Source organism: Amblyomma maculatum, chromosome 1 (assembly GCF_055883805.1).
Source record: "Amblyomma maculatum isolate TAMU_Amacu chromosome 1, ASM5588380v1, whole genome shotgun sequence".
Taxonomy (NCBI): Eukaryota; Metazoa; Arthropoda; class Arachnida; order Ixodida; family Ixodidae; genus Amblyomma; species Amblyomma maculatum.
The window spans coordinates 457,484,037-457,628,215 of record NC_139344.1 but is presented as its reverse complement, the minus strand read 5'-3'; the positions used below and the strand labels follow the sequence as shown (position 1 = coordinate 457,628,215).

Below are 144,179 nucleotides of genomic sequence, written 5' to 3'. Positions count from 1 at the left end.
TCTTTATGAGTGAGTGAGTGAGAAGACCTTATTTACACCTACATGGACCCTGGGGGAACGGGCTCAGCCATGGGGAGGCTCTCCTTGCCGGCTCTCCTGCGCCGTGGCCGCAGAGAAGGTCTTGGAGTAAGCCTCCTCCGCCAGGCGTAGGGCGATCTTTTGTTCATCCACATTTGGGCTGCGGATGCAGGACTCCAAGGTAATTTGATCAAGGGGATCAGTTTCTTTAGCTCCCGGAGAATCGGGGCATTGCCAGATTAGGTGATTTTGACTCAGAGGTACGTTGCAGAGATTGCAAGCCTCTGAGACCCCTGTCAACTCATTATGCAGAGTAACATGAGGAAAGAAACGATGGGCCTGAATATTTCGCCAGGCCCTGCATTCTGAGGGTATTAGGGACCTATCTGGTGGTAAATAGATCCTTCTGTTTAGTCTGGGAGTCTCAGAGAGCTCCTTGTAGGTGATGAGGGGGTCTTTGTCGCCGGGTAGCAGGGTCGCTATGGCCGCTCGGATGTATACATCTCGAGCGAAGCGATGGGCAGCCTCATTGTCTGGTAGACCCTCATGAGCTGGAACCCAGATTCGTCGCCTGTTCATCTGTGGCCTCCTTTACATGCCGATTAAATTATTGTTGCCACTGAGTCAGTGAAGACCAGGACTTATTACCTGCAGCCCCTCTGATGGAGCAAAATGTATCCCAATCTATTATTTTGGTTTGTAACACGGTATCACGAAGAATAAATCTGAGCCGAAGTTTTATGACGATATGATCGCTGCCGTAGTTTTTTCACCGCGTTGCACCATTCAACTGGGACGCACCTGTGAGTTAGTGTAAGATCGGGCGTGGTGTCTTAGATATATAGATGGATTTATTGAAAGGAAAAGGCAGAGATGTTGGCCCGAATAATTCAAATCTGGCCTGCTACTCTGCACTGGGGAAGGGGAAGAAGAGAAGAAAGAAGGTCATGATGGGTGACGATGTGGGAGAAGGCATATGAAATATATATACAGACACAGCAGCTTGCTTTACAAGCGCGAATCAAGTCCGCTGGCGCTCAGTTAACGGCAAAGAGCACGCACTGCCTGGACGCCCTTCCCCTTGTCCTGCCAACCGCCCAGCAGCAGTTCCTCCGACAGAGGCCTCTTGTCTAAACGCTTCAAGGAAGCAGCTAGCACATTTCTTTCGTTCGCATACTCTGGGCACACCAATAATACATGGTCCACAGTCTCTGGGATGCCACAAGTTGAACATTCCGGTGAGTCCATCAGTCCAATTAAATGTAAGTATTTGCGCGTGAAAGTCACGTTTAAACGAAGTCTATGTATCAAGCATGCCTGATGACGCGGAATATCATGCGGAACCTTAACTTTAAATGTTCGATCGAGCCTTCTTAGACGGATGTGTCGGGCGTCTGGTTGAGCCCAGTAAGCTGCTGTAGCAATATTCATATAACTCTTTAGAAGACACGTCGTATCCGCTCTTGAAAAAGGCACAGCTGTTTGGAAGCCATTGATGAGTGCGCTTTTCGCTTCAACATCGGCCTGCTCATTCCCATGGAGGCCGCAGTGGGCAGGGATCCATTGAAACATTATCATGTGGCCTTGCAGCTGGGCAGATGTGATGAGCTCCATAATGTTCAGTGCCAGGGACTGATAGGCCATGTGGCGTAAGAAGTTTTCCAAAATTTGTAATGCAGTCTTCGAGTCCGTGAATATACAACATTTTTGAGGTGGTTCCCCACATATATAGCGAATAGATTCCCGAATGGCTACAAGTTCGGCAGCGGTTGATGTAGAGGTATGTCCCAAAAGGAAATGCAGAGTCGTTTTTTGAGCTGGTATGACCACAGCTGCAGCGGATGCCTGTGTTGACACAGATCCATCGGTGTATACGTGAATATAATTGGGATATTCTGACCAGATGTCTGCCAGAGTAAGTTGTTTGAGTCCACTAATTGGTACCATTGATTTCTTTAGTATTCCGGGAACACGAAGGTGAACCAAAGGTTTATCCATCGTCCATGGTGGTTGGGTGGGACGATATGGGAGTGCATATCCTGTCGGTACTTGCGACTGATGGCAGCGGAGTGCACTTGTAAAACTGCAGTCCGGCCTCTCATCCAGAATCTTGCTGAGTGGGTGAAAACGGTGTCTTGTAAGTGCTCGTAAATATACACGAAGTGGTTCGTGTGACAAGTATATGGACATTGGGCGAGCGTGTGCCTCCTCAATTGTGCCTTTGTTAGAGATGCATCTGGGCAGTCCAAGGCATATTTTCAGTGCCTGCGCTTGCCCGCTCTCTGAAGTCCGCAAGCAGGAAATGCTCATACTAGAGAGTACTGGGAGACTGTACCAGATGTAGCCAACAAATAGAGCCTCGTAAAGCCGTATTAAGGAGCGTTCAGTTGGACCCCATTTGATGCCAGCTATGTAACGAAGTACATGGCAAAAATTAATTAGCCTTTTCTTCACCATAGCAATATGTTTCGACCAAGATAGTCGGTGGTCAATAATTACTCCCAAGAATCTGTGCCTGGAGACGTATGGTATTACGACTCCATGAAGGGTAATCGGGTAGCGGCTGACACATTTTCCCGTAAACGCGATCACTGCACACTTTTCTGCCGTTAAAATAAGCCTTGACGCCGTAAGTACATCGATGTTGATGACACAGCTCGTTGCAGTCTCGCACGTAGTTATGGGCGCGTCGAACCAGAGGCCCAGATGCAGATGTCGTCAGCATATGCACTTTTGTGGATGTTAGTTGGCAGTTCACTCACCAGGCCAATTAGCGCACCGTTAAATAAAGTTGGGCTGAGAACTCCTCCCTGTGGAACTCCACGAGCGACCTGAAAGCGGGTAGTATATCCTTCAGGCGTAGTCATGTAAACAGAGCGGCCGCTGAGATAGCTTACAATCCACAAGTAAAGCCGGCCACCAACTCCCACGTCGCCAAGTCCATCAAGAATAGCTTCATGGAGGATGTTGTCGTAAGCTCCCTTTATATCTAAAATGCAGCCGCTACTAGTCGACGGTGACGTTTTTCGTGTTCTACTGTCGCCACAAGGTCGATGACGCTGTCAATGGAAGAGCGTCCGCGGCGAAAACCAGACACTGTTACCCATGCGCGTGGATGTCGCCGCATCCGTTATTAGAGACAGCCCATTGGATAATATGGATTCAAGCAGGATCTTCCCCTTCCAGCATTGTGTATCATATACCCATTCCTGGAGTTTAGCATTGAAGTCTCCGCAGATTAGAAGTGGTTCGCAGCCGGTAACCTTTAGTGCTTTTTTGAATAAGAGCGAGAATTTCGCATTGATTCGTCTCGGTGGGCTGTATATTGAGCACAAAGAGATTCTCTTTCTTATTATTTCCTTAATGTGCTTCAATCAAGACTCCTTCAATGTCCCCATCAACCTCGTGTTGAGTAACCATCGTATTGTGCTCAACCAGAGTAGCCGCCCGAGCCGAGTATCCCAGCGAGCTGCGAAACATTTGTATCCCTTGAGGCCCACATGCCTGGCGTTGGTCTCTTGTAATGCAATTACCAAGGGTGGTTCCTCGCTCGACTGTATTCTCTGTTGAAAGACCTCCCTTTCAAAAGCCTACCTGCAAAAGCCGATCAAAGCCACGCGAAGTAGGAGACAATACCGACCTTTCCGCGAACTCCTCTTGTGCCGCAGTCTCATTTATGTCGTCGGATCTGGGAGCAACTTCGACCAACGGTTCAGCCAAAACACCTGCGTCACGGATTTCCTCCTCAGCTACTTCTGAAAGTGAGCGCTCACTTCCCGCTTCGCCCTGCGGCAGGTCCTGTGTTAACTGAGCGGCGAGCTGGCGGGTTTTCGCGCGCGTTAGTGCATGAACTCCTTCTCCAAACTTCTGTCCTCGCTCACGCAAGTCTATCAGACCGATTTGATATTCCAGTGTAACCATTACTGAGACTGCTGCTTCCGTCAGCAGTTCACAGAACGGGCCCGAAATCTTGACCCTCGCTATGGGCAAACAAACACTGTGCTCCTCAAGCGTCTGTTTATTCCAGATTACTTCTCCCGTTAAGTCCTCCGCAGCAACATAGGATGGGTGCACTACATCCATCGTAGCAGCACTATCCCTGAACACTTTACAACGTTTGCCGTAAAACTTTAGCTCAGGAAGGTAGGGGCAAAGAAGTTCCAGGTTTTCATTGCTGATATTTACGTACGAGTAAACAACCCGCGGTTTTGTACACCTTGCAGCGATGTGCCCTGGTTCTTGGCAGTTGTAACAACTCAAAGGCTGCCTCGTTTGCAACTCCCTTTTTCGCGCCTTTTCCGCCCCCTCGTTCTTCGAATGACCGCTGCCTCTCTCCGGGGCCTTTTCAGGGACTTTTTTTCAGCGTGACGCCCTGCACCGCGTTTGCGGCCTTTTTGAGAAGAAAATGCTTTCGGGAAGCATTTCCTTTTTTTTTTTTTTACTGTCCTTCCTCCATCTGCACCTTTCTTCGCATCGCGAACTCTCCTGCCAGCTGAGCCGCTCGCTCGATAGACTCTACCTTTTCCTTATCCAGCACACACAGTTTTACCGTCGTAAGGATGCTGCGGAGAAATTGTTCCAAGCACTCGACCACCTTGTCTCTTCTTTCGTACACTTGTGCCCCTTTAAGCCACTCAATTAGGTTGTTTTTCAATATGTACGCAAACTCCGCATAATCCTCAGTGCCCTGCTTCGTTGCCTCTCTAGTGTCTGTCCGGTGAGACTCCACCTTGTTTAAACCGTCCGCGGTGCCTGTTCCCCCGTATTGGGCTGCCAGACGTTGGCTTTCAACTTGGAGCTCCCATCATTCTCAACTCTCGTTTTTTCTGCATCTTTTTTCTTGTCCTCTACTATTTTACGTTCTTGCGCTTGCTCTCTTTGAACAACTTCCCACGCAATTTCGATTCCCTCTCCATCCGCACCGCTACTTCCGATTGCTGTGATGATTTCCTGTTTACTCATTTTTTTTTTATCCGCTTCCACACCTAACTCCTCGCACAACAGCAGCAACTGCTCCTTGACTATCTTCTTTAGGTCCATGATCGCTGTCCACAAGATGCCTTTGTCCACTCACTAAAGGTTCTGTGCAAACTATCACTGTGCTGCAGACCCCAGATTCCCAGCAGTTCAAACTATTAACCCAGAGTTTAAAGCCTAGTGAATCACCGAGCAAAGGCAAAGCGCTTACCCGCACATGTAGACGATGTCACCAAGTCCATCTCAAGCGCTGCCAACCATTTCTTAGATGTCAGGAGCCGGTGCCACTTAGACCACCTTGTCGCGAGACGACGTGAACAAAATAAAAAAAATGTATTTATACTTCTAAATTACATATATGGTTAAAAAAATACCATCGGCACGGGGGCCTAAACAACTGATTAACGCGACTGTACGAACACAGCGCCGGCAAGGGGGAAGCCGCCACATCCTGTCCGGCCGAGGAGCACAACACACGGAACACGATCTACAATTCAGACTCGACCACCGACAGAGCGTCTTCTTTTATAGGCCCGAAAGCCGGTACCATTCAAACTATCCAATCCGGACGCAGACGTTGGCCACGGGCCAAGAGGCCCAATGGGCGAGCGCCATGGTCGGCCATCACGGGCTGACGCGACGCAAAGCAGGAGAGGGGGGCGCACCTCCACGGCGCCTTCGGTCGCTGGAGCGCCAGGTTGTCTGGCTGGCTTGTCCGGACACGCCCGGCGCCGAAGTGCCCAAGGTAGCCCAGGCTTCTTCTCAAAGCGCAGGTGCCATGCAGAGCAGCACCGGAAATTGTAAAAAGGCATCCGCCGCTTTACTGCACCCGCAAGGGGGGTGCCTGCGGCGCGCAAAGGGCCGAAGTAAGACGCCGAGTGCGTGGCGCTCATCACATTCAGTCGAACGCATTCCAGCCAGCGCCCCGTCGACGATCATCTTTCATTACATTTGACTATCCCTATGACGTTTCTTGTCGCATATTTTTTGTTGCTGCCTGTCATAAATTGTGCGCTTTATCTGCCTAATTTGTTGAAATTGCTTTTGTGTTCGCACTCCTTGTCGCGTTAATGGTTTGCATAAGCTCAATATCACTGTTCTTTTAATTATTACCTTTTTGTTGTCCCTACTAGTGATCAAATATTTTTGTATTCTTCGCATTCCACCTACAGAGACTGGCCAGTCTCGATAAACTATGTTTTCCAAAGCCGACTCTGAGGTCAGATGCTAGCTTAAAGCGGCCACAGAGCCTCTATGGTTCCCACCTGGTAGCCTTGGTTGAACAGTTCAAGAAACAGGCATAGCCCGGCAGGCAGACGTATTCATTTCTATTTATATACAGTAATAATTATACAGTTTGCTACGAAAAGGTTCTCACATAACCATAAGTGCGCGCACAATGAGACCTAGGCTAAGATGGCATCATGCGACATGTTTTCAAAGGCCCCCTTATGATTTAAACTATTCTAACAGACTAGCACATGTATCTGGGGCACAGACAGAAGACAAGACGAGTGCCAAACATCAAACAACTTCAGAGTTGATGTTTAGCGCTCGTCCTGTTTTCTTCGCGGTTCTGCCCTGATTCTAAAGACTTGATGAGGTAAGTCTGATGTGGACGCCAGATTAGGCATGCGTACTCAAGCTGAATATAATTATACGAATTGATTCTCAGGAAAGGAAATGCGCAGTATCTCCAGATGAAGGAACACGCCTTATTTCGATAGGTGGTGTTGTTGCGACTGAAGGAAGAAGGAAACGAAAATGCACGGGCCTGCTGAGCCACCTCCGCTGCCTCGTGAGGACAGAAGGGGAAATAGAGAAGAAATAAAAAGAAGAAGGAGAGAAAGATGCGCACCGCAACAGCCGTCGTCCACCACCAAAACGGTAGCGGGTGCAATGACGGCCTACAAAAGATAAAAATTCGATGGCAGGCTAGCCCCCGCCGCAAGCGGCAGTGGCTTACCAGTCCCAGCCCCGTAGGGCCAGGATCAGCCACCCTTCATCCCCTCCCTTTCGATAAGTGCGACCAGAATGCGAATATCGTGCCAGGGAAGGTGTGGGTTTCCAAATGTGTGAGAGCCAGTCGAGCATGACCTGTTCCGGATGGGAGGCGTTGGCTGTTCCTAGCGCTACGGGGTTGGGACATAGAGAAAGGGATTGGGTAAAGAGTGGGCACTTCCATGGGGCCCAGCCTAAGCCGATTAGCTGATGCGAGCGACTGCTATCTTTACAGCCGTTCTTTTATATTTTTTACGCTTTTATTGCGAAAGCAATACTGCTAGCACTTTCCTGCCGTCGGTGGAGGTCGTTCCTTCGCTCCGGCTACCACGTGACAGCGTGACATCACGACCAGAGGATAGCAGGGGCCCCAACTCGTCTCTTGGCCGTAGTCGTTCCTTCGCTCGGCCAGCGCCATCTAGGTGGCTCTGGCTCGGCGCGGCGGCTATCACGTGACGGCTCCCTCGGCCCGCTGCGTGAGGGCGCTCGCTAGGAGAGGATAAACGGGGCGCCGCAGGCGCGCTCCGCTTAGTCATGTCTGAGGAGTTGTACAAGGCGTCGCTGGAGTGACGTGCTTCGCGCAAACGCCGGCGCCGTGCCGAGGAGACAGATGAAGAAAGGTAAGAGCGGTTGGCTAAGCAACGCGCCTATGCCGGAGAATGCCGAGCCCGGCGGCGTTCTACAAGTTCAGTGCGCGAGCCAGTGTTCAGACCAAGAGTCACTACTTTACGGACCACCAAAGCGTGTTCGTTGGAATAAACAAACAGTAGAAACCATGTTGTGTCCAGAGTAAATCATTTAGTTGCACAAAAGGCGAAGCCATGCTAAACCACCAGCAGAGCCAAGCGCAGCCAGGGAGATATTGTTTTCGTAATCACTCAGGCTTAACCAGAGCTAAGCCACAGCTAATTTTTTACATACCCCAACCCTGTTTTCTTTCTTTTCACCCCTTTCTTTCCTTCTTTCTCTGATGGTTTGATTTCCGCCGGCGGCAGTTTAGATGCTAAGAGATTTCGCGGCTAGAAAAATCTTTTTCTCTACTCTGTTGTTCAAATTAATAAAAATAACAATCAAAGCGAGATCATTAACGGAAGATAAAAGATTAACAGCGGTGGTATGCGCGTGTATCGCTCTGCACCGTTCCAGTTGCACCTCTTTCAATTGGGCGAAGACAAGCAGCCACTTTTTCAAGCCCCAACAGAAAGTGTTCTGCCTTAGCAGCCTTTCGTGAGAGTTCCGAACATTGTGTTTGTAGAGAATGGACATGAAAAACTGAATACCAAAACAACAACGGCAGCCTTTCGGCAACAAGCGGATGATAATCCCTGCGGCAAATATTTACGAGATGCCGGCTGGGAGAGAAAAACTATTTCGATGCAGTCACCTGAGGTATATGAAAGTATGAAAGAAGATGCCCCACTTGAAGACAACGATTCCTAATAAATTGGTTGTGAACTTATTATTTATTTAAACAGCGCTACACATTTTTTAAATACGCATCTCGTAAGCATTTTCCGCCGATAAACAATAGGAATATGGTCATGGAAAAAGCAGCGATTTCTTGAAGTAAGAAAATCTTGCGACGACAAATGGTCTATATAATTGTTGATTAAAGCAACTTTCGCTGATCAGTTGTCCATTTTCTCTTTCATCTGGATGTCAGCATGATGGCAAGATCAGACAAACGCAGCTAGCGTCCAGTCAAAGAAATTGCAGGATAGCAGCGCCCACCGTCGACAACAATCATCGCTAATCCCCGCACATACTAGCAAACCTGTGCGTGAGTCATGCATGCAGTGCTGAAATCCGATTGCCTGGTAGCGGACGCTTAAACGCCCCGATTTTGTCACCCAACAAAAGTACAAAGGAAGAGTAAATGGATCCGAAATGGGTAATAGATCCTCATGAATAGAACTCCAGTGAAGGTGTGAGGACTCCCGCAGTAGCCGCTCATGCAGTAAACAGTATATGAATGATTGGCTCACCCAACAAATGTAGCGCGATTAGCTTTGCTCCTAAACATCATATGAAACGGCTACATATTCTTGTTTTCATTGCTCAAATTGTTAACGGTAGCCCATATACAGAAATCATTGAAGTATAAAAAAGTAAATCGAAAGCTGCCCTGCCTTGCCTGATTCACCGCCCTCGCATCCAGTGATGCGCCACCGCTTCTCTGTGTCACATAAAAGTTACACACTAATTGCAATCATGCTTGTAGCCTCCGGCTGACCCGATGGTGAGCAGAAAGTTTGGTCATTTTTCATGAATGGCATGGCTGTTGCTGAAAAGCTTTTTTCTTTCAGCCAGGTACTTTCAGAAAGCAAACATTTGCATATGAACGCTCCGAAATGCCGTTGTGCGCTACTTGTCGCCTTTCTGCGGATGGGATCGCACATACCAGCATGACGGTTGTTCTAAACTTGGCCGCTAGATGACACCACATACACAAAATGGCAACGCGCATGATAAAATGGCCTATAAGCGGATACGATGAAATCAACCAGAACAAGACACAAGACAGCAAATTAATTCTGGGGCTCGATTTACAAAGTGCATTCGACAAAGTCAAACACTCAGCAAAGTATCAAGATTCAGCATGGAGGTAACGAGCTACAATTACATCCCAGACTTTTGACCAACCGCACGATGAAACTGCACGCCGTAGACATTAAATTCCCCTGTACGCAAGCTCGGCAGCATGGGTATGCCGCAGGGTTCGGTCATCTATCCGTCGCTCCTCAACCTCGCCATGATCGGGGTAGTGAGGGCCGTAGAGGGTACCGGCATCAGGCACACGATCTACGCCGAAGACATTACCCTGTGGGCAGCCAGCGGCACCGATGCCAGCATTGAGCAACAGCTCCAAGTGGCGGTTACCGCCATCGAGCAGCAGCTCGATTGCACCGGCCTAGTGTGCTCGCCCACAAAATCCGAGCATTTCGTCCTCCCACCGTACGACCAGGACGGAAACGCGCTCCCCCTCGGGAGTGCGATCACATCAAAATCGTGACTTCATCGGGTCAATACATCCCCGAAATTCCCATGATCAGGATCCTGGGCCTGATGCGAAACAAGAGCAGCCGCAATGATGAGACCATAAACAAGCTTACTACCAAGGCAGTGGACGCCATCTGGCTTATACACCGAGTCTCTACACGACGGGCAGGTGTGCGTGAAGACAGTCTTGTGCGCCTTGTCCAGTCATTCGTGATCAGTCACATCGCCTACGTTGCGGCTTACCTCAACTGGCAGGTACTGACAGGACAAAGATAAACGCATTGGTCAGACGAGTTTACAAGATGGCGCTGGGTGAATAGAGACCACGAGTACAGTTCGGCTCCTGCAGCTTGGCGTCCATAACACATTAGAAGAAATAGCCGAGGCTCAGCTCACTGCCCAGATGTAGCGCCTCTGTGCCACCAAGGGCTTCAAGAGCGCAGCACGTAGAGATTGGATGCATGGCGTACCTGCTCCGTCGATTTCGGCTGAAACCGTGGAAATATTAGTCTTATTACTATCAAACCTGTGCGGCTGCATCCGTAAAGTCAGCAGGATCCTGGAGACACCTATTGCATATAGGTACGCTAAATTTTGGACCATATCCAGCAACTCTTCGCATCAGCCCGTAGCGGAGGAGCTAAGCCTAACGGCTGCGGCTTCCCGCCGCTGGCCGCTGAGACGCTCGCCGGTCAACCTTTGAAAATGGTATTGCCAGAACAACGCGGCTGCGACTTTTCCTATAAGTCAGCCAGAGGCGGTTTGTCTGCCATTTTGGCGGAACAAGCCGCATTTTTCAAGTTGTCGAGAACCGCTGGCGTCGCCGGCAGAACGCACGAGGAAAGGCCAAGCCCAAGACTCCTTTGAACAATTCGCTCTGTCTCCTAGAGCTCCACAGACATGGATGCCAAAGCCAACGGTCAGGATGAGTCCGGATGACTACGTGGTCGTGCTCAAGACAGCGTTTCAGCAAGGTGAGCTCGGCGCTGCAATTTCGCAACACACCGGTAGGCAGCACATGAGCGCCGTAACTATTTCTCCCAATTGAGAAAAAAACATCGTCTGTGGGGACGCAGAACGCCGAGGTAGTTCAAAAGCTGCTACGGACTTCAAGATTAACACTAGCAAGGACCTCTCCCTCTTCATGGACACCTCAAGCTCATCGGTGATGTGTGTCGCGGAGTGATTCCTGTGCACAACCTGGAAACCAGTAAGTCCCTGAAACATAGTGTGCAGAGGCGTTGTGGAGAAGTTGTCCATGTGCACAAGCTGGGGAACTCTGTGCTAACTTTCGAGGGACGTAACGTTCCGCGGTGCGTCCATCACAACTCTGAACTGACTCCCGTAAAGGCTTACAAAAAGACAATACCAGCGTGCTACCGTTGCGGCACACTGGGGCACCCACCCTTAAAATCACTATCGACGCACATCCCGTCCGTTCTTTCTCTTGCATCCGTATTCTCAATCTCTGGTCTCAGTCCCGTTTTGAGAGCTCCATCGCATATTCGTCGGCTTGTTTTGTGACCTCGGTGATCTTATGCGTGAGCTTTCTATTGTGCTTCTGCCTTTTACATCGCCTCATCGACCCCCGTCTAACATCCCAGAGGTGTAAGAAATGTTTATTGGAATAGGAAGCATCAGGACAGACACCTTCCACACCCCCAAAAAGGGAACACCACAAGGCTCAGTGATATACCCTATGCTCTTTAACATTGTTCTGATCAGCTATCAAAGGAACTCGAAGAAATTGAAGGAGCCAGGCATGCTATCTACGCTGATGACATCACGATTTGGGAGACCATGGGATCCTTAGGAGAAACACACGACTGTCTGCAGACCGCAGCTGACACTGTCAACGCATCCGCCCGACATTGCGAACTTGAATGTTCCCCGGAGTCCAAGCATCCCCGGAGTCCTAGCACCAGAGCCGACTTTACTCACGTCTTCCTGAACTGCCCGAACAAACCCAAGCCCCCGTGGCAAGGGCCAAAACATCAGAAGCGATGGGAGGCTGCTCTGCGCAGCTCGCTGCCGGAGGTACAGCTTCTGACAGTGAGCTGGGCCCGAGGGGTCGCCGAAGCTCAAAAGTGCCCGGCCATCATCCAGAGCGGCCTGAGGGCACATCGTCGTCCTGCTTCCTCACTTCCCTTTACCCCCCCCCCCCCCTCACTTGGTTCTTTTTTGAATCATTAAAGTTGCTACCTACCTACCTGATGGTACGTCCATCACTCCAGAAGAATTTGACGACGACCCCCGCTGGACCCGAATTGTTAAGGCCCAGCACTCGGCCTTTCCTAGAGGAGCCGCTACTCCTCATAGCGACCCCCTCAAGTCCGCCATAGCGCCCCCACCATCACTAAAGACTCCCAGATTACGTCACCACGTCCCCCTACCTCGACTTCCACAAGAAGACTGCAAGATTGTGTTCCGCCTCAGCGGCAGCCTCGACCTCCGCACCACTACCAAAGGGGCCCTCCTGACCTCACTTTGTGCCACCGCCAAAGTTGACTATGCCACCGCCCGTGCCAATGATCGCGTACGTATAAAGCCATGCAACTCATTCACTGTCAGTTCACCCTCAGACCCACGCACCCGGCTATATTTCCGAACCCCTGAGTTGCGTCTCGCAACCAATTCGTACCCCCTGTGCGCTTATGTTGCCGCTCCTGACAACGCCTCCGCGACGTAACCTACAACGCTGTGGACAAGCACAACCAAGAGGAGATCATAGCAGACATTCAAGATTTGAACCCCAGCAACACCTACGCCATTGCCGATGCAAGACAGATGGGACGTACGCGGTCCATCCTGATCACCTTCGTCGGCACAAAAGAACTACCCCGCATGGTGGTATTTAACTGCGGCCTCTTTATCAGACACCCTTTCCGCCACAAGGCCGACGCCTGCATCAATTTTTGCAGCTACGGTCATCGCTCCGATGTATGCACCCAGCCCAGATCCGGACGCTGCACTCGCTGCGGAGCCGTGCACGAGATTCGGGAGCCTCTTGTGCTAAGGCACACATGTCACGGAATCCCGCCAGCGTGGACTTCGCTACGCGGGGACCGGTCCCTCTCCAACCAACTCCAGCCATAAGTCAACATCATCCACACCAATGCAGTCAAAACCCTCCCCGAAGACTTCCGTCCATCTAGACGCTGTCAGCGGTCAAACTCCCAAGAACGGGCTGCGGTCCAAGAACGCAGCCCCCGCAGGCGCTCCGTCTCTTTTCCGCCACTGCCGAGCCAAGACATCCCATCGACTTCTTCCCAGGTGAGCCGGCCTTTGCAGCCTCCCACCCCCTACCCCGAAAAAGAAGAGTCTAAAGCTCAAGTCGCTGCTCAAAACAGGGATATTGCCCTGCTAAAACAACAGCTGCAGGCATTGTTAGGGCACCCCCAACTCCCCACCCCTCCCCCACAATACCCCCACCACCTGTCCCTCAAAAGCCGCCGCCGCCCCTTCCCGCCCCCATGTCCATCTCCTCCAATGCTTCCTCCCGCCTCCCGCGTCATCTCCCCTTCCCGCAGCCCTCCACAAAAGAGGCGATCCACCAACGAGCCCCCATCCACCCCGGAGGTGGAGGTCGTCATCCGCCACACAACATCGTTTCTTGATGCCCATGAGCAACGCCTCACGGCCGCAATTTCTGCCCTGCGTACCGACACGCAGAAATGGATGGAACAAATTAACGAACGCATAGCCAGAAATGAGGCCCGCTAAAGTGCCCACGAAGCCGAACTTGCCCAGACGACCCTAATGGTGTCATCCCTCCTCCCCTCCTCATCATCTCGCAATCCCCCTGCACCAGCAGGGGCACCCAGGCCTCGTGATGGCCAGACACCCCTCACGCCCTAATTTCTGGCAGTGGAACTGGCGTGGTTTCCGCGGAAAGCGGAACGCGCTGCCACTCCACCTACAGAGCATCCCTCCTTCCGACCACCCCGCTTTAATCGCCCTCCAAAAAACTTTCTCCCCAGTTAAGCTGCGCCACTTCTCTGCTTTCCACCCTCCTTCCGCATCCCCCCGAACATTGCCACTCTGGTTCACCGCAACTACACGGCGATAGAGCATCCTCTCGACGTTCCAGAGTGCACGCATCTTTTCCTAGAAATCCTCCCCCGGCGGCGACAGGATTCCAGTCTCTGTTCTTAATGTCTACAACCCTTCTCGCACACCTTCAGCTCCTCTCCTCCTCCTTCTACGCAAAGCCCTTTCTCGCGCACATCGCAACGCGTTCCTCATTATTGGGGATTTCAATGCACATCACGTCAGCTGGCGTTATCCCAGGAACTGTAGGAAAGGTCTCGCGCTGTGGACATTCGTCCAGAACGAACAGTTATCCGTCTTTAATGATTTTTCTGACCCAACCTGCATCGGCTCCAGCATCCAACGCAACCCTAATCCGGACCTTTCTATCTGCAAGAACGTCTCGAACGCAGCGCGGACGAACATCTGGGTCTTTCTCGGCAGCGACCACGATATTCTGTCCATCTATCTCTTCCTACCCTATCCTCTCGCCAGCGTCTGAGCCAGGTAGTCGACTGGGATCGGTTCCGCCACTCACGGCAACATGCCCCTACCGCCATCTCAGACCTTTCTCAATGGGCTGCCACCTTGCTCAAAGATGTTTCATCCGCCACCTCTACCGTCCCCCCCTCCTCACTCCTCCACTGCTGACAGCTGCCTCCTTGACCCATGTTAGGCGCATCATTCCCTGCACCGCCGCTGGCTTTCACAAAAACAGGACCGCTCACTACGCCTCCCCTTTGCCCAACGGGGTATGGAAATTGAGGAGCACTGCGCATATCTCACCAGGCAGCAGTGGGGCCAGACCTGCGACCGCATGGCTGGTAACCTCGATCTGGGGGATACGGGGACGCTCCTACGTGTCCTCCTTGATCCGTCGCATACCAAGGCCACGCAACGCAGGGATGTGACGCGCATCCTACAATCCTCACCGCTATCCTATTCCGATTTCCTTCTTGCACTCCGAGATCGCTATCTCTGCACTTCCCCTCCATCCCCCCTCCCTTCCTACATTGGCACCCTAAGTTCTGCGCTTGACGCAGATATCACTTCGGGGAGGTTTGTATGGCGCTACATAAGCTCCGCACCACTTCCGCACCAGGAGTAGACCACATTTCTAACGACGCCCTCCGTAACCTGGACACATCATCCCTAGAGGCCATTACGGACCTCTTTAACAAACATTGGCACGAAGGCACTCTGCCTTCTGAGTGGACCCACGCTAAGGTAACCTTCATCCCCAAGCCCGGCAAACCCATAGACATTCAAAATCTCAGTTTTATTTCGCTCACCTCTTGTCTCGGTAAGCTCTTTGAGCATGTCGTTCTAGACCACTTGCAGAGCTTCCTCGAGGACAACCATCTTTTCCCCGATTCGATGTTCGGCTTTTGACCATCCCTCTCTACCCAGGATGTCATGCTCCAGCTCTCCGAAGAGGTCCTTCACCCTCTTCACACCAAGCGCACTCGCGCGATCATGGCACTGGACCCGACGAAAGCATTTGAAAATGTCTTCCATACCGCCATCCTAGATGCCCTCTCTACCCTTAACGTTGTTTCCCGGATCCGTGGTTACATCAAGGCTTTTCTTTCCCATCGCACGGTTGAGATCTCATTCGGCACCCTCTCCTCTCCCGCTTTCCCTCTTGGAAATCGAGGTACACCCCAGGGTTTTGTTCTCTCTCCCCTTCTCTTCAACATCGCTCTTTTCTCTATGGTACGTGCTCTAGCTACCATTCCTAACCTCTCCCACGTTTTCTACGCTGATGAGATCACCAACTGGGTGACTACCAGCAATCTTGGAGAGATGGAAACCGCTCTCCAGGCGGGCGCAAAAACGGTCGCCGATTATGCTCGCACGGTCGGGCTAGCTTGTTCCCCGTCCAAGTCGGAGCTCCTGCTCCTCCTGGCTCGAGGCATAGTTCCAATCTCATCTCCTAACCTTAACGTCACCATTGATGGACATCCAATGTCTTCTGTCTCTTGCATCCGTATTCTCGGTCTCTTTCTCCAATCCAATGGCAAACACACTACTGTCCTTTCCCGTCTTACTACCATCGTCCAGCAGACGGTACGGCTGATCCGGCGGGTCGCTGACCGACACTACGGCATGCGCGAGCACGACCTCCGTCGTCTTGTTCAGGCCGTTTTGCTAAGCCGCCTTGTCAACTCCCTCTCCTACCTCTTTTTCTCTCGTGCCGAGAAAGACAAGGTAAACTGTCTCATCCGCCAAACCTATAAGTCACCTCTCGCGGGCTTCAGACTTCCACCCCCACTTCTCGTTTACTGGCGATGGGCGTCCACAATACTCTTTCAGAACATGTGGAGGCCCATCGCGTGGCACAAATTGATCGTATATATCGCACCACCACTGGCAGAGCCCTTCTTACTTCCCTTCGCTTGGCCCCTGTCTCCCCTGTCTGTGTCACCCATCCCTTGCCCAGCTCCCTTTTCTCCATGCTCACTGTCAAGCCCCTTCCCAAGAACATGCACCCTGAGCGTTATGCCGCTCGCCGATCTGCCCGCGCCTCCACCCTCTGGTGCCAGTACGGTACACGGTCTGACGCCGTGTATGTTGATGCGGCACCCTACCTCTCGCATCCCGCCTATGCCCTGGCCACTGTTCCTAATAAAAAAACTCCTCTCCGTTGCCACTCTCCCTGCTCTCAATTCCACTGCCGCAGAGAAAGCAGCCATCGCCCCCGCCATTGGCAGCACACCGGCCCTTTTAATATTTAGCGACTCTAAGACCGCAGTCCGCAACTTTGCAAAGGGCAGAATCTCTTCCTCTGTGCTCAATATCCTTGAGCACTCCTCCCCCCCCCTTCCCGACCTATCCAATATCTTCTGGATTCCGGCTCACGTGGGGCACCCTGGAAATGAGGCGGCAAATTCTGTCACTCACGAGATGACCGACCGAGCTGGCCCCCTCCACCCTGGGATGGACACGCGTGACTCCCTCCTCACCTTCCATGACATCACCCTCTACTACCGCAACTCCCGATTATCCCTCCCTCCCCCTCACAAGTCCCTATCTAAAATCGAACAGAATACGTGGCGCCATTTACAGGCCCACACTTTACTCTCCCCTGCACGCCTTGCCCTTATTCACCCCGGTGCCATCTCGCCCTAATGCACGCTTTGCAGCTCTCCCCGAGCAGACTATGCTCACATTCTTTACTCTTGTCCGGCGCACTCCCCCCCCCCCCCCCCGTCTCCTGGCAAATAAACAGCCCGCAGCTGGGGGAGGCTGCTTTGGACAGCTCGGAGCCGCATATTCAACAGTGGCTTACGACCTGGGCAGCGGAAGTCGCCGCCAGGCGTGACCTGGAGGTCACGACCAGCAGCCGGAAGGCCACCCACGGAGCGGTGGCAACATAATTTTACTTTTTTTTTAAGTTTTTTTGGCCTTCACGTGCCACCAGTCGGCGGTGGCACGTTGTGCAGACAACTGCTTCCCATGCTATTTATTTGTGCTTCATAGGGCTTCTACAACCGTACCAGAAAATTGCGCCAGAAGACACGTGCGGAAGAGCAACGTATCTACAACGCCTACGAGAGCCGCCAGCCACGAGGGCCGTAGTGACGTCACGTGCTGCCCAGGCTACATAAGCATCCCCTCTTCGGATCTGCCGTCCAGTCGGCGGTGGCATGTTGTGCAGACAACTAACTGCTTCCCATGCTATTTATTTGTGCTTCATAGGGCTTCTACAACCGTACCAGGAAATTGCGCCAGAAGACACGTGCGGAAGAGCAACGTATCTACAACGCCTACGAGAGCCGCCAGCCACGAGGGCCGTAGTGACGTCACGTGCTGCCCAGGCTACATAAGCATCCCCTCTTCGGATCTGCCGTCCAGTCGGCGATGGCACGTTGTGCAGACAACTAACTGCTTCCCATGCTATTTATTTGTGCTTCATAGGTGAGTGCACCAGCATTGTATTTACCTATACTCGACCAAATTTTCCACTGCCTGCCACTGCCGACTGGTTGCCGTGTGATTTTTGTTGACGATGTCGACTGCCACTGCTGAAGTCATGAAAGCCATTGATTTCAAACGCGAAATGCGTGTCGAAATACGCTCAATGAATCAGAGCATAACATTTTGTTCTGACGCTGCGTGTCTAAAGGTACGTCCGACGTATCCATTCGATTCTTGTAAAGATACGGCGGACGTCGATATACAGGCTCATGGCTATATGCACGTCGAACGCGGCCACATTCCGCTTGCTACGCGTGAATGATCTTATCCTCTATGATATCAGCTAGCCGGACTCTCGATGAGGTGCTACGAAGAGTGCATCCGTTCTAACATAGAATACGGTCTTCACTTAGGGTTGTGTACGGCAAGCATCGCTGTCACGCACATAGCTGCAGGCGATGCTACGTACTGCACCAGCTCCACCAGCTGGCATCGAGATACGCACATTCACGAGCAGCTTTCGCTTCGCACTAAACTATCACCTCGATCTGCCCGTAATGCGAGCGAGCTATTCCTAGCATTTACGCTGTCTTAGGTCGTGCATCGACCTCCGAAGATCTAGCGCTGGCACAACACACACGCACCTCGCCGTGCAGAACATTCAGCAGTCCAAAGTATGTATGTGAAATGGCATTATGCTTGTTCCTCACATGCAGACCGAGGAAACAGGATGTTTCTAGCTAAATTCTTCGTTTAAATTCTACCTCAGAGTCGTGGCAGAAGACATGCCGAATCTACTAGAGGCCTGCGCTGCTACTGCGGCGAGCTGCACATCGACTCGTCGAGGCGAAGACCTACTGCACCGCACCGCAAGAGTGCACAACCGGAAAGACGGAAGCGCGAATGACCCGATTTCCATGTGAACAGCAATGTTCTTTGTGCTTAGCCTGCATCTTTTTCTTGTCGTTGAATTTTGCGTACATGTAGTTTAAACCCCCGCATGCTCGAGGTTAGCATGACCCGACTGAACGGCCGCGCAGCTTTGAAACGATCGGGATCGATATGCATGCATCGGCGGACTTGGGTACGCGTTAGAAAATGTGCGCTGCACATTTCGTTGCAGAAGCTGACTCTTGGAATTTTGCAGAGTGCGCCACGCAAGTGATCGTTGCTACAACCACGCATCCATATTCCAACGGCTGGCCTACCCCGAGGCGCATAAATGTTCAACCGTGGACGTATCAATGATCGAAGAGAGGACAGATTTTCACAATATTGGGCGTGAAATCGATAGCTACCAGTGCTAGAGAAATTCTGCCTTGATCATGCGCAATTCAGTGTTTCAGGTGTGGTCAGTAGCTGTAAGTTTGAACAGTTCGCCTGTCAAGTCAGCTGCGCCAGCGATGGACCGGCGGAGCGATTTTCCACGCTACACCGCTGTCTTGCTAGAAAGCCTACCTAGGCGGCGTTTGACATTCAGCTGCTTTTTGTGGGCCCCGTAATTGAAAGCAACGCCTTCAGAAACGCGTTAAATGTTAAAAAATGTATTCTCTTCAACAGTTTCACTCCAGGCTGTCAAAGCAGGCGGACGTTGATAAAACAGTTGAGCACTCCAGTCTTTAGAAATCTGTAGAATCGTCTTCAGTTTGTAGAATTATTGGAATAGGTCACTTTCCGATCGCTGGGACATAGACCCTCATGACAGCGCTGTCACGTGAATAAGGACCACACCAGACCGAAAGCTTGTCTCATATAACATAGCTAATCAAGGTATACCTTACAGCATTGTATTGATTTTTATGGTGCATAAGCAACTAATGCTGCCATGCACCAAGAACAAGGTGTAATGTATTTATTTTGTGTGTAATGACTAAAATGTTCTTTAGGATGTAGCTTGTTTAGGAACATTTTAGGAAACCAAAAATGCAGGAAATTTTCACGTCTCTCCTAGAATCATGCTGGTATGGAAAAGGATCTGTTGCAAAATTGTACAAAATGTTTCCTCTTATTTTCTCGACTCTGGCGCACGTGTAAGATATGGTTTATTGTTAGTTCATCTTCACACTCCTTGCATATTGGTTTGTCCTCTTTCATAAGTATGAAGCTGTGTGTGTGAGTGTGGATATGCGTTTTGTGAAGATGACCTAAAATGGCCTCTATGTTGTGTTTTTGATTACTGCATGATTTCCATTCCTTAATGACAGGTTTGACAAGTATAGTTTGTAGTTTATTTCATTGTTTCAAAAATCCTACCATTTCACTCTCACTTTTCTTTGTACAAGCTTCTTGGTATCTTCATGCAGCATAGTCACCCTCTGTAATTTAGCATTGCGTCAAGGTAACCTAGTTATTTCTTTTCATCACCTTTCAAGACAACTGTCCCGATTTCATAAAGTGTAGAGTTTCTGACGACAGGAACTCCTTGGAAGTCGTAGAAATAAATGAGATCCACAATCATGAGCTATCTAGGGTGTGCATATACATGTCCATCGCTCAGTGGAATGGTGTCAGTACGCTGCTAGAATAGGTCTTGTGGTAACAACAACCATTGTCTGAGGTGGTCCTTTAATGGGCATTGAAATGCTATGTAACTACAGGTACTGATAGAACTCTTGATCATGTTATGTGATGGTGCGATCCTTGCATGCATATTAGGTATACATTTCAGAATCTGCAGTGCACCACTTGACCATTTGCCACCAGTTTGTGTGAAAATGTATTTGTCATGCATGTTAACCAGTATTTAACAGATGACCCCTGTGCACAAGCCAAAAGTGCCACGAGCCAAATGTCACGAGGCCACACGACATGGCAGGAGCTGTAAAGTCAAGCTTACAAAGTTATATTTGAAATATGTTCTGCGACGTTTCAGCTCCAATTAAGAAAGGTTGAGGCTTACAGAGGTCTATGCCAGGTTGTCTATCACCTAACAGGGCAGCCTACGACCGTATGCTAATGAGTATATCTGAGATAACAGAGACATGAATTAAGGAATTAGTAATTATGTTTGTAGCAAAGGGCATGTAAATTAACGGGAATCCACAGTGGGATCTGCAGACAAGAACCATTAATGCTGGCACACCATACCTTTAAAGGTGGAGATTAGGAGTCTCCCTAATTTTTTTTCTGCTCAACGCTTGTCATTTCCTTCGTTCTTCCAGATGAGGAAGATGTGAAAATGATAGCATCGAAAATTCCAGAGACCATCGTTAACAAGGATGCTGATCCCAACAGCGTAAAAAAGGAATTTCAGAAAAGATGGGTAACTAGTAATGCTGGCAACAGTTGAAGCTAAGTGGAAAGGCATGAAATTGAAATGTAACATATGCAGAGATATGTTGCGAGACGACCAGTCTGTGGTGTGCGACATCTGTCTCCGTTAGTTTCATCAAGTGATTGGCCAAAGCAGATGGGGCTTGTGGTTTTGTGATAAGTGCAGTGTAGTAGCATAGATGCAACCTTGCCCATTAATAATTGGAGTGGAGTAAGTGCATTGTTTTGTTTTTGTAAGATGTTCATGGTTTCCATGCAAACATTATGAGAAATTTTTTCCTAGAGAATGTTTGCTGAAATGTGAATATAATGTGCAATAAAACTAATGTTTTATTGCTATTTACTTTTTCTTGTATACATTAGTTCTGTGAAGAAAACCACAGGCTAGAAGGAAATGTAATGGCATGCATTTTGATACTTGGCCCCCGTTGTGCTGGCTCAGTAGTTAGAGTGCTTGGCTGCTGAACCCAAAGATGCAGATTTGGTTCCAGCCACAGCAGAGGCATTTCAATAGAGGCGAAACAATAGGCTGTCATGCACCGTGCGGTGTCAGTGCATGTAAAAGAACCCCAGGTGGTCGAAATTATACCGGAGCCCTCAACTATTGTGTTCCTCATAGCCGTAGTTATTTTGGGATGCTAAACCAGATATATATCACATCATACTCTGAGTAAGATGCTATTCATGGTCAGTTAATCATACACTAAATGATCAATTTTTTTCTGCATGGTACAGCAGCTGTTGTACAATTTTACTTTAGCCTTCATGAAGAATATCACACTGGCTCCACATGGCTTTCTGTTGACCCTTGATATGCGTCACAATCACACACCCGAGTATGTATTTGTCTAAAGGCACCTATGCATGCAAGGAGGGGACCATTACTTTCCACTTGTCAGAACTGAAATGCATGATCCACATCATTTCTGTAATTCAACTGCTTGCTATTTGAACTGTCCAGCATTGATGCAAGTTTCAAAGAACTGCAATTAGAAAATTAATCTAAGCAGCAAACCATGCCAAGAACTGCTTCAGTTTCATCTTTAGCAACTGTTTGGGAACTAAAATTAGCCAAATGTTGCAAAACATAGATGAGAGGTTACAAAATCTAAAAAACAATGCAGCCTACCTGTGGCATGTAGGGTTTCACATCCTGAAGTGACATATGTAGCTATGAAGAATACCGTAGTGGAGAGCTCCAGACTAATTTGACTGCCCAGGCTTTGTACTTTGCATTGACATCTTGCAGAAAACAGAAGCATTTGCATTTCACCTGCACCAAAGTGCGACTGCCATCACTGGTATTAAACATCACGACCTTGGGGCAAGTAGCCGAACGTGCCACTAAGATGTCGCAGCGTGTACGTACATGCTATACATGTCAACCTTTCTAGTATTAAAGCTGTCACATGCATGGCAGATATTCATGTTCAGCTTTGGACCGACAAGTTTAAAAGTGTACTATTTGTGTTTTTCTAGCATGAAAAACAAAGGAAATTAAGGAAAAGCGAAAAAAAATGAACATAATATGTTGAAAAAACACTAGTCATTAACACATAAAGCATATTCGTTCCTTTATTAATGATAAAGTGGCCTTCAACAATAGTACAAAGCCTGAAAATTTCGAAAGGTGCTGTGCCAGGCAGCTATTTTACAGAAACCTGAACCATTTCACCTGTAGGAATGCGCATTCCGGCGGTGTGGGCTGGGCACTTATTTTTCGGTCCACTCCAACATGCGAAAACTGCATCATGTGCATTCCCATTTTCCGAGTTTTGAGCTCTGTAGTACAGGCTAACAAATTGTCGATGACTTATTTTCGTCTGACTGTTGCAGAGCGCGTGTAAATAAATTACTACTGCACCTAATAAACACTGACATGCATGTGCAACATCGCCGATCATAAACGGACACACTGATGTCCGTCCGGGCATCGGCGCACTCATCACAGCACTCTTCGTAGTCTCACACAGCACTCTAGTAGGACGTAATCCGTAATCACAGCATCTCACGGTAAGCACAAACCACACCTCCAGTTGTACAACAAACACGAATGACGCGATGCTTGGGCTAGAGACACGCCGGCGGTGCCCAGCTTTTTCAGCGCCGCTTGTACTACGTAGAACTTGCAGCACCAAACCTCAATGCGAGCAGAAAGCGATGCGTTACGTGACGCATCTCATCACATATGGAAGTGAGGAAACTTTGAAGAATCAAAACTACATAATTACATAACGACCGTCGTAGACGTTAATACACATGATAACGAGGACCAAATGAGCGGGCGTGCGGGCCGCGGGCTGGCCGTCAACACCGCGATTACATGCGCTTGCGCTCTGGTCGTGCTTGCCACCCTGCCGCGGTCCAACTCACTTAAACCTATCATCATGCCATCACGTAGTATATCACCCATTCTAGGCACTATTCTTGCCACTGTACTATTCTTTGTAATTTCACATTTCACGCATGCAGTATGTATACATACTTATTGCACCTCGTACGTATGTACACCATGCGTACACCTCATACCAACTTCGATTTGGCTACATATGGCTACCATGTTGTTGCTACAACCACATCTGGGGATCTCGGATCCGTCCGGCTTTCCCGACGGATCCCAAGGCCCATATCGGAGAAAAATGCGTTGGGTCCGTCGGAAGAACCCTACCGATCGGGTCCGTCCGCCGTACCTCTGAAAAATATTTCCCGGATCCGTCCGACGGATCCCGAAGAAAAACGCACCGGGTCCGTCGGACGTACCTTTAAGACCACTGATCGGGTCCGTCGGACGTACCTTTAGCCACAGCCTTTCAAAAATGCTCCATCTGAACTGAAAACTCTGACTGCAGAGGTCAAGAGGACAAAGGAGGAATGTGCTGCCTTAAGGCAGGAAAATAAGGACCTAACTGAGAGGCTAACTAAAGCTGAAGGGAGAATTGTTGAGCTGGAGCAATACAGCCGTTTGAATAATGTGGAGATAAAGGGCTTGCCACTCACCGCTAAAGACAGAGCGGCTGAAATAGCCTTGCAAATCGCACAAACCACCAGCATTCCTCTCGACCTTGCAGACATTGACATCGCGCACAGCGTTAAAACCAGAAACAACAAAGACATTAATCTCGTTGTAAGATTCACGACCCGTACGAAAAGGAACCAGTTTCTTGAGGCAGCAAAGAAAGCAACCCTGTCAACCACTGATATTGGTTTCACTGGCCCTGCTCAACGAATTTACGTCAATGAACATTTGACACCAGACAACAAACGCCTTCTTGGTGCCACTATTGCAAGGAAAGGGGAAGTGTCTTGGAAGTTCGTGTGGACAAAAAACGGTAGCATACTCGCGCGAAAAAACAGACTTCTGGTATCGTTCGGATTAACAGTCATGACGATTTGCTAAAAATGACGTAAGGCGACGCGTCATTACTCATCACACTGATGTTGTTCTTGCTTTCTTGCCTCTGGAAAATGTATCGAGCACTGCACCTCTTTTCACACCTTCACAATTTAATAAACATGTTAGCCTAGATGAAAATAACCAACTCATGTTAATACATTTCAATATGCAATCTGCCATGAACAAAGCTGACCAAATGACACAATTTTTGGCAGGCTTAAGGATATCGTTTGATATCATCTGTTTAACCCAAACATGGTATCGTCATGACACCGATGTTCTGCGAATACCGGGGTATAACTCTTTTTATGTTGACCGTGCTACAAAACGTGGGGGAGGCGTTGCGCTGCTAGCGAAAAACACGTACGCCTGTGAACTGTTATCTGATCACTGCTTCTGTAATGGTGATATCGAAATGCTCACTGTGAAGTCCGCCCGCCAAACGTTTTCTGTTCTTTACCGGCCCCCCCAGGGAAACTTAGCCACGTTTTTTGACCGCTTTGAGTGCGAATTATTCTTTTTTAACACAGAAACCTTTATTTCCTGTATAGCGGGAGACTTCAACATAGATATTAACAGAGTAAGTCCTGCACAGCAAAAGCTTTCTGCGCTTCTCGGAGCGACTGGATTCCACAAACAGTCCCAGTACACTCTTTTCGGGCCGGATCGCAATAGATATATCAGTGATCATTTACCTGTTTTCTTGCGCCTAGACAAACAAATCCGTACGAAGGCAAACGCACAGGCTCGACGGCAACTTATTTCTCAAGAAAGGCTTGAGCAATTTAGGAGACGCATTGCTTTAGTGAACTGGGATCCCGTATACCGAGAAAATAAAGCCGAGGGCGCTTACCGCAAATTTCTGCAAATTTTTCTCTTATTGTACAATGACTGCTTCCCTGTGGTTGACATAACGCCATGCAAAAATGCTCGTAAGCCGTGGATGAACCGTCGCCTCACGCGACTCGTGAAAAAGAAACACAAGATGTTTGCACAGTTCATTAAAACGAGAGATGCGGACGTACTAGCGAGATTTAAATCATTGCGCAATCAGCTGAATAAAGAAATTAGGATAGTTAGAGCCGCTTACTATAACAACTTGTTTGATATCCAGCTTTCTAGAAATCCCAAAGAAAAATGGAGGCGCTTAAACTTAGTTTTAAATAGAAACACACACAGCAGGAACATAACGAGCTTAATAATCGATGGTAAAGAGACCTCAGGTTCATGCCTTGCAAATGCATTTAATAAATTCTTTTCCGAAGTAGGTTATAGCCAATTCAATGCCGGAATCGCGAATTTCTTGAGTGACAAGATAGAGGCATCTCTCTTCTTAAGACCAACGGACGAAAGTGAAGTTTTTGCAATATGCCGAAAATTAAAAGACACCTGCAGTCTTGATGCACATAATATACAGAGCCGACCAGTTAAGTACATTCTTGACATAATTACGCCATGCCTAACCTATATATACAACACCGCACTTTTTACAGCTCATTTCCCTACTGACATGCAGCTAGCCAGGGTAGCCGTGATATATAAAAAAGGCGATGCGAACAAGTTGGGAAACTATAGGCCAGTGTCTGTACTTCCGTACTTTTCTAAGGGTTTAGAACAACTGATTCGCATCCGTTTGCAACATTTTCTGCAGAAACATTCCGTAATAACCGACTGTAAGTATGGCTTTACACAAAATAGGTCCACGGAGCATGCGCTACTCGTCCAAAAGGAATACATTTTAAATAATTTTGAGTCACAGCTTCTAACTCTCGGTGTTTTCGTTGATTTCAGTAAAGCCTTCGATTGCCTAAATCACGATATTCTTTTTGCAAAACTAGAGAACTATGGCATACGCGGACATGCTCTCAGCCTAATCAAATCTTATCTGAATTCACGGTCTCAGTATGTGGTGATTAATCATTCCTCTTCACAGATTCTAGGAATTTCGAATGGCGTCCCTCAAGGCAGCATTTTAGGGCCACTCCTGTTTAATATATATATAAATGACATCCCTAATATCAGTAACCACGCAAAATACATTATATATGCAGACGACACCAGCCTATTTTTTTCTTCCAAAGACGTACAAAGCTTAGCAGACACCGCGAATCGCACGCTCTTATCGCTTGCCACATGGTCATCAGCCAACTCATTAAAGATAAACAAAGAAAAAACTAAAGCAGTACTCTTCCTTCCTAAAGGAAAACAAGTACTTTACCGCCCCTCGTTATACCTCAATGGCAGTGAAATCGAGTACGTGGACACATTCAAATCATTAGGTGTAACGTTTAGCAGTACGATGACATGGGATGCCCATGTTAATAATATTGTGTTAAAGCTTTCTATAATTGTCGGAATTACTTCACGTAACAGGCATATTCTACCTATCAAAACTAAAATTACTTTATATTATGCATTTTTTTATTCGCACCTTAGCTATTGCCTTCTTGTCTGGGGCCATACAACGGTATCCAATGTCATTAAACTGCAAACATTACAAAAGAAAATGCTTCGCGCAATTGTCAACGGGACGTATGATCCGCCTACTAAACACATCTACCTACATTATAATATTGTACCTTTCAACAAATTATTTGACTACAGATTTACATGTCTCTATAAATCAACGATAAAAAAGGGTGATTCATTTTTTTCTGAAATTGTTCCTATTACATGTCACCACTCATCATACGACATCAGACTGCAGAGTAGGTTTGCATTACCAAAGTGCAGAACTAACTATGGGTTTTGTATGTTGAGATTTATTGCGCCAAAGTTCCTAAATACCCCTTTGAGTGACCAAGTGAATATTATGTCTTTTTCTTCCATTCGTAAAAGCTTTATTCAGCAATCTATGCTACAGTGATGTCAATTGTGTTTGAACGTACTGTGCCACTCTGTGTTATAGCCTCACGGTCTTCTGCGTCTATTATTGCTGCCAGTTATGAGATATGTTCTGTCAACCTTGTCCTGTAAATGCACTTGTATTCATTTTTTTTTTTGACCAGTGGTTGTCCTTGCCTTGTGCCTACTGCTGACTTGTAGGGGTGGTGAGGCCCGTCAAGCGGTGCATAATTCACTGCTTTTTTCTCACCATCCCCAGTTTGTATGTACAAACTGAAATAAAGATTGATTGATTGACTGAAGTTTGTACCACCACCATCGTATCCTGCTATTTCGCCGCAGTGTTTATAATTTGGATTGTATTGTGCTGGGTACATGTGCTCGAATTTAGAAGGGCTGAAGAAGGCACGCGTCTGGAGCCGACGCCAGATTACTTCCTGCCTTTTGTCTAGTTTCCTGTCTGGTGGAGGATATATCCCCCTTTCTAATTTAAAGTGATTAGGGTAGTCATGAAATGAGATTAGTGCATCTCTCGAGAAATTGGGGGAATCAGTCTGGTTCCCTGCTCGACTGACATAACCTCGAGCTATACTGTGAGCCAACTCGTTTCCTTTGTTCCCCAAGTGTGCCGGCACCCATAGTAATTCCACGTCTTTTTGGTTCCAGTCTTTATATCTTAAAATTCGCTCTGTCTCCTTTGAGATCATGCCCCTCGCCAAATTGTTTACAGATTTGGAGTCGCTAATTATGGTAACCGCTTTGGTGCTGACCATCGCCTTGGCGATAGCCGCCTCCTCCACTGTCCCTGAGTAGTTTGTTTTTATTGAACCTGCCATTAATGTTTTACCCGAGTTGTTTACGCCCACAATAGCAAAAGAGTTGCCTCCTTTGTATTCCGCCGTGTCTACATAAACAGTGTATTTAGAGCCTTCTAACTTGGCTTCAAGGGCCTTTGGTCTTGCTTTTCTCCTGCCTTCATGAAAAGCAGGATGCATGTTTTTTGGTAACGGTTTAATAGTAAGTGCGTTGCTTACTTCAGTCGGCAATTTTGTGCATTTCTTTCAGAGATTCAATCTTGTAGTCCTAATTTACCCAGGATTTTCCATCCCGTGGATGTGGCGGCGAGCCTCTTTAGCTGTGTTATTATATGTGCCTTGCATAGTTCCGTGGTGTTATTGTAGACCCCCAGTTTAAGAAGTCTTTCCGTAGGGGTGCAGTGGGGTAGCCCCAGTGCTGCTTTATATGCCTGCCTTATGATCGTTTCAATTTTGTTCTTTGCTGCCACCCCTAGCTTGAGGTAGGGGATGATGTACACTAATCTGCTTATCACAAAAACCTGATCAATTCGGCACAAATCTTTCTCTTTGTCCCAGCGTCTTTTGTTGGCTATTCGCCTTATCAACTTGGTTGTCATGTTAATTGTTGACTTAAGTCGATTTATTATTTCTGTGTTCTTTCCATTGTCTTGGACTATCAGTCCCAAGACCCTGATTTTGTCCACTCTGGTTATCGGTGTGCCATTTAATTCCACCAAAATGTCTTCAGCGCTGATATTGCGTTATTTTGTTCCTCGGATTACCAGAAGTTTCGATTTGCTTGGTGAGCATTTCAGCCATGACATTCCGCATATTCTTCAACAATGTCGATTGCCTGTTGAAGATTTCTTTCTATTTCCCCATCGTTGCCTGTGCATGTCCATAACGTGACATCGTCAGCATATAGCGTATGTTTCACCCCTTTCACAGTTTTCAGTAATGGTGGGAGGTTCTTTAACGCTAGGTTGAAGAAGAAAGGGGAAAGAACTGAGCCTTGTGGGGTGCCCTTGTCTCCTAGCTTAATTGTTTCAGACCTGATGTCTCTAAGGCTTATTTCTGCTGTTCTTTCAGTTAGAAAATCCCTAACGTAAATGTAAATCCTCTTGCCAGGGGCAATTTCCTCCAGATTATTTAATATGGCTTCGTGTTTGACATTATCAAAGGCTTTCTGTAGATCAAGGCCAAGTACAGTTTTTGTGCCCCCTTTATTGGGCGCGTCAATTATGTCTGCTTTGAGTTGAATCATTACATCCTACGTGGGCAGCTTGCTCCTGAAACCTAGCATTGTTTCGGAAAATACCTTCCTTTCCTCTGCATACTCCCGAAGTCGGTTTAGTATTACATGCTCCATCAGCTTCCCTAGGCACGATGTTAGCGATATCGGCCTGAGGTTGCCTACTTCAAGTTTCTTCCCAGGGTTCGGAATGAAGACCACTTTAGCATGTTTCCACTCTGAAGGCATTCTACCTCGTTTCCATACCGCATTAGGAAAGTCTGTGAGTACCGTGACTGATACTAAATCTAGGTCTCTCAGCATTTTATTGCGGACCCCATCTGCTCCCGCTGCTGATGTGGTTCCTAGCTGACACATTGCTCTCCATACCTCCGCTATTGATATGTCTCTATCTAGCTCTGTGTTCTCTGGTCCTCGATATGGTGCAGATGAACCCCCTTTGCACGTATTAAGGTATCTGCTCTTCAGTTCCTCTATGAGATCTTCAGCCATGGCCTGGTATTTATGAACCAATCTTTTCAGCTGTCCTTGAGCGGCGGTCTTAGTTTGTCCTGGATCTAGCAAGTGGCGAAGAAGTTGCCACGTGTTTTTACACCAAAGTTTTCCATTCAATTCATTGCAAATCTGCCCCCAGTGTTGACTCTGAAGTTCGTTCGCGTATTCTTCTATCTGTCGTTCAAGTGTAGATATCCTCTTCTTTAGCCTTCTATTGCGCCTCTGCTTCTTCCATCTTTTCGTATGGCTCTTGTGTGCTTCCCACATGTGGGCCAACCTCGAATCTGTAATATCATTTCCGGCGGTTAGGACCTTTTTAGTGTGTGTTTACATCACTTTTCAGTTAGTATTACATGGAGACGATTGACTAGTGCTTTGTGAATTCTGAATAGGTGACTTGTCGAGTACCCTCTGCATTTTCGTGTGATTAATAATAAGTTTCCTCATTTCTGCCAATTCCTTCTTTATGGTTTCAAGCTCTATGTCCCTATTAGCGAGTTGTTCTACCAGTTCCTTCTCCCGAGCCGTTTCCCAAGGGGAGCTAGGTCTTACTGGTCAGCTCACCTTTTTGCTTGTGTCTCCATACTTGCTTGGACTCCTTCCTTTGACTTGGTCAGGACCTGAGCCGACGACTCCGTCTCCTGTCGCCGGCAGGGGTGGAAAGGAGTTCGACCTACTTCTCCCCCAGTAGCCTTTGTGGTTGTCGTTGACCCGCGATCGTGGCTGGTGTGCAGAGTCATGTTGCCCTAGGTCGTTCTTCGGTTTGTGGGGCCGTGTCTTGAGCAGCCTATACTCGCAATTCCTACTGCCGGTGATGTGCATACAATGCATTCGGGCTTGCACGTCGGTAGTTCTCCATCCGTTGACTCCGGGTGGTTTTCGCCGCATCTGCGGCAACGCTCTAGGCGTGGCTTGTAGCACACATCCGTCCTGTGCCCCGTCTTCCTACAGTTGTAACATGTCTCCACCCGCTCTTGGTACGGGTAGACGGTGAACACTGATCCCCAGTAGAAAACTTGTCTTGGGAGCCTTTTCTCTCGAAAGGTGATTAGGATAGATCTTGACTTGCAAATTCTCTTTGAGTTTAGTACGGCGATGTTCGGGTTCCGCTTGATAAAGCCTTGGCAGACTTCCTCCGGAGTTCCGATGTCGTAGGCGTTATATACGACGCCCTTAAAGGCCCACTGTCCACCCTCCGGTCGAAAATATTTTCTTCCCCGATGACTGTGAGACTTCGCCCCTGGAACGCAAGGCCGCAAAATGTTTTTGAAAAGAGTAACTAATAACGCAGTTACAGCCACCGCAATCACCCGATTCTATCCTGCCTCTCTCCTTCCGTTCCCTCGCAAAGGTTTTTCACTCTCCTGCCCGAGGTCGTCTAGCCTCCGCCATACAAATCCCCCTTCCTCCTCCGCGTTTGGCGGGAGGTGGGGCGTGGCTCTCCGCGAGCGCGAAAAAAAAAAAACGGTCGAGGGAGCGCGCGCTGCTGGATTCAGTCTGGCCGTGGCGAGGGAAAAGCGCGCTGCGAGTGGTAGACACCCATCCTTCTCCCGTCAGTCAGCTAGACGGACCAATGGACGTCGTTCCCGATACGTACGTCGTTATCGGGGCCCGTCGGGCCAGCGCAGGGAGCGGTGAAGCTGGCTTCTCAAAGGAGAGCATGAGGGAGCTTTGAATTGTATTTTCGATGCTTTACGGCGCGCGTGTCGCTGTAGAATTTTGCACAGACTATCTCCGGTACCTGATCGAAACACTGGGCTCCTTTTCTTAAAGGCTGTGGCTAAAGGTACGTCGGACGGACCCGATCAATGGTCTTAAAGGTACGTCCGACAGACCCGGTGCGTTTTTCTTCGGGATCCGTCCGACGGATCCGGGAAATATTTTTCAGAGGTACGGCGGACGGACCCGATCGGTAGGGTTCTTCCGACGGACCCAACGCATTTTTCTCCGATATGGGCCTTGGGATCCGTCGGGAAAGCCGGACTCAGATGTGGTTGTAGCAACAACATGGTAGCCATATGTAGCCAAATCGAAATTGGTATGAGGTGTACCGTCTTTGCCAAAAGTAACCAGGCTGCGGGTTTCGCTTTTAGGTCAGGTAGTGGAGAATTCGTACCATTTCTGAAGCTGTAAATCTGTGCAAAGTAAAGGCGAGCTCCTGCCCTCACTTATTAACAAGTTGTGGTCCTCTGGGAATCCATGTCGTCTTTAGAATACGAGCGAGAAGCAAAACATGCAGCCTGCTTACTTTTGGCAAAGACGGTACGTGCGAGGTGTAAGAAGTATGTACTACATACTGCATGCGTGAAATGTGAAATTACAAAGAATAGTACAGTGGCAAGAATAGTGCCTAGAATGGGTGATATACTACGTGATGGCATGATGATAGGTTTACGTGAGTTGGACCGCGGCAGGGTGGCAAGCACGACCAGAGCGCATGTAATCGCGGTGTTGACGGCCAGCCCGCGGCCCGCACGCCCGCTCATTTGGTCCTCGTTATTATGTGGATTAACGTCTACGACGGTCGTTATGTAATTATGTAGTTTTGATTCTTCAAAGTTTCCTCACTTCCATCTGTGATGAGATGCGTCACGTAACGCATCGCTTTCTGCTCGCATTGAGGTTTGGTGCTGCAAGTTCTACGTAGTACAAGCGGCGCTGAAAAAGCTGGGCACCGCCGGCGTGTCTCTAGCCCAAGCATCGCGTCATTCGTGTTTGTTGTACAACTGGAGGTGTAGTTTGTGCTTACCGTGAGATGCTGTGATTACGGATTACGTCCTACTAGAGTGCTGTGTGAGACTACGAAGAGTGCTGTGATGAGTGCGCCGATGTCCGGACGGACATCAGTGTGTCCGTTTATGATCGGCGATGTTGCACGTGCATGTCAGTGTTTATTAGGTGCAGTGGTAATTTATTTACACGCGCTGTACAACAATCAGACGAAAATAAGTCATCGACAATTTGTTAGCCTGTACTACAGAGCTCAAAACTCGGAAAATGGGAATGCACGATGCAGTTTTCGCATGTTGGAGTGCACCGAAAAATAAGTGCCCAGCCCACACCGCCGGGATGCGTATTACTACAGGTGAAATGGTTCAGGTTTCTGTAAAATAGCTGCCTGGCACAGCACCTTTCTAAATGTTCAGGCTTTGTACTATTGTTGAAGGCCACTTTATCATTAATAAAGGAACGAATATGCTTTATGTGTTAATGACTAATGCTTTTTCAACATATTATGTTCATTTTTTTTTTTCGTTTTTCCTTAGTTTCCTTTGTTTTTCACGCTAGACAAACACAAATAGTACACTTTTAAACTTGTCAGTCCAAAGCTGAACATGAATATCTGCCATGCATGTGACAGCTTTAATGCTAGAAAGGTTGACATGTATAGCATGTACGTACACGCTGCGACATCTTAGTGGCACGTTAGGCTACTTGCCCCAAGGTCGTGATGTTTAATACCAGTGATGGCAGTCGCACTTTGGTGCAGGTGAAATGCAGATGCTTCTGTTTTCTGCAAGATGTCAATTCAAAGTACAAAGCCCAGGCAGTCAAATTAGGCTGGAGCTCTCCACTACGGTATTCTTCATAGCTACATATGTCACTTTAGGATGTGAAACCCTACATGCCACAGGTAGGCTGCATTGTTTTTTAGATTTTGTAACCTCTCATCTATGTTTTGCAACATTTGGCTAATTTTAGTTCCCAAACAGTTGCTAAAGATGAAACCGAAGCAGTTCTTGGCATGGTTTGCTGCTTAGATTAATTTGCTAATTGCAGTTCTTTGAAACTTGCATCAATGCTGGACAGTTCAAATAGCAAGCAGTTGAATTACAGAAATGATGTGGATCATGCATTTCAGTTCTGACAAGTGGAAAGTAACGGTCCCCTCCTTGCATGCATAGGTGCCTTTAGACAAATACATACTCGGGTGTGTGATTGTGACGCATATCAAGGGTCAACAGAAGGCCATGTGGAGCCAGTGTGATATTCTTCATGAAGGCTAAAGTAAAATTGTACAACAGCTGCTGTACCATGCAGAAAAAAAATTGATCATTTAGTGTATGATTAACTGACCATGAATAGCATCTTACTCAGAGTATGATGTGATATATATCTGGTTTAGCATCCCAAAATAACTACGGCTATGAGGAACACAATAGTTGAGGGCTCTGGTATGATTTCGACCATCTGGGGTTCTTTTACATGCATTGACACCGCACGGTGCATGACGGCCTATTGTTTCGCCTCTATTAAAATGTCCCTGCTGTGGCTGGAACCAAATCTGCATCTTTGGGTTCAGCAGCCAAGCACTCTAACTACTGAGCCAGCACAACGGGGCCAAGTATCAAAATGCATGCCATTACATTTCTTTCTAGCCTGTGGTTTTCTTCACAGAACTAATGTATACAAGGAAAAGTAAACAGCAAGAAAACACTAGTTTTATTGCACATTATATTCACATTTCAGCAAACATTCTCTAGGAAAAAATTTCTCATAATGTTTTCATGGAAACCATGAACAAAACAAAACAATGCACTTACTCCACTCGAATTATTAATGGGCAAGGTTGCATCTATGCTACTACACTGCGCTTATCACAAAACCACCAGCCCCATCTGCTTTGGCCAATCACTTGATGGAACTAACGGAGACAGATGTCGCACACCACAGACTGGTCGTCTCGCAACATATCTCTGCATATGTTGCATTTCAATTTCATGCCTTTCCACTTAGTTTCAACTGTTGCCAGCATTACTAGTCACCCATCTTTTCTGAAATTCCTTTTTACGCTGTTGGGATCAGCATCCTTGTTAACTACGGTCTCTGGCATTTTAGATGCTATCATTTTCACATCTTCCTCATCTGGAAGAACGAAGGAAATGACAAGCTTTGAGCAGACAAAAAATTAGGGAGACTCCTAATCTCCACCTGTAAGGGTATGGTGTGCCAGCGTTAATGGTTCTTGTCTGCAGATCCCACTGCGGATTCTCGTTAATTTACATGCCCTTTGCTACAAACATTACTACTAATTCCTTAATTCATGTCTCTGTTATCTCAGATATACTCATTAGCATACGGTCGTAGGCTGCCCTGTTAGGTGATAGACAACCTAGCATAGACCTCTGTAAGCCTCAACCTTTCTTAATTGGAGCTGAAACGTTGAAGCTGAAATATTTCAAATATAACTTTGTAAGCTTGGCTTAACAGCTCCTGCCATGTCGTGTGGCCTCGTGACATTTGGCTCGTGGCACTTTTGGCTTGTGCACAGGGGTCATCTGTTAAACACTGGTTAACATGCATGAAAAATACATTTTCACACAAACTGGTGGCAAATGGTCAAGTGGTGCACTGCAGATTCTGAAATGTATACCTATATTCATGCAAGGATCGCATCATCACATAACATGATCAAGAGTTCTATCAGTACCTGTAGTTACATAGCATACCTATATTCATGCAAGGATCGCATCATCACATAACATGATCAAGAGTTCTATCAGTACCTGTAGTTACATAGCATTTCAATGCCCATTAAAGGACCACCTCAGACAATGGTTGTTATCTCAAGACCTGTTGTAACAGCGTACTGACGCCATTCCACTGAGCGATGGACATGTATATGCATACCCTAGATAGCTCATATTGTGGATCTCATTTATTTCTATGACTTCCAAGGAGTTCCTGTCGTCAGAAACTTTATGAAATCGGGACAGTAGTCTTGAAAGGTGATGAAAAGAAATAACCAGGTTACCTTGACGCAATGCTAAATTACAGAGGGTGAATATGCTGCATGAAGATACCAAGAAGCTTGTACAAAGAAAAGTGGGAGTGAAATGGCAGGATTTTTGAAACATTGAAATAAACTACAAACTACACTTGTCAAACCTGTCATTAAGGAATGGAAATCATGCAGTAATCAAAAACGCAACATGGAAGCCATTTTAGGTCATCTTCACAAAACACATACCCACACCTCACACACAGCTTCATACTTATGAAAGAGGACAAACCAATATGCAAGGAGTGTGGAGATGAACTAACAATAAACCATATCTTACACATGCGCCAGAGTCGAGAAAAGAGGAAACATTTTGTACAATTTCCAACAGATCCATTTCCATCCCAGCATGATCCTAGGAGAGACGTGCAAATTTCCTGCATTTTTGGTTTCCTAAAATGTTCCTAAAAAAGCTACATCCTAAAGAACATTTTAGTCATTACACACAAAATAAATACATTAAACCTTGTTCTTGGTGCATGGCAGCATTAGTCGCTTAGGCACCATAAAAATCAACACAATGCTGTAAGGTATACCTTGGTTAGCTATGTTATATGAGACAAGCTTTCGGCCTGGTGTGGTCCTTATTCACGTGACAGCGCTGTCATGAGGGTCTATGTCCCAGCGATCGGAAAGTGACCTATTCCAATAATTTTACAAACTGAAGGTGATTGTACAGATTTCTAAAGACTGGAGTGCTCAACTGTTTTATCAACGTCCGCCTGCTTTGACAGCCTGGAGTGAAACTGTTGAAGAGAATACATTTTTGAACATTTAACGCGTTTCTGAAGGCGTTGCTTTCAATTACGGGGCCAACAAAAAGCAGGTGAATGTCAAACGCCGCCTAGATAGGCTTTCTAGCAAGACAGCGGTGTAGCGTGGAAAATCGCTCCGCCGATCCATCGCTGGCGCCGCTGACTTGAAAGGCGAACTGTTCAAACTGACCACACCTGAAACACTGAATTGCGCATGATCAAGGCAGAATTTCTCTAACACTGAGCACTGGTAGCTATCGATTTCGCGCCCAATATTGTGAAAATCTGTCCTCTCTTCGATCATTGATACGTCCACGGTTGAACATTTATGCGCCTCGGGGTAGGCCAGCCGTGGGAACATGGATGCGTGGTTGTAGCAACGATCGCTTGCATGGCACACTCTGCAAAATTCCAAGAGTCAGCTTCTTCAACGAAATGTGCAGCGCACATTTTCTACCGCGTACCTAAGCCCGGCGATGCATGCATATCGATCCCGATCGTTTCAAAGCTGCGCGGCCGTTCAGTCGGGTCACGCTAACCTCGAGCATGCGGGGGTTTAAACTACATGTACGCAAACTTCAACGACAAGAAAAAGATGCAGCCTAAGCACTTTAGTCAAGTAATCCCCTATATACCAAAGAACGTTGCTGTTCACAGGGAATTCGGATCATTCACGCTTCCGGCTTTCCGGTTGTGCACTCTTGCGGTGCGGTGCAGTAGGTCTTCGCCTCGACGAGTCGATGTGCAGGCCTCTAGTAGATTCGGCATGTCTTCTGCCACGGCTCTGAGGTAGAATTTAAACGAAGAATTTAGCTAAAAACATCCTGTTTCCTCGGTCTGCATGTGAGGAACGAGCATAATGCCATTTCACATACTTTGGACTGCCGAATGTTCAGCTGCACGACGAGGTGTGTGTGTGTTGTGCCGGCGCTAGATCTTCAGAGGTCGATGCTGGACCTAAGACAGCGTAAATGCTAGGAATAGCTCGCTCGCGTTACGGGCAGATCGAGGTGATAGTTTAGTGCGAAGCGAAAGCTGCTCGTGAATGTGCGTATCTCGATGCCAGCTGGTGGAGCTGGTGCAGTACGTAGCATATCGCCTGCAGCTATGTGCTTGACAGCGATGTTTGCCGTACACAACCCTAAGTGAAGACCGTGATCTATGTTAGAACGGATACACTCTTCGTAGCACCTCATCGAGAGTCGCGGCTAGCTGATATCATAGAGGATGAGATCCATTCACGCGTAGCAAGCGGAATGGGGAGCGGCTAAAACTCGCCATGAATAATGCCAGTGTTGCCTGGATTTTTGCTGGACAGTCGCCCTGAATCCCTAGCAATCCCTAGGTCGGATTGTCCCTAGTTGGGGGCACGGCGTGCCAACGGGCTACCGCTCATCGCCCGCCACCCACCCTGCTTGGGGATGCCGCCGGTGCCGCGGCGGCGGTTTGGTGCCGTGGCTTTTGTTGTAGTAAACGAGACTGTGCCTGTTCCACGGACGGGTGCGATCGAACTGACTGGTGTGCGCGCCGTGAACAACCCTGGCACATCTGCTGCGGCTTCGGTACAGAAAGGTTAGTGCCCGTTCTGTGAAAAGATTTGTTTAGTTGTGGACAAAGCATGCCAATGAAGGTGCCGCCATGTTCAAATTTTAGCTGCCCCTTTTGCGTGCAATGTTCGTGGTTATATGCTGTCCGCTTACCGTTCTTATTTGTCACATACTGCAGGGATTTGTGCCAAGGTATGCACTTACAGCACGCGCCAATTTAGCACGGTTGAAGGCGAGCACTGCACTGTCTTATGATGCTGCTGACTGGCGCTTGATGCTTTGTCTTTTATCAACCAGATACTCACGGCACTCGTCAGTGATTAGCTGCTTAGGGCGACGAAGCTCATTTTATGCTTTTTTCGTTCTTGGCCCCGATTCTCCATACGCTGTTCGTTTTGATCACATCCGGGTGAAGTACTTGCCTATGATATCGCTCGAGCATCACTACGAGCACCCTCATTTCCCCTTAATTGATCTGCTTGTAGCTTGAAACTAGTGATACATATTGAGCACCAAAAGCTCAAAACTAGCACTGAACCTTTTACAGCCAAAAGCGGCAGCTATATGGATGATATTCTGCGTACCCTTGATGAAATTTTACCTAGTTTGCGTCGGGTACGACAAAAGGATAAGCTCTGTTGAGACAACAGAAATGATAACGTAAATACCGTTTAGACAACTCCATTGTAGCACGGAGACCACGTAGCGGTGCTTCGAAGTAATGAACTCGCTACTGAACTCCCCTTATGTGTGTGTGATTTTTCTTTCCTGTATGTACCTTTAGTTTCTTACACTCCTTACTAGAGCCCTGCACGGGTTGGATTTTCCAGCCCCTTCCCTGGCCCACGTTTGAAGACCATCCCGGGCCCATGGTACCAAGCCGATCGGCAATGATTACATGGCCGTGGACCCGGCCTGCGCTTCCACGACAGGGCCCGTGCCAAACCTGCAAAGTAAGTCTGAGCAGACGCCTTAAAAATGTATTGCTTAACTAGCACATAACAATAAATCAAGATGAGAGACAAACCTTGCAAAATATTCTTGGTAGAGAAGGGCACAGTTAAAGCACCGACAGAAGCAAAGGCTTGGTGAAGAATATTTTGAGAAGACATTTTATGTAAAGCTATCTAGCACAATGTACATTTAAAAGGTATGGATTACGGGCATTTTAACTATGACCCCTTATAAGCAATTGGCTCTTGGTGCAAGTTCTTTGCTTAATCACCTACAAAAAGACTGCCCCTGGCAACTTTGCCCCAGGAACATGAGTGGGCTAGGGCAGAAAAAACCAAAATTTACATATTCATTGAAGAAATCACAGCCACATTGCCACATCTCTGTGGAGACGAAAAGCGGTAGTGTCTGTTCATTGTGCATGTATATGTTATTGGATATGTAAAGATTCCTAAAGCAATAAGCTCTTATCCTACAGCATTTATTGTAGCGTAGAGACATTTTTTGGAGGGGGGGGGGGGGGGGGGGCAAAGCAGACAGTCAGAATTTTTATAAACAGATGGCTGCCTGCCGAGCAGTCAATTGAAGTTCCTTGTCCATGGGCTGTTATGAGGCTTCAAATGTCCAGCCGTTAGCAGTAACACAAAGGTTAGAAGCTACCCTCTTGCTCACTGATTGCTGAGAAATCCTAAGCTGATGGCGTTGAGTACTTCAGTAGTAGGCACGTGCTTATGCAAACGGGCTGTGTCATGCATGACAGGTTACAGCACTTCATAACACCTCCATTGTAGTACAGTTCGCTATCGAGTTTTGAGCCACTGGAATGATTTTAGTGCTTGAATTCCATCTCCAAAAGAAGCCATACACAGCTTTACCCAGCCTGGCCTGGTTCCGCCACTGCAAGCTGCAAGCCCAGGCCTGTATGTCAAGCCCGAGCCAGGTCCAGACCAATAAAAATGGCAATTTTCCAGCCCGGCCCAGGTTTTCGGGCTGCCCGAATTCATGCTCTGCTCCATACACTGTTGAAATTATTTGCCGAGAATAAGTTCTCAGCAGGCAGTACTTTGGTAATCTTTGTTAGGGAGAAATTACATGCCATAATTTTTTTGCCCTAGAAACTTGGGCGATATCTGGCTTACACGACTACCTCAAAAATATCACCCAGATGTGTCCCTTGCCTGCAGTCGCTTGCTGTACAAACAGCATTGCAATTTATTTGCTGACACTATGGCGCATGTAGTGCGAAACAAAAGCAGGTCATTATTTGCTAAGTGATGATTGTGAAAGCATGAAAAATTTTAGTCACTGCTATTTTCATGGGAAAATGTCGCATGGCCTTGTATAGCCAATTAGGGCCAATTGATGAGAAATTTTTGCTCAAGATTTCTGCCAGCAGAGTAGGCACTGCTGTCATTTCTAATAGCTATTTCGTTCATTCATTTGCAGCGGCAGCAACATGTTCTGTTGTCTGTGTCTTGTGCACCCATATTCTGTTCGTTGCTTTAAAACATTTCTGGGTAAGTGCAGTCGAGACCGCGAGCATAGTGTTGGGCGAATTCACCAGGCGGCATGACAAAAGGAGGCAGTGTGGTGTAGAGGAATCCACTTGTGCCAGACAGACTGCAACCATGCCAGACAGGTTGCCAAGACATCGAACGAGAAGCCAGACTAGCCTATTGCCAAGAAGCTTACCAAATGCGGAATCAAGCCAAGACTGAAGCGGCAGCTACAAATGCGGCACCGGCCGATGGCTAATGCTCTTGACTTGGTTCAAAGAGAGCTGAACCTCTACAATTTTTAATATTTCATAACAAAGGCTTCAAGGATTTGCCTCAAGTGATTCCAGGTAGCCCTGCATGCACAAACCTTTTTCACGGATACACCTGCAAGAAACAAATAGTGGCGCGTAATTGCTCCAAGCGATGTTCTCTTTGTTTTCCTTTTTAACTTGATACCACAAAAAGCACCCTGTGTGGCAGCACCTGCTGACTTGGTCATGTCATGTGGCCTTGTGATGTCACGCAACCTGACGGACAGTCATTGCAGTGCTGCGTCACCTTCCTGCCACTTGCCAGATACATGCCCTAATTTTTCATGCATGCCAGATTTTCTGCAGTATGGGACCCATCACAATATTTTTTGTTGCTAGAATCTAATAGTGCAGTGTTTCGTGACTTTTTTGTCGCTTGTCCTGCAGCAAGACACATTTATTGCTGAGATATTTCGATTTGAAGTTGAAGAGGTCTGCTTTCCTTCCAAGGGATTTAGACTTGCGAAAATGACGCAAACGATGGTGTAAACATAGACTCCGTGATTCTTGATGCATAGCGAGCAGTGCAATCTAGCAGCAGCTGAAATTAAAGCTACAGTTCGCCAAAGCCGTCTATTTGTTTGCACCAGGCATAGATCCTGAGCTTGACTGCAAAGTTCTCGCAGTGAATCTTGACCTTGGCACCCACAGAGCATGCGGTGCTTTTTAGAGTTGCGGTCACTTGACTAACAGGATAGAATGTACGAGCGCTGACGTGGCGGCAAAGTTTGTAGCTAGCGAAGCTATGGATGCGGCCACTGACATTGCCGAGCTACCATCACGAGTGACGAGTAAAGACTGCTACAGATGGTCTTTTTTGAATAGCAGCAAGGGGTGAACAATGCATTGTGGCAGAAAGTTAAAATAAAAAAGGGGTACACAGGGCCTGTTTTGTTCAATTTATTTCGTTTCCTTCACTATTGTATTTCTTAATATGAACCAACTGAGCTCCCTTTCGTTCAATGCTTCCTTGGGTGTCTACACCTTATGTGGTGTACTCTAGCGTCGCTGCCCTGCAGATGGCAAACTGATGTGCCAGTAAGGTCTGTGCATGCACGCTGGGACAGCAGACAATAGAGAAATAGAGATATTTTGGCAAAATCCTATGCTTATCATAGATATGAGACATCGGTGACACTATTAACAGCCAGCAAAAGCATTCAGCACACTTGGGATGCAATTGTTTAGGGGTGAGTGAAAAATATGTAAAAAATGCAAGTGCACTACACAAGTAATGTAATGCGAGAGGTCTCAGCTGTTCGTGTGGCGCAATGGCTAAGACATTCAGTTAAAGCTCCAAAGGACTTAGGATTAAATCCCTTTCGAGGTGTTTTTTATAAGCATCCATACCATTTTAAATCTTACTTTTTCCAGCCTTTCTTTTCTTTCCCAGCTCCACTCGGGTCTGTGGGGGTTTATTCTGCCCAGTAAGTTGTAACTTAATCCTGTGTGCATTTCATACCAGATTTTTCAATAGAGAAGCGCTTACTGAGGCATGAACTTCATCAGAGGAAAACTCTGCTGCTCCGCACTTGTAAACCAAAGCATGTATATCAAAAATGAAACCATGTGGTGATGCCAAATGCATAGCTGTGACTTCAAAGAACCAAAACATACCAAAACGAAACTGACTGCCTGTGGCACTGCCAAGCGCAAATTTATTTTTGGCTTCCAATATTTAGCCTGTCTTTTTGCCATTTTTGGAACAAAAGTTAACAATTCAAACATGCAACCATAATACATGTTAGGCAGCCTCCGGGATCCCTTGCATGTCATTGTGCATGCATTTGCGATTTCTGTATTTCTGCAATGCCTGCATTTCTGTTCTCTTTTTTCTACCTTATAAGAGTTTTGTTTTCAGTGAAAGTGGTGTTTTTGTGATTAGGAGCCAGTATACCATCGCTGCAAGCCTACTTTTTCTTTCAGTGTTCCTTTAGCACTACTTGCAGGTCTACTGCAGGTCTTTCATATTGCACTCTGAACAACTTTTTACCCATGCTTTTCATTAAGGTTTTCGAAGCATGATGGGTTGCAGCGAATAGATTTGATTGCACCTGAAAACTTCAAACACAAATTGAGAGCCTGTAATTTCTTTTTTTTTTTTTTTGCTCACTGCGTGTTCTTTGCGAATGATGAATTTGACCACTTACTTCACGAGGGAAGGCTCGAGGATGTTGAAGCTACTTCGATTGCCCGTCACTAGGCACAGTTATAGCAGTCTCGTAGCTCACTGGTGCATGAGGTATTTGACGTTACTACTCCTTATCGCCATAGACACCAGCAGGCTCAGCATATGTATCTAGGCATGCGGCTTCTTGTTGGTTGACCCCTTATCATTTATACTGCGCAGTTTGTTGAATAATGGAAGCGTACAAGTTGACGCAGGAAATGAAACGCCATGCAGTCCTCGTCGCACTGGCCGCGCGCCATAGCGACTTGGAAATTGCCAACTTTCTGAATGTAGCGAGGTCTTTTGTTAACAAGGGGTGAACAGAACTGATGTGCTGTGACGGTGACGTGGCATCTGTGGCGAAAAGGAAAAAACACAATCAGCGGTCAGACGTCGTCAGAACACCTGATTTTCTTCAGAGGCTGCAAGTCATCGTGAGTGACAACCCAGAGAAGTCAATGCGGGCCATTGCAAAGGAGCTCGATGTCGCAGAGTCAGCTGTCAGGCTTGCTGTGCACGAGGACGTGCGGTACCATTTCTGTGTCATGAGGAGGGCGCAATTCTTTTGTGGTAAAGCTCGGGAGAATTGTCTGCTCTGGTCCAAGCGCTTGCTAGGCAAGCTGAAGAGCCTGGAATGCTCTTTTTTTTTTTTTCTTTCAGATGAAAAGAACTTCGATCAAGACCAAAAAGCTAATTGCCATAATGAAAGATGGCTTTACGGAAGCGCTAATGAGGTGCCGACAGCATTGCACACAAAATTTGTGTGTGATGGTGTCAGCAGCCGTCAGCAACAAGGGCGATGTCATGCTGCCACACTGTTTTGCAGAAGGACTCCGCATTAATACTGCCGAGTACGCAGAGGTGCTTGCCACCGTTGTGAAGCTCTGGACCGATACTGTTTCGAAAGAAAGGAAAACCTTGTGTCTTTCAGCAACATACGGCTCTCGCCCACACCGCCCGCGTCACCCACGAGTGGCTGGCCAACAACTTCCAATAACCACATCACTCCCAACTTGTGGCCTCCTAGTTGTCCAGATTTGAATCCACTCAGCGTCGTTGAGAGAGAAGCCGACAAAAGACCACATCATACAAAAAACTCTCCGCCTTGACTGGTGGGGTAAACCTTCTTTTCCTTCCTCATTTCTTTTTTCTGGACTTTTGACCAATGCACAGCAGTTGGTATAGTTTTTGTTCTTTTTCTACTCCTTTATTTATTGGCCTAATGAAGAACTCTGTGATCCCTCGCTACAAAGGGGAGTGGCCGCATCAGCATCATGCAGACAAGGAGAATTTTGATGTGTGTTTTAACTCATCCTCACGATAGACAAGGCAGTGGTTACGGCGCTCGACTACTGTTCCCAAGAATGCGGGATCGTAACCGGGCTTCGGCGGCCGCTTTTCGATGGAGACGAAAGCAAGGCCGCCTGTGTTCTATGCGATGCGAAAGAACCCCAGGTGGTCAAAATTTCCGGAGTCCTCCACTACGGCATCTATCATAGCCTGAGTCGGTTTGGGATGTTAAATCCCGCAAACCAAACCAAACCACTGTAGACAAGATTTATGTGCAGTTCACGATCCCGGGCGTGGCGCAGTTGGTTAAAGCTTAGGCTGGCGATGCGAGGGATGCAGGATTTTTATTTTTCCGATGACATTAGTTTCGGTTTCAGGTGATGTAATTTGATTGAAAGCTATATTGTGACCGAACGAACGCCGACAGTATGAGCCATTAAAGCGCAGCTGCCTCACTTTTCGAGAATTCTGCGACATTCAGGAATTTGACTCTCCATAAGCTGTCGGTAATGCTTTGTGTGCTATCTTTAAAACTGATGAAGTAATCAACGATTACAATTCGAGCTTCTCCTCACAGCACTGAAGGACTGCGTAGAAGCTCTATGATGACATCAAGGACGGTAATATTTTTTTCTTTTCGTTACCTTCGCCCACATCATGCGGTCCTTTTTTTGATGCCATCAAACAATGTTTCTGGGCCTTCAATTTTGGTAGCCTTGTTTTTACTTCTTTCAACCAAGCCATTCTACACGGGAAACATACCGGTGCCGTCAATGATGTCATTATGTTCCCCCCACACGTCGCTGTGTGGTGAGGAGAAGCTCGATAGCTGAAGCGGTTTAAATCGCTATTTGCGCCATTGTTTGAAACGCTAGCGCGAAGATATCTTGCATGTTTAACCTGGAAGCTGTAATCATTTGATTCCTTGAAACTCATCAAAATCTACAACCAGTGCAGTTTCCCTTTAAAGGCTTTCGCCTTAATACAGCGCTCGATGTCATGCTGATGCCACATGTAACGGAAAAGGACAGCCTCAGTGTCACTGCCTACCTTCAGCGTGCAGAAGTAGCCCGACGACTCGCCCAGCTGCGCATAAAAAGCCAGCAAGGCACCAATGCCTAAATGACAATGAAGATTACAAGCCAGCAGACCGACTCTAGGTTTGGATGCTGAATCACCATCGTGGATTTAATGAAAGCCATAAATTTTATGCTGCTGTTTCCGCAAATCAAGTTCACTCATCTAGATGAAATGGGCTATGGAATTGTCCCCAAATGCTGCTGACAGCACCCCAGGGATGATACATGTCCAGAAATTGTATGTTGTGTGCCTATAGCCCTATTATAACTGATAGACACTGTTTATATTTTGCTTGATGTTTATTTTTGCCTACCTTTCTATTCAATGTAGAGCATTGGGCCATTGCTTCTTTGAGAGGGAAGTCATACCGCAAAGCTTTTTTTTTTTTTTTTTTTTTTTTTTCACGCTTTACGCTACCTGGACGCAGCTTTTACTCTTTTTGTTGTACAATGATGATGCACAGAGATTTACCTCGAATAATTGCCACAACACATCACTGCTTCTGCATTGTTCTTGATCATTGTACTTGGCAGGTTTACCTCTGTTTCCTTGCTGCCTTTAAACTGAGCACTGGGCATTCTGTTGTTCGATGACCAGTGCCTTTGTCGTGATTGGCACCTTGTTGCAACGAAATAAAAGTGAATCCAGTGTGCAGATAATGCTGTCAAACAGAGTACTGAGTTCTTTTTGGCTGATAGTAAATGATGGAATAAGAACACAAGGTTGCAAAGAGCATATGTAGGCTCTTGTAGCTTGTTAATCGGTGTGATGAACCACTAGTTTAAGAAACACTATCACCAACCAAATTATTTATTAGAACCCAACATTTCGCGACCAACTCGGTCCCTTCCTTAGGGGCGACTAAAGTTCGAGGCCCGCAGTAGCAGGCAGCGGCCTATGCTTGGCCGATCTGAAGAAGAATGGCTATACACGCGCCTTTATTCCAATGTGCTTCCCGTCGTCGAGCTAGCAGGACAAGAGGGTCGGTCAGCACGGAAACGACGAAGCGCCCTCGCATTGTCCTCCCATACGTGGCGGGCACCAGTGATGCGCTTGCACGCATCCTGCGGAAACACGTCTGTGTGTCGCACAAACCTACCTCAACAGTCTGCCGTTTTCTGCCGCTACCAAAAGACCGTATTCCCAAAGAAAAATAACCAGGCGTTATTTATAAAATCTCGTGCTCTGCCTCGTATATCGGCGAAACAAAAAATCTGTCGGCGCATATTGCAGCACAAAAATGACGCTCGGCAATGGACCCCTTGCAAAAATCGTTAAGTAGGCTTTCCCACGCTGCTTCTTTCCCCAAACATGGCGTCACTGGCTGCCAGAAAAACGGCGATATAAGACCTGAAATCGCGTATTGCTTCTACACAGATGCATTTAGTGGTAATAGGGCAGTTATGCGAATATGTTCTGATGCATAAATCATATGAATTATGGCCATAATACAATGTTTCAATACATTGCAGTTCTGCCATTAGTGGGGAATGCAGCATAGAGGTGAAGCCGACTTAACATTTATGAAAGGGGTCTATTGAACTCGAAAAGCAACCCCCCTCGCCGAGCACTGCGAATGTGCCGACCACAAAATCACCTTTGACGAGGTGAACATACTTGATGTGGAGACGAATTCTTTCAAAAGACGTCACGTCTTTTTTCGGTTCATCCGGCTGACGGCTGCAGCAGTGAACAGGAATCCGGGGACGCTACCCTGGCTCTGCTACACAATTGGACTTCGCCACGTGTGCCTGCTACTGCGGGCCTCAAACTTCAGTCGCCCCTGAGGAAGGGACCAAGTTGGTCCCGAAATGTCGGGTTCTAATAAAAAATTTGGTTGGTGATGGTGTTTCTTAAACTTTTGTTTCAAGTACCCAACCAGGCGGAGTTACACCGAAGATGTTCAAGTCAATGAACCAATAGGAAAAGCTTTAGGCCTTTCCAGTGACAGGCTTTGTAAAGAACCAATGAGTGCGGAGGACAAGTCTATTTGCCATGTTTGAGCCTAGTCAGAGCCTCTATGAAGGCACACAAAGGACAACAAAGGAAAAGTTATCTAGCTCATTTTGGATATGTTGACATTCATCCAGCAGTAGTTATGGCTGACTGCATGGCAGTGTAGCCTAGCCTCTGAAATCTGCTTCCAAAAATTGATGTCAACATACGCAGTTTACTTGTGCAATCCGCTGGTGTTGGCAATACCTGTACTTTTTTTTTTGTATTTTGTATTTTCCAGTCTACAAGAGTTCTGTTTCTAGCTGTCTTTTTTTGAGACTCACTTTTGACAACTTGGAAAATCTTTCTTTTTGCAGAGTTCAAAACCTGGAAGGACCATATGGAAATCTGTGAAGTGGCTCATTTTGTTAGTGGCAGGAATGGCTCATCTGCATACCATGCAGGTTTTTGCAAATGCACATCTGTTTGTTAGCCGACTCTGAAAAATATGAGGGCTAAGGAACCTGTTCCACGTCATGTTCAAAATAGGCTGTGCTTATATGCCTAAGCTGCTTCTGACATTACCATGGTGCTTTTGATTTTGTATACAAATGCTGTCTGAATAAAAGGTGCCTACATATTTTGTATGTTTAATGAACTCAAGCATGTGATGGCTCACATGCATGACATTGTTAATGATGGTCCCCAAGATACACAGCATTTAATTGATGCTAAATATATAGAGTTAGCTGCACGTTAACCCTGTAACTGCCAAATTAACTCCCGAAAAACATACTAACATCGCCAGGTTTAGTTGTAATGTTTTTCATACCATTCTAATTCTAAAAAGTTTCCTTCATTAGTAAAGCATGCTGTCACTTCGCCATCTTTTCTTTTTTTTCTTTTTTTGCCACTTTATGCACATCGCAAACGGGGTCAGAGTAACTGTCAGGTACAAATTCTAGATTGTCAGCGAAGCTGCTGTCTGAACTACTTTACGAAAGAGCTCTTTTTTTTTTTTTTTTTTTAGGCATCACCGCCACCGGCACTCTTTGTGTGTGGCACTATCATAAAATGACTTTTGTCATGCCAAAAATATGTGCTAGACTGAAATGTGCATTTTTTTTCCATGGATAACTATGGCTCTGTAGAGTTGAAAATGCAATCAATGTATTTACCAGATCTATTCCTTTTTCATTGGCAGTGCAAGCAATGTAAGAGCAGGTTGGACAAGTGCCACTTGTCACTGGCAATACTGGCACAATTGCCAATGACACATGAAGCTCTGAGATAAAGGACTAAGCCAGCATATGGTTTTGTGGATGCGGAAAGTTATGTGTAGTTAGTCAAGTTTGTACACAGTCGTCTGAAAGATTCTCAACATTTTTACAATGATTATTGCAGACCTGCAATGAGACACTAGAATATTCACTTTTACATAGAAAAGTGATGCTGCTTCAATAGAGGCAATATGCGAAGATGCCCGTATGATATGCAGCAGTATTAGTAGTGCACAATAAAGGTTCCCAGGAGGCTAAAATTGTGGCCCTCCTACAGCCTGGAAATAAAACCCCATATACTTTGCTGATATGCACAGAAATACTGCCTGTTGATAACCAGACATACGCTGCACCTACCTCCACCATCTGTGCTTGCCTTGGATTGCAATGCCTTATGTAACGTGCACAAAGGGATTGTACTTTATTTTGCAATTAATTTCGCATGTATATTTTGGTGAACTGTCTGCAGCCACAGGGCCTGCTTTTGAGCTGCATAGATTGTTTTCTCCTCATGGAAGTTTACAGTTGACAAGTGTTCTGTTCGGTTTATGGGGTTTAATGTCTATTGGCTATGAGGGATGCTGTAGTGGACAGCTCTAGAAAATTCTGACCACCTGGGTTTTTTATGTGCACTGACATCGCAAAGTACAAAGCCGCCTTGCATTTCGCCTCCATCAGCTGCCACCGCAGCTGAGAGTAAACCTGTATCCTTGGGATCAGCAATCAAGCTCTCTTATCACTGAGCCACCGCAGCAGGGTACAAGTGAACATGGCTGAAAACAGATCCATGGCATGAAAAGTTTTCCCAGCTGGTGTACCTGTAGGCATAGGTTCAGGTGCAGAAACATTTTCTGCAAGATTTTGCCTTGCAAACAAGCAACATTTGTGCACAACCTGCGCTGTGTGCAAGGAGGCTGCAGTGACAAAGCTAAGGTAAAGCTTGGCCACAAAGCTGCACATGCAGAAAATGAAATGATGCATTTTGAAAAGCCCAATGCTCAGCTTCATTCAAAGATGTGTACAAAGCCAAAATTTCTTTCGCCAAACATGAAATCCATGTTTCCTGTACAGCTGTTGTGCATAAGATGCCCATCTGAAAACCGATAATCAAAAGTTTCGCACCTTGCTTAACTGTGAGGAATCCATTTTTATTGCATGCTTCAAGCTTACTCAAGCTGTTGGGCTGTTCCTAATTTGTTAGCATTGTGCAAATTTGCCAGCTGGCTAATGTGCATCATTTAAAATGATGCACTCTAGCCCGCAACCAAGCTTGAACAAAACTAGCCAGGGTTCTTCAATAAATTTGCATTTCGGAAACACCCTGGAGCCTGAAAGTTGCAAGGAATGGCGATTGCTAAATGGCTTTTTTCAGCTGCACAGTGCCTTCAATAAGCTCAAGCTTATGACACTATTTGGCAGTAAAGTCTTCTACTGGCCTGATTGGTGCACTATCCAGAAAAAAGCATTGACACTTGTGCTGAGCAGGTCTAGAATAGGAGATGTTAAATGGTTCACAGGGCAGAGCACAAGCTGCTTTATTCTAGTTGTAGGAAATTACCAACATTACAAAATAGAGAGAGGGTACGTACACAGGACAGGAAAGGAAATGGCTGACTAAATATTCTCAGCCTGTGGAGTCATCTGTCTGACTGTTGGGTCAAATGCTATGCAACCACTACATAATTCCATTCTTAAAAGCTTGGGCTCGCATCATGACAATGGCATTAATATTTTTCTATTTTGCTGCATTAAATAGCCGTATTGCTGACACAAGCTGCAAGTCTGCGAAGTGTTCACTAGACAAACTGCTTTCAAGCAATGTAAACCGTGAACGCCACTACTACTACCGTTCCACTAGCACAAGCAGCAAGCATCGGTGCCGGAGAGCTTCTAGCAAAGAACACTCAGAAGCATAAAAGTCGCACAAAAAAGTGCCTCGGTAGTAGTTAAACCGCTTGCGTTTTTCATTCCATAAGGTAAATGAACATGCGGTGCCGTTTCGAATGTCATCAACAGAGCGAGGGGTGCAGACAAGAGTAGTAGCCAAAGGAGAAATCTTCCCTACCGTGGTGGCATTCTATGCCATCAAGAGCAGTTCCCTCTAATACCGCGCGATGGGCCCTACGTAGCCGCAGTGCTCATCAATGTGCTGGGCGAGGAAAAAAGGTTAATAAATTATATTAAAAGCGATGGAATTCGGGCAAAAACAGCGGTAAGCAGATCAGAATAGAGTTTGGACAGCCAGAGAAAAGCCTACATTTTTTGTCCTGATTCAACCTCCTTAGTCCCGGCGTCACCCATTTCTTGGCACTTAGGTGCACACTTCTGAACCTAAGCACAAAGATATAACTTTCATAAAGCACAAAACAACCGGCGCAACAAAACGCAACATCTCGTATAGCGGGAACAATCGCGCCGTCGCGAGGACGTGCGGCGGCCCTTTGACGTCTTATGTCCTTACCTGCAAGAAAAAGCAGCACCTTGGATGCGGGACGTGTTATTTATTAGCGAGGACCGTGAAACTTTGTTATGGGTAAACATTCAGGACAAGATATCTTCAAAAAAGACGGTCACTTATGCGTCTCAGCGCAAAACATAGAGGCAGCCATCTTGAATGTTTTGGTCTTTTTCTCTTTTTGGTGTACATACACAACAGATGGCGCGAGACGCTACAAAAACGATAATGATGATAATGGCCGCGAATTTTGAAATTTTAATTTGCGCAGAAGGATGGCGTTTTTCGCTTAAATTAGGCGCAAATTCGACGAGTTTATAGGCAGACGCCAGGCATGAAAGGGAGATTCAGTTTGGCTACGAAAAAAAATTTACGCCTTACATAGCATAAAAACAAATCCCACTAATAGTCATTTTCGATTTCAATTACACTCGGAGACAACTTATGGCAGTGTGGCCAAGGCTAGGCAGAAAAGGCAAGATAGGCCAATGTTCCCTAGCCTTGGAAAAGGAGCCAACTCACCCCTAGTGACCTTACACTTTCTCTTCAATTTATCCCTTTCACCCGTCCCCTCGCCTTCCACAAGGCAAGAGTACCATGGCCTGTCCTCTTTCCTGTCTGGCCTTGGCCACAGTGAGAGAGAAAAAAAAAAGGGGGGGGGGGGGGGGGGTATCCCTTAGTATATACATAAAATATACTGACAATGAAACATGAACTGATCGGGCAGCGCCTAGCTTGTCTGTGCGACCCTCCATAGCAGTTGCAGATCCTGTATGGCCCGAGAACTTGTGTTCCGTCCAAAAAGCAAGGAAAGGCACAAGCTTTCTAAACTGGTTTATTTTATTTCATACATACTGCTAGTCTCCTTTTGGAGGCTGTTGCAGGTTTGGGGCATAATATAGAAACAGCAAATGACAGGAATACTGGCAACCCACACTTGTCTAATTTTTATATAATTCTATATGGCAGTGTGGAACAAGAAATGGAAAAGAAGGATATGGTACAATACAATCACACTGAAGACACATGTTTCACTATATTTGTACAGAGGTCAGGCTACACATATATAGGGTACTCAAGGAACAATTGCCAGCTGTGAACTGAACCCATCTAGTGATGAGCAATTAACCACTTCATCGGCTAAACCATTCCATTCGCGGACCGCCAGGGGAAAGAAGGAGAACATGAACATATCACAGTGTGCTCGATACTCGACTAAATGCTTGGAATGACGCATTCTTTCGTTTCTCTGTGGTGACAGTTTAATAAATTTGGAAGCTGTATGCAATCAAGAACATCCACACCGTGCGTGCTGCATAGCAAACAGCCTTCGGATACTTGCCGTTGAATCAAACTATAATTGGAGTCTCTATAAAAGTCCTGACCATGAACTACAGTACTTTATGTTGCTTTTCACCTCATCTTGGTTTGCAACTTCAGGTTTAGGTTCATTGCACAGGCAAGTTCTGAGTGTAACTATAGGCAGGGGTGTTGAAAGAGGAGGAAAGGCAGGGAGGTTAACCGAAGAAGAAACCGATTTGCTACTCTGCACTGGGGGAAGGGGGTAAGTGGATATAAAAGTGATGTGTAAAAGAAAGTTACAGAAATATGAAGTCAGTACTGTCACATCACAGCCATATCACGTCGCATCGCAGCAAAATCACAGTCTACCGATCAGGCCCGTGGTTTTCATGAAGCAGAGCAGTGCCTGGGAGGTCTTTACCGCAGACGATCGCCGCAGCCAATGGCATATAATCTTGATTTCTGTCAGCGGGTGTCCATATAGACACTCTAGTGCAGGGCAGAGAAACTGTTTTTCCGCATTGTATGTGGTCCACTCGCAAAGAATGTGGCCTATAGTCTCGTCAGACCCACAGGTTGCACATGCAGGGCTATTAGCCATATCTATCACAAACGAATGAGAATTTGTGAATGTTACACCAACCCACAGGCAGCACAGCAAAGTTGCTTCACGTCGGGGTAGGCCGTGTAGAATCCGGAGCTTCAGGTCAGGAGCAGGGGTGCCGAGAGGACTGTTCTGCTTATGATATAATGACAGCACCACATTTAAGCTGCAGTGAATATGTTTTGTTAAGAATGTTGCAATAAGCGGGTACCGCACGGTTGCTGATTTATCTATACATAGGAGAGTGTCCCCCTTATATGATACAGGGAAAGAAATAACCACATAGCGATCAAAAGGATGGAGGAAGGAGAGACTGATGACAGCATGCTTTCTTGCCACTGAAAAACTGTGGAATAATAGAAATCAGGCTAGTGCCAAGAGACGGTTGGTTGGTAACTGGTTTATGGGGTTTAATGCCCCAAGCATCTCGAGTCGTATGACATCAAGAGAAGTGGTTATGGAAAAACCAAGCACATATAACAGTAGGACAAAAAAAAAAGACATAACAGAACTTGCCCAGACATAACAGGTGCCTTACGACATATTTACAAATTTGCTTCCATGTGAATGCAGGAACTTGTTATAGCCTTTTCAAGATCATGGAATCAAGCATGTTGCATGCAAGGGCAAAAGTGGCTGTAAGCGTGGGAAGGTAACACAAGCCGCTGACAAGGTCTCCTTGAAACAGTTCACAAGAATAGGGAATGTAAGGCACAATGAGCAGGTACAGGTCTGGACAGTATCAAGGAAGTGCAGTGGCTGCGCACGATTACGTCGCATGAATGTGAAATGTGTAGCCTCTCAAATGACGTCAATGTATCCATATGCATTTGCATTTTAGCGTGCTGTTGCTGTTTGTTTTCTTTTCTTTTTTTTTAGCGAAGTGGGGGCTTGACTATGGCAGGCCTGAACTGTTTGAGATCAAGTTAAATCTTTATCTAAAGCATTCCCGAGGCCTAAAACTCCATTTGTGTTGTATCTGTGGAAATACGATTTCCCATCACCATTCTGTTGTTCTGTATACTGATGTCCATTTAAAGCAAGAATAACATCAGGAGAATGTGGCTGCTAATATTTAATTTCGCAACAGATGCTTAAGCTAGGGCAGCGCAAAATGCTGAAGCCAGTCTAGTGCTCAATAATACTGGGTGAGGTTAGAGCATTGAAGGATACTGGTTTATATCTACGGCACTCACACGCCATGCACGACTATCCTACGAGGGTGTGAAGGAGTAAGCAGTCGGAGGTTGTAAGCCCAAGCCATGGATGACAACAAGGACAAGTGAGCGGATGTCTATACCATGAGGTAATGCTAATTTAAGCATCTAGATCGTCATCATCATCCTCAGCCTGACTACACCCACTGTAGGGCGAAAACCTCTCCCATATTCCTCCAATTAACCAGGTCCTGTGCGAGCTGCATCCACTTGACCCCTGTAAACTTCTTAATCTCATCCACCCACCTAATTTTCTGCCGCCCCCTGCTACGCTTTCCTCCCCTTGGAATCCAGTTTGTTGCCCTAAGTGACCATCACTTATCCTTTCCTCGCGCTACATGTCCTGCCCATGACCATTTCTTCTTCTTGATTTCCGTTAGAATGTCAGTGACTTGAGTTATTTCTCTGACCCACTCTGCACGCTTCCTATCTCTTAACGTTATCCCTACCATTTTTCTTTCCATAGCCCTCTGCGTTGTCAACTTTAGTAGAACCCTCTTTGTTAGCTTCCACGTTTCAGTCCCATAGGTAAGTACAGGTAAGATGTAACTGTTGTATGCTTTCCTCTTGAGCGATACCGATAAACTGCTAGTCATAATCTGGGAGTACTTGCCAAATGTGCTCCATCCCAGTCTTATTCTCCTTGTTATTTCCCTTCCATGGTCCGGATCTGCTGTTACTACCTGTCCTAGATAGATATATTCGCCTACTACTTCCAGTGCTTCGCTACCTAATTTAAACTGTTTTTCCTTCCCTAGGCTACTAAACATTACCTTAGTCTTCTGCATATTGATTTTCAAGCCTACTTTTTTACTTTTTCTGTCCAGGTCATCATTCTTTGCAATTCATCCCCTGAGTTACTTAGCAAGGCAATGTCATCAGCAAATCGCAGATTACTGAGGTATTCTCCATCTACTCTTATCCCTAACTGCTCCCATTCTAAATGTCTTCTTTCTTAGATTCTAGCATCTAGATGTCACTGGATAAATTGTTCATGGTGTTTTGTGCACCTATTTCTGCTTACAGCTTTTTCTTTGCCTGTAATGTAAATTATTTGTGTTTATGTGATGAATCCCCCCCTATGTAATGCCCGCAAAGGCCCTTAGGGTATTTGAAATAAATAAATAAATAAATAAAAATATATGGGTGTGTAATGCTAACAGTAAGCGCTGGAGTAGCTCGGTGCAGTAAGCAGCCAACAAGTGTGGCAGTTACGAGACGTAGTGTTGGGTTGAGTGCTGGGGTATTATAGCGTATAAGTGTGTATTGCAACCCAGATTCAATTTCAGTTTGGTGGAATGACTATATTCATTGGGTATAGGGTGTGGCATGTCCAGACGATACCAACGACAATGGCAACAATGTGGCCTCACAGATTGACACTCATATGTTTTAATTGTTGCTATAAATGTTTTTCAGTCACTTAACAAATTGCTATCCATAGCAGAAACGATACTCATGCACTGAAAAATAAAATGAAAATACTGAATATAATGCACATATATATACCTTGGTACATGTACTGTACATGTAGGGAGCCAAGGATGCAAAAGTTGTCCAAAATAAACGAGCGGCTGCGTCTCCAAGACTGCTGAAAGTAAAAACAAAAAATGGCATAGACACATGTAAACACTGAAATGAAGTGAGTGCTCTACCAAGCAGCATTGCATATGAGATATCAGCCCAAGTTTATAGTCTACTAACACGTATACAGTAACAAGGCTGCTGCAAGTGACCTGAAGGAAGTTAAGCAAGCTACCTTCCTGGCCGCATTTTGGCAGCTCGCTGCATTCGTTACTCTGGGCCTCAAGCGAACTACTGTATATTGTGTCATAGTGTATATATATTGTGATATATTTTTATATTTTATATACAATATATTTTTTATTTTTACCTACCCTGTCCTTTCTCCCTATCGTTCACCTCTTTGATTTCATCTACCCCTTCCTCGCTATCCCTTTAATTCCACCGCCCTTGTTCAGGTGCTCCAGATATCAGATACCGGGGCTGGCAAACATCTTTTCTTTCCTTTTGTATATGTAATAAAATAACCACTAAAACAATTCAAATGCTGCTAATGCTAATCATCTTAAATTAGAATCAGATAAGCAGCAAGCTGACACAGTATAGTGCCTACGTTGTCGTGTTGCGCTGTCGCAAGCTCCTGATAGAAAAAGAAAATGTATTTGCGCAAAGCTTTGTTGGAAACAATTTCATTCCTTCCAAAGTCATTTTTGCTATACTGCTTATATATCGATACATGTTCTGATAAAACACAAGAGTTTTGCACCGTCTTCAGATTGCTTTCCGAAGCTAGAAGGTGGCATCCATGCCACAGAGATATAAGTAATTGACAAATTGCACGCTGATTTCGATCTGTCGTATCTGCAAGCTCAAAAACAATTAAGTACCAGGTTGCTGTTTACCTTAATTCACTACTGAATGACACCTCTCGCATTGATTTCGCGGACAAAAATGGACACGACACCCACCTACCGCTGCACTCAGCGCACTATGTCAAAAAACAACAGCAATGACAATGGCTTACGTGAGAAGCGACGGCCGATGTCAGATCGTTGACGCAGACATCGCAAATTTGCTCGGTACCCATGAATCGAACGTCCGACTTTTGCTGTTGAATGGTTTAATGTTAAGGGTGCGTTGCACTACCTCCGCTGCAGCAAAACCACGCCAATAAACTGGGAGACTTTACAAACACTGCCCGAATGCGCCGACGACGGCGTCGTCCAGAGCTCGTCAATCCAAAAGCTCTGGACGCCGTCGGCGACAACGAGGAAAGAGCCGAAAAGCCCGCCAGCCCGCCACGAATCTGGGGACAAATTCAGACTCAACTAGGCACATAATAGTCAGCATTTAGGTACTTTGTAAAAACATGGCGTTCAATGCGTTTGGGGAAATCTAGGGACAAAGTTTTAGCCGAAAAAACCCTATTCATGGCGGGTTTTAGTCTCGCCCGCGGAATGGGGCCGCGTTCGACGTGCATATAGCCATGAGCCTGTATATCGACGTCCGCCGTATCTTTACGAGAATCGAATGGATCCGTCGGACGTACCTTTAGACACTTCGTTTCTTAAAAGGGCCTTCCCTGGACAGTGGCCCTTTAATAGCGTCGTCGGGTGCCGCGATGTACGGCACCATGTCGAGGGTCTTCTGGTAAATAACTATGGATTTAATGTTCACATAAGTGCTCGCTCGTTGACCATCGGGCATGCTGACCGTGTAGGTGTTGTTCCCGGAGTTGATCCTTGAAATATCTTCGTCCAGGACGTTTACATAGGGTAGGTTTGCAGACGCGCACATGGCCTGCAGTAGGCGACGTGGCACATAGTCATTTAAATTCCAGCCTCTTGGCCTGAAGATTATTTTATAGTCGCTCTCCGGGAGCTTCGGCATTGGTGCCCTCTTGCGGATGTTGGGATCTTGCCTGCTTTTCTGAATGACATATTTCTTCTCGCCGGCGCCGTGCTCGCCGGCGTTCACGGAGCTCGACGCGGGTTTCGCGTCTTTCTTCCTCATGCGGTAGTGCATGCTGAGAACGGTCTCCCACTCACCGTTCTCGAATTTTGTGGGGTCAATATCATCTCCGTCCGCAACACTTTTCATAGGTAATCTGAGGGCCGCCACATGGGCAGGCGTCCGTCGACGTGGGGTAGAGTATGCGACGCTAGGTCTGAGAATTAGGCCTAGCCAGCTCTTCTATCTTTCCGATGAAAGAGGAAATAATCCCCCGAATGGCCAAACTTCTAACTCTTGCACGGTGTGATGACCAGGATCTTTGTGGTGGTTTTCGGCCCAAAAAATCAAAATTATCTCACTGCTGTTGTGGGATGGATGGATGGATGGATGGAATATAGGAGCGTCCCCTTTGAAACGGGGTGGTAGCAGTAGCTATCATGCTCATTTTGCTCCATATATCTTAATTATTGATTTAGAATTGTTAACTAAACCATCATTCTATTTATTAAATTTTGCTCCTACATTACTAACATTATGTCACATCTCTGCTTTTAAGCCACCAATCTTCCAGCCGCTTTTTGCTAGTTTCCACCGCCGGTTTATTCAGCCGGCCACTGTTATCTCTAAACCCCAGAGCTTCAGGAACAGTGATTGCGCCTGCATCAACTTCCGGATGGATACCATTGCATTCATGGAGGAAGGAAAGCTTAGGAGAGGCCCTGACGTCATTTTTTTGAAGCCGGCGCGGCCGCGCCGCGACCGGGCGCTGCAACGTCTCTCCTCCACCTTTAACCTTTCTCCGCGACGCTCACGTAGGTAGGGCCCTTAGCAACGCTGTTGCTAGTGGCCCGAGTTTTCATAGCAACGCGTCGCCGTTGCTAATGGCCCGACTTGGCTAACCCTAAATTTTGACGTCACTTCCGCCACACTTTCTCCAATGCATTGGGAATGGCAAGGGCCTCTCCTAAGTTGTTTCCTTCCTCCATGATTGCATTCGAGTATAATATGGTCAATTGTTTCACTGGAGTTTCCACATACAGCACATGCGTCATCTCCATTGTTAAACTTCTTTTTGTAGCTGCCTGTTCTAAGGCACCCTGATCTAGCTTCAAAAAGTAGGGCACTGCCTCTTGAGTTATCAAAGAAATCTTCCTTCGTGGTCTGCATTTTCCACTTTCGGTATAATTCCACTCTGTTTTTTTTCCATCGAATTTATCCAATTTTTACCTTCTGTGTTTTTCACCTGTTGCTTAATGCTCTTTATTTCTCCGTCCTTGTTAATAACATACTTACGAGTTAGTTTCCTAGTTCTTTTCCTCCATTGTGAGTCAACGCTTTTTAGGTACAGGTATTTAAATACCTTAGCTGCCCATCTGTTACTGTCCAATTTCCTCAGGCGTTCCTCATATAATATTTTACTCTGAGCTTCCCGTACTTCAAAAGATGCCCAGCCCATATCTCCCTGTACCGCCTCATTTGTAGTTTTGCCGTGGGCACCTAGTGCTAATCGTCCAACGGATCTCTGATTTGTTTCTAATTTCGACTGTACCTCTGATTTTAGGCACAAAACCGCATTTCCGAAAGTAAGTCCGGGCACCATAATTCCTTTCCAAATACCCCTCAATACCTCATACCTATTGTATCCCCACAATGCCTTATGCTTCATTATCCCGGCATTCCTTCGCCCTTTGGCCTTAAGTGATTGTTCATGCTTTCCAATGTATGCCAATCCTTCGTTTAAACATACCCCCAAATATTTATATTCTACTACTCTAGGTATTTCAAGGCCTTGAATTTTAAGACCCTGATCAGTTGAGCCGTTGAACATCATCAGACCCGACTTAACTGCGCTGAAACTGAAGCCTATAGCGTCCCCTTCGTCTCCGCAATACTTAACTAGAGTTTGCAATTCTTCCAGACTCTCAGCTAGCAGCACAATACCGTCTGCATACATCAAACCGGGGAGGCGCTGCTCTACCGCCTTTCCACCTAATCTGTATGACAGGTTAAAACCTAGGTTACTGTCTTGTATCCTCCGTTCCAGGTTTATCATATAAAGCATGAACAGCACCGGTGATAGAGGACAGCCTTGTCTTAATCCTTTACATACTTTGACATCCTCCGTACTTCTTATCCCTTCCCACGTAATTTCTACTTTGTTATCCCGGTATATTTCCTGTAGGAACTCTATTATCTCATAACCGCTACCTTCTTTTAATATGTTCCACAGGAGTTCTCTGCTTACGTTGTCGTACGCCCTGTTTATGTCCAGGAAGGCCAAATACAAAGGTCTATTTTCCACTCTAGATATTTTGATGCATTGGGTAAGCACGAACAGGCAATCATCTAAGCGCCTACCATTTCTAAAGCCGTTCTGAAGTTCTCCGAGTATCTTGTTACTTTCAACCCATGCTTGCACCTTTAATTTCACCGCCTGCATGGCTAACCTGTACATTACAGATGTTATGGCAATCGGCCTGTAGGATTTTATGTGCATCCTTTCTCCTTTCCCTTTATAAATCAAATTCATTTTACTCTGCCGCCAGCTGTCCGGAATTTGCTTATTCGCTATGACTGTTTCCAAAGCTTTTAACAACGTTTCCTTACTTTTTGGACAGAGTTCATTAATCAGCTTGATCGGAATTCCATCTATTCCTGTAGATGTGTTTTTAGGAATATTTTTTTCTGCCTTTTTCCAGTTTAGATTGGTCAGTTCTAAGGTGCTTTGTATTCTGCTACCTTGTGTTGCTTCCTGATTTGCGGAGATTACCCTATCGTCGATCTTAAATGACTCGGCTATAACTGATGTAATGTAGTTCACTGCGTTGTCCCCCTTTAAACAATTTCCCTCGTTATCTTGAATCCGATATTGCTTTCTTTGATTCTTCTTCCCTAGCCAGCTTATATGGTTCCAGAATTTTCTTGCTCCGCCTCTAGAGGCATCGTGTATATCAGCTATCCAGCGATCGGTGGACTGCCTTATTTTACTTTGGACGAGGGCCTGCACTTGAAGTTTCTTTTGTCGATATGATTCCCATTTTTGGTCGATTTCCTCCTGAGAAGCCTGTGCTTTCTTTGCCATTCGGTGTTCCCTTGAAGCAGCCCGTCGTTGTTCAATAGCTTCCCTGATTTCCTTATTCCACCAGCTCACTGGCGACAGCGCCCCAAGCGGCAAGCTAACCAGGCGGACCGCCGGGAGACCCCAGCATGGGCGACCGCGCCAAGCAGAGCGAAAACGGGCGCCATTACCTGATGTATGAATAAACAGTTTTGCTTGTTATACCGGCTACGTCTACCACATGGCGGCAGCGGCGAGATAACCAACGCAGCGTGACACCCAGAAGGACAGCGAGCCCAACGTAAGCGGCCGCAGCGTCATGCCAGACACTCGCGGCGCGAACGAAGAGCACGCGAGTGGCACTCCGAAAATGACGTGTGCGCAACGCTATGTGCGCAAAAGTGGAATGAGATATGCAACGCTGCCGACGGCTAGATGCACAACGGGAAAACATGAAACTTGCTGAAGCATCTGCTCGACGAAACCAAGACTAAGTCACACCACAACTCATCCATCGAGAAGTCACTAAACATGGCGCCGATAAGGTGACGAAACGCATCAGCAACATATACCTGCAGACTACGCCCACGGAGTGCCACGGGACGTACGGGGGGCTGCCCAACGCCCGTCTCGACAGAGATATAGACGTAGAAGAAGTTCGCACGGCACTGCAGGACCTCAACAGCAGGTCGGCGGCCGGGCTGGACCGCATCACCAACAAGGCGCTTAAGAACCTTGACGACAAATCCATAGAAAGCATCACGAGCTATTACAACAAATGCTGAAAAACGGGAACGCTGCCGACGCAGTGGAAGAAGGCCAAGATCATCCTGATCCCCAAGCCGGGCAAGCCATCCGACACGGATAACCACCGACCCATATCGCTCACATTTTGCGTGGGCAAGGTGTTGGAGAACGACCTGCTCAACAGCGTGGCAAGAATACTTCGAGAAAGAAGATCTTTACCCGGAAACGATCATTAGCTTCAGGCAGCATCTAAGTACCCAAGACGCCATGATACAACTCAAGCACTAGATCATCGATGGCGACACCGGCGACAACAAAGCAGTACTGGAACTCGACCTGCAGAGCGTCGGCGATCCTATCCCAAGTCTCGAAACTCAACATGGGAGAGAGATCATACAATTACATCAGACTTCCTCACGGACAGAACGGCCGAGCTCAGAGCGGGGGACCTCCAAGCACAGGAGAAGAAGCTGGGAAGCACAGGCACACCTCAGGGATCGGTCATCTCGCCGGTGCTTTTCAATCTCGTGATGATAGAGTAGCCGCGAAAGACTCAGGAACATCAAGGAAGTCCGACATACGATATACGCGGACGACATAACGCAGTGGGTGGAAGGGGGCAGCGACGCCCACATCGAATCCACCCTATAGGCGGCCGTTGATACGATTGAAGACCAACTCGACGGAACGGAGCTGAGATGCTCGCTGAGCAAGTCGGAGCTCCTCGTCTACCCGCCCGTCAAGCACCGCAAACCCAAGAGCAGCCCGAGAGAGTATGAGGCAATCAAAGTCAAGACTAGAGAGGGAAACGCGATCCCAAGAGTCAACAAGATCAGTGTGTTGTGAATGACTATCGAGACGCACGGCAGAAACGGCGAGACCGTCACCCGGCTCATTGCGAAAGCGGCGAACGCCACGAGACTACTCAAACGAGTCACGAACAAGAAAAGTGGAATGAGGGAAGAGAGCCTGATCAGACTGATCCACTCGTTCGTCATATGTCACGTAGCGTACGTGGCGGCCTACCACAAGTGGAAAAAGAGCGAGAGAAACGTACAAGATAGATATACTCATCCGCAGAGCCTACAAGACGGCACTGGGACTGTTCGAAACAACGAGCACCAAACGCCTCCTGCAGCTGGGGGTGCACAACACGCTGGGGGAGATAGCGGAGGCCCAATGCGCCGCACAACTCGATGACTGTCTACGACCAAGGTCGGCCGGAGTATCCTGGACAACCTGGGAATTGGATATCAAGGCAGGGAGCAGACGTAGCTCCCCATCCCCGATGAGATCAGGCGCAACATCAGAGTGGACTCGGTACCGACGAACATGCACCCGGAGACAAAGGGAAGAGAGCAGCGAGAGCCAAGACGCCGACAGACCAGCACGCGGCCGACACACACACACGCTACGTTGACGCGGCTGAGTACGCCAAGATACACGGCTTCACAACGGTCGTCGTCGAAGCGACCGGCACCGTTCGCACGACTGCCAGCAAGATGCACCAAGGCAGAGCAAGCGGAGGAGGTGGCCATCGCCGACCGCGAGGAGGAGGAAAAAACTTTATTTCACGAGCGAGTTTGGACCCTTCAAGGGCCCAGGGCCACCGCACGGCCCTCACATTACGCGCATGTGTCCAGGTCACCTAGGGCCATGGCACTGGCACCCCGGTCCACACTGCGAAGTTGGATGTCCAGGTCCTGCGACGTAAGGAGGGCTTCCCATTCCTCCCATGATCCGATGGCGGGCTGGCCCTGCGGGGGAGGATTGGCAGGGCAGCCGAAAAGAATGTGGTCCAAGGTGGCGTGCAACTCTCCACGACTGCCACACAGTGCTATGCGACTCGAGGCAGGCGGTGAGAAATTACGCCAAAGGCAGGATAGCGAAGGAAGCGGTGCGCATACTGCAGGCAACCAAGAACGACGATGACAGCAGACAAGTGAGAATCAAGTGGTTCCCGGCGCACGCGGGCGAGGCGTCAGACCGCAACGCCAACCACAGCGAGACGGCACACGCCAAGGCACGCACGCTAACAGACCGCGCCTCGGTCGACTGGCCGCTGTGGTTCAGCACCAAGGACCGACTACAACGAAATAACCACGGAGTTCCGCCTAGCTCGCAGAACTCTTCCACCCCCTTGCTCGGGGCTCAGTCGAGAGCAAGCCGCTTTATTCAGACAGCTACAGACAGGCTCACTCCCCAGCCCGTCGCTGATGCACAGAATGTATCCCGAGATGCACCCGACAGACAAATGCAGAGTCTGCTGAACGGAGACGGACGGCTTCGTACACATTCTGTGGAATTACAACAAGTACCAGGAAGAAGCTAAATCTGGGAGGATCCCGCCGCGACTGGCAGCAGCCGCAGGGAGCGACAATCAAGAGGAACAACTCTGGGCCGTCCAGCAGGTCATCAAGGCGCTGTCCTGGCAGGGAACCAGCGAGCCGGCCACGGGGAGTGGGGCCCAGGCCACACGGCCGGTGCCCAGAGGACGACGTAGGCCCCGTCCGGAGCGCGCGCGCGCGTTCTACTGCAGGCCCCAAATAAACGTTTTACCAATCCAATGGCAGGCTAGCCCCCGCTGCAAGAAGCGGTGACCTACCTGTCCCAGCCCCTAGGGGAGAGCTCGCACTGAAATCGCACAGCACAAGAATGCCTCAGTTTCACCCTCATCGAAACACAGAGAAGGTGGAGGAGGGTGTCTGATCCTGGCCCTGATGCGGCTGGGGCAGGTATAGGTCACCGCCGCTTGCGGCGGGGGCTAGCCTGCCACCGAAGTTTTCTGTTGTACGCCGTCATTGCACCCACCACCGCTTCGCTGGTGGACGACTGCTGTTACGGCGCGCGTCTTTCTCTCCCTCTTCTGTCCGCACAAGGCAGTGGAGGTGGCTCAGCTAGAGCCAGTAGCAGGCCCGTGCATTTTCTTTTTCACTTTTTCTTCTTCCTACAGCCACAACATCGAAACGCAGTCGCCGGCAGTCGGGTTCGAACCTGGGTTCTTTCGTTGTGTCTGGCATCTTGACCGCTGCGGGCGATAACACCTGCAGTCGGCAATTTCAGCAGTAACTTATAGAACTCGTCCGGTAGAAAAGCAGTCGGCACTGAGTGTCGCAAAAATCGGGGACTGCGTATAAAAAATTGTTATAGTAATTTGTGGCTCTAGTGATTGATTGCTGTGTGATGGGTAATGACGAACTAATAAAATCAGTGATTAATTGAATTAAATAAATGCTTTGGTTTATGGAGTATAACGTCCCAAAGCGGTCCAGGCTACGATCGATACACTGTAGTGGAGAGCTCCGGAATTTCGACTACCTGGGGTTTTTTAATGCACACTGATATTGCACAGCACACAGGTGTCTTGCTTTTCGCCTGCATGAAAAGTGACCAGAAAATTGGAAAAAGGGAAGTTCAAAGGAAAGCTAATGCTTGATAGTGACAATTAAGAAAATTTAGAATGTGTAATGGACCAAGCATGCTGAAACGAGTTATGGCTGCAATGAAAAAGCGCCTCAGGTGTCTGACGAGTGAGCAGTGTTGGGAGAAGTCGATCGAATCCTTTCCGACGGCGTGCATACTGGTGCCGACATGTCACCTCTCCCATGTTCTCTGCAGACCGTGGCTAACTGGCCGGCTTATGAAGTGAGCGGTTTTTAGAGTAGAGTTTAGCCTTGACTCAATCCCATTTCCGTGACCTACTGCCGAAACACTGGCAGCAGCCCGCATCAGGTCGCTCTCCTTCCCCAGTCTCAAGTGGTCCCCCACTATTTACACTGGTCCATAAGGCCTTGTGGACCACAGGGGGACCCTGGGGTCCCATCCATGTGTCAGCCATGGATGATGTGTTGTGGACTCTGACACATCATGCACGCCTGAGGAGCACTGGAACTTCAGACCACTTGGTTCTTAACGTGCATCGCTGTCTCTTTACGTATTGCCTCCATCGATCGAAATGCAGTCAGGATCACTCAGGTCCCCCAGATCCACAGCCCGGATCAGATCGTTTACAGCACAAGCACATGGGCACTACCATATTTGGTCATGTGACCCTTCCGCCATTGCTGGCCTTCTGGTTTGACGGCTGCCGATGCACTAGCCCTGGCTGCACGCAGTAGCTCTAGCTGCACGATGCTGCCTTCTTGCTATTGCTGGGGCAACAGGCTTGTAGATAGCATAGAAACTTCATGCAAATGAAGATAGTATGTGTAGGTGCTACAAAATGTTCAATGTAACCACATAGTTCATTTACTGGGTCCTGTCTGTATCGGCTAGAATGTGTCGACAAATCCGTCAGCCGTCTGCGCGTTTCCCTTTCTTAATACCCTCTTTGTGAAAAACATAGTTTACTGCAGAAGTGAATAATTACAAGGCGATGATCGCCTGAATGTTTTTTTAAAATTTTCTTGCGCAAAGGGTGAAAACCTGTTCAGACCTAGCTGGTTGAGCAGTATTATGTTCACCATTTAGCATGGTGCACAATATTTACTACTGAATACAGAGCGCATGCAATCCCCGACAACTGATAAGGTTTTTCACTTCCTGTAACTGTCCAGGCTTTACAAGACTACTATGCTGCTTACAGGCCGCATCAGGTGCTTAGCAGTGCTCGCCTGTGCTTGGCCGAAAGTGGCTAGAAACTGCACCGAAATTCAGTCCCCACAGTAGGCAGACCGAACAAGGGGATTGGAAAAATCTTATCATGCTAAATTTCATCACCGGCCCATGCTTTAGTATGATAAAAATAGCAATGATTAGATGCATTGCATCAGTGCTTGCCTAAAGTAAGCAGATTCACTGACATGTCCACATTGACCTTCCCTCTTGCATAATCAATTCATTACGAATGCGTAGACATTAATAGCCATACCAAGTTACTCTTTAATCTCTTACGCAAATAATGCAGCATCAGTGCAAAGACACACTATACAACTCCTGCAAAAGCGTCAGGGTTGTCATTTCCACAGCTACTGCTGGTGCTGAAATGAGCTGGTGTGCGAGGTGTACGATTGTCCTTTCCCTGAAACCCCCATGTGCTTTGTTCTTTCAGAAAGAACCATTACCTCGTGATACACCACCCAGGAAAGCAGTGGCCTAGGCCTTGATGTGCACCATATGTTGAAAGAATCGTCTGTTCTTTCGCCAATTACCCAAGAGTCATTATCTCTACTTCCCCGCAGCTTACTTCGACAAGACAGATGACACCTGCATAAAAGCAGCCACACACCAGCAGTATGCGCTGCACGCTGATGCGAAGTATGTCACTGCGGCCAGACGCACTTTCGTATAACAAATGTATAACAGAAATGTCTCCACTATAAAGGGGAAGAAATGTACAGGTGTCTATGGAAGACGAACTAGGACTTCAGTTTCACTTTACTATATCAGAGTTTACTATAGCAGGGTTGCACTGTATTAACTGTCTAGAGTTGCATATGATAGTGCATAAATAACTGAGTACAAAATAAATAAAACAGTTGTTATGCAGAACAAGCCACTTGACCATATCTTGCAATACAAAACCATGAATCGCAGTTTTAAAATTATCAGTGCTAGTTATGCTAGCTAACTATGCAGGTGAGTTTTTGCAATCTTTACTTGTTCAAGAAAAATGAATATGAATAGCGGACTGTGTTATTCTGAGTACTGTTACTATGTTGAATATCTGGACAGATATTCTTCAAGCTATACTGCCCGTTTTGCTAGGTCAAAGCAGGAATACATATATCAGATAGGACCATGAAGCTCCCTACGAATTCCTTTGCACTGAATCAACTGATAAAAGGAGGAGAAAGCACTTAACAAACCACATATCACTTAAAACTTTGGTATCACTGCAACTAGTGATTAAACTGTCAAGTTGAAACAATGAATGCAGTTTGGAACATATTTGCGATTAGTAACCTGTCGAAACTGTAGTATTTCGACTGGTACGAGTGCATATCTGGTTATTGACACGCTCAAACTGTCAGTGTATCTGAATGATGAAAGGGCAGATTTGATGCCAAAGTCCCCCACTACACCAACAGTGCAGGTAGACTTACCTACTACTACATAATGTTAATAGAAAGACAACTGTGGAGCAGACTAGCATTTGAGCATTTTTGCTGAAATCTAACGAGTCAATTACATTTAGTGGTTTGGTTTATAGGGATTGATGTCCCAAGAGCCTCTGGCTATAAAGGACTCTGTAGTGGAGGACTTTGGAAATTTCAACATGCACTGGCATCGCACAGCACACAGTTGCCTTCCTTTTCGCAGGTACATGGCTTTATTTTTGTTTATCCCGATTTCGAGTTCAGATTGTGAGCTCAGTCATGTGCCCGAGCTCAGTCCCACGCAAATTATTGTAAGAGCTCCACTTTGCATGAAGCTTGCATGGTCAGCGAGTTAAGTGCTCTAGAACTAGGCCTCATATTTTTGCATGCTTATAAATAAAAGTGCCTGGCCTTGGGTGATTTCTTGCATTTGTTACATTGTGTAAACCCTGAAACGTAGTCAACACCTTTATATCTGTTGTAACACATACCGTAGCAAAGCCGAAAGCCGTGAGCCTATACCAATCGAATACATTCAGAAGCAGATGTCAGGCATTGTTGTTACACAGCAGACTCAAAGAGCAGCATCATTTTGTTGCATGTTTGTGCTCATCCCGTGAGCAGTGAAATGCAAGATACAGCACTAATGATCATGCAATTTTGCCACATGCTCCAGCTTTAGGCAGAAAGAACAGGTTAATGAGACAAGCGCGAAATGCTGCTTGGCCTCGAGTTTGAAACAGCAAAGATATTCTGCAAAAATTTTGAATACACTGAACAGTAAACATGGGATGCTAATTGAAAGCAGTAACAAATAGGAATGGCAAATCATTTCAGGTTTTGAAGGTCTTCCGTCTCATGCGTATCCTTACCACAAAAAGCACTTTTCTACTTGCAAATGCCAGATCACCAAAATGAGAGAACAGAAAGTGTTCTTTCTCGGGCTTTATTGCGGCAGTGAGGTAGCACAAACTGCACTGTCCAAGAGTAAAAGAAGTTAAAAACATCTGCTCAATTTTTTTTTGTCCCACTGACTAAATGTACCTTGAGCAATGGTAACAATGTTAGGCACAAATGCGTATACAAATTGAAACCCCAAAAAATGGCAGTCTGAACTGTAAGTTGTGGAAGGCAGTCCACTGGCAAAGTCTTCAGAAATTTCTTCCAGTCATTTCTTGCACAGCTCCGTAATGGCTTTGCACAGCTTCTGCACCGATGAGTGGCTGTTTGGGTCAGCCATTAGTTTCACCACCTGAACAAACACAGCCGCAGCATGTTACAAGTAGAAAGGTGCATTGAAAGAAATACAAAATAAAACAGGCAAAGAAACAACCCGAATCCAAAAAATGAAGTAAAAAAAATGTGTGAGTGAGGGGAGGCAGGACAAAAGCCTTGCAAGTACTTTACCACTCGCAATAAGTGTTTAAGTAACGGTAACGAGGTAGAATGTAGGCTAGGGAAGCAAGACAAGCACAAACACTGGCACTATGTTTGCGATGCCTCCCCTCAGCAGCCATTGCACGAACTACTTTACCTATAGGAGGCCTTGATGATTCCATTCGCAATCGTGTGCATGCTGCAAAGGACCATGCGCCTGAAAGACCCAGTATCCCTCTGTGGCATTCGCAGCTATTGCACTGACAGGTATTGCTACTCGTTATTAGAGTGTTCGGGTTTATTTCCTGCTTCGTCAGATCACATGACGGACAGGGAAACTCTCATTGCAACTGATGACGTGACCTGAAATGCACCCCATCTGCTTGCCTTTCTCCCCCCATGTTACACTCTCTGCAACCCACTTCTTTCCTCTTTGCTTCACTGGCTTATCTCATTCCTTTACGAGCCACGGGGTCATTTTTTATCTACGCTAGCCACATCAGTGTACCAAAACTGCACAGAAGGGATGGGAGTTTTCCTGTACTGGAGTAGGTCTAGTTAAAAAAAAAAAATAGCCCTACTGACGACTCTCGTAGCAGAATGAAAAGCTCTGCCTGCTTTAGGCCTGTCCCTTTCAAGAATTAAACATGCTTCAGGGCGTCGTCTTCAATATTTGGGTTGCAAAGCTACAATGGAGAGCGCTGTAAACAGTAATGTGAGCCACGACATGCAACCTATCTAGTGCTGCTATTCTGTTGCGGCTGCCCACCTGGAATATCAAAAGAAAAGAAGAATGACACCAAGAAATGAAATATGAACGATGAGCTCTTTGGTATTGAGGCCTGTGCACAAATGACTAAGCATGCAAAACTATGGAATCTGCACATACTTGGAAGAACATCTGCATATTGTGTGCAGTGCCCATGAAGCTGTGGAAAATGTCAAAAAGGTGCGTGCAATGTAGTGCATGCACCATGACCAGATTCCAGCAGATGGAAAAACTAAAGAAACTGCATCATTCAGTGCAGGGAAACCTCAGCATATTTGTCAGCGTCAAAATCTGACAAATAATTAGAGTGGATGGGGCAAAATGAAGTACCTGCCTACTTAGAGAGTGACTGCCCCTTCAGAGAACCTAAAGTGGAAAAATTTTCCAAAGTGAGCAGCCTAACAGAGGTTATGGAGCATCAGAATGTCACTGACCTATGGAGTCAGTTTATTTTGGTTAATTTCTGTTTCGGGCATTGTGCCACAAGAGGTGGAAGAAGCAGTGATAGCCTCAAGTCTGTCTGCAAGATTCACAAGTTGCCGCAGCAACTCACGGTAGAAGAGAGAATTTCTGAGGGTTCTGTTGTGCTATCTGCCGCCTGCCATTGAGTGCTACGATCCTGGCTTCCCTTACTGAATTGTGCGACAGAGCCATCCAGTTTGCAGTTCCAAAAATGTACCGGGCTTAAGAACTGCTACATGGCATTGCAGGATCCACGCATGTAACCTCCCCAGTTCTAACAACACTTACCTTTAGCAGCCGAATTGGTATTAGTACCAGCCATGCATTGCAGCATTTCTTTATACAATATGAAGGTGCTGGGTTTCTAATAGCCAGCACTTCCACTTATCGCTGAGCAGCATCTTGGCGCATTGTCAATAAATGAGCTGTGAATGCAACGGCCGAAACAGAAGGAACACTTCCTTTTCTTTCCTGCAAATTCTCAAAGCCGAAAATGGAGGTTGGGTTGATTACGCGGCCAAATACGGTATCATTTTTCCCGATCGCAAGCGGCATCTCCAAGCTCATTTTTGTATATTGAATTATTAATATATCCGGGTTCGACTGTATGTGTAATAAAGAAGGCTATATGAAAGAAATATACTTTGTTTTTATGCTCTACACAAATTAACTTACCACTTCCCTAAATAAAAAAAAATAATACCATTGTGGTGCTATTTCCTAAAAATAAAATGCGTCCATAAAAGGATTAATTTGACTGCCACTAACCCAGAAGTCCGGATAATTGGAAAAGCCAGTGTAGGCCCTGCCAATACCCAGGCAGGCCTATGGACTCACTAGTTTGCATACTACTGGATTAGCACATTTTAAATTAAGCGGCCTCTCTAAGGAAGCACATGCCCAAGTATGACCGGCACGGCTAATGATCATCAATACATTTTGTGAGCCTAGACTGAATGGTACACAGTCACCCATACACCTTTCATGTGCCCGCCACGGCATGCATGAATCAGACAGACAGCCTCAATCCCAAGGATAACCTAACATTTGGCTTTGGTAAAGCACCACAGTTTCAGTTTTGCTTTTACAAGCTTTGCGCCAGTTCAAGGCTGCACATCAGAAAGTCAAATGAGTCGGGCTATGCTTCAGACCGTGATTGGTGATGCTGCGTGTTTCTTTTGTTTCCACTAGTGTGGTTCTTCCTTTGCTTAACTTGCCGAAAGGGCACGCTTGTCATGTGCCGTTTGCTGTTACGTGAAGCCTTTTCACACATGACGCAGAAGCATGTGGGGAGGCAACGTCGAGGTGTGAAGAATGCTATGGGAAGTAATTACGCTAGAGCTGTTCTTCTTCAATTGCACTGACAGTCTGCACGGAAAAGTATTGCTGGAAACGTGAAAAATTGTCCGTGTCGTGTGGATTAGCCGACGATTCTGCAGCCTTTTGCCAAATGAATTCAACGCAATACAAGCATTACTGATTTTTTTTTTTCTTCAAGGTCCTTCAATGATGCGACCCTTGAATACTCTAATTATCCAAATTTTGGAATTAACAGGAATCAAACTAACGACATTTTACTGCATTGCCCCATGCAATTTGAGCAGTCCCAGCATAAAAACCGTGCTGCTGCAAAAGCATTATCACGTTCAACATTCTGGCTGGGTACCACTGGCTGTTCATGTGCCTGCTTGTATTGCTCTGCTTGAGTCAATATTATTACAGTCGAACTCGGACATATCGAACTCTAAGGGGATCGCAAAATAGTTCGATATAGCGATAATTGGATATATAGAAATCGGCTTGGGACAGCACTTACGATGCGAAAAAAAAAAAAACGATACCGCATTTGTCGCGTAATAAACTCACTCGCATAATGAACCCACCCTTCACTTTTGCACTCGAGAATTTTGGGGAAAAAAAAAGCGTTAAGGCCAGCTCGCTCACATGCAAGCAATTAAGCGATCCCAGCGACGAGCCACAAAGCAAAAAATTTAACTGCGTCCCTCTGCTGTTCCAGCCACCGCGGCAGCTCGAAACAAGGTTTCTAAATCGCCAGCATTTTCGCTTGCATGTCGCGGTCCTCTCATCCACAGCTCATTTCTTGGCAGCGTGCCAAGATGCTGCGAAGCGATAACGTCGGGGCGTGTTTATCTTTTTATAGCTCCCGCGGCAACGGGGAGCGAACATGGCAGACTGCCCGTGATGGCTTGATTGCACAAGCCTGATTCGATTTATCCCGCCACGCTTGGGGCGGGCGTAGTCCACTGCCACAAAATATTGGAAAGCGTGATACAGTAGCTGCAAATGCTGTTTGAAGCGAAAAATGCTAAAAGCCGGTGTCATGATCGCAGCTGACCGCGTGCTTTCGTTAATTCATACATGCAAGAATAAACGACTCCCGCAAAAAAAGAAAAAATAAAGCCTCTTCGTAAAGCCATATCTTACGCTACGCCGCGCGTACAGCCCAACGATAAAAATAGACTACTTTCGAAAAAAAACAAATAAATAATCTGCCACTTGTTAACTTCCGCAGGCGCCATAGCCACGTCAGCCGCTGTGCACAAAGGGTTCGCAACACACGCTGGGGAAAGCGTCAGACGTTCTGTCTGAAAACGGGCTGAGCTGGCTTGGCGCATGCATATACCTTGGTGCTACTGCGAACGAAGGCCGGGAAAGGGGAAAGGAGAGAGATAGCTCGGCAAAAGAATGGGCACACCCTTGCGCTTCGCTCTGTCGTGTTTTTCCCCACTCGTTCCCACCGGTTCTCTCCGGTTCATTCACGCACATGGCTTGCAAACGTCACGTGCTGGCGCGCGGGAAACGATAACCGCAAATGCGCGCGCCTTTAGGGAATGAGTGCAGCGCTGCCCTAGCCGAACTGTCCCCTCTCATTACTTCCGCGCGCGGCTTGAAAACATCACGCGGTAAACGGCCGAGGGTGATGCGATCGTCTTTGGGAAAGGCACACTTTCCAGTGCGTGGTGCGGAGTTCGATATATTGAACGACTGGTGAAATTGAGTTCGATATATGACGCGGCTTTCCTATACTTTTACATAGGATTTTCAAGGGGATATTCTGTGAGTTCGATATAACCAAAATTCGATATATCCGGGTTCGACTGTACCTGCACAGCTGCAGAATGATGCATACATGTCACTCGATACCCAAGAGACCGCCGGACACAGTGACATCCACCCACCTTTCCACTGCTGATGTGAACGTGGATGGGAGCCTCCACGGGCTTGGTGTTGACCGGACTACCCGACAGTGACAGCAGTGTCTCCCCCTGGCGTGGCTTCCGTGCTGTCGCTGGCCTCTTCCTGCACTCACAAAGACAAGAAAAAGAAAGAGACTGGTAAAAAATTCACTCTGGAGAAGTTTAGAGAAGTTAATACTTTAGCACTTTGTTGTATCGGTTTGGAGCAACAGCGCTGAATTTCCAGACATAATCCTGCCCACCAAGCAGCCAATCTTTACTCATATGATCACACTGAAGAAATAGAATCAAGGTTTACATCCAGACGACCGACGGAGATTCTTTTCTGTGGTATTGTGGGCAAATTGTCAAAGTGCTTAAAAGGTGAGGACTCCCTCTGTTGTTTAACCACTATATACCAAGGGTCTACATCCTAGATTCTGGTCAAAGGTAGAATAAAGGGACAATCAAGCCATCACAATATTAGCTGGCAAGCTATCTGCAAACTTGGTTGCTTTCGATGACAATATCAATGCCAACAGCAAGCTGTGTAGCTGAGCGTGAAGTTTTATAGAGGAGTCACCTAACTGCCACGTTACGACAATTTTAACAAGCTGCTTTTGCGTAGGTGATACTGGTGGTGCCGTCTGGTAAATATACGTGGAACATAGCAGAAAGAGAACGGGTGAGTTGAGTTTGTCATTTGAGTGCAGAAAACATAGAACTAAGTGCACCGAAAGTCAACAAAAAAAGTCTGCACTCATTAAATTGTTAAAGAAGTCGAGAAAGCATGTACAAATAAGATGCTCAACTCACCCGTACTGTCACTGCGACATTTTGCGGATATTCAACAGACGGCGCCATTTACACGAAAGCAGTTTCTTTTGGGTTTGTGATGCTGCAGCCAACATGGGTTTCCAATTAATTCTAATCAAATCAGACAAGTACAAGATCAAAATTAGCTTTGAAAGCAGTAGACGGCTGCATGCCATCTGTGCGCCAAATTTCAGTGCGAATGAACAAGCAGTTGAATTGATACAAGCATTTTACAGTTCCCATAAAGCATTGCAACACCCTTTACAACTGACGCTCTACAATCTAGCCTCTACTCATGTTAGAAAACATCTTCACGGGCATGCCAAGTGCACATTTACTTGTTTGTACAATACGATAACACAGGAACACGTGGAGGATAAGCGAGACTGCCCGCTTAGGAAACTCCTCAAAGCAGGTGCTGCCAGGGTGCTTCTGGCTCAAAGTATCACTCCAAAGCAATCAACTGTTGATTTTGAGCTGCTTCTTTGCTTCGAATTTGATAAAAAATTTTTTCAAAAGTCTAGCACTGTGCTTATCTCAAAACACACAAAAGCTTCCAGCCCAGCCAGCAGTAAAAAACAACAGCAGTGGCACTTACCTTATTTACTCACATATAACCCGCACCAAAATTTAAAAAAATGTATTTAAAAGGGAGGGGTATGGGCTTCCTGTGGTAGCCCGCCATTCCCATCGTCAACAACACTTGTCAAGCCGATAAGATACCAACAAAAGGCATAGCCAAATCCTCATCCAGAGCATAATCTGTTCATTCTCCATGTCATTGGTCAAGCTTTGTTTAGCCAGCGGTTGTTGGGCCTTCTGTCAGGTGCTGTTTCAACACCCAGTCAGCCCAGTTTGCACGGTTGGCGTGCTTTATTTTGGCACCACGAGTGCAACTCAGCGGCAGTCTTTCACAGCGAAAGAGAAAATAACAATTATAGCCACTGCCGAAGAAGTCTGCAACAGAGCTGCAGGAAAACAACACGATGTCAACGAGTCACACATTCGCGACTGGAGGAAGAAAAAAAAGAGACTTGAAATAATGAGCTGGGACAAGCGAGCATTTTGCAATCTGAAGACTGGCTCATGTGTCCGAAGCACCGATGATGTGTCCTATAAGCATTGAGTGATGCACCTGGAAACCATGGCAATGCATTTTACACGTGTGATATTCGCGGTTTGAGATGGTTGCCTGTAGTAGTCATGAAAACAGGCTCTTCATGGACAGCAGCATTTGGAAGCTTCTCGTGCACCAACCGTGCCACCTGCTTTGCGATGAATTCATGCCTTTCCTTCCTGGGGAGGCCAATGGAATTGCATTCCTGTAGGATATGGAATGCGATTTCCTTTCAGAGGCAGCATCGCCGGCAGAGGTGAGCTTGAGGATCAGAACTGTGCTTCTCAGTTAAGGATTTCGTCGGATATGGATTGATTCTAAGGTGAAGGACTTTGATATCCCCATCTTGAAGGAGTTTGGAACTGTAGCCTAACCAGGTGTTAGCCAGAGCCCGGTATTGGTGCGGAAAAAGATCTTTGTTTTCATACCGGGAGATATAGTTCTGACACAGTTTATTGGCGCCTCACTTCAGTGCCACCTGAACGAATTTTAGGTCAGTGGTTCCCTTCGGTACATCAAACACTTCGCTGAGGTGCCGATAGTGGGGCTCAAGAACAAGATCGAACAGCTTAAAAATGAAAGTGGGAACTGGGGAAACAAAGAGGAAGATGGAAGGTGCATTTAACCTTAATCCGTATATACATGTCAAGGAAACAAGCTTCCTGTTTAACCATAAGTGTATAGGAGGAACCGTATAAAAAGGCCGGAAGAGCAACGCCAACAATTCAACTTTTGATAGGGTTTAAGAGAGGCCATTGAGATGAGATCAAGAAGGGCTGTGACTTTTTCTGACTCTACTTTTGGACTTTGTTCACAAAAAGGGAGAGACAGAGGTACTTGATAGGCTGATTTAGTTGTTTACTATGGATCACTAAGTTGTCGATGAAAATAGCTGCAATACTGTACTGAAACCAAGAAAAAATTCTTGAGCTTTCAACGATATGACATCGGATTTCAAAAGGAGCCAAGCTATTTGCTTTCTCAGGCGGAAAATACCAGTCAGACCCCAGTGTACCATAAGATGCTGATAGACATGACTATGGAAAAAAAAAGGGTTCCAAATCAGTCAACGTGCTGACCGGCGGAAGTGTCGAGCTGCGCTGCACAGTAATCTGTGCTTTGGTTGACTGGACGGAACTGCATCCGCATGCGATATTCGAATGCAAGATGCTGCCAAGCATACCATTGCTCCCAGGAATCATTTTTCGTGCGGAAGAGAATATTCCTGAATGAACAGTGGCCTAGTCAGTGACTGGATACGAGTAATCTGGAAATAAAGACCCAAGATTGCTGATTGAAGATTACTGGCACGCCGGTCGATGCTCGCTCTGGATTCCTTCAGAGGCCACTGTACCGATGTGGTGGAGGCTGACCTCACAGAGACCGGCACTGACCTCATTGTGTGTGATACCTGGCGGCATGATGTCCATGCTGTCAGCTGGCAGACAGTTTTTACGCCCTCACGCTGACGGGATGCATGCATAGGCCTGATATTCCACTGCTCTGCAAGCGGATCGTGGAAGCGTGGAAAGCACCACAAGCCAAGTTGGTGTGCAAGAGCTTCAAAAATGTGCCATCAGTAACAACTTGGATAGTTCTGAGGATGACTACGTCTTTGAGAGTGGCAGTGAAGCCTCAGATGGTACCAGTAAGAGCGGCGACAATTGAGAATCGGATAACCAGTGCCGTTGTGCGGTCGTTTGGACAAACTTTATGAAAACGAAATGATCACCAAGTGTGCAGTTGTATCTTTCCAGTGATTTTTTTTTTTTTTTTTTCAAATAAATGTGCAGGTTATATGTAAGGACAATTTTTTCTTTTTTCGTGGAGTTCAAAGTTAAGGGTGTGAGCTATATGCAAGGGAGGGTTATACGAGAGTAAATACGATATATTTGTCAATATCATCCTTATGCTACCACAACTTAAAGTGCCTAAACGTATGGCCACTATGCCATGAAAAAGGATGAACAAAAGGAAACTGCCCATAGGAACAATACATAAAACTATAGCAGACTTGTCCCTTGAATGTGTGGGCTTTCAAACTGCTTGTTCTCCTGTGGTGCCCACAAGATGACCTCTAGCTTAATACAGTAGCAAGTTAACAAAAAACTGACACCAGGTTACTCACTCTCCCCATTCCCCCCACCTCCCTCCACTGTACCCTACGCTGTCACCTTCAAAGTTGGCAAATGGGGAGGCAGAAAGAAAGGAAGAAAACAGTGTAGGCCCTGTCTTATCTTCTGCAGACCTCTATAAAGAATTTCGGGGAAAGAAGAGAGAGAGGGAGAACTTCTGGCTTTTTCTTCGAAACTGGAAGCAGACGAAAGGCACTCACCGGATGTCAAACTTGGGGGTGACGACTGGAAGCTTGGCAGCCGTGCGGCGGGTCATGGCCGGCGTGTGCATGCTCGCCTTGCGCATCATCTTCCTCGGCTTGGGATCGGATGGCTCGTCAGAGATTTTCTTCTTGCTCCCTGAGCCACGGTGGCTGGGTGCCTGCACAACAGATTGTGCAGGTCAACTAATGTACTGCACACCAGCTGAGCTAGATCATCATTCTGGCCGATGAGGAACGGCACATAAGCAGTAAGGGGGGAAAAAGCAAGTGACGCACCACTGGAAATACTTCTGACCCCACATGTCTCAAGGAGCAATAATGAAAGCAGTAAAAAAAAAAAAAACAGCAAAAACCGTAAATATGCTATTTGCAATTGCATTTCCATGTAGCAAGTGACCTCATGTGCTATAAGTTTCGTAGCGCTGTACTTTGTACACTTAGCTTTTTATTTTGATTTATATTCACCTTGTTAAGGTCTTGGAAGCATGACCACAGCATCAATAAATACAAAGTTGCAAGAAAACTGTGTTCATTAATGAAAACAAAATGTGATAAAGACTGCTTGTCACTCACTCAAATTTCCTGGGAGCAGCAACAGTACGATACAGTTCTTCAACTCCGATAGTTGCTAATAGTAATAGTCGCTCCGATGTGGCAGTGATCAGTTCCGCCATCAGACAACAATAAATCTGCCTTGTGCGGCAAAAGCCCATTATGTGGCCCTTCTTATTTGAGACCTATGACCCCTTTCCCAAACATTTCACCCCAAGGAGCCGAGCACCAGAAAAGCCGGTGGGTACCCGGCGGCACCAGGGATCGAACCTGGTACCTCCCGAATACGAGGCGGATGCTCTACCACAAGACTGTTTAAGACACGAAAAGCTTCCACATTCTCGCACGTAAACAGTCTTCAGTGCCAAATGCTTTTGCTATTGCTACTATATATGCTTCCCATTTCCTTATTTAATACCTGGTAGGCTTGAAAACCATGCTAATGATGGGTGAGAAAAACAATTTGACCACTTTGTTATATTCATATTCGCTTTGCGCCAAAAATTTAATGCTAGCAAACTTCAAGTAATACCTTCTTCTGGCTATGATTATAATATTTAATTTGCAATTTAGCTTTGTGTATACTGGAAAAAGACAATATTTGATTTGCACTCTTTTTTGATATTTGAATATGCTTCACATGCACAATTTTTCTATCCACAAAGCTTCCTGATGTATAAAAACTCTCGCGATACCAACACAGCTGACCCCTGATATATTGAATTATTGGATACATCGAACACACAGGTATCTTCAAAATCCTGTGTAAAAGTATCAGAAAGTCACAGTGTAAAAGATTGGTCTTAGGCAGTTATCTTGATATATCGGACAGTACTGTGCCCGGCAAGTAGTGCCTTTCTTATCTTCTTATTTCAACCAGTTCCTGTGCATGGACACTGGCCAATTGGAAAGGTCTTTGGCACCTACTTGCAAGTGCCATCCCTGTGAAACTGGGTGATGAGGTGAACATGAGGTCATCTCGAAGGTCGCCTTCGGTGCCCCTGTTTAACCAACTACAGCCTAACAGCCTAACGGGCGGCATGTCGCTGCAAGAAGCGCGTTACTAGCGTAGGTGCAACGTACACTTGGCTATAGGCCACAGATAAGCTTACCTATTGAAAAATAACGGCTTGAGGGGCTGAATACGATTACCTATTGACCATTTAACTTCGCTTGCCTTGCTTACCACTGAGAGATTGGAAGCAGCACTTACCTCATAGCAAAGAGGTGCCTGCAAAGTTTGGCACAAGTTACCATCAAAAGCAGTCTTAGTAGCGCTACCTTTGTTCCCCCTTTTTAAAGCGAAAGCTGTTAATGGCTCATAGTGTCGGCGTTCAGTCACACTATAGCTGTCAATCAAATGACGTCGTCACTAAAATAAATATCCTTTCTCCACTGGGAACTAACCCTCCATCCATTGGATCTCCAGCTGAGCGCGTTAACCAGCTGCGCCATGTACGGGATTGTGAAATTCACATCACAATCCTCCTAGCCTACCATGAGGATAATGGTAGGAATGACAATGACGATGTAATTAGTGACAATGATAATGATAGCATTAGCAATATTAATTATGGTGTATTTAGTTGATAATGATAATGAGAGAAAACTTGATGCACCGCGTGCACCAGCAATGCTTAGGCTTTCACATTTCTGCAGTATAAATTCCACAGTGCTCTCGGAATTTTTCTCTTTCTTCAAATAAGCGCCACATTAGTTAAATAGGGCAGATGCGAAATGTCCATTTAAGGGGGACCCTGGTCTTAAGACATTATTTTGTATTTACTGGTAGATTTGGATGAAAATTGCACCATTTATGCAGCTTTTTGTGCTGATTTTAAATATGCATATTAATTTTATGTAAGCCATTTAGTTGTGAAGATATTGAGTACTTTACAGTTATTTGTTTGGAGGTGAGCTGTCAGTATAACTACAGGAGTTATAATAAAAACTGATGTATCAAATCAAGAGAATGCAAAAATCAAGATTGAATCTTCTGGTTCCATTTCAACCAAAGTTACAGCTTGTCAAAGTTCAGAGACCAAAAAGCCACCTTGACACTCCAGAAAACATGAAATTTTAAAAAACTTTCCTCATTAAATACCACAAATTCATTTATACTTTTGCAGTGTACATGAGTTTACCTTTCTGGTGCAAAAGAAATTATAGCAATATCATAAGTAGAACCAGAGATATCGCACCTCCAAACATGTACCGTCCTCAATATTTTGATTTTGAGAAATTGAGGAAAAACGTGTTGATAAATTTTTGAAGCACTAAAGCTAACAGTAACTCATTAAAGTGGGTTCTGACTAGCTTCTGATGTCAATGCATCATTTACCATCTATATAATTCGCCCTCAAAGAATGAAATTTCTAGCGATTGGAATGCATGGTCCGGAGGCCGCCACCAAGACGAGTGCGTTTGCATCGTGACCTCCGCAAAAGTTGGTGCCAAGTTCTGGTGCGCGATCGCCATTCTCACATTCATGCAGTAAACGCAGTCGGTCTACAACTAGTGATAAGCTACTGTTGCTCGTCTTGCACCGCGTAGCATTCAGAAGAAAGTTTATTTCGACAAGGTTTGGGATTCCGCGCAATCTTCTGTATGTTCTGTCGTGACGCTGGGACTAAGTCGACCCGGCCCTCACTTGGTAGCGTGCAGAGACTCCGGGTTGATGAAGAAGTTCGTAAAACATATACAAGCAGGTTGAATGGCACTTTGAGAAAACTTATTTACATGAAAAAAAAAAAAAAAAGGAAAAAAAAAAAGGGCAAGCATTAAGAGTTCATAGCGAGAAGCGTCTGGATGAGCCGTTTACCCAGGGCTCAAAGCGTCATTTCGTGCTCTGCAACGTCCTTAAATCCCCCCCCCCTATGTCCAGCTCCTCTCTGAAGATGCTGACCAATCAGTTCCAGGGCACACCCCTCAACCAATCGATCACATCACTGCACTGATGGTCTGATGCACTGACTGGTCCAGTATTGTTTCGTCGGGCGTGGTCACTTGTTGTCGGGTAGAGCTTAGGAACGGCGAGGAGGTAAATTTCGATTCTTCTGCAAAGATTCGCTATGTTGGTTCCGGCATGTGGATTTCCTTCTCAGAAACACAAGTGTACGTGCGTGCCATGAATACTGCTCCCAGCATTGTCCCTTTCCGGCAATTGCAACTCTTTCCTGCATTCCCGGGAAATCCTCTAATGGCCGTAATTCTCGTGCTCCTTTCTTCTCCTGTACGTCAGCAGACGTGTCACTCCGATCGTCTCCTTTGGACAATAAGCATTCCTCACTTGACAATAGTGCCTCTCAACGGGAACGGTGAACAGTTGAACAAAAGCACTTCCGGCTATTTCTCACAGGGCGACGTTTCTTTGTATTTTTCTTGACGTTCCCTTGATAGGGCCAACTTGGCAGTTGCAGAGTCACGACAAAGCAAAGCATGCTCACACAAAAAGATTCATGGAAACAGGCTCACTTAGAGCCCTTGCACCAACAGCACATATCGACACCATGCCCACAGGCGAACAATAGTGCGCGCAAGCGCGGACCATGCACGGTCACAACAGTTCCGCGTGACACGGGACACTGCTTCGCGACTGCCGCTGCGGCTGGTCACGGCACTGCCTCACAGGACGATCTATCCTGGCGTTGAAAGCTGCATTTGCTCATCTGCACCCTCACGATTCCGTACGCGGCAGATCGTGCCGCTCCTCGCTATTGCACTGAGCACGACCGGCTATGCTACGCCGTTATCAGGCCATCGCGGACTCGACGCGGAGCGTCGGCGCTTCGCCATTGATTACAGATAACCAGATGCGGCGATGTAGCGTCCCCGGCGCGTTTATCTCCTCTCGCTACTTTTTTTTAGGCTAATAACGAAGCGTGAATCTCAATATTGCGCATTTCGCGTTGTGGTTGCGATGAGGGAACGGCGCTAGACCGACTAGGCCTAAAGGAGAGACCTTTTCAAAATGGCGCCGGACCGCGAGCAGTCGACGCCGCCAGCCCACCAAAGCTCGCCTTTTGCTCACATGTGGTGGGAGTCCAATAGCAGGGAGTGTTTCATGCAATTTTGTTCCTTTGTTTTCTGCTTCGGTGGGCTCGCTCATGGTCACCAACTGAGATATAGGAATGGCCTGAATCGCGATCTTTCGAACGACACCAAGATTATGCCCGCAGATCGCGTATTTCTCGAACTGCAGGGAGATCGGAATTCGGCGCGATTTGTCCTCAGTTTAAAGGGCCACACGCACAGATTCTCATCTTTGGAACGCTGTAACACGCAAATTAGGCAATATTTCTCAACGAAACTTCGGAGATAGCTGCGGAAAGATCTCAGAATCGAGAAAACGAGAAGATTGAAAATCCGATTTTCGGCTGCAAAGACCCAGTCCGCCCTTAACTAAAGTAAGACTCACCCTAAATCCCTTGGTCACTACTACGTACTGTAAAGACAAGCGTCACAAGCACTAAATTGACTTTCACATATGTGCAAACAGTGCAGTCCACTTATAACGATACCAGATATAGCGATATATCACTTATAACGATCAAATTCTTGAGATTTATCATTTTTCCCATTGGCCCTCTGTAAAAATAAACCAGATATAACGATAACTTTATCACCACCCGGTAGGTATTTACCACAAAAATTTGACTGGATGTTTAATAAAAGAAAAATTATTAAGAAGACAATGGTGAAGAGAAGTATGCTTAGGTTATTTTATGGCTATTGATGTATACTGTAATAAAGTGTTTAGTGCTTTTTACGATGATTACCGTTGTTCAACCCGATTTACTCATCGCTAGTAAGTAGGCAAGCCTACATGCACGGGAAAATACGTGGATGTGCTTTTTGTTTTTCTTTTTTGCGCCGGATCAGATATAATGATAATCAGTTATAACAACCTGATCTTCAGGATTTTTCAGTATCTTAAGTGGACTGCACTGTACTCTTAATATCCATTTAGATTACAGATGTTCCCAATGTAAACATGTCACAAGCAGCAAGATCCATTTCACAGCAAAAGTAAAAAATCTAGAGCACTCACCCTCTTTGCCTTGGCACTGACGGCAAGCTTCTTCAGACTGCGGTTAAATGAAAAAAAAAAAAAAAAAAAGACCAATGCAATTGATGCAGCCGGAATACTGTAAAAACCCGCATATACTACAAGGTATAATCTCTGGACAGCAAAAGAAGAAAAAAATATGCTTTCATCTGTGAATAATGCAAGTGAAGAAACTTTATCAAAAGCAGCTATTTGCATAACATTTTGCGGTTACCTCGTCAGGCAAACATACTCTGCACTTGTGTATCAACCCTGCCCCATGCCAGGTGTTGAAAAGCAGCTAGCACCATACACCTTCCTGTGCCAGGGAAGAACTCACATTATCCGCAGCATTCGCAGAAGCCACATGGTCCTCTGGTTGTTGTTAAGCACGAGTTGCTGGTTAGCCTGCGCCGCGCTCGCGCCTGCTCAAGTCTAGCACTGCGCGCAGGCATGCCGTGTGTGCCCAGAAAGAGTTTTTGGAGTAGGCGCTTTAGCGATCTTCCCGTAGTAACTTCTTCAGCACTTCTAAATCCGTTTGGCATCCCACGTTTTCGGAAAGCGCGGTCGATGCGCTCCTTGGGAATGCTGGTGAAACGTTCGCAATCCAGCTGTAAGGCATGTCCAGCATGACTAGAGAGGTACATCAGAGACCTGTGCAAAATGCCAAGTGTGCTGCTTTCACAGTCTCCACATTGTGCTAGGTGTACTCGGCCTGCTCCTGATTGTGTGTGCCTCACGAGGTCAGCGTGGTGAAATGGCATTGCAACAAAAACCATTTAAACAGTCAGTCGACACCAATGCTAGATATCTCTCATTGGAAGGACGATGCTCGTAGCGTTGGGACTGTGAATTTAAACTGAAAATTGTTCGATTCCGCATGAAATAAGCGGCAGGAATGAGACATGATATAATTGGGAAAGGAATTGCTATATATGCGGGTTTATATAGTATGCGTTAGTATTGGTGTTTCCCTCCAGACTGACTGGTTCACAGCGCGCAAGCAAATGCCGTCAATCGCTGTACGACACACAGTTCCCCGCCTCATTCTCCACCTTCACTCTTCCATTCTCCTCATCCTCTCAGACTTCCTCGTCCAACACTTATCGTTCAGTATCGTATCGTTCAGCCACAAAGAACACACCAGTGTGTAGGCTGGGCAAGCAAACCAAACCAAATTGAACCCAAGGCCCACCTGCAACAGAATTTTGAAATGCCTTACTGATACACCACTCTCCATTTTCCCCCACTAGTTCAGCACCCTCAAGTCAAAGGTTTCCAAAATGCTGTTCAGCAGTTATCTGAAGGCACCTAAAACTGACCTGGAGTTGCCCCAAATGTGCACCAGTCTAATGTATCCAAAGTAGTAGAACCCCTCTATACTAAACTCACTCTGACCAGCAAAAATCTCAACTATCATGGGGTTTTTAATATACCAGTTGTTGGTGATGACATGGCCCTGAAGACGCTGCAGTAAAATCTCTAGCTTAGTCTAGCATCTAGTAAAATGGCTACTTACTAAACATGTCCGGTTAGTTTACGAAAGAAACATTTTGAAATACCTTCCATTCTTCCCAGATCGCCTCTTCATTATCATTATCAGGTTTTATGTTTCCGTCTCATTTAAGTACTGCTTTAGAATGAATGTAATGTGGCTACAAATATAAAGTTTGATTTCATGTATGTCAAATTTGATGCAGAAACCAAATCTATAATGAACGTGGCGTCACCTTCCGCTGTTTGTCAATTAAGAGGCGGTAGCTGAGAAACAAGCGTGGCACAGCCAAGTGCGGTAAAACCATACACACCACACCTGCACTTCTCGCCACCGCTGCCTCTTGCTTTGGCCTGAGACGCCCTTGCGCCATTAAAATCCAACATCATCATCGCTGCCTCTTGCTTTGCTTGTCCTGCAAAAATTTCGGCTGTTTCTTCTCTTTCCATCTTCTCACTGCACTTTTGCTCTCCCAACTTCCTGAATGAGCCTGCCACCGTTTTTCCACGTTTTAGCCATATTTACTTATTTTGTTGCCTACACGCCGCACGCTTTGTCTCATGACTTCAATGCTCTTGTAAAGCTGGCTTTTCTTCATAGCTGGTAAGCCTGGTCATAAAGCCAGTAAAACAAAAAAAAAAGCCTCGTTATCGTTATTTTTCCAAGACAAAGGAAACATTTGCCTTTCGATCCCAGGTTGCACGTGTGCCACGACATCATTTCATGGAAAATACATCACCAAGGCCAAACACATTTTACTATAACAAATTTTTATTAAAAGTGCCTTTACTATAAATAAAGAAGTATGGTAATCACGATTCAAAACAGCAGAAAGAGAACAAGAAGACTGACAAGAACGACAAGGACAAGTGCTTGTCCGTCATTTTTGTCCAGCTTCGTGTTTTCTTTGCACTATTCTTCCTGAACGTTAACCAACTCGGCCAAGTTAAGTGTATTGCTTAACTTGTACAGCCATCTATGGAAGATGAACTGAGACTGTAGTTTCACTTCACTATATCCGAGTTCACTATACAGAGGTTCTACTGAAAAAGAAACTCAGTACAGTGGTGCGCGGCATGGTGTGCACCTCTAGTATGCACGCGCAGATTGCTTTGATGGCAGCACACGGCGTGATGGGCTGGCCAGTAGCATGAACATTTGCTGCATTGGGACCGTGCAATTCCATCTTTCAACTGTAAGGCACTCCAACTTTCTCGGTCAGGGCCACTGTTCTAGGCAGAGATTTTGGTTTAAAAGTCTATGAATGCAACCCAAGGAAAGCGGCAAATGATTTACGAGCTGTTTTATTGTTTCTGTACACTAAATTCGGATGTTGCCTATCAGCGCTGTTCACTTTTTTTTTTTACGGTTATTTCAGTCTAAGAAAGCATCCCATAATGTAACATGAGACGTGGCAAACACACACCCAGGTAACATCAGGAATCATTTGCTCATTCTTAATTAAATGGAGGAATTAAAAAATTTGATAAAATGGATTCGAACAGCCGTCTTTAGCATTAAAGAATGAAGTGTTACTAATCCACAGAGCCCCAGAAAAAAACAAGAGGACTTTCAATTTTGCTCGTATTTGTTTCCATACAATTTCTCCTATTTGACACAAGGTGTCGCTGCTCAGGCAAGAGCTGCAAGATTGCGTTGAGAGAACTGAATCTCGCATTGTGGCCAATCAGCACATGTGCACAGGTATTTATTGAAGATGTAATAAGGTACCAATATAGGAATAAAGGGCAATCCAACAGCCCACACTAAAAATGTTCACCGAAGAACGTCGTCCAGAGGGTGCTGCAAAATTTCACTGATGGGTAAGAGCACAGCGCGGTTGTCACAGGATGAAGCTGGAGCGTAAATTACTCTTAAAGAACAAACTCGGCAAACTCACCGCGGCTGCAGGGATGCGCTGCCTGCAGTAGCAGTGGGGACGCCCAGAGTGGTGGCCAAGGTAGCCATGGCAGGGGCAGTCTCTGGTGTCGGAACGATGACTGCACAAAATGCAATGATTGAGTACAGTTTATTAATTCGCCAGCAGGTGCAAGAAATCGGAAAAGCAACACGAGTATAGTAGAAACAGGCACAAAAAGAAACATAGTTGATTTGCACATGGCAACTCTGGCAAACGCTTTACCGGGAACAATATTACCTGTTATGTACAGTGAAAGATCGTTTCGGACAATTCGAACTACACTACTTGGTCCGGCCAAGGGCTATAGAGATCTGTGTATAAAAAAGCCCGTTAATTCGCAGGAGAGTCGGTTCCGCTACGAATAAATAGAATTACGCGCCGCCGCGTCTGGGCGGCTTGGCGCACATTACGCGGCAAAAAAAAGTAAAGAGACACCTCCGCGATAGGAAGGCATAATTAGAGGCTGCGCATGTCCAAAACGGGGACAGAAGATGGTACCAGGTAAAACCATGGAAGAGTGGGCAAACTTAAATGGTGCCGCGGCGGCGGTGCAGGAGGAAGGGGATGGCGGTGGCTGCCTGTTCTCTTCTGCGCAACCTCTGTAGCTTGCAACTAGACACTCTTTAATTCCAGCCTTGTTAAAGGCTATGATCGCGGACAGGCGCTATGGGTTAAACCATTTTTTTGTTTGTTTTTTTTTGCGATAGCCATCCATCCTTCCACCCATCAGTTGTCAACGAAAGCACGAGTCAGCCGCGATCATGATGCTGGCTTTCAGCAAAAGCTACTTGCTGCTATTGCGCGTTCCAATGTTTGGAGTGGCAGTAGACGGGCGCCCGCCCCAGTTGCTCATAGCATGATCAAGCGAACCATGGAGGAAGGAATTTTTCTTCCTCCATGAAGCGAACCTACTCAAAAGGAGGCTTGCACAACCGGACAAGCGCTGGCACTTTGCCAAGTATGCTCCCCCCCCCCCCCACTGCTCTGCTGAAGCTAAAGTAAAGATAAACATTCGCCATTATCCCTGCACAGAATCTTGGCACACTGCCAGAAAATATGCTGTAGACCCTGACAGCGCGAAACGACAGACGGCCTATTTATTTTTTTTTTTTTAGATTCCTAGGCAGAAATCGGGGCTGAGTGGATTCATTACGCGAGAGAGTTCGTTGCGCGACTAAATACAGTACATTTACCATAATACAAATGATTCTTGTCAAATTTTTCGAGGCCATTCAATAATTCGAACATCGGATAATTCAAACTTTTTTATCGTTCCCGAGAAGTTCGAATTAACGAGCTTTTACTGTATTGCCATAAACAAGCCCTAAAATGTTGCCATGTTCTGGCATCAAGTCCTTCATGGTAGCACTAACAATGAAATTTTGTGGTTCAGGTATAGACAAACAAACAAACAAATAAATAAAATAATAATAAATAAATAAAGTTATATTTTACATTGGCAAAGAAAGACTGAGTACAACTGGATTGTAGTGCCAAGCTGTGTTCTCTTAGTACATTTAACATTTTATACAGCCAATCCCCACTATACTGAATTATTCGTTATACTGAACAGCCAGAGTATCTAATTGAAAATCCCGTGCAAAAATACAGCTAATTCACATTTAAAGAACTTGCATTAAAGGAGCAGTGGATCTATCAAACTGTACCCTGCAAGGGCTGTTTTCTAAAAGCGCCCAGATAATGGACTAAGCGCGCATGGGGACGGGCTGGCTGAGCGTCCTTGGGCACCTGCTGGCAGTGGTAATGCTGTATGCTGTGTAACCGCCTGACGAGGCGAATTTCAAGTCTCTTTAAAAGCTGGCTTTGGTCTGGCGTTCTCGTTTTTTTTTTTTTATTGATACTGCTGCGATGTGGAAAAGCCAGCATTGGGTGCACCGACTGTTGTGTAATGAACCTAGCCTAGCTAACTGAAGGCTTCTGGTGGAAAGGAAAGGGGGGGGGGGGAGTTCCCCTTTTGCACCCCCTGTCGATGCCCATGATCCTGCATGGCTGCAATTGGGCGTGCGCACCGCCCAGTTGTGCCATTTCAGACGCTGCACGGCGCGACACTGAAACTATGCACTTCACTGCCATGCTTGACTGTGTGGACTCTGCAGTGAAGCATCCTAAGCACGACGGAGCTGCCATTCTACTGCATCGCACTGTGAAAAGGATAGCACGGGCTTTTACAAGCTGGCAAGCACCTCCTTACTACCTCACTCTAGGCAGCGATGGCTTCATAAACTTCAGTCTTCAGAATGGCAGGTATGCTATAAGCAAAAGGTATTCAGATAAAGTACGCCCATCTTCCCCCTTCATGAATTTGGGCTGTCTTGTGTGCCTCTATAAGTTCGGAAAGAGTGTTGTAAATCCCCAGTTGGAGGAGGTGTCGTGTGCTAGCGTATTGTGGCAACCATAGGGTAGCCTTGTACTATCGAGCGGATGATGCTGTTAACTGCCTCCACATCTTTTCGGCAAAGGTGATAGTAGGGATAGGAGTATACTACAGTAAAAGCTCGTTAATTCGAACTTCACGGGACCGGGAAAAAAGTTCGAATTATCCGATGTTCGAATTATCGAATGGCCTCGAAAAAACTGACCAAAACCGTTTGTACTACGGTAAATGTGCCGTATTTAGTCGCGTAACGAACTCGCTCGCATAATGAACCCATCCAGCCCCGATTTGTGCCTACGAATCTGAAAAAAATAAGTAATAATAATAATAAAGGCGTCAGTCGTAGCGCGTCCCCCTGTTTTGCACCTTCACGGTCCACAACACATTTCTTGGCAGTGCGCCAAGATGCTGCGCGGCGATAACGGCGTGTTTATCTTTTGACTTTAGCTCGGGCAGGGGAGAGGAAGGCGAACTTGGCAAAGTGCCAGCGCTTATCTGGTTGTGCAAGCCTCCTTTTCAGTACGTTCGCTTTATCATGCTATGAGCGACTTGGGCGGGCGGCGCCGTCTACTGCCACTCCAATCATCGGAGCGAACGGTGCTAAAAGCCGGTGTCATGATCGCGGCTGACTCGCGTGCTTCCGTTGGCGACTGTGATGGGTGGAAGGATGGGTGGATATCGCAAAAAAAAAAAAAAAAGTTTAACCCATAGTGCCCATCCGAGATCATAGCCTTTTATGGGCATTGGCTGGGACCGCGCCGACAGTACTTATCCCTATTTCCAAATTAATAGGGTTGGCATTAACGAGTATTTAGTTGCGAGCTACGGAGGTTGCGCAGAAGAGAGAGCAGGCAGCCGCCGCCGCGCGGCCATGCACTGACCTTGCCGCGGCCGCGTCCCCTCCCTTCAACGCCGCCGGCCGCCACGCCGGTCATGGCGCCATTTAAGTTTTACCCACTCTTCCATGGTTTTACCTGGTTCCTTATTCTGTCCCCGTTTTGGACGTGCGCAGCCTCTAATTATGCCAACCGAGCGCGGAAATGTTTCTTTACTTTCTTTTTTTTCCCGCTTGATGTGCGCCAAGCAGCCCAGACGCGGCGGCGCGTAGTTCGAATTATCCGTAGCGGAACCGATTCGCGTTCGAATTAACGGGCTTTTTTATACACAGATCTCTATGGAGCTTGGCCGGACCAAGTAGTGTAGTTCGAATTATCCGAAAATTCGAATTATCGAGATTCGAATTAACGAGCTTTCACTGTATCCTGCTAATGAGGAATGCCTGTGTTAGTCGGCAGAGGTCATCCTCTATCATGCCTCTACGACGTGTGGAGATGCGGCGAATAAGGCCGATTATTTGGTGAGCTGTGGTGCGGAGGCGTTGTATTGCTTCGGAGTTCTGTGTATTGTTCTGTATTAGCATGCCCAGGACACGAATGGTCTGGACGGAAGGTATAGGGGTGTGTGTCGATGTGGAGCGTGATGAGATCAAGCGCTGCGGGAGCCGGTCTGCGCACTCTCCTGTCGTGGATGACAAGCAGCTCCGATTTTATTGGGGAGCATGTGAGGCCGTTCGCCTGTGCATAGGTGTGGACAGTGTCAATGGCTGTCCGGAGGGAACTCTGGATGTCCCCGTCTGAACCAGAGTTGGTCCAGAGGGTGATATCGTCGGCGTATAGGGAGTGTTTTCATCGCCTCTCCAGGACAAATCACGGCCGTCTCATTCTTGACCGGTTAAACGTCAACCCAATAGGCGATCCCCATCTCACAGCCCCCCTCCCGACATGTGTACACAGCCGCCTCGTTGTCAAACCACTACCAAAAAACATGCTCCCTGGCCGCCACGACACGCGGCGTCAACACAAAGCCAGGGCACTCGATGAAACCTACCATACCGATGAACAAGCAACATACGTGGACGCGGTAATGCAAGATGTAACAACATATGTGGCCTGTGCTACCACGCCGCAATCTACATTTATCTCCGCCGCCACTGTGCGTGCCTCCTCCCCCACCGCAGCGGAAGAAACAGTTATAGCGCTGGCCATCGCTGACCCGCGTACGCATACAGTCCTTAGTGACTCAAAAAGAGCAATTCTAAATTTCTCGGCAGGCTACATCTGCCTTCCTGCTGCATGCATCCTGCGCGGCTGCACTCCCGACCACAAAATTAACCTAGTCTGGGTACCCGCCCACGCGGGCAACTCTGGAAACGATGGGGCCGACCAACTTGCCCGAGGATTAACAATCCGGGCGGTCAGTCTCACGCATCTAGACGCACTCGCTGAAGCCCCCCAGACTTTCGCCGAAATTACCAATTTACACAAAGAGACGGGACGCCTTTTCCCGCCTCCCCACTCCGACCTCGACCGAGCACAAGCCACCCTGCTGCGCAGATTACAGACACACTCATTTCTTAGTCCCCCCACTCCAGGCTATCACTAATTACTAACGGGAAATACGACCCGCATGTCCAAATTGTAACAACGGAGAACCCGCCACCCAGGCGCACATCCTCTGGGGATGCGTAAATAACCCGCCCCCAAGGGCCCTCCTGCCAGCTCCCTCTGCGGAAAGCTGGCACCAACTCCTTACCAAGCCAGACAGGAACACACAACTTTCACTCATTTCGTGGGCCCAGGATGTCGGCGCCACCTGGGGGCCACACAGGACCCATCTGCCCTAATTCACGACATCTGGGGCAAATAAAGTTTCTCTCTCTCTCTCTCTCTCCCCCTTCATGCGTTCACATCAAAATTGCTTTTTTGCACTTTTCAATCATAAAACTTTACGAACACATCCAACTTTCAGTACTGCTAAAAGTTACATAACCGACAGCTGTAAGAGAGCACCACTGATATGTAATGCACATAATATTATAAATTTTAGAAATGAAGCCGTGCCCGAAGTGCTGAGTTTGCTAAAACACAGTGCAGGTGTTCATTCCAAACAGTGTGCACCTAGGTGCTTAGCAACAGCGTCACAAGACAAACTGTTCCCTGCAGACACTTACAGCCAGCATCCAGGGCCTCCATGTACGGCATATTGAGAATCTCCTGTATTAAAAAAAAAATATAGAAAAATTAACATCTGCAGTGAATGACGAGACTTCTAAAGAATACAGATATCACAGTCACAGTAGTATACATCGTGCAGACCGAAAATGCTGGACGCTCTTGAAAACGCGAACGCCAAGCTGATGGATGGTGCACACTGCCACAGTCCGGACTTTCACTGGCAAGGTTTGAACACCTCGTGAAAGTCCGTATGGCTTTGAAGTTAAACACAAAAGAGGTGAAGATAAGATCTGTTTATTCTAGAAAAATTCAGTCAAACCTGCTAAAAGATGGTTATGGCTGCTTCTCTTCAAATGTTTCCTCGCCTACTTTGTAAAGGCGCACAATTCAATGCCCACAGTACACAGCACAATATAACAAATTTCATAAAAGTATGGTATAAACCGGATTTTCATTATGTGCCACCACCATCTAGTATTGCTGTCTCAATCAATAACACCAGATGCACATTCTCACTTTGCAAAAGGCAGTGCATATGATGAAACTTGGCTCGTTTTATAAAAAGAAAACTGCATCAACCCGAGGAGCCAAAAAATTTGCACAGCTGGCCTCACCAACTCGGTGCATTAATGTGCGAAAGCTGCCACAGCTCTAGTTTAAACACCACCTTCAGGCTGCATGCACACTATGTCTTTGTCACAACCTCCTCTTTCCCCACTCTGACACCTTCCAGCTAAGCATTTCCTCAGCGATAACCTCCCAAGTCACTTGGCCACCTGTAGCCTTCCATGCTCTCTCTCTCCTTTTCTTTCCATTCGAACTTTGCTCCTCTATCGCCACCTATTAAGTTATTTCTAGGGGCGTGCAAATATGCAGAATCTCGAATACAAACTGAATATGCTTGTTAATCCATATTCGAAAAGCGCCGAATACACCAGGAATTCTAGATTTCACTGCAGTTTCCCCGCACGGCACATTTCTTTGAAATGCTTGACCGCATAAACTGTGCAGTAAAGCATCATCAAAACACGGTAGGGTCGTTTTGTGCAGAGGCACCTTCCCTACAGTGTGAGGAAAGTGGAGCACTTGAAGAGGCCGGAGAAAATGCCATTTTCACTTCTGTTTCATCTCAGAAGCAGGGAGCCACCGTGCAGGTAATCTTCACCCTAAATTACTGTGGTGAAAACTGCTTTGGGCCGTTTTTTAAGACTGATATTCCGAGGTTTTGGTTAATTCGAACATTCCTTCTGACTGCTTGAAGGCCGGAACGAGAGTTTACTACAACGTTCAGCAGTGATACGACAGCTGCACTCTGTTTCATGCAGGTCCTTCCTGTACAACAGGCATTCTCAAACTTTATTGACTCGCAAAAACCGCAACTGCTAACAATATGTTCCAAGGAACCTCCCACCTCTCCATCACTAATAAGAGACCTTGCTTGCACATGACACCACCTGGCTTATTTTCTAGTTTTTTGACCGAAATTGTTTGCTTTCTTGCTTTTAGCAATTAGCTTTTTATTAAAGCAGTGCAGACACCAATTTCTGAAGCGTTCGAAGGAACATGATTGCTTTCCTGGTTATACAGAGATGTTTCCCAAACAATCCCAAAGATATTTTAACTTGATTTTAAAAACAAGCCAGGCAAATACTCAGTTTTTCAAAACCCACTGACTACAGAATAACGTCAACAATATTGATTTCATGAAAGTTGCTTGAAAACGTAATATATTCCAGCCTAATCTGTAATCTCGAATCCAAGCATTTATTCACGTCAGACGAGCCTGGTTTTGCAAACATCGTTCCTACGAGTCGCAACTCGTTTTACTAATAATTTGCTTTTAATATTTCATTTTTGCTCATTTGCGAAACTTGATTATAAAAACAAGCCAGGCAAATACCCAGTTTTTCAAAACCCACTGCCAGTAACATCTCTTCGATGGAAACGTGTACAGAGGTATATAACATGACGTAATCAAACAACTGTGATGTGGCATCAGCAAAACAAAGAGCAGTGAGGACACAGGATTGCTCACCCTGCCAGACTCGAATGGAGGCAGCACCACCACTACTCGAGTCCGGCCATGCTCTGGAAAAGTTCTGCGCTTCTGCTCGCTTGATTCGATGGCCTTTCACACCGTTTTAGTTGGTGTATGTTGTGGGGACCGCGCCAGCCACATTTGAAGGCTGCACCACTTCCCAGCACTCCCTGTCGGGGCCACCCCCCAGGGAGTGCTGGGAAGTGGCGCGGCCTTCAAATGTGGCTGGCGTGGTCCCCACAACATACACCAACTAAAACGGTGTGAAAGGCCATCGAGTCAAGCGAGCAGAAGCGCAAGGCTTAGGCATACTTTGCGTGTGCGTGCGGACACACACACCGGATTCCAAAAAGGCGAAGCAGAATTTACTCTTTTCCTTTTACGCCAGACTTGTGCAACTTGAACTTGGTGTACATATGGAGACTCCCTGCTATACTCGGGCCTCAACAGCATGCCTGCAAACGTGCAGAGCTTTTACCAACGGTGCCTCCCACTGGTGTGCCGGGAGACGAACTGCACTGCTCCCTGCCTGCCCTAGACGTCGCTAGGCTTAGCTGGTATCACATCGAAGCAGCAGTGGATGTCTGTACGGAACGGGCTAAACTGTATTAAACGTTAGATTTTCACGCCGCTTAAATGGGAAGCCCATCTTTAAATGGGAAGCCCAAATGGGAAGTCAATTCATGGCTGCCAGTAAGCAGCGGTAGACGCCACCCACACTCCTCACCTCGGGCACACTGCGCATCATGCTGTTGTACCACATGTCCACCTGGTCACAGATCTGGTTCACGATGGTCTTCGCTGTGGCAACAGAGTGGTCCAGGGTGCACTGCAGCTCCTCCACCATCAATTCCAGGTACCTGCATGCAGGGCAACCCCACATCAGAAAAACGAATGGAGGGAGCTCTTGTCACAATGAATAATGTAGCACAGTCGCACAGCCCGTGGACAAAGCAACTGCCAAAAAATTGGCGACAGGTTTATTAAGCACACCGGGGAGGAGAACCGGCTATAATATGCTGTTGTCTTAGCTCGAGTCCGGTTTTTCTTAGCTGCTGCATCGTGGTACAGCAGCATCCACCATGGGTGCACTGTGGCACAAACTCCTGGGCACTTGCAGCAACAATATCTGCCAGTTCAATCTCACAAACTGCCCCAGGTGAGCAGTATCATCTGTCCTCAGCTCAGGCAGCGACACAAATAGGAATTTTTAAAAAATTTATTTACACAATACTGCAGACCTCATGTAATCCAAGCAGGAACGGCAAATAACATAACATGTTGTAAAACGCCATACAAAAACAGTTGACACATGACACAAACGAATATTCGAAAGCACTTCAAGCAATTAGTGTGTGAGCATTATTCACTGGGCGTTTACTGCAATGAGAGCTTTGGCCAGCAAGAAAATAGACTAGTTACTATGTGTCACTGCTATGACTCCACTTGTTTGGTACAGGATGAAAATTTTCGTTGCCGACCTTAAGACATGTTTAGTTCATCTCTATGTGGTGCAAGATATCTACTGGAAGATATCAACAATGGCTGCACAGAAATCATAGTTCTCCGCAAAGAAAGTAACAAAATTCCTATAAAGAAAGGTGTTAGGCAAGGAGACAATCTCCACAGTACTATTCACAGCTTACTTAGAGGAAGTATTCAGAGACTTGGAATGGGAGCAGATAGGGATAAGGGTTGATGGAGAGTACCTCAGTAATCTGCGATTTGCTGATGACATTGCCTTGCTAACTAACTCTCGGGATAAATTGCAAAGAATGACTGATGACCTAGACAGAAAGAGCAGAAAGGTAGGCCTAAAAACTAATATGCAGAAGACTAAGGTAATGATCAACAACCCTAAGAAGGAAGAGTAGTTCAGAATAGGTAATGAAGTACTGGAAGTGGTAGACGGATTCATACTTAACCAGCCAAAGGAAGAGACACAGGAAAGAAGAGGACAGGACAAGGCTGGACTAGCAACTGAATGCTTATATAACAGAAGAAAACAACGAAGACTCCTTCTGTTCAATAAACATTCAGTTGCTAGTCCAGCCTTGTCCTGTCCTCTTCTTTCCTGTGTCTCGTCCTTTGGCTGGTTAAGTATGAACCCTTACCAACTTGCCCAGTCATCAACCTTGTTGAATTTCATTGGTAGACGGATATATCTACTTAGGACACGTAATTGCAGATCCAGACCATGAAAAGAAAATAACTAGGAGAATAAGATTGGGATGCAGCAAATTTGGCAAGTATTCATAGATTAAGACTAGCAGCTTACCGGTATCGCTCATGAGGAAAGTATGCAACAGCGGCATCTTACCTGTACTCACCTATGGGGCTGAAACGTGGAAGATAACGAGAAGGGTTTTACTTAAAGGCCCACTGACCACCCTCCGGTCGAAAATATTTACTTTCCCAGTGACTGTGAGGCTTCGCCCCCAGAACACAAGGCCACAAAATGTTTTTGAAAAGAGTTTTCTTCTCCGGTGACCGTGAGGCTTTGCCCCCAGAATGCAAGGCCGCAAAATGTTTTCGAAAAGAGTAATAACGGAGTTACAGCCACTGAAATTACCCGATTCTGTCATGTCTCTCTCCTCCCATTCCCTTGCAATGGTTTTTCGCTCTTCTGCCCGGTTGTCTAGCCTCCGCAAGACAAATTCCCCTTCCTCCTCTGGATTTGCCGGGAGGTGAGGCGTGGTATTCTGCATATGCGAAAACGAAACTGACGAGGGAGTGCGCGCCGCTGCATTCATTGCATTCAGTCCGGCCGTGGCGAGGGAAAAGCGTGCAGAGAGCGGTGCGCACAATTGTAGTTGTGTACGCCCATCCTTCACCCGCTAGTGAGACGGAGCAATGGATGTCGTGCTATTCTGACGTCAGCCATGCGGCCTGACAGGCCAGTGTAGAGAACGGGGAAGCTGGTTTCCCGAAGGGGAGGATGAGAGAGCTTTGATTTGTATTTCTGCTGCTTTGCGGCGCGCGTATCGCTGTAGCATTTTGCACAGACTATCTCCGGTACCTGATTGAAGCATTGGGTGCCTTTGCTTAAAAAGTCGTACCCTGGACAGTGGCCCCTTAAGTTGAGGACAATGCAGAGGGCTATGGAATGAAAAATGGTAGGTGTAATGTTAAGAGATAGGAAGCGCACAGAGTGGGTCAGAGAAATAACTTGAGTTAATGACATTCTAGTGGAAATCAAGAAGAAGAAATGGGCATGGGCAGGGCATGTAGTACGTAGAGAGGACAGCCCATGGTCGCTTAGAATAGCAAGTTGGATTCCAAGGAAAGGAAAGCGTAGAAGGGGGCAGCAGAAAGTTAGGTGGAAGGATGAGGTTAAGAAGTTCTCAGTGGTCAAGTGAATGCAGCTATAACACAGGACAGGAATAATTTGAGCAGAATAGGAGAGAGAGAGAGTAAACTTTGATTGTTTAGCGGAATAGCGTGGGTGGTTTCCTCAGTCCAGGATACCATTGGCCTGGGCTGTCTCCAGGGCCCTGGTGAGCAGGCTGCGCTGCTCAGAGAGACCCGTGTGGGCCAGCTCTGCTTCCCACTTCGCTTGGCTGAGTGTTCGAGCTTTATATTTCTCTAATTGCTCTTTGTAGTTCCATATCATATGAAGGATGTCTGTGACTTCACCGCATGCAGTGCATATGTTATTTTTGAATTTTTAGGGCCAGATTTTGTGGTACTTTGCTAGGTTTGGGAATGTCCTAGCCAGTATGTTCCTCCAGGTTACTGCCCTGCCTGCTGAGGTCTTTGTATGGTTCTGCGTATAGTTTTCTTTGTAATTTGAAGTATTGTATTAGTTCCCCATATGTGAGAGGGGTTAAAGGCTCTGGGGCAGCTGGCGTAGGTGCCCGGAAAGTATGCCCTCAGGCTATCCTGTCAGTAGCCTCGTTGCTGTCGATCCCCTAGTGTGCCGGTATCCAGAGGATTGTGTGCTTCATGTTGCCCGTCTTTTTTTCCTGCTCCATTATTGGGTGTGCCTGTTTGCACACGCGTCCTAGGAAGGCACGACAGGCCTTTTGGGAATCACTGAATATTATGTGTTTTCTACCTTCGCTGCTGGCGTGTTTAACTGCAAGGGTGATTGCAACTTCCTCTGCATCTTCTATGTAGTATAGGAGAGGCCTTTGCCGTGCAGTGGGTATAGTCCGGCTGATGATGATGATGATGATGTGGTGCAAACTGAACGTGCAACAACTATTGGCATAAAGTATGGAGAGATTGCTGACACTGTGTCCCAAGTGAATACATGAATTCAATGCAAGGCTTTCTAACAAAGCTGCAAACAAATGCAGGAAAAATGAGAAGCTTCAAGTGAGGTGCCTCACAGTGAGATCTACAAGGAGGGAGCCAACAAACAAAGGGAAGCACATAAGAAGCTAAGGCTATCATGTGCCATGAACAATGTTAAAATGTACACATGTTGAAAGAGTGACAATGACTGTGCTAAAAGCTATATAATTTTTTAAACACAGCTCTCATCTGGAAACAATGCAGATAACTTTACAAATGTCCGTTTTCCAAGGAGTAAGCTGCAGTAGAATGGAATGGTATGATTGTAAAATACAGTTGTGCAGTTTTCGAAGTTTTATGACGAAAACAAAAAACCAAATTTTTTTGCGTTTTTTTTGCAGCTGTTTACGTCTCTACACAGAAGAGGTGCTGGCAGCTCCTATTGGTAGACAACTCTACCATGTCATGCGGTCTCATGACGTTGCACAACCCACTGAAAACTCAGTGCCCACCCGTTTTATCCGCAGACAACCGCCTACTAGAGGCATGCTCACAATTTTTCCCTCCACTTCACTGGATTTTCTGCAGAACGAGGCTTTGAATGCTATTGCATTAAAAAAAACACCAGCAGCAGCAAAATGTTCCCACCAAGTTCTCAATCTTCCTAGCAAGGGTGAGTACCTTTTCCTTCTGCCGCACATACCAGGAAAAAAACAATGCATTGTTTAAACGCGAGAGAATTAAAGGTCCCGTTCACCAGAAAATCCAGCGTTGCCAGCAAAAAAGCATGGGCATAGCATTGGCAACAGATATGGCTGTGCACTGACTGGACTAGGGTTGCCTGGTGTTACGCTTGGCAGGGGCTGCCAACCCGGGCCTCTCCTTTCACATGGAAGGGTGATGTCAGAGTAAGCCTGCCAGGACCCATGTATTCCCCCATGTCTTACCCTTAGTCCACACAGGCATTTTCATAAGACTTCGTTAAAGCGGGGCTGTATATGTGGGCTGGCAGCCTACGCTAGCTGCATCATGCCTTCAAAGGCGGAGCTTCCATTCCTACCTGATGGTGCCTGGGCTGAGCGTGGTGCCAGGAAGAAGCGATGATTGACGTGGATGCCCCTTCTTGGTGCGTGGCATCTTAGCTTCTAACTTGCAGCACCAGCTCCGAGGGCAAGTGGTGTGGGGGAGGATGAGTCAGCAGTAGAAGGTGGGCAGCCTGTGAGAAAAAGTAGACGGCAGAAATTTATTTCTTGGAGTTCTGATCAAAACGAGTACAGCCTGCATTGTGCAAAAATAGGTGACATCCACATTCATCCTGACTACCAGATTCCTGGACATACTGTAAAACCTTGGCAGTACCACAGCAATCATGTTGCCTGACCATCCTTGGCTTGTTCTGCAGGTTCTGCCTCTAATCTTGATGTGCACGGCAGCATCAACTTTTCCCAAATTGAGTGAGGTGATTACAGAAAATTCTGACTAGTGGAAAGTCATATTCTAGCATCGAGCATATCAAGCCTTCCCTCCAACCGGATGCATTCAATGGCGTCGGCAGCACCACGTTGCCTGGGCATGCTTAGCTTGCTTTGCAGGTTCGTTACTATTCTTAAACGACAAATCTTCTTTCAGATAGTCCTTGTCTAATTGTGCTACCGCTCCCAGCGAAGTTGTGTGAATGTTTGCTTATGTGGTGTCGCACTGTGCTCATGCTTTGCGGTGGCGTTGGAACTAATCCGGGACCAACAGAAGAGGAATTAATTAAACTAATTTCAGACAAGCAAACACAAATTGCGGCTCTGCTAACTGAAACTGAAGCAAACTAGAATCATTCAAAGACTAGTGCACTAAACTGCTAAGACTTGAGAGTGCTGTTTGTGACCTTGAGCATACTGTTCAACTGTAGAAACAAATATTAAATAATATGGAAGACAGATCCAGGCGCAATAATGTGATTGTTATGATACTGTACTGAAGGATGGGCATGTACTGTGTTATTGACGTTTACTGGAGAGGCGAGAACTAGGAGTAGGTTTCTTTGTCAATAAGTACACAGCGGGTAATATAGATGAATTCTATAGTATTAATGAGAGGGTGCAGGCATCCTAATTGGGCTTAATAAGCAGTATAGACTGAAGGTTGTACAGGCCTATGCACCCACATGTAGTTATGATGACCAGGCACTTGAAAGCTTCTACGAAGGTGTAGAACCGGCAATGCGAAAAGTAAAGACGCAGTATACTACTAATGGGAGACTTCAATACCAAGGTAAAGAGAAAGCAGGCAGGAGACCAGGCAGTAGGAGACTATGGCATTGGCTCTAGGAATAGCAGGGGGGAGTTACTAGTTAAGTTTGCAGAGTGCACTAACTTAAGAATCATGAATATTTTATTCAGCAAACGGAACAAGAAATGGACATGGAAAAGTCCTAATGGGGAGACTAAAAATGAAATTGACTTTATACGCTGTTCAACCCCTGCCATTATAAAAGATGTAGAGGTAATCGGGAAAGTGCAATGCAGTGACCACAGGATGGTGAGGTTCCGAATTAGCCTAAATCTGAAGGAACTCAAAAGATTAGTAAGAAAGAAACCCATCAACGAATTAGCGGTGAGGGGGTGGGCAGAAGAGTTCAGGACCTCACTGCAGAATAGATATTCAGCTCTAACCGAGGATGGCGACATTACCCTAGAAGCAATGAACAATAATTTCAGAGATATCATTACTGAGTGCGCTGCAGAAGTAGGCGGTAGGATAGTTAGAGAGGATACTGGTAAGCTGTCTAAGGAGACGCAAAATTTGATTAAGAAACGCCAGAGTATGAAAGCTTCAAATCTAACAGACCAGATAAAATTGGCCGAGATATCAAAGCTAATCAATAAGCATAAGGTGGCTTATATAAGGAAGTATAACATGGAGAAAATTGAGCATGCTGTAAAGAATGGAGGAAGCCTTAAAGCGGTAAAAAAGAAATTGGGCATAGGCAAAAACCAGATGTATGCGATAAGGGACAAGGCGGGCAACGTCATCACGAATATGGACAAGATAGTCAAAGTAGCCGAGGAGTTCTATACAGATCTCAAAAAGTAGCCAAAGCAGTCAGGACCGTAATGAGATTGACGTTAACAGACGTTCCACCAGTGACGAAGGACGAGGTCAAGAAAGCATTAGAAACTATGAAAAGGGGGAAATCAGCTGGAGAGGATCAGATAACTACAGATTTGTTGAAGGACGGGGCGATATCGTGCTAAATAAACTGGCCACCTTGTATACGCAGTGCCTGGTGTCATCGACGGTACCGGAACCATGGAAGAATGCAAACATCATCCTCATTCATAAGAAAGAGGGCTCTAAGGACCTTAAAAATTACAGACCAATCAGCTTACTGTCTGTTACATATAAGGTATTTACTAAAGTAATCGCTAATAGAATCAGGACAACCTTAGACTGCAATCAAGCAAAGGATCAAGCAGGGTTTCGGAAACGGTACTCTACTATCGATCATATCCATACCATCAGCCAGGTGAAAAATTCTCGGAATATAACCAGCCCTTACACATAGCATTCATTGATTAGGAAAGAGCATTTGACTCAGTTGAAACCTCGGCGGTGATGCAGGCATTATGAAATCATGGGGTAGACGAGCCGTACGTGAAAGTGCTGGAAGATATATATAGTGGCTGCACAGCGACCATAGTTCTGCATAAATAAAGTAACAAAATTCCCATAAAGAAAGGTGTTAGGCAAGGAGACACAATCTCCCCAGTACTATTCACAGCTTGCTTAGAGGAAGTATTCAGAGACTTGGAATGGGAGCAGTTAGGGCATGGAAGCAGTCGAAGCATGGAAGTAGTAGGCGAATATATCTACTTAGAACAGGTAGTAACCACAGATCCGGACCATGAAAAGGAAATAACAAGAAGAATAAGACTGGGATGGAGCGCATTTGCGAAGCACTCGCAGATTATGACTAGCAGCTTACCGGTATCGCTCAAGAGGAAAGTATACAACAGTTGCATCTTATCTGTACTCACCTATGGGGCTGAAACATGGAAGCTAACGAAGAGGGTTCTACTTAAAGGGCCACTGTCCAGGGAAGGCCCTTTTAAGAAAAGGAGCCCAGTGTTTCGATCAGGTACCGGAGATAGTCTGCAAAATTCTACAGCGACACGCGCGCCGCAAAGCATCGAAAATACAATTTAAAGCTCCCTCATGCTCTCCTTTGAGAAGCCAGCTTCACCATTTCCTGCGCTGGCTCGACGGGCCCCGATAATGACGTACGTACCGCGAACAACGTCCATTGGTCCGTCTCGCTGACTGACGGGAGAAGGATGGGTGTCTACCGCTCGCAGCGCGCTTTTCCCTCGCCACGGCCAGACTGAATCCAGCGGCGCGCGCTCCCTCGACCGTTTTTTTTTTTCTTCGCGCTCGCGGAGAGCCACGCCCCACCTCCCGCTAAACGCGGAGGAGGAAGGGGAATTTGTATTGCGGAGGCTAGACCACCTCGGGCAGGAGAGTGAAAAACCTTTGCGAGGGAACGGAAGGAGAGAGGCAGGATAGAATCGGGTGATTGCGGTGGCTGTAACTGCGTTATTAGTTACTCTTTTCAAACATATTTTGCGGCCTTGCGTTCCAGGGGCGAAGTCTCACAGTCACCGGGGAAGAAAATATTTTCGACCGGAGGGTGGACAGTGGGCCTTTAAGTTGAAGACAACGCAGAGGGCTATGGAACGAAAAATGGTAGGGGTAGCATTAAGAGATAGGAAGCGTGCAGAGTGGGTCAGAGAAATAACTCAAGTTACTGACATTCTAGTGGAAATGAAGAAGAAATGGGCATAGGCAGGACATGTAGTGCGAAGTCAGGACAACCGATGGTCGCTTAGGGTAACAAATTGGATTCCAAGGGAAGGAAAGTGCAGCAGGGGGCGGCAGAAAGTTAGGTGGGCAGATGAAGTTAAGAAGTTCGCAGGGGTCAAGTGGATGCAGCTAGCACAGAACCGGGTTAATTGGAGAAATATGGGATAGGCCTTCACCCTGCAGTGGGTATAGTCAGGCTGATGGTGATGATTTGGTATTTTAGAAGGTCTAAAAGAAATGAAAGCAGATATTGAAACCAAAGTTATAAAGGAAATTTTTTTCTGAGAAGCTTGGAGTCTTTGGGACGTCAGAAGAAAGAATATGTAGGCTTGGATGAAGAAAGGCTGGCCACAACAGACCAGTTATCAGAAGTGCATGATTGGTTGAATATTTAGAGGAAACCCTCAAGGTGGTGTATATGTGTAATAAGAGTAATTACTCATCGACATCCACCCAAGCACTGCCATAATGCTACAAAGGAGAGCTATACAGGTTTCTCAGAAACTTTGCTTTTAAAGAAAATTCGTCCTGGTCCACGGATGAGACTACGATTACAATGAAAAAATAGTCAATTTTAAGAACTCTGCCAAATGAAAGACACCGGCGTAAGAGTCTCTGATTATTATTCACAGGCAACTCAGCTCAGACCAATACGCGTGAGAGGGCGAAAGTTAAGTTTGTGCACGATAAACTCGTTATCAACAGCATTGCCTATATATAGGACTTGAAAGCTAACTCTCATGTGAAGCTGCCGGACACAGATGGGAAGGCATCCAGTCCTCTCGAATGACAAAAAAATAAGCATGAATTAAGAATACTAAACGTAAATGTGTGAAGTGTTGTAAATAAATCAGAACCCCATGAGTGCCTAACATTGCTGCACAATCCTTACGTTATTGCTGTGACAGAAACATGTCTGTAAGATGATGTTCAGAGAGGAAATTTTTTTCTAATTTGCACAATCTGCACAATCTGGAGGAGGTGTGGCGCTACTCATTAAAAACACATTCCAATACAAACCCTTCCCCTTCATAAATGATCACAAAAGTGTAAGGTGTAAGCTAGTTTTGCCTGATACGACATTAGTAATAAGAGTCATTTATAGGCCTTCAGCAACCTTTATCGAATACTTCCAAATGGTTGATGAACATTTAAGTGCTGCAACCAATGATCAAACTAGAGTCATACCTATAAGGAACTTTAATTCACCCGGTATTGATTGCGATGCACATTTTCCGAGGCCTATGGACAGGTCTCATTGCGACACCATGCTAGAGATTATGACAAAGTACGGCCTTATTCAGACGGTCCGGAAACCCACCCAAACTCAAGGAAACAATCATTCACTGTTGTATCTAATATTTTTGCCCGAAAAAGTTCGATTTTAAAATTGATACGTGCAATGGAATTTCAGACCATAACATCATACTTGCTACAATTAATATTAAAAGTAAAGTGCCTCTAAACAATTTACAATTTCAATGCAGCTGACACTTCAGTTATTGACTAGTATTTGGAATCTGCCTTCGATGTCATACCATGAGATGACAGAGTCAAGAGTCATTGGCAATATTTGATCTCAATTGTGAGGCACTGTTTGAATCAGCGTTTGAATCAGCTCAAGGAGGTGCACCAAAGATTGAAAAAAATGCATTCATATCTTTTGTAAACAATGGTACAGGAAAATACATTCTGAAGCATCCAATTCAGAAAATTTACATGAATATAATATAAACTGAACAAATCTTTCGAGGCTTCCTTAACTTCCTGCTCCATTTTCATTTTTAAACGACACCACATTACAACTTCATTAGGCATTTTCACTGAACTGAACTCTCTAGCAGGTCACATAAAACAATGAGAAATACTGGTTAGGCATTCAAATAAACTGCTTCAACAAAAAGCCGAGGATGTCGCAATAACACAAATCACTTAATTCTGATGGTATGATAGAACTGAGGGCTAAACTAAGCCACATACAGGCCCCTTTTAGATAACTAGCCACATTAGCCACATAGAGAAGTCTTTTAGATAACTTCAGATTCAAGATTTATTCTGCATTAAACTGCCAAATCAACATGTTATGAACTGCTGAAAAGAAAAAAAAAAACTAATAAAAAGCCTGCATTTGCACAATTTCGCAGCACATTACGGTCGAGGGAAGAGCAGAATGTATTGTCTGGCATTTCGTCTATACCAGACACTTCCTTTCAGGAAGCATAATCACCCTTTCTCTCGGTGTGCTATGCCCCACTGGGAATAATAAACGATTTTGAAAAAGACCGCCACCATTGTCTAATGCAACTCAAGAACTAATATCACATATCCCTCCAAGAAAACCCTCCAGCCTCTGACACTGACATTTTGCAACTGCCTGCTAGTCTGTAGATTGTTAGTGCCCATGACAGATGCAAGGTGGTTTACCGTAGTTATTAAAAATATTCTGATGCCATTAGAACCAACGTGCAGATTTTATAAACCAGGAGAGACCAAGAAATTGAACATATATGTCGACAGCATCAGCTAATCTAACAAGCAAAAGGCTGGTTGGTTTATGGGGTTTAACGTCCTAAAGAGACTCTGGCTACAAGAGAGGAAAAAAGGCATGTATAGGATTTTCAGGCGTGGACGCCAGATGCTATGCTACGTTACTATTCATTTGGAAATGGAGGCCACTCATTTTCAGTAAGGGCGTCACAATTTTTAATTGACTGGTGCACAGATCTTTAAATCAAGCTCCCTTCACAGTATATTGTCACGCCACTGACGACGACGAAGGGTTATGATGGTCTGGGAGAAGAAGAGGAAAAAGCGTTGGTGCTTGGGGCTAGTAGGCTTCACCTTATCCCACTGCCATATCACTGTAAATAAACACCCCTTTGCTATTTCATCGTAACAACTTGGTGGAAGATGTTCCGTTCGATCCCTAAGTACGGCGCAGCAAGACCAACTGGAGTTTCGACGTAGTCGCTGCCTTGCTGGACTGCCACTGCTTCAAACCATCATGGACCACACCGATTCTAACCGTGCCAGCCGCGACGCTGCAAGCCAGGCTGGTGACAGGCCTGCCCCTTCCAGCTCTATTCCCTGCCAGCCTTACCGGGAACCATGACTGTTTGCAGGAGAAGAAGGTGAGGACGTTGAGAAGTGGCTGCTTCATTATGAAAGAGTTAGTCGGTACAACCGGTGGGACCCTATCACCATGCTCACAAATGTCGTTTTCTTTCTAACTCACACGGCTATGACATGGTTCGAGAATAACGAGGACAATTTGACAACTTGGGAACGGTTTGCCACCGAGATCAAACAGCGTTTTGGTGACTCTGTACCGAGCAAAAAGTGGGCTGAGCAGACCCTTGCCCAAAGAGCTCAATTGCCGGATGAAACTTGTACCACTTATACAGAAGAGATCCTCAGATTGTGCAAATGTGTGAATTCCAACATGCCCGAAGAAGACAGAGTCGGCCACATTTTGAAGGGCATCGCGGCTGACGTGTACAACTTTTTAATCGCCAAAGACAGCCTTGAAACCGTCTCCGATGTTATTAAACACATCCGCGCTTTTCAAGTTCTCAAAACGCGTCGTATTGTGCCAAAATTTGGGCGGCTGGCCAACGTGCCTACCGTGGCCAGCCTTGATGACCGCGCCCAACTAGATCTTCCGTCGACGATCCGGCAAATCGTGTGGGAAGAACTCCTGCGGCTCAACCCACTTCCCCTGCACGAATCTGCTCAGGTCTCTGTCGAGAGGGTATCTAGACGGCCGGCTTCACCACCACAAACGATTACAGTTCAGCATTTCCCGCAAGCTCCTGAAGTTGCAGCCTCCATTGACTATCCTCCTGTGCATTTCGCCAACCGTAATGCGTCGGTGCCTGACGCCCCAAGGTATGACGTCGCCTCAAGTGCACATAGATCTTCCATTCGATCTACCAGGATTCCTGAGCAGTGTGAGCATTCAGCCAGACCTACGACGCACCCAGCTGTTCCCTGCTCTTATTCGCAACAGCATTTTCTACCTTCCCCGCCGATATGCTACCGCTGCGGCGTCGAAGGTCACATCGCCAGATACTGCCGCAGTAGGTTCCCACCTCGCTATAACCATCCGGCGCTTCCAACAGTACCCAACAATTGGCAATACAATCCCGTTTTTCAACAATCAAATACTCAGCGTGGGTATTACCGCAACATCCATAACCAGAATCTCCGCGACCACTTCCCTGCATCCTGCATCTGATAGAAGTGTTACTCCACCACCCGCCTTCCGCGCGCGTCGTTCTCCATCACCACGACGGCGCTCCATGTCGCCTCAGCATCCTCAGCAGGAAAACTAACCAGCGCGACCAATGGGGGTGAGGCCGCCGGAAATGTGCTGTGTGCCAACATCCCTCCAACTATAATGCTCAAAAACAAAATTCGTGTGTTCATTGATGGTGTGTATACATTAGCTTTGGTGGATACGGGTGCGACTATGTCTGTGATGAGTAATCAGTTTAGGCGCTCGTTGGGACACAAAGTGATGTTTGAATATGACCGTGCTTCAGCGTTTCGTGGTGTGAGTGGAGAGGCGTTGCAGCCACTGGGTGTGTGCAGTGCGCAAGTGTCTGTGGGTGGTGCAATTTTTCAAGCCGAATTCGTAGTCTTACCCCACTCTACGCATGACATAATTTTAGGAATGGACTTCTTGAAGTTTTGTGGCGCTACCGTGGACTGCCGAAGTCAAGAGGTTCATTTTGACGGCTCGCATCTGCCGACTCTTTTTGAAAGTGGCCGCAATGAAGAAACAGTTTTTAGTATTACCGAAGAGACAGTAGTTCCACCTTTATCTGCCATGTTCGTCCCCGTGTCCGCTCCACTTCTTGACCAGGTTTCATTTCAGGCCGTGGTGCACCCTGTTCACTCAGCATGCTTGAAGAAAAATGTTATTATCCCTCACTGTATGATCTTTGTGCATCACGGAAGTGCCTCGTTATGGACAATCAATCCATCGTCCGAACCCGCAGTTTTACCAACGGGATTGAAGCTTGCCTCCTGTGGACCCGATGCGCCCCACATCGTTGCTTTGGTCACAGATGCTACGAGTGCCACCGCACCTCTGCCTACTGATGAAACTTCGATCTTCCGCATGATCAGCGCCGATCTCAGCTCACCTCAACGCCGTACTCTTGTGGATATTCTTCTACCCTTTTCGCCTATGTTTGACTTTTCTCAAACAGATGGACCGACCTCTCGCCCTGCACATCGGACCCATCATACTATCGACACTGGTTCGGCTCGTCCCATTCGTCAAAAGCCATATCGCGTGTCCCCATCTGAGCGCAAAGTCATTCATGGGCAAGTGGAGGACATGCTACAGAAGAAGGTGATACAGGAGTCATCTAGCCCCTGGGCTGCCCCTGTTATTCTTGTACGCAAGAAAGACGGTTCTTGGCGATTCTCCGTCGATTATCGGCGTCTAAATTCTGTTACCAAAAAGGACGTCTATCCTCTTCCTCGCATAGACGATGCCCTCGACTGCCTCTCTGGTGCGTCCTATTTTTCTTGTCTTGATCTCAGATCTGGCTACTGGCAAATTCCAATGGACCCTGCGGATAAGAAAAAAACAGCCTTCGTAACGCCAGATGGCCTTTATGAGTTTAATGTTATGCCATTCGGGCTGTGTAATGCGCCAGCCACATTTGAACGCTTTATGGACACAGTTTTGCGCGGCTTAAAATGGGACATTTGTCTTTGCTATCTGGACGATGTCGTCATATTTGGGAAATCCTTCCAAGAACACAATGACCGTCTAGTATGCGTCTTGAATTGTCTGCACAACGCCGCCTTAATTCTAAACTCTAAAAAGTGCCGCTTTGGAGAGCGCCAAGCGCTGGTGCTAGGACACCTTGTCAATGGTGATGGTGTAATGCCGGATCCCCAGAAAACTGCCGCTGTTGAGTCTTTTAAACCCCCGCAGACAGTGAAGAAGTTGCGCAGTTTTCTAGGGTTGTGTTCGTATTTTAGACGCTTTATACATCGCTTTGCCAACGTTGCTTACCCATTGACGTGCCTTCTCAACAAAAACTCCACTTTTGACTGGACACCAGACTGCGACACGTCATTTCGTCAGCTGAAGTTTCTTTTAATATCGAAACCCATCCTACGTCACTTTGATCCTGCTGCAGTGACAGAAGTTCACACGGACGCTAGTGGAATCGGTCTCGGGGCAGTCCTTGTCCAACGGCACGATGAACGAGAGCATGTTATCACGTACGCAAGTCATACCCTGAGCAAGCTGGAGCGAAACTACACAATCACCGAACAGGAATGCCTGGCTGTAGTTTTCGCTGTGCAGCGTTTCCGTTCATATTTGTACGGACGGTCGTTTACTATCGTAACTGACCATCATTCCTTCTGTTGGCTGCGAAACCTTCGAGACCCATGTGGTCGCCTCGCACGCTGGGCCCTCCGGTTACAGGAATATGACTTTGCCGTGGTGTACAAAAGCGGAAGGCGTCACGCAGACGCAGATTGTCTTTCTAGGATGCCAATGGCCACGACCGGACCTGACAGTGACGATTTCGACAATTATATATCGACCCTCGAGCCAGCATTCCCTGACACGAGTGTTTTCAAAAGGAACAGCAAAATGATAGCAGTCTGCAGCCTTTCTTTGCCGCCGCCGAAGCCAGCGTACCTACAAGCCGTTTTTGTGTGCGTGATGGCCACCTATGGAAAAAGAGATTCGCCTGTCGGCCAGCGATACCTACTCGTAGTTCCCAAGACGCTGTGCACGGACGTATTGCGTGTTATGCATGATGATCCCACCTCTGGGCATTTGGGATCGGTTCGAACACTCCACCGTGCTCAAGAAAGATTTTACTGGCCCAGAATGCGCTCGACGATTGAACAATACGTTGCCAGTTGCGAGCAATGTCAACGCCACAAACGTCCAACTGCAGCTCCATCTGGCTTGCTGCACCCTGTGAAGACCCCGACAGCTCCGTTTGATCAAGTAGGCATTGACCTCGTAGGTCCGTCTCCGAAGTCCGTGGATGGAAATCGCTGGATTGTAATCTGCGTGGACTATCTCAGACGTTACTGTGAAACCGCCGCTCTTACATCTGCTACGGCGCATCAGGTGTCGCTTTTCTTGCTGCACTCGGTCATCTTACGACACGGGCCGCCACGTATTGTCATCACTGATCGGGGCCGACAATTCACTGCTGATGTTATTGAAGAGCTCATGCGTTTATGCTCCGTAACTTTCTGACACTCGACGCCATACTATCCCCAGACAAATGGCTTGACTGAGCGCGTCAACAGAACGCTTATCAACATGCTAGCCATGTATGTGGACGCAGGGCATAAGAACTGGGACACCATACTACCCTTCATCACGTATGCGTTTAATACCGCCACGCATGCGACGACTGGGTACAGTCCATTTTTCCTTCTCTATGCCAGACCGCCACGCTACCCTCTGGATACTATCCTGCCCTTCACAAGCCGTGAAGACCCCTGCCTGGCTGAGACCCTCTGTCTCGCCAAAGAAGCTCGGAGAATCGCCCGATTACGGTCTGGTGCTTCACAAGAACGTTCTAAAGTGCGATACGATGCCAGTCACCGGCAGGTCACGCACTCTGTAGGTGATCTAGTCTGGCTGTGGCGCCCAATTCGGCGCCGTGGCCTCCATCAAAAACTCTTGGCCCACTATGATGGACCATATATGGTTGTCAAACGCATCAGTGACTTAACTTATGCAGTAGCCCGCCTGACAGCATCGGGTCGTCGGTCTGCCAAAACCGAACTATGTCATGTTGCCCGCTTGAAGCCGTGTCAGCCTCGCACGACTCACGAACACGCCCAGAGGGCTTAGGCTGAGTAGGGGGGAAATGTCACGCCACTGACGACGAAGGGTTGTGATGGTCTGGGACAAAAAGAGGAAAAAGCGTTGGTGCTTGGGGCTAGTAGGCTTCACCTTATCCCACTGCCATATCACTGTAAATAAACACCTCTTTGCTGTTTCATCGTAACAATATAATTGTTTTCCTGCCGGACATTGCAAAACGGGTTGTTCACGTGTAGAATTGTTTTCACTTCCATATCTCAAGCAAAGGGACCCGGTCTATCATCACAGAAGAGTGGTAGCTACTGTTTCAACTGGAAATAACTAGGAGCGGATAGTTGTTTTGGAAATTGCTAGCATTATCAGAATGAGCATCCCAGCTACAAGGAGTTTTTCCTATGACTACGAGTACTACCCCATTAAATATGTATAAAGATTAGTTGCTGAAGCTTTCTTTTCTTGGTATTTATTCTGATGTCCGATTGCTGTTGTCATTGAGGTACCAGTCCTCGTTACTATTTTTTTAAAATTGGATTTCCCGACCGTTTCCGAACAAATACTCATTATTGCGGAGGAAATATAGCGCCTTAATTTCCACCCAGCACTATTTAAACCCAAGTGGATGGCAGTGTAGCCTGCCCAGATTCATGCACAGAACATGGTATTGATATCCCTGCAGTCTGCTTTCGAAAGCAGCCAGCGGTGGTGATCCCAGCATTTCAATTAACAACGTTTTGGAGGTTATAAAATCCCAGCTAATGTACCCTATAAAATTTGAGAAGTTAGCCCGACCGCTTCATAAACGGCGGCGCCGAGGCCTCCGAAACGCAGTGGAGTAGCAACCGCTTCGAGACGAAGCACAATAGGACAAAGGTAGAGAAACGCCTACCTCGAATTCGTTTTATCGTGGCGGTCGATCCAGCAAGGTGTTAACAGCATTAATGAGAATCCGAGGCAGCATTCAGTGACCGTCCGAAAACGAGCGGGCGCGCTGCATTTTTAAACTGAACGCAACAGCATTGCATAAAAACTCCGTTCTTCGGAGTTGTTAGTGGCGCTAGCTGTGCAACAAAGTTTATTAACACCTTAAATTTAAAAGTTAGTTGGCATATTATAAAAACACAAATAATTTTAGGTGGGTTATTAGTTGAAGTAAAATAATCGCAATTATGTGTTTTCAACTTGTAATCAACATAACGTTGACGTCTTGAACATTGTGACGCTGCTTACTTCTTTCAGAGTATCAAACAGTACTAATATGCATACATCCAGAGAAGAACTCTCATCCCTCTAGGCTTGAAGGCTCTCGTAGCGTGCGTGAGTGTTGTTTGTGTGCGCGTCGTGTGCCGGATCAATTTTGATTCATCATGCCAATTGAAAATTTGGAAGAGGAAAGCCTGGAAAAGAATCCCAACCTAGAGTTGGCACAGATTAAATTTGTGCTGGCCCATCATGATCCCAAGAACGACAAGCTCAAGCAAGACCTCATGGCGGCGATCACTGAGCACAGTAAGCACCTGAACTTGTTCGTGGTTTGGTTGGTGAGAAGTTTCTTTTGCCTACTGGCTCGTGAAATGCCTTGCTCATTAAACCGTGAGTCGTTTTTCATGTGCGAGTAGTATATCAAGCACCTGTGGCCGCTTGCGACTAAGTCTCCCCCCGTCTTGGGGAAAGATAGCACTTACATACTGTCAAAGTGAAAGACTTAGGAAGCGTGTAAAAAGAACATTTGAGAAAAATACGACGTAGCTGGACGCCGCTTAGCGCGTGAAGCATGCAAACCACCTTGACAGAGGGTTATAAGGGCTAGTTAGCATAATTCATACCTTACACCCAACCGTAAAAGCTGCTACTTATTACAATGACTCAGCTGGAAAGGCGCCTTCGATACCTTTGAAGACTCCAATGCTAGTCGTAAATGTTCTGAGGCGTTACTATTTGCTAAATATATTTTATTTTACCGAGCTAATTCTTTAATACAGCCGTCAATGTGCTTTGGTTTCACTTTGTGGGTACCAATGCTGTCAATCCAGCGGCAACGCTGCCTTTCGGTTAGGCATGCTTGGATTGAGGTGTCCACACACGGCCCAAACATGGTCATAATAAAAGAGCTTAGTGTGTAACAGCCAAAGGGAACAGTGTGAATGTATTGCAAATTTTGTCTGAAACTGAAAACCTGAAAACAGCTATCTTTCAACCTTCAGTATGAGGAGTTGCTGCTTTCAGCATAGGTGCACACACTTTGAAACAAACTTGACATTGATGATCTGCCGGAGTACCCGGGTTCGAACCCGACCTCGGCGGCTGCATTTCGATGGAGGCGAAATGAAGAGGCGTCCGTGTGCTGTGCGATGTCAGCGCACGTTAAAGATCCCCAGGTGGTCGAAATTACTCTGTAGCCCTCCACTGCGGCTCCTCTTTCTCTTTCCACTTTCACACCCACCTTCCTCCCTTCCCTTACGGTGCGGTTGAGGTGTCCACAGAAATCAAGTGGGACAGTTACCGCGCCAAGTAGAATTATTCTTAAAAAGCAAAAACAAATCGAAACCGAAACTGCTTTCATGGCCATAAACGATGTTCCAGTCGACGAAACAGTGACGTCACACACAATATTCGAAAAAAACACTCGCAAGTGCGTTGGATGGTGGAATTAAAATATGGAAATTATTAGAGTACTTAAGATGTCTGAGATAACCCGATACAGGCCTCAAAATTTCATGATCATGCGGGGAGTGAGCAGTAACACGTTTGTACTGTTTGTGATGCCGCATACCCAGTGTTGCTCCGCAGAAATCGTTTCAAAAGAGTCCACAAAAACTGCACATTTTAAAACCGTGTTGCGCTGGAACGAATTATTGCATGGCGGCCAAATTTGGTAGAATGCGTCAGGCCGGATAGGACAACCCATAGTCAAATTTTTATCTGAATATTCGAATGTCGAAAAACCCCCGGAGTAGCCCTTTAAGGTTTAAGTAGCCCTTTAAGGTCATTCACAGTTAATGAATATCAGATGCTACGTATGTTGCCTAAACAAGCACATTGTGAAAACTCACAGAAACCTACGGGTAGACGCAGCAGCAGCCAACATCCACTTCTGGAGACTCCTGACATATGGCGCAGTCATCCCCTTTTTATGGTGTCTTGTGCCGATTTTAAAATGCACTACACTAATGTTGTGCTGGTCTATATTGCAGTGCAATCTTAATATAATAAGAAAATAGGCATTTTTGTAGTGATATAATATTCCAGGGCATGATTTGCAAAGTTTATCAAGAGACTATATTCAGCTGCGCAGTGAGCTGTTGCGTTTTGACTCTGTAGCTTTGGCTGCATAGCCACAAAAAATTGTCCAGAAGTAGAGCAAGCAGACTCATTTCTTATCTGCCAAGCTGTTTCACTCCTTAAAACTCTTGCAAGTGCATTTTGAACTTCTGTTGTTGAGACTTGAGCGAAAACACAAATGCAAGGCTAGCATGGTGAAGCGTTCTAATTTGAAAGAAGCTTGAAAGGACTGTGAGATGCCACTCATGGTAGGTAATAAGGGTAGGACAAGAAGAATAAAGATGTCATGAAGAGCTAGGAAAAGAAAGAGTAATGGGGACTACACGCATCATTGTTTGGTGCACAGGCTATCGATAGAGCCAGAAGTGAAAGCTGATAAATGTGCAGCCTGAGCACACACCATTGATACGTAACGAGATACATGTCACGTTGGCATTCGAAGCAGTTTCATTACATTGGTCTGAGGCTAATTGGCCTCTCAAGCTCAGACGTTTTGAACACTACCATTTTTTTAAGGGTGTGGGTTCTTTCCTCGAAATCGAAGGCCCTGTGATGCAATTTTTCATCACCTTATGATGCCATACTCTTTTTTTTTTCCCCAATTTTCTTTTGTGAAACCAGCTATGTGCACAGGTTGTTCGATTACTTTTGCTCTCACCTGTTTGCTTGCTTCTCCTATTACTCTGCCTTTCTGAGTGGTATCCCATATCTCTTGCAAGTTTCTTTTGAATTAAAGTGTAGTTGTTAGTTTGCGCTTGTGATGTTAGTCTGTTCTTATGCTACATCCGTGTTTTTGGCTTCCACTCACCACCGTAAATTCAACATGTGCAACACGTTACCAACTAGCCCACTTCAAAGCCTTGTTGATATTAGTGGACTCTCAAATGATGCAAAAACTAATTTAAGCTGTAGTTTAATTTACTTATTTACACAGTGCTTTCTCAATGCAAGGCATAACAGGAGTAAGCACTAATCAGCACCAGCTGAAAGAAGCTTGTATCTTACGCAATCAGGCTACTCATTCAAAACCTTTCAAAAGGCAGTGAAATAATTCACCCCAATTATCCTGTATGTCAACAGTATGTGGAAGAAAAGTTAGAATTTCAGACAATGAAGAGAGGGCCTGAAGGGAAATAGGGGTGAGTGGGTCAAAGCAGTGCATTGTTCAGGCTTTGTCACTTATAATTGAGATACTTGCCTGTACACTGACAAGCTTGTGTAAATTTTTAGGCAGCAGTTTAATAAGTCTCACGTAAGTCATCTTGCCAAGGTAAAACTTGAACATATGTTGATTGCCAAAAGACATTTGGTCTGCTTTTGGGCAGGGTCGATCTACTCATCGCTGCGGTATGGATGTTTTGTTACAGACACACATGTGCAATGTTTTAATGTGAATCTTGATTTGTTTGCAGATATGGCTCCTTTCTACGAGGAGACCTGTGCCGAGCTTGGCTGGCCCGTTGACCATCATCTCCTAAACAACATGAAGACGGCCAACACTGCTGAAATCGCACGGCTTGATTCTGCTATCGAGGATGCCGAGAAGAACTTGAGTGAGATGGAAGTCCGTGAGGCCCACCTGGTTAAGGCTGAGTACCTCAGCCGCATAGGGGACAAGGTGTGTGTTGCTGGCAAAAGAAAGCTTTGCAGCCAGCATCACGGGATGGAATCCCCGCTGGTTTTGCTGTGTTTGATGGAGGTGAAACTCAAAAACACCCTCTACTTGTGCCATGGCGGTGCAGAACCCCAGGCGGTCGTAACTATTCAAACCAGAACCTTCCACTACTGTGCGCTCTCATGTCCAGTGTGCATTTTCATGATGCTTGGAAAATGTTCCAAAGATATTGAAAGATGTCCCAAAATATCAAAACAGTTCAGCATTATAAAAAGAACGTGCAGCTTTGATTTTGGGTCTAGTTGACATAAGATTTATGTAGTGGTCGCTAGGGAAGAAAGGGAAAATGTGTGCCGTGTTACATCACTGTGTCTGTTTTCTCTTTTCTGTCATTTCCTGAAGCACTGCTGCGCACTGCCTTGCCATATTAACACTGCGGGCAGGACAAATTTTCAAGAAGCGGCTGCTTTGCTTACTTTCTTTGTTTTGTGTATTCCTGCGTGCTCTGTCAAGCTCATTTTATTAAATGAAACTGGTAGGACTGAAAGTTGCTATGAGGTACTGGACTCAAGACCATATGTTCAGCTATGGGGTCTGAAACAAAAAAAAAAAAAAAAAAGGTGTGGCATTTCACTTTGAAAGTTAGTAGCCCACTTTCCTCCTTATCTGAGGGTTGCCCACCCTTGCTTGTGTCTGCAGGAGGCAGCACTGACGCAACTGCGCAAGACATATGACAAGACGGTGTCGCTGGGCCACCGGCTCGACCTGCTCTTCCACCTGATCCGATTGGGGTTGTTCTACCTCGATCACGACCTTATTACCCGCAACATTGACAAGGCCAAGAGGTGAGAACAGTGTTTCTCCTGTGCTGTACCTTTTAAGAGCTGGCTTTCATGTTCCTGTGTTTGTGCTGCTCTCCTGCACATTATGCTCCTGACCCTCAGCTTTTGCTCCTCCTCATGTTTGACTACCCTGCTGCTACTTTGCCATCCTTTTCTTTCTTGCCTGGCCTCTTGAGCAGCTGCCATCTTCCAGGCGTTGGGATTTTTTTGTTCTGCTGCCTTGTTTTACTTTTGCCTCCATGCTCTTTACATGTTACCTCTCCTTCAGGGTTGCTTATTTTATTTCATTTCAATTTGTGCCTTGCTGTATGGCTGAGGAGTGGGTTGCTTGACTGCTGAGCTAGGGAACCAGGTTTTGTAGCGAGAGCTACATTGGCCACTGTCTCGCTATTTCGCCGTGCCTGTCCACGCCTGACCGTGAGAAGAAGAAAAAGAAGGAAAAGACATAGCTCTGTGGTTGGTAGAGGCGAATAACAACAGCAAGTTGCTAGGACAGAAGTTTCGTTCGAACGTTGTGATGGCGGTGTGCCCCGGAATAACAACAGCAAGTTGCTAGGACAAAAGTTTCATTCGAACATTGTGATGGTGGTGTGCCCCGTGTGCCCCGGAATAACAACAGCAAGTTGCTAGGACAGAAGTTTCGTTCGAATGTTGTGGTGGCGGTGTGCCCCGGAGTTCGACATAGATATGTAATACCACTAAATGTCTTCTACACCCGAATGAGAATGGTCAATGACGAGAGGAAAGCTGAAATCGTAGAGTAAACTACTATGTGCAAAAGCCATGTCTTTACTTTCAAGCCAAACCTAAGTGTAGCCATGCAGACTGCTCTCGCGTAACTCAAGGTTTAACCACAAGCTAAACCACAGCTCATTTTTTATCTCAGCTGCAGCAGCCACGTTTCGATGGGGTCAAAATGCCAAAAGTCAAAGGGAGTGAAAGCTTCCAAGCCAAAATACTGCCTCTCATTTAATTCATTCTCATATTGTTTATATTCATTATTTAAGGCATATTTCTAGAAGTAATGACAGCTTTCAGCATTTATAGTCAAGGAAAAAAATTCTTTTTCTGGTTACAGTAAGTCTGCTAGGTGAGTCCAGTTACAGAAATCTCCGATAGGTGGCACCAGCTGCCCCAGCCAGTGGTGGTGTGAATGTACTACAGAGAGAGCAACTCTGCATGCAGCCGGGTACACTGATGCAGGCAATGAGTTAGGCGAAATGACAGTGTTATGGACTCTGCCCTTCCTTCACTGCCAAAAAAAGCTGTCACCAGGTGTAGAACCTCTGTAGCAGCTTGCCAACAAAGCACTGTTGTTCTCAGAGTTTGTTTTCACTTTCAGAGATGGCTGAAGTTGAATACCGTAGTACTCAAAAGTGGTTTGTCCAGCGTTTTTGCCAAGTCATACATACGGCCCATCTCAAGTGCAACAGAGTGACTGTTAGGGGGAAATGCCCCCTCATTACACGATAGGTTGACAAACTTCAAAGGAGTAGACAATTTGTTAGTCTCATCAGAAGTACCTAATTCATCCTAAAAGAATTGCCCCTGAATATGAGCACACCAGGCATGTCGAAATAGCCTTTCTTTCAGAGAGGGAATTATAAGTAGTGCCGTTCATTCCACTATGCATAAAGCGAGCAGAAGATTGAGAGCATGAAACCAGCTCATGTTATGCTGTTTAAAACGATGGCATTGGTCTAGATTTCATTTTGCACTTTCTCCCTTTGTCCAATAGCAGCTGCTGTGCTCTAGCTCATAACTTCCTTGCAGCACTGTAGAAGGTAGGAGCCCTGTTCAGCCAATCATGAAGGAGCATTGTGCTCCTTCTGCATGCTGCATCGCCTGCGTGTCTTCTGCTCGCAGTGTATGCAGATGTGGGTGTAAGAGTATAGATATATTCTGTCTATGTACCAAACCTTGAAGAAACATTTGAAGATTTAGAATGGCATTTTGAGTAAGTTGCGCTTTGTTGCATCCACACGTTTAGGTCATCTCATGCAAAAGAAGCCACGATGGCAACTTCTACCGAGGGACATCACCTGGTATTCGAAACTAGCACCATATACAATGGACGCGCACTAAACGAAAACTCCTTTTAAATGAAACAATTTCAATAAAAGTAATTGGTTTCATATGCAATCAGTGCAGAGTCGCACTTGACTATCGAAACCCCATTTTGCTTGCAACACGGATAAAAGAAGCCGAAACTGTGCATGAATCGTCTTTGTTGATGTCGATATCCAGAATCCAATCCAATACTGCCTTTTTCTTTTTTTTGTGCGGGTGCCATTTTGCTCTGTTCCGTGGCTGTGTTTCGTGACTTCTTTCCGGCGTGCAGTATGGAAGAAGCTGCTAGAAAGCATCCCCATAATGCATTGCCCAAGATGAAAATTCTTGATGATGTGAAGTGTGCCAAGGAGTCGAAAACTGCTGTCGCGAAAAGGCATGGCATCCCAAAGTGCATGCTTTCAAGGATTCTGAAGGATCGTGACAAGATTGAAAAAGCATATAACAGCGGTGCTTTCGCCCCCGATAGGAAAAGGATACGTCGGGCCTAACATGAGGACCTCAAGAAATTACTTTTCCTGTGGTTTAAACGTGCTCAAGTTCCAATCTTCCAGTGACCGGGCCTATTTTGGAGAAGGCGAGAGACATTGCACTACAGATGAAAACTGAAGACTTTAATACCCCACTCAGACGGGCAAGTTTAGTGACACTTTCACGAAGTGCACTTACTTAGGAAGAATGACACTTTCGGTGGTCGCTGTTACACGGCAAAACCAAGTGTCAATTTGAAATAATGGCAGTGCCGATGTGGATGCTGTAGCCCTATGTGAAAATTAGTTTTCACGGAGATGCCTTAAAATTGAATTGTATTGCAAGCACAATGACCCCAAGCTAATATTCAGTTTATTTGTGCATTTGAGTGTAGACCGCATATAACGTAGGTCACGGGGTTCGCGAAAATCCGCTCTATAAGCAGTACCGCACTGTAACCAAAAACATTTTTTTTTTTTTTCAGGTAACAATACACACCAGATGGATAGCTTTCCTTTCAAAAACGTTCTTTTAATCACTGAACAAAATTAAATACACTCGTCTTCTGGCCGCTTATAAGTTCTAGCATTCCGCGTGCAGCACAATCGCGGAAATCAAAGCGACCGCCGCCACGGAATTGCGTATGCGCTTGTTATCAACACGTGACCAGTTCCGCGAAGGCGGTCGTGCAAACCTTCGCCGTCGCGCTACACAGGGTATGCTAAAGCATCGCTTTTTGGGGCACATTATAAGCTGTTGGGAAAAAAAGCCGTAATTTTTGCCTGCCGCTGCCTCTTCACGGCGTTACGGATTAGCTCGTTTTCCACCGAGCTGAGGCATTTCAACACCTCATCGCTGAAGTCGTTCCTCGTGCAGTAGGCTTTTACTTTACCTAAGCATTCTATTGCGTCCTTGCACGAGACTTCTGGCGTGTCCTCATCCTCATTATCCGACTCATCGTCCGACTCATCCGGTGCGTTCTCTGCAGCACAACGCACTGCCGCAACGATTGCCTCGTCGGTGGTTGCCTCCTCAATGATTTCGGACATGTTTTCATCCTCGTCGACGTAGCTTTTGAACGTGTCGGATGCATCCACAAAGTGATTTCCCACAAGATCGGACCACACTTCGTTAGCATCGACGGCCTCGTCACCGGCATCGCAGCTCCGATCGGTGTCCGGAGCTCCGTCATTCGAAGCTCCGGCATCGCGCACGAACCCAGCCTTCTCAAAACACCTCTTGATTGTTGTCGGTTTCACTTGCCACCAAGACGCTGCTATCATGTCAATGGCTCCGCGCACATCAACTTTAACAGCTTCCTGTCGTTGCAAATTTAAAACCACGCGCTCACACATGCGTTTCTTGTACAGGGCTTTCACCGTAGCAATCACGCCTTGATCAAGAGGCTGGCACTTCGCAGTGGTGTTTGCCGGCAGAAACTTCAGGCTCACTGCACTCAGTTTTGGATCAACATTGTGAGCAGTGAAGTTATCAAGCAATAAAACGACTCTTCGTTTTGCCGAGACCATGTCGTCGTCAAACTTCTTCAGCCATTTGCTAAACAATTCTCGGGTCATCCAGGCCTTCGAATTTGCCTCGTATGTCACCGGAAGATGCTCCCTTTTTTTGAAACATCGGGGCCTCTTCGATTTTCCTATCACAAGCAAGCGCCGCTTGTCGGATCCGTCCATGTTAGCACAAAACAAAACAGTGACCGGCCGGAGCAAGGGCCGCCTTTCAATGCGAGGGTTCGGTTGGGAAGCATGTTATAGCACACGCCAGCCTCATCGGCATTGTACACGTCTTTGTCCGCGTACGCTGAGAGTAGCGTCTCAAGGTGAACGTCGAACCTCGCTTGAATGCAGGCGTCGTTGACCTCTCCACTTTCGCCCGAAATCACCCTGCAGCTAATCCCATGGCGATCTTTAAATCGCTGAATCCATCCATTCAGTGGATTGAAGCCGTCATGTTCAAATAGGTGCGCGAAGTTCCTAGCCTTCGCTTAGAGAATCGGGCCACTTACTGGGGCGTTCTGTGCTCGCACTTCGCGGAACCACCTAAACAAGGCCTCATCAACGTCTTCATACTTAGGCGTACGAATCCTTTTTCTTGCCAGAGACGCGCAGTCTTTTTCTAACTGCTTCCGTATGTTGTCACGGTTCTCACGGTTCTTCCAGATTGCCGAAACTGTTGTGTCAGCGACACCATACTTCCTGGCAACCGAAGCTTTCGTCACACCACTTTCCACGTCCTTGATTATGCGCTCCTTTGTTTCCAGAGATAAGGCCTGTCGTTTCCCGGGCTTTTGAAAAGCAGACGCCATAAGGATAGCAGCTCGGCAACGAAGATCGACTTACAAAAAGACAGAACACCGCCACTGCCCCTGCCCCAAACTGTTTGAAGGCCACGGATCACGACCACAGATCCACTGCTCGCAATCGAAGGCACACAACACGCTGCCTGAACCTCGAACAAAAACGGAGGGACCGAGGGACACCCAAACCGACCGTTTCCGCTTACGAAAAGAGCGAAGGAGTGAAGCGCAAGTGAAAGAAAGCGTTGGTCGTGGCTAGAAAACGTGATGCGACTCAGATGCATGAAAAGGAGGAAACGAAAAGAACGGCGAGGAGAAAGAAGGAAAGCGTTGGTCGTGGCTGGAAAACGTGATGCGACTGAAATGCATGGAAAGGAGGAAAGCGAAAGAGCGCCGGGGCACGGCCGGTCTCGAGGGAGAGAGCGAGCGCGCGCTCTCCCTCGAGACCGGCTGTGGCCGGGGAGAGAGAAGCGTAGCTGTTGCGCAATCTTGTACAAGACGAAGAGTGGGCGTGGGAGGTTGCACGCTGCGCGCGGCGGCAGCGGCGACTCCGAGTCATCGCGCAGCGGCGGCTCCGGCGCGCCAGCTGTGCGCCGTGTAGGGAAGCCCGGTGCCACGTAGGGATGCACACTTGCTGTTCCGCACTGTCACCGAGCGGATTTCAAAACCGCACTATAACCGGTATTTCGCTTCGTGCGACCACATATTAAGCGGTTTGATTTTGCATCGAGTTCTATGAGGGTCACACTGGTGGCCGGCAAAAAGTACATTATATCCGGTCCCACACTATAAGCGGTTACGTTGTAAGTGGTCTCCACTGTACATGGATTTGACTAAAAAAAACATCGCAATATCGCACGGGCATGTTAGCTTGACCGCGCTTTTCGCTAACGTGCATGGTTACTGCTGTTCTTATGCAAAACCGACCTCGTTTATGCTATATACCGTATACATGCGTGTAACGGCCGCACTTTTTTTTTCGAGATTGGGGTGAAAAATCAGGGGGTGCGGCGATTACATGAGAAAAAAAGACAGCGAAAAAAATTATTCGCGGTGGTACCTGCCGTTATTATTGTCAAAAAAATCCTCGTCCTCCTCCGCTAAACTCGTCGGGATTTCAGGCTCGTCCCATGTCCAAAACATCACTCCTCGTCGTCCTCCTCCTCCGAACTCATCGGGACTTCAGGCTCGTCCTTGTCCCAGATGTGGTCATCCTCCGTACCGTCCAGCCTGTTTGATATCCCTGTCACCTTGAAACTTTTTTCCACAGTCTCGAACGAAACCGTGGCCCACCTTCGAGTATCCAGTGGCAAACGGCCACAAGCGATGCCCGTTTTAGTCGGCCGGTTGGAGTCTTCTGGTGGAGGGCCGTTGCCATCCACTCACTGTACGCATGGCGAAATCTACACTTAAAAGGGTGGTTTACGGAGATGTCCAGCGGCTGAAGCATGCCGGTCATGCCTCCAGGTGTGACGGCCAAGTCTGTGCTAGATGCGCGGAGCTGTTCCCGCACGCTCTCTGTCAGGTGCCTCCCTGAAGCTGTCTAGGACGAGTAGAGAACACGTCGCAAGATTCGCCCCTGCCTCACTTCTCCCAAACACACTTCAACCAGTCTGTCACCAGCTCATCCGTGATCCATCCTTTGTCCTGCGCACGAACAAAGATGCCATCAGGGAATTTCTCTGCAGGTAGACGTTTCCGCTTAAAAACTACGTAAGGCGGTAGTTTTCGTCCATCCACTGTGATGCAAAGCATGACCGTGCATCACTGCCTTTCGCTCCCCGATGTAAGCACACGCACGCTCTTCTTCCCCTTCACCTCGACTGTCACATTCTGGGGTGCGTCAAACCAAACCGGGGTTTGATTGGTGTTACCAATCTGAGAAAGAAGGTGCTCATGTTCTCTGCGCTTGTTGATAACAAACTTGTGGAACTGCAGAAGCTTTTCACCATACTCCTCGGGTAGACGTTGACACATCGTCATGCGACGGCGAATGGACAGGTTTTTTCGCTTCATGAAGCGCGAAATCCACCCATTGCTGGCTTTAAACACAGTAGCCGCAATCCCCTTGCTGCGTGCAATGTCTAGCGCTTTCATGCGCAACATCTCAGTCGAAACAGCAAAGCCGTTGCGCCGCGTCTCCGTCACGTACTCGAGAAGTGAGTCTTCAACTTCAGGAAACATGCTCTGCTTCCCTCGGAAAGCGCGCCTCTGAACATTTGTTTTCCTGAGGGCATCTTCTTGGGAGCACCATCGCCGTACACATTTTTCGTCAACGCCGAACTTTTGTCCAGCCGCTCTTTTTCCTTCTTCTTTCGCGTAGTGAATCACTTTCAGCTTAAAGTGAGCGGTATAACTAACGTATTTTCCCATCGAGGAAAAAGGAAATCTTCAGCTCACTCAGGGCAGCGATGCGTTCCGATTGCGAGATCGCACGTGATATGCTTCGGGCGATCGAGGAAATAGCTGTAAAACGGAGGAGCGAACAGACTTGGATTGGATTAGATTGGATTTGCTGGCCTCACCCTTTGTAACAGGCGGGCATCGCTGCGGCTAGGAGCGCCCTCTTTGTAATGGAGGGGGTGGCCGCTGCCCCCATGCTCGACTTTTTTTTTTCCTCAAATATTTTGTTCTCAATTCTTATTGGCAATTCTACTTCTAACCTTACGCTTCATTTTGGCTTTCGCTTGATTTTTGGGCCCCACCTGGCGGCAGTAACCACAAAACGTTCCGTATTTCTTGCACCGCACAGTAGACGGCACTGCCCAACTTCCTGAAACTCAAGGTGCGGCTTTTACTCGGGAAATTTTTTTAAAGTTTTTTTTTCCAATTTTCTTTCTAAAGTTCAGGGTGCGGCCATTACATGCGTGCGGCCATTACACGCGTGTATACGGTAGTTACACTGCTAACCGCATTTATTGCGAACGTAGCTTTGCGACCTTGATTTGCATCGTTAACCGAGAAAAGGTCGGTAGCGAGTATACACGGAGTCACCTGTGTTCGAGCGCAAAAAGTTATCGAGCTAGTATGATTCAGAGCAGCGTGCATTTTTCACATGAAATCATGTCCGACGGCGCTTCTATACAACCTAAAATGTCCAGCGGTGCAGCACCCACGTACGGCAGCATCGTCACGTCTTCACAGCATTTGCTTGCCGTTGTACACAACGTCGAAAAAGGTCCGGTTTCTGCAGCGTTCACAACACCGGATGCTACTAGCTTTCTGCTGTAGTACCGCCCGTGAGCGCCCGTGAACGGCAGAGCGCGCGGTGCAAATAGCGCTTGGCCGTGCGCTCCTCCGTGGTCGTCGCTAGGCCCATACAGTCGAACCCGGATATATTGAACTCGAAGGGGATCGCGTAATAGTTCGATATATCGATAATTCGATATACAGAAATCGGCTTGTGGCGGCACTTACGATGCGAAAAAACGATACCGTATTTGTCGCGTAATCAACCGACTCCCATAATGAACCCACCCACCACTTTTGCACCCGAGAATTTGAAAAAAAGGCGTTAAGGCCAGCTCGCTCATATGCAAGCAATTGAGCGATCTCAGCGACGAGCGGCAGCAACAGAGCGAAAAATTTCCAACTTGTTGGAACTGCGTCCCTCTGGCCGCTCGAGCCACCACAGCGGCAGCTCAAAACAAGGTTTCTGTGTTGCCGCGGCAGGAATCGCGAGTGTTTTCGCTTGCATGTCGATGGCGCGCGCTGCTCTGTTTCGGTCGTCTCATCCACAGCTCATTTCTTGGCAGCGTGCCAAGATGCTGTGCAACGATAACGTCATGGCGTGTTTATCTTTTAATAGCTCCTGCGGTGGCGGGGAGTGAACTTGGCAGAGTGCCTGGGATGGCTTGATTGCACAAGCCTGGTTCGATTTACCACACCGCGCTTGAGGCGGGCGTAGTCCACTGCCACAAAATCATTGGAAAGCATGATGGCTAACTGCTTTTTGAAGTGAAAAATGCTAAAAGCCAGTGTCATGACCGCAGCTGACCGCCTGCTTTCGTTGATTCATACATGCAGGGATAAACGACTCCTGCAAAAAAAAAAAAAAAGAAAGAAAAAAAAAACTGCCGCATCTTACGTTTGCAGCCGCCATATCTTACGCTACGCTGCGCGTACAGCACAACGATAAGAATGGACGGCTGTCGCAAAAAAAAAAAAAAAAGAAAGGAGAGAGAAATCTGTCGCTTCTTAACGTCCGCAGGTGCCATAGCCACGTCAGCCGCTGCGCTCAGAGGGTTCGCAACGCGCGCTGGAGAAAGCGTTCGACGTTCTGTCTGAAAACGGGCTCAGCTGACTTGGCGCATATGCGTAGCACAGCGCGTGCTACTGCGAACGAAGGAGAGAGATAGCTCGGCAAAAGAATGGGCTTGCACTTCACTCAATCGCGTTTTTCCCCTCTCGTTCCCACCGGTTCTCTCTGGTTCATTCACGCATATGGCTTGCAAATGTCACGTGCTGGCGCACGGGAAACGATAACTTCAGATGCGCGCGCCTTTGGGGAATGGGCGCAGTGCCGAACTGTCCCCTGTCATTCTTTCTGCGTGTGGCTTGAAACGTCACGCAGCAAATGGCCGAGTGTGATGCGATCGTCTTTGGGGAAGGCGCACTTTCCAGTGCATGATGCGGAGTTCGATATATCGAACGAACGGTGAAATTGAGTTCGATATATGACGCGGCTTTTCGATACTTTTACATGAGATTTTCAAGGGGATATTCCGTGAGTTCGATATATCCGGGTTCGACTGTAGTTTGTTTCGCATCGAAGTATCAGTAGGTGGCCCTTTCGTATGGCCAGCTTAGTAGGATATATGGCTCACTCGTGGCACTGCCTTATTGTCAACCTTGCTGTCTGTTCATAATAAGAGACAGGTGCAATTCAAATCGACGGACTTGGATAGCGTATACGTGTACTGCAAGGGCGAGCTGCGCCGCGCTGCCGGCGATGATGGCTATGAGGTTGTGAGCAGAAATCTGCTTGTGTCGCAGCAATTACACCTACTAGCGACTCAGTATAGGTCAACGATCCCCAAGGATTAATTACTGACATTGCTTTACTTCAGGGATCATTATTGACGGGAAAAACAGATTCTCGCACACTTTTCTGACGCCGGTGACAGCGGGGCAGGATGCGCCGTAAAGGTGCTGGCTTGGCGCTGGCGGCTTGTCGGAGAAAAATCGGTGGTGTCTCCGGCCAGCGCTTAAGCGAAATGCTGCCTGTCAAGTGACGATTTTCTAGAGATTTGGTTACAAATAACTACAACTTCGTTGCTGCAGCTTGAGATACCGCATACCATCGAAGTGCAGCAGCAGACGAACGCCTTTGCCTTAGCGCAAGCACTGAGAGCGAGGGTAGCTATTCATGGGTAGGCATCGTTTTCAGTTGGTGACAGCTTAAATCTCTTGCCTATTAATAGATACGCTCATGAAATTACGATAAACATTTCAATACATTGTAATTCTAAAAAAATGTGAGTGATATGTCATTGCCCTGCTGTCGAGACTACACACTCGCCTGCCGGACAAAGTGTAGTGAGTTCGCCAAACTCACTTCACGCCGAGTGTGTTCGGCAGCGAGTGTCATTAAAGTTTATCGTGTGACACGATGCGAATGACACTAAACGCGAGTGCACTCATTGAAAGTGACACTAAACTTGCTCGTCTGACCGAGGTATAAATTCAGTGATGGCCGGTTAAGCCATTTCGAGAAGCGCCACGGCCTTGTTTTTCGCACAATAGCAGGTGAAAGTGCCATGGTAGAGAATATTTGCTCTGACTGGCAGCAGCAGAAGCTTCAAGACGTCCTTGCAAATTAAGAGCCAAGCGACGTCTTCACCGTGGACGAAATGGCACTTTTTTACAAGCTTTTAAGAGTCACAACCCTTGAACAAAACTGCCAATTAACGAAACAGATTTCCATGTCCCCGTCGAGTTTTGATTAAAGGGAGTCCACTGTATATACTTTTTTTTCAACAACCTGACTTTCCTTCTTAGGTCTAGGAGCGGCAGAATCATTGCCTGAAATAAAAATAAATCTAATTTAATGTTCATGGATGTTGCTGTAGAGAGACGGGAACTAACGAATGCCTGATGTGCCATTTATGACCAATCAAAAAACCAAGAACCACATAACTACAATGAGTTAACTGCGAAGTGAGGCGGCCTGCTTCGATGTGCGCTGCTATGTTGAAAATGTGATTTCAGCTTATGCAAGAGCTACGAACGCTCAACTCGGAAACCAGCGTATGTAAATCGAGTTCTTTATGCAGTTAAAAGCATATCATCCCACGTGCCACCTTATACTGGAATTACATTGTGCAGCATCAGACAGTCGCCTCTGCACTCATTGCAGCTTTGGTAGTGCTACAAGGAACTGCTGAAATAGAGTACGTGCGCATGCTTTTTTTTTTTTCTTTTTGCTTTCTGTCCTGCTCTAAGCACTTGGAAGGTACCCTGTACTGTATTCGTGCCTTTTATCTTATTCTACCTCAGCATAGCTGTTACCCACTCTGCAAGCACACTGTGCACCTTTCTCTACGCCGCAGTCCATTCGTGTAGTGCTGATATCTGGCCTTTTCAGTGCCGCAATATTGTTTGTTGTGACACCATGTTTGTTGAAAATGCGGCCCTGGAGCATCTAAGCCTCAAGCCCTTCACCCTTTCATATGAAAGAAGAGGGCTGGCTTGGCAACTCCTGCCAAACGTAATGTCAGGAATTCTTATGTCCAGTTAGTGCTTGGCCATGTCAGCTGCCAGCAACTGCCTGCAAGTGTTTCACTCACAACGCCGGAGTAGCCGCCATATTTTCGGTGAACGGAGAGTTTAACACTACCACATTGAAGCACACAACCACCAGTTCGGTCTCTTTACTCCTTTAAGGCCCTGCCACCATAGCACTCAGTGGCTGTGGTGATTGCTTACTGAGCCAGAGCCAAATGCCAGTCTCGACGGTGTCATATTGCCGCTGTGGAAATGCAAAGACATCCCTGTGATGTTCAGTTTGTGTGCAGTGTAAAGGGACAGATTTAGTTGGCCTGTATCGATATATTACAGGTTCTAGTGATTGAAAATGCAGCTTTTCCGATTAAAAAAAAATTTAAATATGTACTGGTTGCAGCACCACCAGCTGTACTTGCAAACAGGCTGGTGCAAATCCTTGCAGCTAGGTTACACTGATGCCTGCTTCTAAACAAGGACTAATGAAGTCCATTTCAGTTTGGATGTCGTCAGCGGTGTTGAAACTTTTAAATGTAATTTTCTTGGCCGTAGATGTGTCTGCTTGTGCCAGACAGGTGTCATAACCAAAGAGAGCTGCAAAATTGATTTTCGCTATGGAGGAAACCGCGGCTATAGCTGCCCTCTGTTTTTGTGTGAAGAACATCAGGCGGGCAGCCTTGCACTATGGCACTTGTCTTAGCCTGTATGCACCTATGGGATTTTAAGCCATACCATATATGGGCAGCATACCATACATAGCAAAGCGTGCCATACCAAACATGGGCAGCACACGCTTGTCGCTAATTCAGCATTCCCTGTGCAGCCTTATTGAGGAAGGTGGGGACTGGGACCGGAGGAACCGACTCAAGGTATACCAGGGCCTCTACAGCCTGGCAGTGCGGGACTTCAAGGCAGCTGCGGCCTCTTTCCTGGACACCGTGTCCACCTTCACCTGCTACGAGCTGATGGACTACCAGCGCTTTGTCACCTACACCGTCCTGGCCAGCATGATCTCCCTGCCTCGGGTAGAGCTGCGGGAGAAGGTACTTACCATCATCATCATCGGTCAAACAACACCCGCTGCAGTGTACAGGTGGCAGAACCGACTCGTGTTCAAATGAACAGGCTTTCTTCCATTGAGCTTTGCTTGACTAGAACTTCAAATTATTACAGTTCGAAATAATGAGCTTTCAATTTAATGAGAAATGTAGCCAGAAAAACGGGATGATTTCCTTCTTGATTTTCTTGTGCTCTCACACTGCAGGAGATTCTTCTGTTATCCTTTCGCTGCCTCTTTATTCTAATTCAGGAGAGTTGTTGCTTGTTGAAGGGCTTCAGATTTTTAGCTTGCCTTCCATTGGTTTTTGTCCGAGGAACTAATCCAAGGTCATGAGCGAGTTCTGGTGGGTGCTAATGCAGCAAAGAGACGAGGTTGGTCATGCACAACACTTGGTGGGGATAAAATAGATATTATAGATATAAATAGATTTTATCCCCTTGGTGGGGATAAAATAGAATACTGCTGTTGACTGCACTCTTCATAGGAGGGATGAGAGGGCACACATTCCTGGACAAATTGTCAAGGCAGACGCCTTACTTAGCTATGTTTGCAAAAACATTTCTTGCAAAAAGGGGAAGCAAAACCTCAAAGCAAAATGTAACCTGTGATATGACGTCACATTAAGATGAGACTGGTAATCATGAATGGGTATGTAGTGACAAGCAGTATATAAATCTGATGTCATGCCTAGTCATGGCATGTGAGTCATAGTTTAGTCACGAGTCAGGTACTTGTCATGAGTCGGATTGGAGATCCAGTGTGCATGACTATGAAGTCCATGACTTGCATAAGTCAATCAGTCATGACTATGACTAGTGTCTAGTCGTAACTCTCAGTTGCTGAAGAGGCACTAAAGACGACTAGGAGCTACTAAAAAACAGCCAGTGCACATGCTTTCGCATTTCTCCAATTCAGATCTCTGCAGTGCTCTCAAAAGTTTTTCCTGAAGAGGGTGAGAACGCACACCGCACTGGTATATGGCTCAGCTGAACATTGCAGTCAATAGATGTGCTAGGCCAAGGCTGCATTGATATAGGTATATGTAGTGTACCGGGGTTTGAAGGTTATTGCACGATTGTCAACCAACCAATCGCCTAGCCTCCAGTTTCGGAACAAAGAAAATCTCAATTTCACATTCTCCTCTCCCTCATGCGCTGTTCCATGCTACAACCACCACTCCCACGATGGCTGCCTAAGGAACAGCAAAGAGAGAGAGGGAAGCCAGCCTGATACCTCCCTCGCCTTGGCAGAGGATTCTTCGCCATGGGGCTGTTCATGTTCTCGGTCGACACTCGCGTGATTACCTTCAAATTGCGCTAGACTTTACCTTTCAGCGTACCTACACACAGCATCACAGAGCAGAGAAGGCATAATTGAAGGGGTATTGATGGGGCATGAGAAAATGTGTTTATTGTGGTGTCGCAGCTGTTGGAAACACCTTGTTCATGTGGGCTGTACATTCTTGTTGTATCAACATTTAGTGTCGCAACATAGAGTTCTCGGAAAGATGGGAAGCTGCCCTACTGTTCGCTGCTATAGAGCTGGGCTTTATCTTTGTGATACCGCGTGTGACATAGTTTTTCTGAAGGCAAGTGGGAATTTTCTTAATTGCCACACCTTGATGCATGTTGCAGGTTGTAAAGGGTTCTGAGATCCTGGAAGTGCTGCACAGCGTGCCTGACATCAGCGAGTACCTGTTCTCTCTGTACAGGTGCCAATATGCCACCTTCTTCAGGAAACTAGGTACGTTGTTTTTCTTTTCTTCCTTGCAGCATCATGCCGGTACCCTCATGCCATTGCCTCTGAACTCTTTTACGTTGTGTTAACCGAAGCTTTTAGAGCGCAGCTCTTTGGCGCCCGTTCCTGTGTTTCGCGTCATCGTTGGCGTCGGCAGCGTTGTCCCTGTAACCAGCTCCGCAGCTGGGGCAGCGCGCGCTCCTTCCCCCACCCCCCTTCCGCTTCCTCCGTGGTGGTGATTGCGCATGTTATCGGATAATAATAAACACTCTGTGGGAGGTGTTTTTTGCCCGCAATTTTGAACGCATGAAACGGGAAATAATATGAACCCGGAACATATCAACGAGGTTCTACTTCATGTCGTGCTCATATGCAGTGCTGACATCTGCGAAGCACTGCTGGGTAATAAATAATGAACCATGCAAGCGCACAGTTCTGATAAAGTGGGTATTCAAGCTTTTTCAGCTCAAGTGGCATAATTATGTTCAGGCGTGTTTTTTCTCTCTGTGGGCCATCATGAAAAAGATTCCGCAGAAGTGGCACTCCTCCTTTGCCACGAGGTCATTTCCCAAAGCGGGGCAGGCATGCTCCAAGTTCAGAGCAGAAGCCGAGGTGATGTTGCTCGCCAGCAGTGGCCCTTCTTTCGTTTTGAATTTTCTTTCCTTCGCACGTCTGTTTCAGGCCTTTGTGCAAAAAGCGGAAGCAGTATTGATTTTCACCTAGGATGGTCACATAATCTTTGTTTCTATACTTGACAAATGCTTGTTGTAAGTTGCCGGTTGAGGTGGAACTCCATGACTGATAACATAACAACACTGAATCATTTCTGTTTATAATTAAAGTGCAACAAAAGGAGCCAAACGTGTGCTGATTGTACAACTTGCTGCTTCAGCTCTAAAAAGAAGTATGGTTCAGAAATCTTGTTTTTCCTAATTTGATCTCTGCACCTCTTAAAGAAGAGCGCTGAAAGAAACGCACTGTGCATGTTTTCAGCCCATGTGGAGCGGCAGCTTCAGCTGGACCGGCTGTGGGCTCCGCACGCACGCTTCTATGTGCGGGAGATGCGGATCCTGGCGTACAGCCAGCTGCTGGAGTCCTACCGGAGTCTGACATTGCAGTACATGGCCGATGCCTTTGGGGTCACCGTTTCTTTCATCGACCAGTGAGTGCCCACTCCGTGCTCAGTTCCTCAAAGGTTGGAAGGCTTCAAAAGGGGTTCCTAAGTAGCAGATCATGTCCTCATCATATCTACCACATTTTACTACAATGGGGAAATTGGAGGAACCCATAAGTTGGAACTAGAGTCAGTGCACTGGTAACCTGTGCCTTTGGAGAGGTTGTGAATGGATGCGTTAGCAGTGGTTAGTCAAAAGCTATAAATGTTCGTAATCTTGGAATGTTTCCAGCTACCTCTGCTGAGTGGGCGTGATAAGGTAAATGGCTTTTAATGAGTGTATTGTGAACATCAAAACAGACGCCAAAAATGGTTGCTCAAAATTGCCATAAAAAAATTTCAGCATTGAATGATCAGATTAGTATGCATATTGGTAAGCATCATGCACCCACTGTTCAAAGGGAACACAGTGGTATTTGCTCTTCTCGTTTTTGCCATCCCGTGATGAAGGTGCTTGTGTTCAGTCCTTGTGGAGGGGAAAAAAACCTAAGTGTAAAAGTGAACATACTACAGTGGAAACTGCCAAAGCCTTGCCTTGTGGAAGACCTGAAATGAAAATAAATACAAAAATGGTGGAAAGTATTGGAGGGCGGGGCCTTCGGTTTGCTAGACTCAAGCATTGTGTTAGCATTTACAGTCGACGACCGATTTTTCGAACAGCGGACCACAAAAATGTCCGAAAAATCGGGCAGTCCGAAAAAACAAATTTGCACCAAAAAAGCTCAATTTATTGCCTATTATTCACTTGAGGCCGGAAAAAGTCATGAATGCATTTCTGCACCACACTCCGCTTCCGTGCTAACAGGTCCACCTGAATTTCATTTGCATCAGCTGAGCTTGCGTCGGTTACGCTGCTGCAGGTGAGTCGTCGTCATCGCTCTCAGACTCCGCAAGCACTTGGCGAATAATTTCTGCATCTGTGAGCCCAGCGCACAGCTGTTCTAACTCATGGTTCAAGTCTATGAACTCTGAAAACGAGACGTCCGATGGAGTGTCGACACCAGCAGTGCGAAGGTCATGAATGATCTGCATACTGATCTGCTTAATGATCTGCCTGACAGCTGCTCGACGACATCCTTCTCGTCCAAGGCAGCTGACTCGTCATCCAGCACAAATCCCGCGTGGCGGAAGCAACTGCGCAGCTTTGTGGGTGCTACGGACTTCCACGCGTCGGCGAGCGTACTAAGTTCTCCGAGCAAATCGACAGAGTAGGTTTTCCCACTGTCGAGGCACACCACAGTCGCCAACCACTGGATCACTACATAGACTCCGTTGAGTGCCTTCTCGCTGCTGCGTTGCACGCAAAAAAAAAATAATTCCTTATTAAATTCGGAAACAGCTTCTTGAAGATTCTTGAAGAACTGAAGTTGATTCAATTAAATGCGAGCCACAGTAGCGATAGAACATAGTTCTCGCATCAGCACGACCACGGCTAGGTCTACTCGCTACGCTCGGCAACGCACGTGGAACGCACAGAGGAACAGGCAGTTGGAGCGATCACGCTTAAAAAAAAAAAAAAAAAGGCACTCCGGCGGCAAGCAGCGACAGCAACAATGTTCCGGAAACGGAAGCTGCTAGGCAAATAATATAGCCTCAATCCAGCCTCAGTTTAGCTGAGGAGTGGCATGCAAGGCCGGCACCGGTTTTGAGGCCATTGAAGGAAAAAGTAAACAAACAAAATGGTGGCGACACTGCTCAAAATGTGTGGCAGTTAGCCTGGCTGACACTTGGAATGTCCGAAAAATCGATTAGCCCTCCTTAGAGTGTCTGGAATTTTGAGCCGCATAATACATTGACTTTATAAGGTATGTCCTGGGGCCGGGAAAAGGTCCGAATAATCAAGCATGTCCGATAAATTGGGTGTCCAAAAAATCGGTCGTCGACTGTACTTGCATAATTAGGCATTGAGGTGCTTATAACCAGAGGACCAGACTCAAAACTGGTGATACTTTCTCACAAATAATGTGCAACAGTTGTATGCGATGAAAAGCAAAACATTGGATGCTTATATAGTCAAACCCGTTTATAAAGAACCCGGCTAGAGCGAATTATCCTTTATATCGAACACTCGAAGCTGTCTTAGCATTATTCATGACAAATGTAATTTCTATAACGAACTGTACATTGGTTATAGCGAACTTGAGTGCATGTGATTGATGAACACCCGCGTGCGCGAGCGCGCCGGAAGCGAGGCTGGCCGGCGGCGTCACTGCGATGAATTGCTCTGGAGAGAGAAGTTATTCTTGTTGGAAATGGGAGGAAAGGGGGATTCAGCGCATTCAACTGTCTCCTCAGGGACGAGGGATTGATTTGGAGAACACGAACTGAGAAAGGGCAAGTGCAAGTGCCGTATCAGCCGAGCTACGCCAAGCAGCCCCTCAGCCCTTCTCTGCTGCCTTGGCGCATCCTCCCCCAATCTCTTTCCTCTCAACGCCGAGTTCTTTGAGGGTGCACTCCTATTCGGCAACTGCTTACCATGTGATCAAGCTACGTGCTTGCTGCTCCAGGCCAATCGTGAACAAGGAGAAGCCGGACAGAGCTGGTTTCAGGACGTGGGAGAGGAGAACCTGTCAACCGCACTCCTCCTTTTTTTTATCCTCCATGCTTTCTTTGTCGTCACATCGTGTGCTGCTGGAGTGGGCCGGTGCGCTCTACGATCTCCTTCATACTTTCTTTGTCGTCGCGTCGTGTGTTGCTGTGGTGTGCAAGTGCGCTCAAGGATCCGAACAAGAGTAGTACGTGCGGTGTTCATGCATTCGGTGCTTCAGAATGACAACGAAGAAGCGGCAAGGTCTGCCGCTTTGTGACAAAGGGGACATTCTTAGCCGTGTGGAGCATGGAGAAAAAAAATCTGATGTCGCTGCGCACTACGGGATCGCGAGGAGTATGCTGAGCACAATCCTCAAAAACAAAGCTGCCATTCAGGAAAATGCTCACGTACGACCAAATGCTGACGGCCGACGCATCTGGAAGCCAGCCTACGACGAACTTGAGAAATCCTTGTATGCATGGTTCGTGGATGTGCGTGCACGGAATCTTCCTGTCAGTGGCTCCATGCTGCAACAAAAGGCAAGAGATTTCGCCTGCGTTTTGAATGTTGAAGGATTTGTAGAGGCAGTGGATGGCTGCAGAGATTTAAGGACTGCTATGCCATAACAGGAAAGGTGGTTGCCGGAGAGAGGCAGGCAGTTGGCACGGACAGTGCCAACAAATGGATAGATGACGTCTGGAATGAAGTAAAAAAGAAGTACAAACCGTGTGACATATTTAACATGGATGAGACCGCCTTGTTCTGGCAGATGCTGCCGAGTACAACCCTGGCACTTAAAAATGAGAAGTGCCATGGCGGCAAACTTAACAAAGCATGTGGCGGTACTTCTTAGGGCGAACATGGACGGCTCATCTAAGTTGCACCCACTTGTCACTGGGAAATTCAAGTCGCCCATGTGCCTTTGTAGATGTGCTTCGCTGCTGGTCACGTACCACTCCAACAGCAAAGCCTGGATGACCAGGGCATTGTTCGAGTCGTGGCTGCGTGACTGGGACGATGAGCTGGCGCTGAGCGGACGCAAGATTTACTTGCTGCTGGACAACTGTTCGGCCCACCATTGTGGCATCTCACTCAGGAACATTGAACTCTGTTTCTGCCGCCAAGCGCTACGGCAGTGTTGCAGCCTCTAGATCAGGGGAATATACGTGCGTTCAAGCAGGGATACTGAAAGCGCATAGTTGAACGGCTCCTGGTGAAACTGCAGATGAATGAAGATCTGAAGATAAACCTGTTAGGTGCAATCCAGATGATGAACCGCGCCTGGCAAGATGTCACACGCGACACAATCAAGAACAGTTTTTGTCATGCCGGACTCTGCCAGGCGGATGCCGAAGCCACTAGCGCCGCGAGTGCAGCTGAAGACAATGAAGAGTTGGCCACTCTTTGGAAAGAACCTGCCCGCGTTCCTGACGCTGTACCGAAAGAAGTCTGCTTGGAAGATTTTGTGGTGATGGATAATGAGGTAGCCTTGACGGCAAGCCCGCTGGATTCGAAAATCGTTGCTGATGTGCTGGCGCCCGGAGACATGGAAGACAAGGAGCCACCGCAGGAAGACGACCGCCCTCGCCCTACTTTTGCTGCAGCACTTTCCGCAACAGATGGGCTGCGCCACTACTGTGCCGACATCAAACGAAGCGGACTTGAGTTGGTTGACATTTTATCGCGTGTTGAAAATGCAATTCAAGTTGATGTTGCTAGGCGCTCTGTGCAATCTAAAATAACCGCCTTCTGCAAGTGAATGCAGATTGCTGAATAAATTGCTTTTGAAGCAGATTATGCATAGGGAGTGCCGTGGCATTACTTGTATTAGCACGTTTTTGCCGGCTTTTCAATATCCTGTATAGCGCACTAGGTGCTGAAATTCGCTAAAATTTGCTAAAAGCGGGTTCAGCTATAAAGAAATGTTTGATATATCGAACAAATCCCGGAAAATCATGCTGTTCGTTATAACCGGGTTTGACTGTAGTACTGCAGAGACATCATCTAGGCTTTAGAGCAATTTATCACGAGTTTGTAGTTGTTGTTTTGCCATTTTTCCTCCACCCACATTCTTTGGCTTACCCTATGCACAGTGTTTACCTAGTTTCCACATTGTTGCATACTGAAGAGAAAAATGTTTAGTTCAGGGAAGCTCCATAGAGACAAAACTCCGGTTTTAGCAGTTGAAGTTCACTCTTTGGAAGATGTGCGGCACTGGTTTTTGAAAAGCATGTTAGTGTGCATGTAGTTTTGGGCTAATGAGGTTCCACTTTGCAGATAAAATGGTGACTTGATACTGGAGATGGTACTCTGTTATGTACAAACGAGTTATGAGAACTCTAGTAGTACAGCCGAACCCAGATGTATCGAACCCGGATTTGAATTTTGGTTACTGTATTTACTCTCATAATGCTCGCACTCGCGTAATGCTTGCACCCCCAAACATTGGGCGTCAAAAATTGGAATTTCTTTTTCCTCGCATACCGTATTTACTCGCATAATGCTCACACATTTTTTCGCGGAAAATTGATGCTGAGTGGAACCATTTTGGAACCATTTCGTGTCGCCATTTTGCGAGGTGTCTCCACGTCTCGTCATTGTTCCTTCGTTCCGTCCGTGTTACTTGCTTTGCTTCACCATCTACTGTGTTCTTGGTGCCGCATCGTGGTGGGGCTGTATGCAAGTTATGCAGCTGCTTTTAAGCTGAAAGCTTTCGAGTAAGCGCTACAGCATAGTAACCGCACTGCTAGCAGGCACTTCGGCGTCAACGAGTTCTGCGTAGTACGGAGACAGCGACTGCAGTGTCAACGCGGACTGAGATCAAGTCTCTGATCAAGAGTAGAACTGTATGGTCTGCTGTGAGCATTATACCACGAAACGCGGGGAGTGATGATGAGGCTGCATGCAGTAAATAAAGTGCTTTAACAATTTGTGCTTTTGGCGACCCTGTAACAAGGATAAGTTCTGCTTGAAAGTAATGTTTTGGTTATATTTACAATAGCTGACCTAGGAACCCCGATTCACGCCTATTTAAATTTGCTTTTAGCACTCCAAAACATTTGCTCGAAACTTTTTAATTTATCGCATAATTTATCGCACCCCCAACTTGGCATCAGTTCTCCGGGAAAAAAAGTTCAAGCATTATACGAGTGAATATGGTAATCTTTGTGTGGTATTACTGTAATGTATAATAATATTCCAGAGCAGGATCTGCGAAATTTCTGGACGGTCTGTATTCTGCTGCTGAATGAGCTGGTGCATTTCACCTGTGGAGCTTTCACAGAATGTCCACAGAAAGTTGTGCCTGAGCATGGTTTACACACCAGGCGGTGTCCAGCATTGCTTGCAATCAGTGGCGTGTGACTCCTGTGTAACTTGTTGCTCGCAGGGAGCTGGCACGATTCATAGCGGCCGGGCGTCTGCACTGCAAGATTGACAAGGTGGGAGAGGTGGTGGAGACCAACAGACCTGATAGCAAGAACTACCAGTACCAGGTAAGGGTTGGTCTGCCAGGGTCCTTGAAGCATGCCCTGAGCGCTTCTGCTGACTACATTCGGCAGAGTTCCCATTGGCACTCGTTAGTTCAGTGCAGGCTGTGAGAAGTGCACCCTTGCAGGAAGTCTTTTTCAGTGATGTAAAACTCACTTACTGTGTTCATGCCAAATTGAGATGCTGGTTTTGGGTGCCTTCTTTTATGCATGAGCATAAGTGGTATTCTTGAGCATAAACAGATATCAGGGGCAGTGCAGGGGACTCCTCATCTGAAACAGGACTTTAAGGCTAATACTAATAAAAAAATATTTTATCCAAAGTTTTATTTAAGCTGCTGCATCAAGTAATTCCCAGAATTCGCACCACACACGTGGCTTGTTGCCCCCTTTGAAGCTCTTATAGCTGGCTTTACACATGAACATGTTTATGTCAAAAATGAAATTATAGAGCCTGAGGAAAACCTTATTCTGCAACCACAGAGCTAGCAGATGAGGACACAAACTTCCAAGGTGTCTATTTTGGCAGTGGCAGTGACGAAACTAGCTGGCACCCTTTTGTTATCGTAAGTGTCAGTCCTAAATGCTCGGCCCGCTTTCTTACGGGCAGTACAAGAAAGCCCGTTGTGGCTCACTGCCACACTATTTTCCGCTTTTGCCATTTGTCTCCATGCTTGGTGTTCTTCAAGGTTAACCTGTGCACGTCCTTTGCTCGTTAAACATATATGACGAATTTGACAAAAATTTACCGGATCTTCATTATTGTATGTACTGATTGATTTTAGCCGGGAACTTGCTAATGATAAGATTCGGGAATGAAAAAACAAGAAGGGAACTTATATGGAATATTTTTACTGGTCCACATTTTTCAACTCATGAAACTGGGAATTGTATGATTCGGAAATGTTTGGTACACCTGCCAACCCTCCTAATCAACCCAGTAAGAGTTCCAAATTATTACTGAACTTTCCGGTCCGATTGTAAATTACTGCCCTATATCTCCTTGTAAGCTGACTTTGCCCAAAGAAGACTTGTTTTTTTAAAAGCCTGCACTACAAAGTCTGCGCGTCATATTCGCCAGCATCGCCATCAGCGGCCACACTAGCATCATTTGCTAAGCAAATCAAAACCAGAATCAAGCCAAAGCCAAAGTAATCATATCTTATTGCTGTTCCTGCCGCTTGTGTGTATGTTTAGGATTAGCCAAACAAAGACAAGTCTTCTTGTCAAAACGTTGGCTCGACTTGTGAACTGAGCCTCCCCCTGAACCCTTGTTCAGTTCACTTTCATATAGGATTAGCTAGGCCGTCTGTATGCAGTGCACAGTGTAAAAGTAAAAGTTCTCGTGTGCTTGAAACTGGCGCTATTAAAGCTCCAAGAAGAGATATTTGCAGAATTTTTTGCAGTGTTATACTTCTGAATTTATATGCCTCTTAACACCGGGGCAAGGCATACATTTTGCATGACATGTGAATGCATTGTCAGCATGTCTCACGTCAGCAAAAGTGATTTGAAACTCAAACAAAACTAGTGCGGAATCCCGCTCATCTATGTGCAACATAATCCTCCAATATCTAATGCTGATGATAGGCCATCAGTCTGTGCCATACTACTATGCACAATACTGCTCTGGCAGATTTCTGAAGCTAGCAAAGTCTGCTACTCAAAGGGCACTGCCTGAAAGTTTGGGCAAAGTGCCCCAACCATCCCTCCTTTTCCTGTGCCAGAACATTGAAGCAATGAATGCAGCCCACTCTCTCCCTCCCCGTCCTGAATAGTTATCTCCCGATCTTGGAGCTAGCCATTTTGGCTCGTCCTTTAAGGAGAAAGGGCAGTCAGCACGTTGATGACTCTATTTTTCTTTAATGCTTTTTTTTTTTTTAGGCAAAGCAGTGTATGAAGGCAATACTGTGAAGCTCTCGTATGTTGTCTCTCTCTTCAAAGATACAAACAAACTGGAAGCATGCTGGAAGCTCTGTTGCAGGCTGTGGCTAGTCTACACATTTAGTGGGACACAGGGCTGTCATTTTTAGAGGTGCCATGATATTGTAGTGAGTGTTGACATTCATCTTCTTTGATTTCATTTCTTTAGGCCTGTATAAAGCAAGGAGACATACTACTCAACAGAATACAGAAGTTGAGTCGTGTCATCAACATCTGAGCCAACGTGTGGAGGCAAGCCGACCTGCTGTCGAAGTTTCTTGTGCCTCATCTCTGATCTTTTTTCTTTAATAGGCGAATTAAAGTGCGTTCTCTCTACTAGTGCGCTGTTATGTGTAATTTCTAGTGGTCTTCATTTGCTAATAGATGTTTTTTATCACACAGGATTGTATGCAACAAGTGGGCATAACGTCAGGACACCAATGTCTAGGGCACCTAATTTCCAGGGCCTAAAAATGTTAAACTCTGCAGATGGAAGGCAAGGAATGTGCAATCTTCTACAGTGCATTAATACTCCTCTTGCACAGCACTGCAGTTACTGCCATACTGCTGCTGCTTTCCTCTCTTCTGAGGGGAGGGAGGGCTGTGGCATTTGTGCCATTTTAATGCAACTGGGCTTTCCTCTTCCATGCTGAGCTAAAAGCAATAAATTAGCTGAAATGGCTCCAAGCTGAGCTAAAGGAGCTCAGCCCAATTGTTCTCTTTCATACGAGTGAGTGAACATTCAGCATTTTTATCCTACTTTCGCACGTATTACCTTCCAGTGCATTTGACCTCCACACGCTTCAAGAAATAAAAAGATACCTTCTTTTTAACCAACGCACTTACCGGAAAAGGTAGTACATGTTAGGCAATGCACATAACTTAGGATAGGTAGTAACCACACATCCAGACCATGAAAGGGAAATAGCTAGAATAAGATTGGGATGAAGCACATTTGGCAAGTACTCACAGATTATGGCTAGCAGCTTATGGTATCGCTCAAGAGGAAAGTATACAACAATTGTATCTTAACTGTACTCACCTATGGGGCTGAAACGTGGAGGCTAACCAAGAGGGTTTTACTTAAGTTGAGGACAACCCTGAGGGCTATGGAATGAAAAATGGTAGGTGAAGAAATAAGCATGCAGAGTTGATCAGAGAAATAACTCTAGTTAATGACATTCTAGTCGAAATCAAGAAGAAATGTGCAGGATGTGTAGTGCAAAGAGGATGAACTATTATAACCATTAGTCAAAGAAGGTAATACATTGGATACCGAGGTAAGGGAAGCATAGCAGGGGACAAGAAGCAAGAGTCAAGTAGATGCAGCTAGCAAGCGACTGGGTTAGTTGGAGGAATATGGGAAAGGCCTTTGTCCTGCAGTAGGTGTAGCCCAGATGATCATAATGAAACAGTAATCATTTTGTTTTCAGAACAAATTTGCAGATATTTTTGGTTACCACAATGCTGCAACTGCTGTCATCTGAGGTTTTACCACTGCTCTCAGAGATGTACTTTAAGTAAAGCCCCATTGATTCATACTGTCATTGGACTCCTGCCAAACGGCCATAAAATTTGATGACCTTAAAAGCTTGTTTACGCCCTGAGGCTGGCATTGGTTAATTTCACTATTCTCCCCAAGCGGCACTATGTTGTATTGCAGTGCGACTTACTTGACAAACAATTGTACAAGCATTCTTCCTTGTGCTTGAGCTTTATGTTACTTTGTTCCACATGCCCCTGCAATGGAAAATGCAATAGGCTTGTTGACAGTCGACAGAATGACAGAGTCCAGCAGCATGGTTCTATTTTCGGGGCACCAACACCAGCACGCTGCGACCGTGGCTACCGGCTGGGCTGATCAGCCTTCCAGCCAAGCGAGTAGCTGCACGCCTCTTAAAACAATAATTGCCTTGTTGCTTATTTTTTGGAACGCATCATAGAGCAGCAGCACCAATGTAGGTACATTTCCCTTTTTAGTCAATGCAGTCATTTAACAAAAACAAAGGGCCATATTTTGCCTGTTACATTACAACTTGCTCGCACGGCATCTAAACACGCTGCCCCTGAAAGGTTCTTTTTTTATATTTTGGTACCTCGAAAGCCCACAGGGGCATTACGAGAGGTGTGGGCTAACAGATCATTTAATTAGTTTGGCGATGAATGGCTTCAAGGATTCGTGATGAGGATGGGCAAAAGCTTCAGCTAGCAGGTCGATCTCTTTCAGTCTGGGAAAAAAAAATGGAAGTGGATGCTCTAGGTGTATGTATGGCAGTAGTACTTTAGAGCGGGCTAGTTGGCTATATGACTCCGACGACCTCTCGTGCTGCCTGGTTATACACAAACACAACACACACACAAGAGAATTAAACCAAGACGTTCACACAGATGATGCACTCGCTTCCAACTGCCTGTTTTTGTGGTACGACGGCGTTCGAGGGACTAGTGCGGAGTGAAACGCGGTAAGCAGGGGTGATAACGGAATGACTGAAACGGGAATGATAAAACCTGTCGGAAAAGCGATAGTCTTGCTATTTTATGACAGGGTTCAAGGTTAGCTTTTGCTTTCAATGATGTTACGCTCGTATGATAGGAGTAATCCGAATAAACTAATCATATGGCACGGTTTTGAACAGACTGCAGTGTTTGAGAAAGGTTATTTTGTTGGGGGTCCCAGCTAGAGCATGAGTGTTTGAGTTTAGGGCGGACAAGAGTTAAATATGTGGAAAGTTTTACTGCAGCCAGTGCCAGACGCAAATTACGTTTTAAAAAACCAAGGACAAGGTTACCTTTGTTGGTTGCTTTCATAATGTGGGTGTTCCAAGAAAGATTCTGTGTTAGGCTGATTCCTAAATATGTACTATATGTGGATGCATGAGATATCGATGTGCTGCAAACAGTGTAGTTCGGGGTAGAGTGAGACTGATGGCGATGAAATGAGATCTCAGTTATTAGTGTTTAAAGACAGTAGCCAGTTTGTGCACCACTTTTCCACAAGTTTTAGGTCACATTGCAGATGGTAAGCATCTCTGGTGTTAATGATGCTCTAGTAAATGACACAGTCGGTGAACAAACAGTAGAAGATAGATTATTTGGAAAATCAATAATATAGATTAAGAATAATAGAGGACCTAAGACGATACCTTGTGGCATGCCTGAGGTAACAGGGGGCATTGAATATGTGTTGTTAGCCATTACAAACTGTTTGCGGTTAGTAAGAAAATTGTGGAGCCAGTCAAATACCAGTGGGTTCAGGTTTAGACAAGAAAGTGAATAAGAGGTGTTGATGAGCAACTTTCTCAAAAGATTTTTGAAAATGTAAGAAAGCAGCATCTATCCATGCTAGAACTGATGTTAGTAAAGAGAGCCAGCTGAGTAGAGCAGGATAGCTTTTTCAAGAATCCATGTAGACAGGGGTGGAAAAAGTTGACAGGCTGCGAAATGTTCATGATGTGTGAGTAAATTACGTTTGTTTCCACGCACCATAGTTCACTCCATCCCTCTGAGCACTCCTTCTGGCCGGATGTCCTATTCTGGAGCAGTCAAGTAAGTTGGGATGCTTGAGAGAAGTGCCACAGCAGAGCAGAACTCCCCTGAAGAGTTTGAGGAGGGAGCCCGGAAAGGGCCTGCATGGCTTTTGTCTATGGGTCAGAAATGTATGGTGTTGCCATGGACTGCTAACACCTTGCTTCTACCCACTTGGCATTTTTGTTTTTCCATCATGCTGAAACTGTGCCCGTCATATGCTGTTCGCAGTTGTGCTTAGAAACCTTACATGCAGAGCCACATGAGAAGAAACTCCAGCTCTGCCACATTGCATACTTAAAGGCTCTGCAGAGACCTTTGCCATTGTGGATCACTTGTGCATCCGATGCTGATTGACTTCTTCGAACACGTGTAAAGATTGAAAAAAAGAATTATCGTATAATTCCGAGCAAGCGGCCCCACTCTCCCCCTATCTTCACTGCCAATTTCACATTTCCTCTGCC

General features: G+C 46.5%; 4 protein-coding genes and 1 long non-coding RNA gene across 10 annotated transcripts; 3 read left to right on the top strand and 2 right to left on the bottom strand.

Moving 5' to 3' along the window:
* Positions 1-26,302: 26,302 nt before the first annotated feature.
* Positions 26,303-27,561, top strand: LOC146209741 (uncharacterized). The gene has a single exon (XM_084587451.1). It carries the CDS (start codon positions 26,913-26,915, stop codon positions 27,477-27,479), a length of 567 nt encoding a protein of 188 aa, XP_084443577.1. The 5' UTR covers positions 26,303-26,912; the 3' UTR covers positions 27,480-27,561.
* A 6,860-nt stretch (positions 27,562-34,421) lies between these two features.
* On the bottom strand, positions 34,422-37,530 carry LOC146209740 (uncharacterized). Its single transcript, XR_014707343.1, has 2 exons — positions 37,414-37,530; positions 34,422-37,322 (listed from the first exon to the last, which is right to left on the bottom strand). It is a non-coding gene; the product is annotated as an uncharacterized LOC146209740 (long non-coding RNA).
* A 395-nt stretch (positions 37,531-37,925) lies between these two features.
* LOC146209739 (uncharacterized) lies at positions 37,926-48,021 on the top strand. 5 transcript variants are annotated; one of them, XR_014707338.1, is made up of 3 exons: positions 37,926-38,110; positions 38,870-39,038; positions 47,702-48,021. XR_014707338.1 is itself a non-coding variant. In XM_084603378.1 (3 exons), exons 1-3 carry the CDS (start codon positions 37,960-37,962, stop codon positions 47,825-47,827), a joined length of 426 nt encoding a protein of 141 aa, XP_084459504.1. In that variant the 5' UTR covers positions 37,926-37,959; the 3' UTR covers positions 47,828-48,020. The 5 variants fall into 5 exon arrangements, 1 of the variants encoding a protein (XP_084459504.1); XR_014707334.1 differs by having other exon boundaries at positions 38,916-39,038; positions 47,702-47,971; XR_014707336.1 differs by lacking the exon at positions 47,702-48,021 and adding an exon at positions 43,680-46,058 and having other exon boundaries at positions 38,916-39,038.
* A 20,411-nt stretch (positions 48,022-68,432) lies between these two features.
* On the bottom strand, positions 68,433-112,003 carry LOC146209738 (uncharacterized). Of its 2 annotated transcripts, XM_084603363.1 has the most exons (10): positions 111,851-111,980; positions 108,603-108,718; positions 99,340-99,495; positions 94,768-94,900; positions 91,999-92,041; positions 86,573-86,672; positions 83,181-83,217; positions 77,576-77,736; positions 73,311-73,431; positions 68,433-68,754 (listed from the first exon to the last, which is right to left on the bottom strand). In XM_084603363.1, exons 3-10 carry the CDS (start codon positions 99,414-99,416, stop codon positions 68,671-68,673), a joined length of 756 nt encoding a protein of 251 aa, XP_084459489.1. In that variant the 5' UTR covers positions 99,417-99,495; positions 108,603-108,718; positions 111,851-111,980; the 3' UTR covers positions 68,433-68,670. The 2 variants fall into 2 exon arrangements, with proteins under 2 accessions (XP_084459489.1, XP_084459480.1); XM_084603354.1 differs by lacking the exon at positions 108,603-108,718 and having other exon boundaries at positions 111,851-112,003.
* A 226-nt stretch (positions 112,004-112,229) lies between these two features.
* LOC146209737 (26S proteasome non-ATPase regulatory subunit 6-like) lies at positions 112,230-140,529 on the top strand. The gene is made up of 8 exons (XM_084603345.1): positions 112,230-112,470; positions 115,656-115,861; positions 116,558-116,703; positions 129,102-129,321; positions 130,973-131,081; positions 132,069-132,237; positions 138,168-138,273; positions 140,360-140,529. The coding sequence occupies exons 1-8, from the start codon at positions 112,329-112,331 to the stop codon at positions 140,426-140,428; spliced, it is 1,167 nt and encodes a 388-aa protein (XP_084459471.1). The 5' UTR covers positions 112,230-112,328; the 3' UTR covers positions 140,429-140,529.
* The last annotated feature ends 3,650 nt before the right edge of the window (positions 140,530-144,179 follow it).

Excerpts from the sequence above, each read along its gene's own strand:
- LOC146209738 (XM_084603354.1), bottom strand. The coding sequence starts at position 99,416 with ATGCCACGCACCAAGAAGGGGCATCCACGTCAATCATCGCTTCTTCCT. Across the intron at positions 86,673-91,998 it reads GGAGGCCCTGGATGCTGGCT|TCATCGTTCCGACACCAGAG; the intron begins GTAAGTGTCTGC and ends CATTTTGTGCAG. Across the intron at positions 68,755-73,310 it reads TTCACATCAGCAGTGGAAAG|GTGGTGAAACTAATGGCTGA; the intron begins GTGGGTGGATGT and ends GTGTTTGTTCAG.
- LOC146209737 (XM_084603345.1), top strand. The coding sequence starts at position 112,329 with ATGCCAATTGAAAATTTGGAAGAGGAAAGCCTGGAAAAGAATCCCAAC. Across the intron at positions 116,704-129,101 it reads AACATTGACAAGGCCAAGAG|CCTTATTGAGGAAGGTGGGG; the intron begins GTGAGAACAGTG and ends TTCCCTGTGCAG. Across the intron at positions 129,322-130,972 it reads GGGTAGAGCTGCGGGAGAAG|GTTGTAAAGGGTTCTGAGAT; the intron begins GTACTTACCATC and ends TGCATGTTGCAG.
- LOC146209739 (XM_084603378.1), top strand. The coding sequence starts at position 37,960 with ATGCCGCCGGTGCCGCGGCGGCGGTTTGGTGCCGTGGCTTTTGTTGTA. Across the intron at positions 38,111-38,889 it reads TGCGGCTTCGGTACAGAAAG|AGCCCTGCACGGGTTGGATT; the intron begins GTTAGTGCCCGT and ends ACTCCTTACTAG. Across the intron at positions 39,039-47,701 it reads GCCCGTGCCAAACCTGCAAA|AGTTCAAAACCTGGAAGGAC; the intron begins GTAAGTCTGAGC and ends TTCTTTTTGCAG.
- LOC146209741 (XM_084587451.1), top strand. The coding sequence starts at position 26,913 with ATGACATGGGATGCCCATGTTAATAATATTGTGTTAAAGCTTTCTATA.